The sequence below is a fragment of the Phocoena phocoena genome, chromosome 2 (assembly GCF_963924675.1).
Source record: "Phocoena phocoena chromosome 2, mPhoPho1.1, whole genome shotgun sequence".
Classification (NCBI taxonomy): Eukaryota; Metazoa; Chordata; class Mammalia; order Artiodactyla; family Phocoenidae; genus Phocoena; species Phocoena phocoena.
In genome coordinates this window covers 140,748,664-140,865,769 of record NC_089220.1, presented here as the reverse complement: position 1 = coordinate 140,865,769, position 117,106 = coordinate 140,748,664, and the positions used below count along the sequence as shown (strand labels likewise).

The following is a 117,106-nucleotide window of genomic DNA, read 5'->3' as shown; positions in this document are numbered from 1 at the left end:
TGGGTTAACAGGTAAAACACTTAGAACTGTGCCAAGCACATAGTAAGTGCTCAGTGAAGATCAGCTATTACTATTACCTGCAACAGAAAGTTTAGGAAGAGGGATTTTATGCAGCAGAAATTTCTGTTCCACGTCACCTGAAAGATCACTTCATTTTCTTCTGGCTGGGAGTTTTAAAATATGAAAGAGCTCCCAGATACTGTTCCCTTGGGCACTATTCCAGGTTTCGGATTCTTATCTTCCTCAGCTTTGGGTCAGGGAAGAGACAGGGATGGAAAGGATGAGCTGCATGAGGCCCCTGGACATGCTGGGCTTGACTCTTTTAATTTGAATTAGTGACCAAATTTAAAATTAGGAAGATTTCACATTAAAAAACAAAACAAAACTGCATTTCCAGCCTGTCTTGAAAGATCTGGCTGGGCTGGGACATCATTCCTGCACGGTATCCAACAGATAACTGCTCTTTTAGATGTGCCTTGGGCCTTCTTGGTGCTGTCATCCACCCTCACTTGGCTCCTGGGCTGTAGGTATTTGGATGTGGCACCCCCCTGAGAGGACAAGCAAGATGCACTACCTCTGATGAGTTGTCCTATGCTGTTTGTGGGCCAGGGTGAGACTTGTGGGCGGGCTGCTCCTAGAGAAGGAAGAGCCCCAGGTAGGGCCTGTAGTGGGAGGGTTCCAGGGAAGCTAAACCAGAAGGTGTGGTTTCCTGGGCAGCTGAAATGGGCCATCTTGAGGAGGGAGGGCAAATGGGTAGGGGGGTGCCGGGGCCCCGTCTTGCTCTGCCCCTGCAGCCATCACCTCTCTGCCCATGACCTCAGCAACCCAAGGAAGCTCCTGAATGGGGATATTCTATGGATGGAGATTGGCCAACTCTCATTGTAACACTGGGTCCTTCTGTGGACTTCTACTCCAGTATCTGTTTTTTTTTTTTTTTGCGGTACGCGGGCCTCTCACTGTTGTGGCCTCTCCTGTTGCGGAGCACAGGCTCTGGACGCGCAGGCTTAGTGGCCATGGCTCACGGGCCTAGCCGCTCCGCGGCATGTGGGATCTTCCCGGACCGGGGCACGAACCCGTGTCCCTTGCATCGGCAGGCGGACTCTCAACCACTGTGCCACCAGGGAAGCCCTCCAGCATCTGTTCTTACCCTCACCTTCTCCCATTACTGTAATACTCCTGCAATCGTAGGCTAGACCTTGCCTTCCTCTCCTTCCATTGCCTCTGCACTCCCTCCCCTTAGCCATTAGATCCAGGCCAGCCTCACCAGCCTGCCAGGAAGGCAGCAGACTTGTCCTCTCAACTTCCAGGAAGAACCTTAAGCATAGTAAGTGCTTTATAAAATAGTATTATGATGATGAGGTAACACATGTACAACCCTTGGTAATGCTCAACAAACGCTGATTCCTTTCCTCCCCACCCCAATCCCTTGTTTCCCCCTTTTCTTCTGTCAAATCTCTACTAAGTCTCTAGTAACATCTCAAAATTTTGAGACCTGATATTGCCATTCCCCTGTTTACAATTCTTAATAGTTCCCTGCTATCTGCAAAATAAAGGCCTTTCACAAAGTGGGCCCAAGCTTCCCTCCTGCGGTATCGGCACGCATTATCCTCCATCCTGGGCAGATTGAGCCACACTGTTCAGTCCTTCTCAGTCTTTGCTTGATCTCCCTGCCTGGAACGCCACCTCCGCCTCTGTGCCTGACTGGGGCTTCCAGTCCGCTTCCGCCCCGGCTACCCCAGGACGCCTTTCCTGACAACAGCCCAACCCACGGTGGTCTCTCTCGCCCCGTGACCCCCGCTGTCTCTCGTCCCCTCTCCGAGAAGTTTCCTATTGCAGGCTGGAAAGAGCGTCGGAAGCGGTTTCGTCAGGTAACTGTGGTGCAGAGAGGACCCCTGGTGTCTTTGGAACTTTCCGGAATCCCCGCGCACCCAACTCCCCACCCCAACCCCGTTCCAGCACACGGAACAGCCAATCTAGAGTGAGTGTGCCTGCTGGAGCCTGGGAGTGAAGGCTCGGACATGGGCGCGTAGGGTGGGCTCTTGCCCTGGAGGGGTCCTTGGAATAAAAGGAGCGTGGACGCTGTAAAGACGGCTTTACTGGCAAAGCACATGGCCGCCCCGTCGCAGGGGCTTGTGAATCGCGTCCTATTTCATAAGGGTTAAACTGAGGCCCCAAAGAGGTAAATGACTTGACCAGGGTCACTAGGTGAGTGGCATGCCCCACTTGGGCCCCTGGCCGCGTGTGTGTGTGTGTGTGTGTGTGTGTGTGTGTGTGTGTGTGTGTAAGCCGTGGCCCGCAACGGTTGCAGCCGCCGAGCCCGCCTCCGTTCGGGAGCCTGGCTCCGGGTGGGCGGTGGAGCCCTCCGCCCGGCCTGCTGGAAGGGGCGGGGCCCCGGGCGGGGCCGACACAGGTGCTCCGCATACGGCCGGCGGGGGTGGGGGTGGGAAAGGGGCGGCTCCTCGGGGCTTTATAAGCGGCCCCGGGTGCACGGCTGTGCGCGGCTCGCTGCAAAAATAGTGCCCACGTGTCTGCACGTCCCTCGCCGCGCCGGCCAGACGCCTGCCGGCCGGTCCGTCCGTCCCGCTGGACCACGCCAGCCCCATGGCGTTCCCGCTGGTAAGAGCTGCTCGCCGCCCGCCCGGGCGGGGCTGGGCGGGGCCGCGGCCCGTGCCGCGGCAGCTAACGGTCCGCGCGCAACCTCGGCCGGTCCGCGGTACCCTCCTTTCCCGCCCCCACCCGTGCGCGCAAGTCCCGGGCGGGGCGCGGGTCACGTGCCCGCGAGCGTGGGGCCTCGTGGAGGGGTGTGTGGCGAAGGGGGGGGTAGGGAGCCTCCTCGTGACTCAGGGCCTTTGGGCTTAAAGGCGCCGCGGCCCTCCGGGGGCGGCCGGTGGGGCCTCCGAGCTGCGTTGCAGACGCCCGTTGGCCTCGAGTGTCTGTCCAGACGGGAGCAGACCGGACGGAAGGGCGCCCCCGCGCCCGGAACATTTCCTTCTCCCGCAGCCGTCGCACGTGAGAGTCTAAGCCACAGGCGCTCCTGGGAGCTCACGCGCCTCGCAGCGACCCCCGCGAATCTCGTTCGTACCCAGTGGGCAGCGGGGAAGGGCGGCCGGGGCGGGGCGGGGCTGCTGGCGGCGTAGACCCTTGCGCTGGGCCTCGGGTCAAGGGAGAGCGCCACGACGGCAGTGGGCGCGTCTCCTTTAAGGCGGAGGGATTAGGCCCTCGTGCCGTCCGCGCGCGCTTCTTTGGCCCGTGAGGTCACGTGGCTTCACACGTTCGTTAGGCGCAGGAGCCGGAGTTTTGGGGCGGGGTTGGCTAGGTAGGGTCGGGCGCTGGAGGGTGGCCGGCACGTGCAAAGCGGCTTTGCGCTGGGGAGCCCTGCGGCACAGAGGTAGGTCCTGGGGGCATGGGCGGGGGTCCTGCAGGCCGCGGAGGTGCCCCAGGCATGGAGCTGACCTAAGCCGCGCCAGCTTCGGTTTTCCCCACCCCGAGTTCTCTGACCGCGGAGAAGCGTGCGTGTGGCCTTGGCTTTGTCATTCTCTCAGCCCAAGACCAGACCAGGTTCCCAGACTCGGGTGGGTGTTGGCGCGGGCCCAGCGCTGGTCTCGGGCTTGGCGGAGCAGTGGCTGGGGGCACAGCCTGGTTGCTTCGCTTGGTCAGCACGCAGGTTAGGAAGGCCTGTGCCTGCACTGAGCCCCCGGGTCGGGGAGGGGGGTACTCAGACCAAGAAAAGGTTACTCACCTTTGGTTGCCCCACTTGGCGTCATTCCCCGGTTTTTTCTTCGCGTGAGTGTTGTCTGCAGTCAAGTCGACCCTGACTTTCTTGCGTCATTCCCAGAGGACCCGGGCAGGCCAGGGTCCTTGTAAGTGGCTCAGCGCCGCCCACAGGACTGAGAAAGCCCGAGCGGATACTTGCGCTCTGGAGCACGTCCTCGCGTGCACGGGTTATTTTTTGGTGGCATTTTGCAGAGTGCAAGCGGTCCTGCGCTATGATTGCGCTCGCGAAGCAAGTGGGAAGCACGGAGACTCCACGACAGCGCTCAGAGCCGGGGGTGCCGGCTGTGACCCCCTCCCCCACCCCACCCCGCAAGCCCGGCTCTGCTTAGCGCTGCATTTCGTTGGCAGCTGCCTCCTTTGGTCTCCCTGGCTACCGATCTGCTGCCTTGCTCTCTCGCTGGCACCTGAGTAAACTGCTGGGCGAGGGGCGAGGGGGGTTCGCTGGTATCCACAGGTGTACCGCCTGCCTCTGGTCTACCCCTCAGGTGACGGTGCTGACATGTGCCAGCTGGAAGTGTGTGTCTCCTGAGAATAGTTTGCACCCTTAGGCTCAGGTTCTGTTTGAGCTTAGGGACACAGGCTGGGTTAAAAACAAAAATAAATCGCAACAGGCGGAAGGAAACCTTGGAAGCTTCAGGCTGGTGGTGGTTTTCCTGGTTGGTTGATTGGTTTTTATCGTAGGTAGAAGGGAAGTGGCAGGAAGTTCTGCTTCTGGAGCTCCGTGGAGCTCAGCGCTGTCGGAGCCCTTCAGGAGAGTAGAGTTCAGGGCTGACCGCGGGCCTTGGAGCGTCCTCGTTGAGCTCGCTTTGAGCTGCACTGTATTCCCGGAGCCCGTTGCTGCAGAGTTTGGCTTTTGCCACAGTGATGTAGTTTAAACTTGAGGAGTGGTTTGGCAGTACGTGCTCGGTTTAAAGAACTAGGATTAGGAAGTTGACTACTCTGTAAAGTCAGTCTTTATAGTATAGGAATACTTGCCATCCCGCCTCCGGAGGGTTGTCTTATAAACATCCCGCTGGCCCAGGCTCCCCTGTGGGGAAAGGGATCTGTGCCGGCCTGTACAGCCGGCAGGAGGTTGGAGAGCGAATGCGTGTGTCGAGTGACCATGGAAACATGAGCAGTTTGGATTGAGCCTTAGGCACTTGGTGCAGGAATGTTTCTGTGGTCTTCTCTTTCTTTCCTGCGGTACCAGTACCAGTGTCTGTGAGTCAGTAAGTGGAGGAAGGTGATAAAAGTAGTGCGACTCCATGCTCAACACCCAGCTTGTTAAGAGGTTAATGATAATAGCTGTCTTTGTAAGTTTTTTCAGGGGTGACCAAGCTATTTATTTTGTTTTTAATCCTCAAAATGGGTTACAAACCCAAATCCCTACAGGGGCCTGAGGTAACATAAATGAGTAAATGGAAAGAAAGTAGAGTAGTGCCTACTGAACTACAGAATTTGCTTAAAGGAGAGCCAGTAGCTGGTTCTTGGCCATGCAGAAGTGTGGGCCCAGAGTTCATGGATCTTTGACTTCTTCCCTAGTTAAGCTGCCAATCTCTGTTTTTTACATGTAGCATTTAAAAAATTGAGAACACTGGATGGTTCAAAGTCTCTGAAGATTGGATTCAACCTGAGGGCTAGTTTGGGGTCTTTGTCTTAAAACATCCCGTTTAGATTTCCTCCCTATTTTGCAGATGATGAAACAGGCTTAGAAATCAAGTCAGGAGGCTATCAAGTGATAAAACCAGTGTGTGAACCTAGGTCTTTCTGGTGCCATAGCTGAACCTATGGTATTATGTGTATTCCCGTATGTCAGAGGGATCAAGGGGTTATTGGTGGTGTGCATTGTATAGAAATGCAATGGTCTATGGGCTGGTCACATTCATAGGCAAAGTGAGCCTTAACTGCATTGGAGGGAATCTCTGGTTGCTGTGGAAGTCAGTGTGGGTCTTCTGAGCGTTAGCACAGCAGTGTTGATGTCAGGAGGAATGTGCTGTGTCTATCATTCCATAATGTGTGTCAGAGCAGTTAGCTGATTCTGAGAGAGCCAGAGGTCTGGAGAAGTCAGGCTCCTCCCACTGTGGGGGTGACCCTCCCAAACCTCTACACAAAAGACTGTCCTCTTTCAGGACAGTTAAATTTCAGCAACATTTCCCTTCTGAGACTAGGCATATTTGAAATTATGGTTTTGTAAGACCTGTGAAGGTAGAATGGGGCTTATTAAATCTCACCTTTTTCTCTTAGCTAAAATTTCCATAATTCTGTCTTTTAGATTTCCAGGCAGAATTAATAAGGGTTTTAGCAGTATGTGGTAAAATCTGGGATAAGCTCCCAGGGCATAAAAGAGCCCTGCACCAGGACTCAGGAGCTGGGGTTTCATTCTGGGCAACACTTAGAATCTTAGTGTATAATCCACGCTAGCAGATGTAAAGGGATATGTACCTTTATTTCTGTATCTTATTCCCAAAGGATTTAAAGCATAAGGAAGTGAAGAGCATATTCTGAGATGTTGTCAAAGGAATATTTCAGTGAGAATGCAGACTCACATACACACCAGAAAACTTTTTTTTACCTGTGGTCTGGGAAGTTTTTGGAAAGATGGAAACTTTAAAATGTTACTTGTCTCCAGCTGCTGCTTTAGCTACCTTTACAGGCCAGGGTCTCAGCTGCGAGTTCAGTGTTTGTGAATTTGGTGAAGGGGAATCGTGAGATGACTAAAGTAGCTCTCTGCTCGTACTTTAGTGTTTATATGCTAGGTAATATCTGTGCAAAGTTTTTCATTCATTGTTTTCAGCTAAATGTTCCCTATAATTGTTAGGTGTTTGTTTAAAGGGCAGATTCATTAGTGGGTAGTACTTCTGGCTTGAAGTTTGGGATAGAAATGCATACCAAACCCAGATATTAGTGTTTAGGCTGCTGTCTTCAGTAGCTAGTGGTGGAGGCTGTAAATGAATCATGGGCTCAGATAGCAAATTGTTTTCTCTCATATGGAAGAGCTCTACTAATCCCATCCTGTTCTGCAAGTCTGCTTTTCCTAGGCAGTATCTAAGCAGTACTGACTCTGGGGAGAACTTGCCAGAAAGCCTGGGGGTAGGGGATGAGGGATAGGAAGAGGGTTGGACTTAAGAGGTTGGAGTGGAGGAAGTTACATAAAGAATTTTTGCTTCTCTCTGTTGTTTGAGTTAAAACCAAGATGCATTGCTTGCACCCTTTCAGTATTTGGATACTGCTGACCCCGCCTCCTTTGCCCCACATACTGCAGCTTTGAAAATGCCCTTTTTCTTCCCTGCCATTGTTGGAGCCTGGTTTTAGTTATACCTGTGTATGAGAGCTTGTCATCTTCTGGAAGCACACAGATTCCAGGTGTTGAAAGTTTTTATGTTCAAGATAGGACCCCCCAAAACAAGGCATTTTTCAGTTAGAGTAAACTGGCTGAAAAGATTGAACTAAAAAATACATAATATGTATAATATTTCCTATTTTTCATAGGGAAATTACCTGACTTTGCGTAAGAAGTCAGTATCCAAATTTGAGAGTGTTAAATTTACATTGTAGACAAAATTTTCAGAGTTTTGTTACTGGGATTTAAAAGGACTCCTGTTAGGAACTATTTTGTCTACTTAGTATATAATGTGTTTTTAAGTAACACAGGTGTGGGGGAAATATTCCTGATTAAATAGGGTTGAGCTTTGCTTTCAGCGGTGCAGAAGAACACTTAGGCATGGATAGCTTTTGAATTCTACTTCATTTTTCAATATTCCTGTATGGTTAGAGTACCCTTTTGATTTTTAAGGCATTTTGTGATGACTTTCCTTGAGGTAATTGGAGAATTCCCAGAGGGCAGGTCTAAAGATTGATTTGTGTGCTAAAAATGGGTCACAGTTGCGTGTAGCTGCTGATTCTGGGAGTAACTTGACTATAATAGTGTGACTGGTTTCTTTATTCTTGGCCAGCATAATATGCTGACAAACTACCATCCTGACAGGTTTAGTGCCGTGGCCTGAAGTTTTCTTTGATAAAGGTGTGGGAGTAGCTCTCCTCTTGTTGAAGGAAAGCATTTACCTTGAAGGGCAGGTTGGGTTTCTTTGTGTCTTTTGACAGAACACTTAATCTCTTACTACTTAACACCTGTGCTCTCTGCATTCTGGCTTTGTGCTCCTGGCTTCTGGCTCTGACACCATCTGTCTCCTGAGTCTGCCCTTTCTCCTGAGACTTTTTTAAGCTGTACGTTTGGAATTGTTTTGAAGCTCAGGAGGTGTTGGAGACCTGTCTGCCTCCCAGGTATAACTTGGAGTTGACACCAAGCCTGGATTATAGTGTCTCAGTATGTTCACGGATGATAGCGCGAAAAATGGTTATTTATACAGTGAGAGAATGATAGAGCCAAAACTGGAACCCAGGTCTCTTTATTTCCAGACTAGTGTTGTTTCTGGAATTCACGCACCTTGCTCTTTGTTATATTGATCTCTCATTGTCTTTCATTTTACTTAAAATTTCCACTTGGTTCATAAGACTCTGGTTTCCTAGTTTTTCTTCTTTTCTCTGGTCTTTTCTTGTCCTGGCACTCACAGGCTTCCTCCTCCTCCCCGTGGATGCCGCATTCCTCGTGGCTCATTCTGTTGGCTCATTTTTGTTCTCTTTTACAGAGGGCCTGTGTGTTCCTATAGCACCAGGTCAGGTTTTAGGTTGAGCTCTTTTTGCCCTGATTGTTCTCAAGAACCATAGGTCTGATTAGCTTACTGAATGAATGTGTCTATCTGAGGCATATTAAACCTAGGTCTCAAAACTACCCATTTCTTCCTTTTCCTCATCTTCTGGGGCTAATCTAATTATATCCCTTCCACCCAATTACTAGTCAGTTTTTTTCTGACTAGGGTCTAGTGTCCTCTTGGGGGAAAGAACTGTGTTTGGGTGTTTTTTTGTTTTAATTTTTTTTTTAACCCTGAAGGCCCCAGTACAGATGGATGCTAGGTAAATACGTACTTGTAGCTTTCGTTCGGAAACCTCTCCCCAGTTTCTGTAACGATAAAGCCTTGATGTTATTATCTAACTCTTGTCTCCCTTAACCCCTGTGTATCCTTTTATCCGTTCTCCATTCCCATTGCTACCACTAGTTCACGTCTCCCTTGGATGAATATTTTCAGTCTGCTTTTCCTACCTTCCTCCTTAGTTATTCCTGCCTATTCAACACCTACTGCTTTGTGTGGAGCTGTGTCATAGTAATGTAATGGTCTTATTGTTCCCAGACACATTCCTCAGACCCGTGGTCCTTGGGTCTTTTTTATTTTTGGCTGTGTTGGGTCTTTGTTGCTGCGCACGGGCTTTCTGTAGTTGTGGCAAGTGGGGGCTATTTTTCCTTGTGGTGTGTGGGCTTCTCATTGTGGTGGCTTCTCGTTGCGGAGCACGGGCTCTAGGCTCTAGAGCGCAGACAGTAGTTGTGGCGCACTGGCTTAGTTGCTCCGCGGCATGTGGGATCTTCTCGGATCAGGGCTCGAATCCGAATCCCCTTAACCACGGTGGCACCAGGGAAGCCCTGGTCCTTGGGTCTTAATGGGTGGTTGTATCTCCCAAGCTCTGGATGAGAGGGTATTTTCCTGTATCCTTTCTCATCCCCTACACACCTCTCCACGGAACAAATAGTGAGGTGTTGCTGATTAAATACAGGAATTTTAAAATGAAACTCAAACGTCCTTTGGATTTTTGAACTTGAAGAGGCTGAATTTGTCTCTGCCGGTCAGGAGCTTACGCCAGCTCCACCATCCTGCTGCTTTTCCTGCTCATATTGCCCTGCCTGAGTTTGGGAGGCTCTGTTAATGCTAAAATTTCTGAATGTGTCAGATGGAGCTGAGAACAGTATTTCCCAGCCCTTGGAAGAGGCTCCCCCCACAGCTTCAGAGTTGGCACAGAGCAGTTCCCTGACCTGGTCTCGCCTCTCCTCCTCTCTTGTTTTTCAGGCTGCCTTGATGCAGAAGGAAGAGGAAGGCCAGGCTGGGATTCTGACTTGAGTACTAGTGCCCTGTTAACCTGGTTGACTTGGGGAAAGATTTTCAGTTTTGCTAAGCATGTCTTTTTATTTGTAATGAGACTCAGACAAGCTCATAAATTTTTGTGACGAACAAAGAAACTGGAGGGTCTGGATGGTTGTTTATATAGGCCCTTTTCTTGCCCTCTCCAGTTGGACTTAGCTTCCTTTACCATCCCTCTTTTCCGGTTATTGAAGGATTGTCCTTCTCCCTATTCAAAGAGCAGTTTTGTGTCTTGGTGTCCATCTTCTCTCATACCTTCAGGACCTCTTGGTCAGTTGTCCCTGCCACATCTTTTATCTCTGTCTATAAACATGGTCATCTCTCTCTCATGTTTAGACTTTTCCTAGTACAACAGCCCCTCCAGCAACTAGCCTCACTGGCTTTTCTTAGCTTCCCCATCAAGCTTTTGTACAGAGTAACCTGCCCCCCCAGTCTTCACTGCCTCACCCTTTATTCATCTCTTAAATCCTTGAGATCTCACATCATAGGATCCTGTTCCCTCTCACACATTCTGTTCTGAAACTCTTTTTAGCAAATTCATTTTGCCCTATCAAATCTTACAGACGTATCTTGAGCCTTTCAGGATGTTTGCATTCCTGCTGAGATGTTCTTATAAGATCTTTGAAAAGTGCAAATTTGATCACCTATTCTATGAGGCAGTGGTTCTCAAACATTTTCATCTCAGGATTCCTTTATACTCTTAAAATTTTGAGGACCTCAGGAGCCTTCACGCATGTGAATCATATCTGTCAGTATTTACCCATTAGAAATTTAAACTGAAAATAAATTTATCCATTAGTCATTTAAAAATAACAAATCTATTACATACTAACAATTGTGTTTTCCAAAACAAAAAAAAACTGAGAAAAGTAAGCATTTTTCTATACGTTTGTTAACCTTTTTAGTATCTGATTTAATAGAAGCTGGATTTTGTTGTCTGCCTCTGTAGTCTGTTGCCATACGTTGTTTTGGTAGATGTATATGAGGAAAATTTGGCCTCACATAGATATGTAGTTGGAAGAGGAGAAATATTTTAATAGCCTTTTCAGGTGATTTGGCTTTTCCTCTTTGGCACCAACAAGTGGTAACTTCTTAAAGGTTCCAGTTGTCCTTCAGTATCCACGGGGGATTGGTTCCGGGACCCCCCATGGATACCAAAATCCGGGATGCTCTAGTTCCCTATGTAAAGTCACACAGTATTTGTTTATAACCCACGCAATCCTTCCACATACCTCAGATCATCTCTAGATTACTTATAGTACCTAATACTATGTAAGTAATTGTAAGTACAACGTAAATGCCAGTTAAATAGTTGGCCAGTGCATGGCAAAATCAGCTTTTGCTCTTTGGAAATTTCTGGAATATTTTCCCCTAATAATTTTACCCTGCTGAATCTGCAGATGAGGAACCCAAGGATATAAAGGTCCAACTGTAGTTGCAACATGAAATCTGAAGCCGTATGGATGTACTCTTCATGCTCTGTTATGTTAAAATGCATTGGTCTGTCTGGCACTTTGGATGTCATCTACCCATGTCTGATTTTGTAACATCATGTTTTAATCATTTGACAAATGTTGGTTCACTGAGTTGTGCAGTATTGCAAATACTGGTTAATAGCACCACCAGTCTCATCAGAAAAGTCTTTTAAAGTATTGAGGAAGGTGTCAAGTTCAAGTGGTGGCAAATACAGTTTTTCCAGAATTCTTATTTTTTTCTTCCAAGTTCAAATTTTATCATTAGCAACAGATACTGACAATGATTTATCTTTTGAAGGTACTGGCTTACTTTGTTTTCAAGAGAATGTTTGCCAAATACCCAAAATTGATAACCATAGTATGTCAGTTGTTTCTTCAAGTATTACAAAAATTATTTCATGGGAAAGAAAAGAGGCTAATTCTTCTTGAAACTCAAACACAAATACTTAAAAAAAATTTTTTTTAAAAAATTCTTATTTTTTGGCTGTGTTGGGTCTTTGTTGCTGCGCGTGGGCTTTCTCTAGATGTGGCAAGCCGGGGCTACTCTTCGTCGCGGTGCGTGGGCTTCTCATTGTGGTGGCTTCTTGTTGCGGAGCACGGGCTCTAGGTTCGTGGGCTCTAGAGTGCAGGCTCAGTAGTTGTGGTTCACGGGCTCAGTTACTCCACAGCATGTAGGATCTTCCTGGACCAGGGCTCGACCCTTGTCCCCTGCATTGGCAGGCGGATTCTTAACCACTGCACCACCAGGGAAGTCCCCTGTCTCAGAGAATATTAAAGGCATGTACTCAAGGGTTGAGATTTAATAAAATTTTTACTGTTTACCCAAGGACATGGTAAATCTGGCTTTTTCTGCGAATTCATACCATAAGGAATACAATAACTTTTGCTACAGTTTATTGGCATTGCCTTGATTTCTGCTAAGGTGCCAGATTTACCTACTTCTATTGCTTTTGTATCATCAGTGCAGATGTCAAGACAGTGAAAAAATAAACTATCTTAGAATTATGAAAATAGTTTTGACTTCATGGACCTCTGAAAGGGTGGGTACCCAGACCCTGCTTTGAGAACTACTGCCACAGAATAAGGTCAAGTTCCTTAGTTAGTGTATAAAGTCTCTCATGGTCTGACTTCAGCTTAATGGCCACGTTTGAGCCCTTACTGGTCTATTCCTTGAACTTTTTAAAAATTGGGTAGTAACATACATGCAGTAAAAGGCACTAGTGTTAGTGTATAGCTTGATCAATTTTTACATGTTTATATAGTTTTATGTATTTTTACTTATTTATGTTTATTATTTTTATATATCACAAATCAAGATGCAGAACATTTCCAACACTCTGTAAGGTTCCTTTGTGCCTTTTATCCCTTCCCCTCTCCACACACACACACACAGAGTTAAATACTGTTCTGATTTCTGTTGTCATCAGTTGGCTTTGCGTGTTTTTGAACTTATAAATGAAATCATGTAGCATGTACTCTTGAGTTTGGCCTTTTTTTCCCCCCCACAATTTAGTTTCTGTGAGGTTTCTGTAAGTTGAAGTGTAGTACAGAAGTTTTGTTTTTGCTGTATAGTACTACATTAGGGATGTGAATAATTATCCATCTTACACGTTACAGATGTGAACAATTTAGACATACTTATGCTTATGGGTGTGCAGAAAAGAGTTGACATAGCAGATCTCACTGCTGTCCTTTGGCTGGTGTCTGGGAACTTGGATTTTGAGTTGCCACCATTCCCAGAACTGGTAAGAATGATTTACTCTACATAAACTATATTAGGTATAGTAAATCATTGGCTTTAAGTATAGTAATATGGTTTAGGTATAGTAATATGCCTGTTTGGCAAAACCTTTTAACCTTTTTACCTACCTACTATCCTTTCTAATTTCTATGTATGTTTATTATTAGGCTTATGATATAGCATATAACTTACTTGTTTATGTGCTTGTGTTCCCATTAGACCAATTCCTTGGGAGCTGGGGCTGTCTTATTTATCCTTTCTCCCCAGAATAGCTCCTGGTGTATGGTGAGAATGTAATCAGTAAATATAATTGTAATCTTTGGGTCCCCAAGCACGAGGTCATATTGTTCATAGGTTCCTTGTTTTTTGTTCATGTGGAATTGTCTCTGCTCCAAACTTAAAATCCCAAATCCTGAAGTGACTTTGAGTGGCCAAGAGCTTTGACAGTGAAAAGAGATAGAATTGATGAGTGAATATTGGTTTTGTTCTTGTCTTAATAATTAAGAAAGGAGTCACTACAATTTATGGAGGTTGTGATGGAGGTGGTAAAAATACCTATGAAATGAATATAATATGGGTCTGCTTTTCCTGTGGTATCTGTATTGAGTGCCTGCAAATTTAGCAGATATTATGTTGGGTGCTACTTCGATAAAGGCCTTGAACGATCTTACAGTTTATCAAATGCAGAGCTAACTATGCATACAGCAAACAGTTTGACAGGTAAGTGTGACAAGAGCTACAGTTACAGTGACCATGTGTTTTACGTATTCTTGAGCAGTCTTGGTATTAAATATTCCCTTAATGTTCTCATAAACCTGTCCTGGAAATTGTAGTATTTCCTTTTCCAGACTGAGTTTATAGAGCAAGAAGAATATTGGGCATTAAATGCATTCTGTAGAAACTGAAGAATAACCAGAAAAGTAAAGGGAGAGCCAGGAGAAAGTGGTTCCTGAATTAAATGAGTGGAGAGTAGCCGAGGATCAGATACCCAAAGATGTCAATCAAGTAAGATAGATTTGAAGTATCGGTTGGGTTTGGCAACTCAGGTCATTAATGTAGTTTCTTTTGGGGGGAGAAGGACTTGCTGGCAGGATATTATGGGTTGAGAGGAAGGATGAACAGGAGGTTCAGAAGTAAATATGGCATATTTTCTAAAAGATTGGTGGTAGAGCAAAAGGAAGAAGGCAGTGGCTTGACAGAATGTTTTAAATCAGGGAAGATGTGTTTTTTTTTTAAGATGAGAGAGCCTTGAGCATACTTACTAATGGGAAGGAACCAGTGGAGAAGAGAGAGGGAATTGAGATCATGAATGAAGAGGAGGTGGTATCTTGAGTCTTGTATCTGGTCTCTTTCTGCAGATAAGGACTTGCAGCCTTATCTCCTTTATTCCTGGTGAGCCTCCCTGCCCAGTCTTGTTCCTGCACTCCCTTTCCTTGAATTTACTGTGTTCTGTATCCACTCTGTGCTTGTTCTTTGTCTATTATGTTCTTCTTCAGACTTGCTTATTGAAATTCTGCTTTTTCGTTAATCCCTAGCTTAAAAGTCTGAATTGTTAAACCATCCTAGGTACCTTAAATATACTCATCTCTTCTGTAGTATTTTGTACTTACCTTGATCTCCACTTACCTAGCTGGTTGTCTTTTTTTCTCCCACTTAGCTCGTTCTCCCTAGGGCATGGATTATGTTTTACATATTTCAGTAATCTCAACATCTGACCTAGCAGGTTTTTAGTATTTATGAAATATTAGACTATGTGACACTGTCATTTTGTTGGTAGAAAAGGTAGGATATTGACAACTTCATATGGATCAACCTAATAAATTTTTATTCCTTACATTCTTGCACAGAAGGCTTGAGGTGGAAGTTTAAGAATGGACAAGCAAGGACCAAGGAGAAAGTTAGAGAAGCATTTCTTAACAGCTGTAGAGTCATTGAAATTCAAACAGAAACTGGCTTTGAGTGACCAGGAGACTAAAGCAAACATGGAAACTTGGCTAGATTTACATTTTCCCATAATGTAAGGAAAACATCAGTTCCTTAGGGGAAACTGTAACATTTCCTTACCTTGGTCTGAATGACATTTTTCTGAGTGGGTAGTCATACAAGTGCTGTTCAAAATTGTGGTAAACAGTATCCTCAAAATCCTGAGTGTACATGCTAAAGAGGTTTTATTCAGCTTTATTATTACTTACTAAAAAATTGAGACCAAATTGCCAAAGTACGTCTCAGAACCACTTTTTTTGGGATATCTAAGTATATTACTTTCTTTTGCTGTACAATAGGTAAAAAACCCCAAAATGTTCAAGACCAGTGCTATTAACTAAAAATATCTGATTAATTAGAAAACTTTATTCTCAGAAAAATTTTTAGCATGAACGGTTTTGCAGAGGGAGTCAGGGGATTCCAATCTATGGAACCCCAGGCTTAAAAGTCAATCAGGAGGAGTAGATAAACTGTGTCCCATTCAGACAGTCTTCCATAAATCTTTCAGCTGGCTTTTGAGGAATCAGGTAATAGTCTTGAAGTGGTATGCAGTGTAGATATTTTGTTGTTGATTAAAGGCAAACTTAATGAAAACAAACCCAGAATGTGGTAGAGTTGGCATTCATTTATGACAAATATCCACAAACCAGGATTTTGACCTAAAGGAATGGCCATTTCATCACCATGTTGATCCCGGGTTATACGGTATTTGAAGACAAGGCCAGGGTTTCCAAAATAGGGCAAATCTAGATTTGTTCTGGCATACAAACAGGTATAACATTTTAGGATCTTATTCCTGAACTAGCAAACATAGCTGCATGGTGTGGGTTCAGATTTTAAAGAATTATGAGTGGTAGTTTCAAACCATTAAGGCAAAAAACCCTCTAGTTACGCGCTGTCAGCTTCTCTGTGAACTTGATTAGGATAAGTTGAAAGCATACTTACGAGTAACAGTGATGGAGTTGGGAGACATTTGTCCCTAATAAGTTACTGAGCATATCCAGGCACTTTAATTTCTCATTACCACAAAGTCGGCAAAGTAGATGGGTACTCCATTTTCTACCTAAGGCAACCAAGGCTCAAAGAAGATACTTAAGTGGTACACTTAGTATTTGTACTCCAAAGCATATACACCATCTTTCCATACATATATTTACAGTTTTGTGACCATCACCGTAGTCTAATTTTAGAATATTTTCATAATCTCAAAAAGAAATTTTGTACCTATTAGACACGACCCTCTAACCTGCTCCCCACATCCCCAGTTGAAGGCAGCTAATCAACTTTATTTTTTTTTATAAATTTATTTTATTTTTGGCTGTGTTGGGTCTTTGTCGCTGCGTGCAGGCTTTCTCCAGTTGCGGCGAGTGGGGGCTACTCTTCGTTGCGGTGCACAGGCTTCTCATTGTGGTGGCTTCTCTTGCTGTGGAGCACGGGCTCTAGGTGCACAGGCTTCAGTAGTTGCAGCACGCAGGCTCAGTGGTTGTGGCTTGTGGGCTTTAGAGCGCAGCCTCAGTAGTTGTGGCACACGGGCTTAGTTGCTCCGCAGCACGTGGGATCTTCCTGGGCCAGGACTGGAACCCGTGTCCCCTGCATTGGCAGGCGATTCTTAACCATTGCACCACCAGGGAAGTCCCAACTAATCTACTTTAGATCTGCATATTCTGGATGTTTCATATAATTGGGCTCATATAATCTGTGGTCCTGTGTGACTGGCTTCTTTCACTTAATGTTTTTGAGGTTTACTTGTGTTGTAGTTTGTATCAGTACTTCATTCTTTTTTATTGCCAAATAATCTATTGTGTAGATAAATTCAAGATTTGAACCAGGTGTGTCTGGTTCTTAACGCTCATGTTGCTGCTACCATGCCATTTTACTTCCTATACATGTCCCATTATGTTAGAAGGTTCTTGAGGCAGCATCTTACATTTCAGTGTTTCTCCCTCTTACGGTTCTCTCAGGGTGCCTTGCTCAGAGTGAAGTATTTTAATATATAGGCAAGAAACCCAAGTCCTTGTTAACTTTAACTTGTGGTCTTGGATTAGAAGAAAGGAAGTGTGAAGTCTCTATTAAAAGGGAGAGTAGAGGGCTTCCTTGGTGGCGCAGTGGTTGAGAGTCCGCCTGCCGATGCATGGGACGTGGGTTCGTGCCCCGGTCCGGGAAGATCCCACATGCCGCGGAGTGGCTGGGCCCATGAGCCATGGCCGCTGAGCCTGCGCGTCCGGAGCCTGTGCTCTGCAACGGGAGAGGCCACAACAGTGAGAGGCCCGCGTACCGCAAAAAAAAAAAAAAAAAGAAAAAGGGAGAGTAGAAAATCTAAACATCTTTTTTCTGCGTCTAGGAGGAAGACGCGGGAAGGATAAAAGATTGCTGGGACAATCAGGAAGCACCTGCGCTCTCCACGTGTAGCAATGCCAATATCTTTCGAAGGATAAATGCCATATTGGATAATTCTCTGGATTTCAGTAGAGTCTGCACTACACCTGTAAACCGAGGAATCCATGATCATTTGCCAGGTGACTTAGATTTGAAAACTTGGATGTGCTAGGCATGTGTACACAGCTGTTTCTAGGCAGCTTCCTGGTGACGCCTATGAAGAATGACCTTGAATCTCTGACAACACTTGCCCCTTTTGTAGTTTGCCTTGTGGATTGGGTCCCCTTTGGGGTGAAGACTTCCTTTGATTATAATACAGAAATCTTTTTTATGAATCACAAGAAGATTAGGTGAAAAATGATAGGTCAAAGTGACAGGGCTATTTATATATACAATTACAGTAGAGTCACATATGTTAAGATAGATTTTCTAATAGCTGCATTAGGAAAGTTCAAAAAAGTGTTATACTTGATCTAACCCAGCGTAGTCAAAATACTGTGTCAACATGTAATCAACATAGAAAACTTTTAATGAGATACTCTTTCGTTAGTACTAAGACTTCAAAATCCAGTGTATATTTTACATTTACAGCACAGCTCAATTTGAATTAGCTTCATTTCAAGCGCTCAGTAGCCACATGTGACTAGTGGCTACTGTATGGGATGGTGCAGCTCTTCAGTGTTTTAATTTCTTTCAAAATGAGTGCAAGTCAACAAGCATTTGATTTTTATGATATTTAGTATATTCCACAGAATAGTGGGGGAGAGGGGAGCATCTCTTGAAGATGATTCTTCACAAGGAGGCTTGGGTGTCCTAACAGTGTTTCATTATCTTTTTGTGGGAGTTCCAACATATTATAGGAATGTTGATGGAATATTTTTTGTTTGAATTATTTTAGATGAAAGTGAACGTGTTTTTAATTTTTTAAACGGACCTTGAAAATATTTGGTAAAACACAGATTCTCAGAACAAGGACTGGTAATTCCTGTTTTTTAGTTACAAATTCTTTGATTTATTTTTAACTTGACCTTGGAAATAATTCCCACAAAGATGTAGGAGCATGTGAACATAAAGTAGCTAAATGTTTAAGGGAGAAGTCCATTAGGAAGGAGATGGCCCCATGGAATATTATTTATTAAATTGTGCTAGAAGGGAAATGAGAGAAGAGCATGGGGGCTGGGAAACACCGGTGGGTCTTGTCTCTTCTAACTTCCGAAAGAGTATACATGTAATGTTTTCTGTTATTTGGAGTCAGCTGTGAGCTAACCCTTATTCTTTAGCTTATGCTGAGTTAAAAATTCAGAGAAGCTGCTTGCTATGTATGCATTGTTTTTTCCTTTTCAGAAAGTTGCATGAGTTATATTCCAATAAGAATGACACTCAACAATGACTTAAATTTCACTGGGTTGCTTCAGACATGCTGGAACTTTTATGGTTTATAGCAAAGTATTTTTCAGCTAATGCTAGGTTGTTGACTTGTGTGAGGGGAAGGCTCCTGGTCAGTGAGACAGGAGCTTTGAGGAGTGTATGTTTGCAGTTGGCCAGGGCGCCCAGTGGCCTCGCTGGCAAGATGCCAGGTGCTGGTGAAAGTGTTACCATCCCACTCTGCCCAGGTCACTGACTGGCCAGACTACAAGGTACAGACTTCTTGGCCTCTTCAGGGTCTTCTCAGGGCACGGGTTCAAGAAGAGTACCTTGAAGAAATAGGGAAACCTGGCTTGTAAGGTTGCCCTTGGGCAGTGAGATAAAGTAGATAGTTTTTCCAGCTGTAGGGCAGAATGCTACCTCCCCAAATGCCTCAGAGAGTCCTCCTGGGGGGCTCAATAAGGAAAGCAGTACTGCAGTTTGAAGGCACCTCAAGGGATTGTAGGAGAGGTTCTGGTCAAGGTGTTCTGGGCTGTCCTTTGCACATACCTAGCCCCCACGGTATGGTCAGCTCTCTCCTTGTCCCCACCTGAGATGTTGGTGCAGGGCTGTGGGCTCTTGGTCTTGAGTGGTGAGGCAGGGCTGCCTGGCCTAGAGCAGAGAGCAGCTTTCCCAGGTTTCCCCAGCAGGAAAACCCACCTTGTGGTTAATGAGCAAGTAAACTTGGGCATGTATTTTCCATGAGGAACTTCAACGTGAGTTTGCAGCTTCTGGTCAGAAGTAATCCGATTACCTAAGGAGATAATCAGAATGATAAAAACCTAAGAACAAGGGCTTCCCTGGTGGCGCAGTGGTTGAGAGTCTGCCTGCCGATGCAGGGGACGCGGGTTCGTGCCCCGGTCCGGGAGGATCCCGCATGCCGCGGAGCGGCTGGCCTGTGAGCCATGGCCCCTGAGCCTGCGCGTTCGGAGCCTGTGCTCCGCAACGGGAGCGGCCACAACAGGGAGAGGCCCGCGTACTGCAAAAAAAAAAAAAACAGAAAACAAACCTAAGAACAAGATTGGTTATCACAGTATTATAACTAGGGACAATTTGATGACAACAAAAGCTGAAGTAACCATGCAGTGGAATGCTCTGCAGTTATTGATATTGATGTTTGTAGAAGACTACTTAATGATATAGATAATCACAGTACCTGAAGTGAAAAAGCAAAGTGCAAAACAGTATGGTCTCAGGTATGTATATATGTATAGAAAAAGACTGGAATGACAAGACATAAATGTAGCAGTGAAGGTGTAATGGTTAATTTGTTTTCTGTGTGCTTTCCCCTACTGGTTCTTCTGTGACAAACGTGGGTTTTTTAAAAAAAAATTAATTAATTTATATTTTTTGGCTGCATTGGGTCCTTGTTGCTGCACGTGGACTTTCTCTCTAGTTGTGGCAAGTGGGGGCTACTCTTCATTGTGGTGCGTGGCCTTCTCATTGCGGTGGCTTCTGTTGTTGCGGAGCACAGGTTGTAGGTTCGTGGGCTTCAGTAGTTGTGGCTCATGGGCTTAGTTGCTCCACGGCATGTGGGATCTTCCCGGACCAGGGCTCAAATCCGTGTCCCCTGTATTGTCAGGCAGATTCTTAACCACTGCGCCACCAGGGAAGTCCCCAAACATGTTTTATAATAAAAACAACTTGTTAAAAATGGTGTATCTTGGCACAGTGTTTTCACATTGCTGTTTGAATTTTGCATAGGCGAATTTAATTTTAATTGCACACCTTGTTTCGTATAGGTATACCTAACTTTGCAATAGTTATGTACCATTTATTTTTTTCATTTGAGCAAATGTTTTCATTGTCATTTGCAAGGCTGTGTGTTAGCTGTGACAAAATTTCATTACATATAGTATGCAGTGAGAGTAGTATCAGAACTGCACGCTCAGTTGATAAGGTATTATTGGGAAAGTGCTGTGGCAGAGTCAAAGGAAGGAGAGACTGTACTGGTTAGGGAACTGGGAAACACTTTTGGATGAAGCAGCATTTGAAACGTGCCTTGAAGAAGAGAAAGCCATTTCATTGTAACTGGATGTTGAGTAGATTTTTTTTTTTTTTTACCGTCGCTTCAGAATTAGCATTGGGATCCAAAGCTGAAATTGAAGAGGTGTTGTTAAATGACCTGTGGTACAATGACAGTCCCCAAGAGTTGGAGGCAGGTCCACCTCACTGGCTTCACAGATACGAAGAGGTCACAGAGCTGTCCCTACTACCACAAACATCATCTCAGCCTTTCCCTGGTCTGTGTAAGAAGACTGCTTAGGGAGGGCAGCATTTGAAATGATTCCCTCCCCTCTTAGTGGAGCACAGTGGGGCACAATGCTGCTTCCGCTGTCAAGCCAAGCGAGTTTGGAAGTGTCTTCCAAGAGAAGCATTTGTATAGGTTGAGGGGGCTTCCAAGAAGGAAGGCAAGGTGGAGCCCGTTGTTAGGCAGCAGACTTGCTCTCTGTCCTTAACTGAGTAGAGATGAAAGAGAAATTGAGAGAAGATGTGGGGCAGGGAGGGAGGAGGGTGGAGGGTGGCTGGAGCTGTCTGCTTCCCACCAGTTGACACACAGGGAAGTTGTGACTTTCTGTGGTTCAGGAGAAGTTGCAGAAGGCCTGAGCTTTTGGGCTAGCATCCCACCAAGATGGCCCTTGTTGTTGTGTATGGGGTGGTAGGAGTTGGGATGGGGCTGGAAGGGTAGGCTAGAGCCGGATCCCTTACACAAGCAACTCCTCATGAGAGGGGTGTCTGCTACCTAGAGGGCCCTTTCCCCACTCCCTGGTCCCTTAAACCATAATCTATCAATATTAAACTCTGAGGAAGGAGGGAAATGGGCTGTAAATGGACATGTGATTAAAGCATAAATGAACTGAGTATTTATTTAGTGTCTGTAAAGTGTGAAAATTGGTAAGATGAGATTAAGGGACATCTTAACTACTGGATGGGCTGGAGGCAGTGACTGGAGGAAAAAGTTTCACGTTAACTCCCTGTGAAAAGGGAAAGATTAGTCAAAGTCGTTCACAGTAAGGTGTGGGACTGAAACACTGATTAAGATTTTTTTATTTAAGTGTAATACACATACAGAAAAGTACATATCATAAGTGAAGAGCTCACACCGTCTCCAACTGAACACAAGCATGTAACTGGCACCCAGATCTAGATGAACTGCTGACTTTCAATTTAGGACCAAAGAAGTGTATAATTGTACAGATGTATTGAATTTCTGACTGAGATGGTTTCCTTTTTTATTCTGGAGTATCATCAGTAAATTGTCTGAAAAGCTATTCTGAAATAAATTTTACTGTATTCAGGGACTTCCCTGGTGGCACAGTGGTTGGGAATCTGCTGCCGGTGCGGGGGACTCGGGTTCGAGCCCTGGTCCAGGAGGATCCCACATGCCGCAGCGCGACTGAGCCCGTGTGCCACAACTACTGAGCCTGAGTTCTAGAACCTGCGCACCACAACTACTGGGCCCGTGTGCCACAACTGCTGAAGCCCGCACGCCTGGAGCCTGTGCTCCGCAACGGGAGAGGCCGCCGTGGTGAGGGGCCCGCGTGCCGCAGTGAAGAGTGGCCCCCTCTTGCCGCAAGAAGGGAAAGCCCGTGTGCAGCGACAAAGACCCAATGCAGCCAAAAAACAAATAATAATAATTTTACTATATTCAGCCCCAGCTAACAGGCGACAGTTGAAGCTACTCTTGGGAAGTCTTGTTTCCCACAAAATAAATTTTTTGTAGAACCTTAATATATGGCTTTAGCAGTTAAAAATTTAACTTTTAATCCAAGTATAACATACATACAGAAAAGTATGTATGATACTTTTACTATGATAAATATGCAAATTCAATGAATTTTCACATACCAAACATATCTTGTATATATCCACTCATATAGAGGCAATAGACCAGAAACCCTGCAGTCTCTTAACTAGTGAAGGGTAAACCACCATGCTGACTTCTAGATGCATACATTAGTTCTGCCTGGTTTTGAACTTACATAAATAGAATCATAAATATGTACTCTTCAGCTGTGAAATTCATCCATATCACAGCCAGTAATTGTGGATCATTTGTTCCCATTGCTATACTGTATTCTGTTGTATGAATATTCATCCTGGCTTATTCATTCTACTGTTAATAGACATTTGGGGCCATTATGAATAGTGCTGCTATGAGCATGTCTTTTGGTGAACTTATTTCTTTTGGGTGTACTCTTAGGAGAGTGTTGGCTTATAGGGTATGTGTGATTTCAGCATTAATAGATGCTGCCAGTTTTTCACAGCAAGTGCACCGGTTTACACTTGTGACAATGTCAGATGGTTTGGGTTAGTTCCACATCCTCACTAACAATTGGTATTGGCTTTTTCACTTTGGTCATTTTGGTGAGTATGTAATGGCATCTCTATTGCGGTTTTAATTTTCATTTCCCTGATGACTCATGAAGGTGAACACCTTTTCATATGTCTGTTGACCTTTGGATATCCTCTTTCCTGAAGTGCCTTTTCAGGTCTTACCCTAATATTTCTTTATGTTTACCTGCCTTTTTCCTGTTTACTTGTTGCTCTTTCCTGTTTACTGTTTATATATTCTGCATATGAGTTCTTTGATATATAGAATAAAAATGTTTTCTCCCAACCTGTAGCTTGTCTTTATACTTTTTTTTTTTTTTTTTGTGGTATGCGGGCCTCTCACTGTTGTGGCCTCTCCCGTTGCAGAGCACAGGCTCCGAACGCACAGGCTCAACGGCCATGGCTCACGGGCCCAGCCGCTCCGCGGCATGTGGGATCCTCCCGGACCAGGGCACGAACCCATGTCCCCTGCATCGGCAGGCGGACTCTCAACCACTGTGCCACCAGGGAAGCCCTCTTTATGCTTTTAATTGGTATATTTTGAATAACATGATTTAAGTTTTAATGATGTCCAGTTTATCGACTTTTCAAATATGGTTAATGCTTTGTGTCCTGTTTAAGAAATGTTTCCCTATTCCAAAGTCATGAAGATATTTTGTGTCTCGTTTTAAAAACTTATTGTTTTACCTTTCACTCTTAGATTTCCAACCCATCTGGGATTAATTTTGTACATGGTGGAAGGTCAAGATTCATTTTTTTCTGTATAGATAGCCAGTTGACCCAGTACTATGTTGGAAAAAAAAATCCCTTTTCATTGCACTGCTGTCACCTTTCTCATAAATCAAGTATATATGTTGTATGTTCATATCGGTTTTCTTCCATTGAGCTGTTTATCTGTCCTTGTCTTAGTTACTACAACTTTATAGTAGATTTTGATATTTGGTAGTGAAGTCCTCTGGCTTTGTCCTTCATGATTCTTGGTTCCTCTTGGATTTTTGCATTTCCACATGGTCATAGATTTAGCTTGTCAGTATCACGTTGTTCCACCCCCCCCAACCCCCACTCCCAAACTCTGCTGGAATTTTGATTGAGATTTCATTGAATCTATGAATCAATTTTCTTGTAGAAAATTGGTATGTTGATGACAAATCTTTGAATTCATAAAGCTGGTGTATCCTTTCATTTATCAGGTCTTTAATTTTTCTCAATGTTTTATAGACATCTTGGACATCCTTTTTTAGGTTTATCTCTAGGTCTGGGTAGGTGTGTGTCTAATGCTACTGTAAATGATTTTTGTGTGTGTCGTTTTCTGTTTAGTTGCTGCTGCCTGATGGTCTTTTCTAATGTGGGCTCCAGAGCTGGATATACATACTGTTGAGCTTTGGAAATTTGAGTCCCTCTTACATGCAAATTTAAGTTTATGGTATTCTGTTTTCTAAATGTTCTGTAGTTTCAGTCTGCGAGTGGTTTTATTCACTTTTGTTGATCCATGTGGTTTTTGGAGGATATATGGAGAGATTTGGATTTAGGTAGCTGCCCATTTTCCAATAGGAACCAGGAAATCTGATCGTGCTGATCTTGTTTGAAAAAAATATGCATGTGCGTGTACACACATATCTTGGCAAAATGTACACCAAAATTTTTTATATTAAAATATTAATGATGTACACACCTTTTAGAATGTCTGAAATTAAGAAGACTGACCATGCCAAGAATGACGTGAATGTGGAAGATCTGGAACTTTCATAAACTGCTGGGGGGAATGCAAAATGGTACAACTGTTTGGAAAACAGTTTGGTAGATTCCTAAAAAGTTAAAACACTTACCTACCATATGACCCAGCAGTTCTACTCATAGATTTTTTAAAGAAAATTTTGTTTTAGAATAGTTTTTGATTTATAGAAAAATTACAAAAGTAGTGCAAAGAGTTCTTGTATATATTCCCATCCAGTTTCCCCTGTTGTTAACATCTGACATTAGTATGGTGAATTTCTGTCACATTTGTCACAACTAATGAAACGGTATTGACACTGTAGTGCATATTTAATTTTGATTTTCTTATTTTTTGCCTAATGTCCTTTTTCTGTACCAAGATCCCATATTATATTTAGTCCCATGTCTGTTTAGGCTCTTCTAGACTGTGACAGTTTCTCACTTGCCTTGTTTTTGATGACCTTAACAGTTTTAGGCAATACTAGTCACACTCAACAGAAATGAAAGCATATATCCATAGACAGACTTGTACACAAACGTTCATAACCTTTTTATTTGTGATAGCCAACAAAGTGGACACAACCCCAATGTCCATCAGTTGGGAAATGGATAAACAAATGGTGGCATGTCCATACAAAAGAATATTATTTATCATTGTGTGCCACAGCATAGATGAATCTCAGGATAATTATACTCAGTGAAAGAAGCCTGACAAAAAAAGAGAATATACTTAAAATTCCATTTACATAGAATTCTAGAAAATACAAACTAGTCTGTAGTGACAGAAAGCAGATCCGTAGTTTGCTGGGGAAAGGGGCACAGGGACGGGGAAGGGGAGGGATTACAAAGGGGCATGAGGAAACTTGGGGATGATGGATATATTCATTATCTTGATTGTGGTGGTGGTTCCATGGAAGTAACATACTGAAACATCAAAATTTGCACTTTAAATATGTGCAGTTTATTAAGTCAATTATACCTCAGTAGAGCTGTCAACATTTTTAAAACAGCAGTTATCTCTGAATGGTGGGATTTAAATGTACTTGTTTTGCTTTTGTAAAGAATTTTTTTTACTATTAAATATTTCAAAATAGAGAAACGAGTAGAAAATCAATTATCCCTGTGTATCTACCACCCATCTTTAACAAATGTTAAGATTTTGACATGTTTGAAACTTTTTGAGGCAACATGAAACATCAAATAAAACTTTGCGTTTGTTGTGTTTGTTTCCCCTAGTCTCCTTGAGGCCAGCGCCATCTTTTTAGAAAAATATTTATCTATTTATTTGGCTGAGTTGGGTCTTTAGTTGCAACATGTGGGATCTTTTGTTGCAGTGCAAGGACTCTTTGTTGCGGTGTGCATGCTTCTCTCTAGTTGCGGCATGTAGGCTCCGGAGTGCGTGGGCTCAGTAGTTGCAGCATGCAGGCTCTCTAGTTGGGGCATGCGGGCTCTAGAGTTCACGGGCCTAGTTGCCCCATGGCATGTGGGATCCTGGTTCCCCGAACAGGGATCCAAACCCCCGTCCCCTGCTTTGGAAGACGGGTGCTTAACCACTGGACCACCAGGGAAGTCCCCCTACTCTCTCTTCTAGAGATAACAACTCTCCTAAAGTTGGTGTATTTCCTTTATACTTTCACATATTTGTCCATAAACATTGCTTTGTGTGTTTTAATTTTTTATGTAAATAGAACATACATTCAGGAAAGTACACAAGTAAGTATACAATGGGGTGAATTATCACAAAGAAATACACCCATGTAACCGTAGCTCAAATTAAGAAGCAGAATGTTACCAGCACCTAAGAAGACCCCTTATATACTCTTCCTAAATGTTGTGCTTTAAAGCAGCGGTCCCCAACCTTTTTGGCACCAGGGACCAGTTTTGTGGAAGACAGTTTTTCCTCGGATGGGGTCAGGGGAGGTGGTTCAGGCGGTAATGCGAGGGATGGGGAGCGGCAGCTCGCTCGCCTGCCTGCTGCTCATCTCCTGCTGTGTGGCCCGGTTCCTAACAGGCCGCAGACTGGTACTGGTCTGAGGCCTGGGGGTTGGGGACCCCTGCTTTAAAGGTTTACATAAATAGTATAACATATATTGTCTTTCTGGTATGTGCTACCCATCCCCAGTTTATCATTACATTTACACTGTGTCCATATCGGTATTTAAGTCAAACCAGTGCATTTGACTTGCTGTGTATTAGTATTTTACATAAGTATATACATTATTTACCTGATCCTCTGCTGGTAGATGTTTAGGTCTCTTCCAATTTTCTGCTGTTGTAAACAGTATTTTGGTGAACATCCTTGTTTATATCTCCTTGTGTGCATGTAACAAGAATTTCTTTAGCATATGTGCCTAGATGTGAATTGCAGGGTAATTAGGTATACTATCTTTAAACTTTAAGTTGCTGACTTCTTTTTCAAAGTGAATTTATCAATTTACAATCCAGTCAGGATTTTATGAGAGCTTTTCTCCATATCTTTGCAGACCTTAATTATTGTCACACTTCAGAATTTCAGTCAGTCAGGGTATAAAGCTAACTTAATTTTGTTTTTGTTCATATTATAAAATATTTTCTTCAGTTAAAAGAATACATGTAGCATATATGATCTGCTGTCAACCCAGAAAAGGTCTCTAGAACTGTGTCTCAGGGTTCTTTTCCTTTATACCGTCTGGTGCGTTTCTTGAGATTCTTTTATATATTAGTATATAATTAAAATCACTGAGTTAGGCGAAATCATGGAGGGAATGCTATTCTGGTACATAGAAGAATTGTTAAGCAGAATACTTAATTGAGTATTCTCTACCTAGAAAAAAAATCCTACCCTTTTTCCAGATTGGCTTGGTTATCACCTCTGAAAACTTTTTCACATTCTTCTGCCTAACGTGTTCCGTTGTCTGTTTGATCTTGCTCCATCTAATAGAGCCATTCTTGGTTCTTCCAGGTTGTTTGTTAACCCACTATATGGTGGTATAAATGTAAACACGTATTCTGAAGTGGCGAGGTTAAAGGATAGTTTTGAAAAAGCATATTAAATTTGCCCATTTCATAATAAACCTACACCTACACAAAGTAAAGTGCGGGCTCTGGATGCAGGTTACTTGAGAACAAATGGTGGCTGTGTTACTGATTTGCTCTAACCATAGAGATTAACTTTCTGTAACACAGGCATAGTAATAGTACCCATTTATAGGATTTTTGTGAAGCTTAAGATACGTGTATTGAGTACCTAGAATAATGCCTATAACTGCACTTACTAAAATGGTGGCAGTGATTATGGTGGTGTGTGTATATGAAGAATGCAGTCATGAGAGCATTGCTGGGGTCATGTTTTGTTTTCTTTTTAATTAATTTATTATTTGTTTTTGGTCGCATTGGGTCTTTGTTGCTGTGCGCGGGCTTTCTCTAGTTGCGGCGAGTGGGGGCTACTCTTCGTTGTGGTGCACGGGCTTCTCATTGCGGTGGCTTCTCGTTGTGGAGCATGGGCTCTAGGTGCACGGACTTAAGTAGTTGCGGCACATGGGCTCAGTAGTTGTGGCTCACGGGCTCTAGAGTGCAGGTTCAGTAGTTGTGGTGCACGGGCTTAGTTGCTCCGCAGCATGTGAGATCTTCCTGGACCAGGGCGTGAACCCGTGTCTCCTGCATTGGCAGGCAGGTTCTTAACCACTGTGCCACCAGGGAAGCCCTGGGGTCATGTATTTTTAAAAGTTGAACTACTGGGACTTCCCTGGCGGTCCAGTGGTTAAGACTCTGCGCTTCCACTGCAGGGGGTGTGGGTTCAATCCCTGGTTGGGGAACTAAGATCCCTGCCTGCTGTGTGGTGTGGCCAAAAAAAAAAAAAATTTCAAATAAAGTCTGCTCCCACATTCAGTATTGATAACATCTAAGCATTTTTTCTTTTTTATTGTGGCAAAATAAAATTTACCATCCTCACCATTGTTAACTGTACAGTTCAGTGGTATTAGATACATTCACATAGTTGTGCAAAAGTCACCACCATCCATCTGCCTAACTCTCTTCATCTTGTAAAAAGGAAACTGTATACCTATTAAGCAATAACTCCCCATTCTTCCCTCCCCCCAGTCCTTGGCAACCCCTATTATATTTTCTGTCTTTATGGTTTTGACTACCTCATGTAAGTGGAATCATACAGTGTTTGTTTTTTGTGACTTACTTCACTCAGGATAATGTCCTCAAGGTTTATCCATGTTCTAGCATTTAGCATAATTACTTCCTTTTTCAGGCTGAATAACGTACTCCATTGTACATATGTACCACATTTTGCTTATTCATTCATTTATCGATGGATACTTGGGTTGCTTCCACATTTTATCTATTGTGAACAATGCTGCTGTGAATGAACGTGGATATACAAATATTTTTTTGAGATCCTGCTTCCAACTCTTTTGGGTATATACCAAGAGGTGTTATTGCTGGATCACATGGTAATTCTATTTTTAATTTTTTGAGGAATTGCCATACTGTTTTCCACAGAGGCTATACTGTTTTACATCCCTACCAGTAGTGCACAAGGGTTGCAGTTTCTCCACACCCTCACCAACACTTGTTTGCTTTTTTTTTTAATGTGGCCATCCTAATGGGTGTGAGGTGTTATCTTTTTTTGTTGTTGTTGTTGTTGTTTTTTGTGGTAGGCGGGCCTCTCACTGTTGTGGCCTCTCCCGTTGCGGAGCACAGGCTCTGGATGCGCAGGCTCAGCGGCCGTGGCTCACGGGCCCAGCCGCTCCGCGGCATGTGGGATCCTCCCGGACCGGGGCACGAACCCGTGTCCCCTGCATCGGCAGGTGGACTCTCAACCACTGCGCCACCAGGGAAGCCCAGGTGTTATCTTATAGTATTGATTTTCATTTCTCTAGTGATTACTGATGTTTAGCATCTTTTCATGTGCTTATTGGCCATTTCTGTATCTTCTTTGTAGAAGTGTCCGTTCAAGCATTTTGTCCACTTTTTTTTTTTTTTTTTGCGGTATGCGGGCCTCTCACTGTTGTGGCCTCTCCCATTGCGGAGCACAGGCTCCGGACGCGCAGTCTCAACGGCCGTGGCTCACGGGCCCAGCCGCTCTGCGGCATGTGGGATCTTCCTGGACCGGGGCACGAACCTGTGTCCCCTGCATCGGCAGGCAGACTCTCAGCCACTGCGCCACCAGGGAAGCCCTTTGTCCACTTTTAAATTGGGTGGTTTGGTTTCTTGTTGAGTTTTAGGAGTTCTCTATATATTCTGGATATTAATTCCTTATTAGATGTATGATTTGCAAATATTTTCTTCAGTTCTGTGGGTTGACTTGTTACTCTGTGTCTCTTGATGTACAAAGTTTTTACACTTTCATGAAATCTGATTGTTTTTTCTTTTGTTATTTGTGCCTGTGGAGTCATATTCAAGAAATCATTGCTAAACCCAGTGTCATGAAGGTTTTGTCCTGTGTTTTCCTCCAAGAGTTTTATTGTTTTAGGTTTTATATTTTGGTCGTTGATCCACTTAGAGTAAAATGGTGTTGGGTGAGGGTCTAACTTCATTCTTTTGAGGGTGGATATCCAGTTCTCCAAGCACCATTTGTTGAGAAGACTGTACTTTCCCCCATTGAATAATCTTGGCATTCCTGTTAAAAATCATTTGACCATATATGCAAGGGTTTATTTCCAGGCCTTCTATTCCATTGGTCTATATGTCTGTCTTTATGCTAATACTATACTGTTTTGATTAGTGTAGCTTTGTAGTAAGTTTTAAAACCAGGAAACGTGAGTCCTTGTGTTTTGTTGTTCTTCGTCAAGATTGTTTTGGCTATTCGGGTCACTTGAGATTCCATATGAATTTTAGGATGGATTTTTCTGTTTCTGCAAAAGAATGTTATTGGGGTTTTGATAGGGATTGCACTGAATCTTTAGATCACTTTGGGTAGTATTGACAATTTAACGATATTAAGTCTTCCAGTTCATGAACATGGGATGTGTTTACATTTACTTATGTCATCTTTAATTTCTTACAGCAGTGTTTTGTAGTTTTCATCGTACAAGTCTTTTATCTTCTTGGCTAAGTTAATTCCTAAGTATTTTACTCTTTTTGAAGCTATTATAAATGGAATTGTTTTTGTAATTTCCTTTTCAGATTGTTCGTTATTTGTGTATATAATTGCAACTGGTTTTTGTGTGTTGGCTTCTTATCTGTTGCTTTGCTGAATTCATTTATTAGTTCTAACAGTATTTTTGTGGAGTCTAGGATTTTCTGCATATAAGAGTGTATTCTCCTCAGAGATAATTTTACTTCTTCCTTTACAACTTGGATGCCTTTTATTTATTTTTCTTGCCTAATTAATTGCTCTGGGTGGAACTTCTAGTACTATGTTGAAAGAAATGTGAAAGCAGGCATCTTTGCCTTGTTCCTGATCTTAGAGAAAAAGCTTTCAGTCTTTCACCATTGAATATGATGTTTTCTGTGGGTTTTACATATATGGCATTTATTATGTGGAGGTAATTTCCTTCTATTCCTATTTTGTTGAGTGATCATGAAAAAGTGTTGAATTTTGACAAATGCTTTTCTGCATCAGCTGAGTTGATCATGTGGTTTTTTTCCCTTCATTTTGTTGATGTGGTGTATTACACTGGCTTTTTGTTTTGTCTTTTTTGTGTGTGTTTTTGTATGTTGAACCATCCTTGGCTCTCCAGGAATAAATCCAACTTGGTCATGGTGTATAATTCTTTTAGTGTGCTGTTGAATTCTGTTTGCTAGTATTTTGTTGGGGATTTTTACATCAGTGTTCATAAAGGGTATTGGTCTGTAGTTTTCTAGTAGTGTCTTTTTATGGTATCAGGATTATGCTGGTTTCATAGAATGAATTGGGAAGTGTTCCCTCCTCTTCAGATTTTTGGAAAAGTTTGAGAAGAGTTGGTATTAATTACTGTTTAAATGTTTGGTAGAATTCACCAGTGAAACCATCAGGTCCAGAAGTTTTCTTTGTTGGGAGAGTCTTGATTACTGATTCAATCTCCTTACTAGTAATACGTAGATTCAGGTTGTCTATTTGTTTGTGATTTAGTCTTTGTTATGTTTCTAGGAGTTTGTCCGCTGCATCTAGGTTATCAAATTTTGGGGTATATAGTTGTTCACAGTACTCTTTTAATTCTTTTATTTCTGTGGAATAGGTAGTAACGTCCCCACCTTCATTATTGATTTAGAAATTTGAGTCTTCTCTCCAGGTTGTCTTAGTCCATCTAGATAAAGTTTCGTTTCTGTTGATCTTTTCAAAAAACCAACTTATGATATTATTGACTTTTCTGTGTTGTTGTTCTGTTTTCTATGTTGTTTATTTCTGCTCTAATCTTTATTATTTTCTTCCTTCTCCTAGCTTTGGTTTAGTTCTTTTTTTTAGTTCCTTAAGTTGTAAAGTTAGGTTGTTATTTTGAGTTTTTTCTTGTTTTTAATATGATCTTTTATAGATATAAATTTCCTTCACTTTTGCTGCATCCCTTAAGTTTTTGTATGTTGTGTTTTTGTTCTCATTTGTCTCTAAATGTTTTCTAATTTCCGTTCTCATTTCTTCTTTGATCCATTGGTTGTTTAAAAGTGTTATTCAGTTTCCACAGTTTCGTGAATTTTTCAGTTTACTTACATTATTATTTCTAACTCCATCCTGTTGTTGTCAGAGAAGATACTTTGTATGATACCTTTTAAAATCTATTGAGACTTAATTTGTGGCCTAACATATGGAAAATGTCCCATATGCACTTGGGAATGTGTATTTGTTGTTGGGTAGAATGTTCCATATAGGTTTCTTAGATCTAGTTGGTTTATTTTGTTGCTGAGGTCTTGTATTTGCTTATTAAAATGTCTTCTGTCTGGTTGTTCTATTCATTATTGTGAGTGGGATATTTAAATCTCCAGCTATTAGTGTAGAACCATCTATTTCTCTCTTCAATTCTTAGTTTTTGCTTCATATGTTTTGATGGTCTGTCATTAGGTGCATAAATGTTTATAAGTAGTATATATATAATCTAGCTATATTGAGTCTTTTATTAACATATAATGTCCTTTTTTGTCTGTTTTAACCTTTTTTGACTTGGTCTATTTCATCTGACATTAGTATAGCCACCACTGCTCTCCTTTGGTTACTGTTTGCATGCAATATCTTCTTATGTCCTTTCACTTTCATTCTGTTTGTCTCTTTGGATCTTGAGTCTCTTGTAGACAGGACATATATGGGTCATAAGTTTTTATCCATTCTGCATATCTGTCTTTTGATTGGAGAGTTAAATCCAGTGGTCCCCAACCTTTTTGGCACCAGGGACTGGTTTTGTGGAAGACGAGTTTTCCACGGATGGGGCGGGGATGGTTTCAGGATGATTCAAGTGCATTACATTTATTGTGAACTTTATTTCTATTATTATTACATTGTAACATATAATTAAATAATTGTATGACTCACCATAAAGCAGAATCAGTGGCTGTAAATATAGATGAAGCTTTGCTTGCTTGCCCTCCCCCGCCCCGCTCACCTCCTGCTCTGTGGCCCAGTTCCTAACAGGCCATGGACTGGTACTGGTTTGTAGCCCGGGGGTTGGGGATCCCTGGTTTAATCCATTTACATCATTTAATTGCTGATAAGGAGAAGATTGACATTTGTCATTGTGTTGTTTTTTTCCTATATGCCTTATAGCCTGAATCATGTAGAAAAAGGATACAGCTACAAACCATGTTACAATCAGACTAGTTTTTATAATTGCCCGTGTATTTACCTCTGTTGAGATCTTTTTTCCTCCACGCAGCTTCAGGTTCCTGTCCAGTGTCTTTTCATTTCACCTTTCAAGACTCCCTTGAGTATTTCTTGCAGGACACGTTGGTGGTCCTGAGCTCCCTCAGCTTTTGTTTCTGGAGCTGTCTTGATTTTTCCTTCACTTTTGAAGGACAGTTATGCTGGATACAGGATTCTCAGTTAACAGTTTTTTTCTTTTAGCAGTTTGAATATATCAGCCCTCAGTTTTCTGGCATCAAAACCTTTCGATAAGAAATCTGTTGATAATCTTACTGAGGATCCTTGTAAGTGATGATTTGCTTCTCTCTGCTCCTTTCAAGGTTCTCTTTGTCTCTTAAAAATTTGATTATAATGCGTCTTTTTTTTAGTTTTTGCGAAACGCGGGCCTCTCACTGTCGTGGCCTCTCCCGTTGCGGAGCAGCAGGCTCTGGACGCGCAGGCTCAGTGGCCATGGCTCATGGGCGCAGCTCCGCGGCATGTGGGATCTTCCTGGACCGGGGCACGAACCCATGTCCCCTGCATCGGCAGGCGGACTCTCAACCACCACGCCACCAGGGAAGCCCATATAATGCGTCTTGATGTGAGTCTCTGAGTTCACCTCACTTGGAGTATTTTGACCTTCAGTATTTATATTCATTTAAATCAAATCTCACAAGTTTCCAACCATTATTTCTATAAATATTCTCTCCACTTCCCTCCCCACCACCCCCCTCCTTCTCTTGGGCTTCCCATGATGCATTTGTTAGTCTACTTATGGTGTCCCACAGGTCCCTGAGGTTCTGTTCACATATCTTAAATCTTTTTTTCTTTCTGATCCTCAGCCTTTATAATTTTCATTGTCCCATCTTCAGGATCACTAATTCTTCTGCCTGCTCAAATATTCTTTTGAATCCCTTTAGTGAAATTTTCATTTCAGTTACTGCATTTTTCAGCTTCAGAATTTCTTTTTTTTTTTAGGCTGTCTTTTTTTTTTTTTTTTTTTGGCTGCACTGTGTAGCTTGTGAGATCTTAGTTCCCTGACCAGGGATTGAACCTGGGCCATTGGCAGTGAAAGGGTGGAGTGCTAACCACTGTACTGCCAGGGAATTCCCTAGGTTTTCTATTTCTTTATTGACATTTCCATTGTTCCATTTCACACATTGTCTTCTTGACTTTACATCTTCCTTTAGTTCTTTGAGTATCTTCAAGACCATTGTTTTAAATTCTTTGTCTAGCATATCTGCCATTAGGTCTTTTTCAGGGACAATTTTATTGATTTCTGTTTAACTTTTTTTTTTTTTTTTTTTTGTGGTATGCGGGCCTCTCACTGTTGTGGCCTCTCCCGTTGTGGAGCACAGGCTCCGGAAGCGCAGGCTCAGCGGCCATGGCTCACGGGCTTAGCCGCTCCGCGGCATGTGGGATCTTCCCGGACTGGGGCACAAACCCGTGTCCCCTGCATTGGCAGGTGGACTCTCAACCACTGCGCCACCAGGGAAGCCCTCTGTTTTTCCTTTGAATGGGCCATTCTATCTTATTTCTTTGTATGCCTTGTGATTTTTTCATTGAACACTGGATGTTTAAGTCTAATAATATGGTAGCTCTGGAAAATAATTCTCCTCCTTCCCTGTGGTTTGCTGTTTTTTTGTTAGGGTTTTGCTTTTTTGTATTTGATTATTGTAGGTTGCCTCTGTCGAGGATCAGCCTGAGATATAAACTGAGGTGTCCTCTCAGGTGTTTACTGAGCCCTTCCCTGGGCACGGGCAGTCACATTCTGATTTTCCCCATATATGCAGTTGTTTTAGAATGTCCTAGTCTTTAATATCTGGCTCCCATGAGGAGAAAAAGTGAAAAATAAAGGATGAAAGTGGGAGGAAAAGCCAGGGGAATGGCACCAATCCTTTAAATCTCTGGAAGCCACTTCAACTGGAGGGGGAGGGGCTTGCAAGAATTGGGTTGTGCAAAAACGAGGTGCAAGAATGGCTGCCCACCTCTGTCTGCACCTTTGTGATCAGAAGGAGCAGTCAGTGATCAGAGCACAGGTCCCCAATATTTGGAGGACAAAGTACTTTTGCCCACCCTGACTCTCACAAACTATGTGCAAACTGCTACAGGAACACGTGGAGAGCTGGTGGCTGCAGGTGGGAGATAAATGGCTGTTACTATGCTGAGAGCTGAGCTGAAATTGACCAAAATTAACAGTAATTTACCTCCCCTCTTCCCCTGGAAGTTGCAATCCTTCAACAGACTCCAGAGTTCTGAAATAGTTATATCATACAGATTCTGTTAGTACAATACAGTTGTTGTCTAGCTGGGGAGACAGATTCCTGGTGCTTCCTACTCTTCCATCTTCCCAGAATCTTCCTAACATCTAGGATTTTAGTTGCAGTTTTGATGTGTGTGTGTATATGCATACCTCACATATTTAGACTTTAGAACTTTCACTGGTTTCTTAGATAATCCTTTTTTGTTTGATTCATTTTTAGACTGGTTTGCTTGATTTTTCTAAATCAAGTGTAGCATATTTATCTAGGAAATTGCTGAAATCATTGTACACTAATAAATTATACAGTAAACACCCACATAACTACTGCCTACATTACCAGTACCCCCAAAGTTCCCCATGTTTTCCCTAGTGATAACATCTCCTTTTCTCCAGATATAACCATTATCTTTCTGTGCTTTTCTTGATATATTTCATCGCCACGCATATATCCCTAAGAAGTATTTAAAATTTGAACTTTCTTCCATATTGTATGCTTTTATGGCTGGCTTGTTATGAGACTCATCCATGTTGCATGCAGCTGTAGGTTAACACTGATGGCTGTATACAGTGTCTTGAAATTCCTAACAGTTTATCAGTTTTGATGTTCAACGTTTGGGTTGTTTCTAGTTTGGGGCTGTTAAACAGTGGTGTAGTGAATATTATTGTGCATGAATCCTGGCACACAAGTTCTCTAAGTTTGAGATTCTTCAAAGAGGTTGTACTATTTTACTTTCCCACCAGCAGGGTATGTTAGTGCCAGCTGCTTTATACCACAATCAAGTACTGGAATTATAACTCTTTTTCTGTTCTTGTGGATGGAGTGGTGTAGCGCATTATGGTTTAGATTTGTATCTTGCTAATGTCTACTGAGGTTTTTAGCATTTTCATGTTTTTGTTCGCCATCTCAAATACTGTTCTGCAGTGTGCTTATGCAAGGTCCTTGATGCTGTTTTCAATTGGGTGAATCAGATTTGTAGGCATTATTTATTCTGGAGCAGAGACCTTTGTTGGATATATGCATTGCTAATATTGACCACTTTTGGGGCTTTTCTTTTTTAGTCTTCTGATGTTGTCTTTTGATGAAGATAAATTCTTCATTTTAAGATTGTTCCAATTAATTGATTTTTTTAAACAGAATTTTCATGCCATATTTCAGAAATCTTTGTCTTTTTTGAGAAAATGAGGATATTTCTTGTGTTGTCTTTGTGAAGCTTTCTTGATTTTTTTTTTTTTTGGATAATGTAAATGGAATTATTTAAAAATTTTTATGTCCTAATTGTTTGCTACTACATAGAAAATCTTTTTATATATTGCTTTCAGTGATTTTGCTAAATTTACTTTTAAATACTAAGAGTTTACTTATATAGATTCTTAGGGATTTTCTATATACACAAACATGTTGTCTGCAAATTTTGAATATTTTGTTCTTCTTTTCCAATCCTTCTACTTTTTCCCCCATTACTTATTTCACTGGCTTAGGTTATGCAGTAGAGTGTTGAATAGCAGTGATAATAACAAGCATCTGTGTCTTGTTTCTAGTCTTGGGGAAGGGTTTACAGGAATGGAAGTCTTCAGCATTACCAGTGTTATTAGCTGAAGTTTTTTAGATATTCTTTATTTGATTAAGGAAATTAATTTCTTTTTAGAGTTTGCTGAGAAGGTTTTTTTTTTTTTTTTTTTTTTTGCGGTACGCGGGCCTCTCACTGTTGTGGCCTCTCCCGTCGCGGAGCACAGGCTCCGGACGCGCAGGCTCAGCGGCCATAGTTCATGGGCCCAGCCGATCCGCGGCATGTGGGATCTTCCCGGACCGGGGCACGAACCCGTGTCCCCTGCATCGGCAGGCGGACTCTCAACCACTGTGCCACCAGGGAAGCCCGAGAAGGTTTTTTTTTAAATGATGATTGGGTGTTAAATGATTTCATGCTTTTCTGCATCTGTTCATTTGACTTCTCTCATTTATTCTAAAAAAATGTGGGGATAACATTCAGAAAAGAAGACCAAAGTAAAACCAACTTGGCATTCCTGGAATAAACCCAACTTGGTCATTAAATATTTTATTTAGCGTATTGCTGGAATTGATTTGCAAATGCTGTCTTTAGGATTTTTGTATTGATGCATATAAGAGATTAGCTTGTAATTTTCCTTCCTTAAAATATACTTGGTGTCAAGGTTATACTAGCCTCTTGAAACAAATGGGGAAGTTCCTTTTTTTCCTTTCTTTGGAAGAATTTGTGTAAAATTTACAGTGCTCTTCCTTAAATTTTGGTAGTATTTACTGGGGAAGCAAACTGGGCCTGGAGTATTTTTGTTTTGTGTTTTTGAGGGAATGGTTTAAATTATGGGTTCAATTTTTTTAATAGATATAAAATTATTTATACTCTTTGTTTCTTTTAAGTTTTGGTAAGTTTAGTTTTTCTAGGAATTTATCCATTTCATTTCAGATTTCAGGTTCACTGGCACAAATTTATATATAATTGCCTCTTAACGTTTTAGAGTTACCAATATTTGTTTTTTGCTTTTACTTGTTGAGGCATAATTGACATATACAACGTTAGAGTCAGGTGTATAACATAATATTTGATATTTGTATACATTGTGAAATGATCACCACAGTAAGTCTAATTAACATGTCACCTACATAGTTACAGATTTTTTTTCTTGTGATGACAACTTTTAAGATTTATTTTTTTAGCAACTTTCAAATATGCAGTACAGTATTTTTTTTTTTTTTTTTTTTTTGCAGTACACGGGCCTCTCTCTGTTGTGGCCTCTCCCGTTGCGGAGCACAGGCTCCGGACACGCAGGCCCAGCGGCCATGGCTCACGGGCCCAGCCGCTCTGTGGCACGCGGGATCCTCCCGGACCAGGGCGCGAACCCACGTCCCCTGCATCGGCAGGCGGACTCTCAACCACTGCGCCACCAGGGAAGCCCAGTATATATATATATATTTTTAACATTGAATTTTTAAAAATATTTATTTTATTTATCTTTGGCTGTGTTGGGTCTTTGTTGTTGCACATGGGCTTTCTCCAGTTGTGGAGAGCGGGGGCTACTCTTTGTTGTCATGCGCGGGCTTCTCATTGCGGTGGCCTCTCTTGCTGTGGAGCACCAGCTCCAGGTGCACTTCAGCAATTGCAGCACGTGGGCTCAGTAGTTGTGGCTCACGGGCTCCAGAGCACAGTCTCAGTAGTTGTGGCACACAGGCTTAGTTGCTCCGCACCATGTGGGATCTTCCCGGACCAGGACTCCAACCTGAGTCCCTTGCATTGGCAGGCGGATTCTCAACCACTGTATCACCAGGGAAGCCCGCAGTGCAGTACTATTAACTGTAGTCACCATGCTGTACATTACATCCCTTTGACTTATTTATTTTATAACTGGAAGTTTATACCTTTTGAGTTTCTTCACTCACTCCCCACTTACCCCCACCCCACCTCTGACGACCACCAATCTATCTCTGTATCTGCGAGCTTGGTGGTAACTTTTTTTTGTTTTTTCATTTTTAGATTCCACATGTAAGTGAGATCATATAGTATTTGTCTTTCTTTGACTTATCTCACTTAGCATAATGCCCTCTGTACATGCTGTCACAAATGGCAAGATTCACTTTTCTTTTACAGCTGAATAATATTCCTTGTATACACACACACCCCACATTTTATTTACCCATTCGTCTGTCCGTGAACACACGTAGGTTGTTTACATTTCTTGGCTCTTGTAAATAATGCCGCTGTGAACATGGGGGTGCATATATCTTTTCAAGTTAGTGTTTTCGTTTTCTTCAGATAAATACCCAGAAGTAGAATTGCTGGATCATATGATAATTCTAGATTTAATTTGTTGAGGGACCTCCATACTGTTTCCTATAGTGGCTACACCAATTTAAATTCTCACCAACAGTGCACAAGAGTTCCCTTTTCTCCACGTCCTCACCAACACTCATGTCTTTTTGATAATAACCATTCTAACAAGTGTAAGGTGGTAATCTCATTGTGGTGTTGATTTGCATATCCCTGATGATCAGTGGCATGTAGAGCATCTTTTTGTATACTGCTTGGCCATCTGTATATCTTCTTTGGAAGATGTGTATTCAGATCCTCTGCTTCTTTTTTCATTTAATTATTATTATTATTTTTTTGCTATTGAGTTGTATAAATTTCTATATATTTTGAATATTAACCTCTTATCACATAGGTGACTTGCAGGTATTTTCTTCCATTCAGTAGATTGCTGTTTTTGTTGGTGGTAGAATTACTGACATGCTTGACATTGGTAATTTGTGCTTTTTTTCCTTTGTCAGGTTTATTAATTGTTTTAAAGATGAACTTTTGGCTTTGAATTTCTTACCCCACTCTCATACTTTTATATGGCATTAGTTTTTTTCTTTTTTTCCTATTGCTTTCTTTGGGTTTTATTTACTGTTCTTTTTCTGACCTCCTGAAGTGGAGGTGCTTAGAGTATGACATTTTAGATAAAATTCATGTATAACATGTCCACCATTTTAAAATGCACAATTCAGTGGTTTTAGTGTGCTCACAAAATTCTGAAACCATCACCACTACCTAGTTCCAGAACATTTTCATCACACCAAAAAGAAAACCTCTACCCATTAAACATCACTCCCATCTGCAGTTCCCCCATTGCCTAGCAACCACTAATTTACTTTTGGTCTCTGTGGATTTGCCTACCCTGTATATTTCATGTATGGAATGACGTAATATGTGGTCTTTCAAGTTTGTGGCTTCTTTCACTTAGCATAGTATTTTCAAGATCCATCCATGTTGTACCGTGAATCAGTACATCATTCCTTTTTCTGGCTGAATAATATTCCATTATATGGACATGTTATATTTTCTTTATCCATTAAGATGATGGGTATTTGGGTTGTTTCTACTTTTGACCATTATGAATAACAAACACTGTTAAGAACATTCATATAGGAGTTTTTGTATGGAAATATGTTTTCAGTTTTCTTAGATATATGCCTAGAGTGAGTTTGTGGATCATGTGTAGTATCTCAGTGTTTAACTTTTTGAGAAACTGCCAAACTGTTTTCCAAAGCAGCTGCACCATTTTACATTCCCACCAGCAATGTATGAGGGTTTGAGTTTTTCCATATCCTCATCAGTACTTTTTATTATCTTTTTGATCTTTGTTGTGGTGCTCGGGCTTCTCACTGCAGTGGCTTCTCTTTGTTGCAGAGCATGGGCCCTAGAGCGCGTGGGCTTCAGTAGTTGTGGCTCATGGGCTCTAGAGCGCAGGCTCAGTAGTTATGGCACATGGGCTTAGTTGCTCCAAGGTATGTGGGATCTTCCCGGACCAGGGCTTGAACCCGTGTCACCTGCATTGGCAGGCGAATTCTTAACCACTGTGCCACCAGTGGAGTCCCCCATTGTTTTTTTGATTTCTCTAATGATGTTGAGCTTATTGGCTCTTTTATATTTTCTTTGGACAAATACCTCTTCAAATCTTTAGCTCATTTTATAATGAGGTGTTTTTTTTAACTGTTGAGCTATGAGTTCTTTATACATTCTAGATGTTAGACCCTGATGGGATGTATGATTTGCAAATATTTTCTTCATTCCGTGGGTTGTCTCTTTGCTTTCTTGATAGTGTCCTCCTTTGTAGCACAAAAGTTTTTAATTTTAACGAAGCTTTATTCATCTATTTTTGCCCCGCTTTAGTTGCTAGTATTTTTGGTGTCATATCTGAGACACCATTGCCTGATCCAGTGTTGCAAAGATTTATCCCTTTGTTTTCTTCTAAAAGTTTTCTAGTTATCACGCTTAGTTTTATGATCCATTTTTTGTTAATTTCTGTATATGGTGTAAGGTAGGCGTCCAACTTCATTCTTTTGCATGTAGATACTCAGTTGTCCAAGAACTGTTTGTTGAAAAGAATATTCTTTCCCCATTGAATGATCTTGGCATCCTTGTAGAAAATCAGTCGACCGTAAATACAAGGATTTATTTCTGAACTCGCAGTTCTATCCCATTGATAAAGCCAGTACCACACAGTCTTTATTACTGTAGCTTGGTGGTAAGTTTTGAAATTGGGAAATACGATTCTTCCAACACTGAGATGGTTTTGGGTATTCATGGTTACTTGCATTTCCATATGAATTTTAAGATCAGCTTGTTAATTTCTGTCGAAAAGGCAGTTGCGACTTTGATCTGTAGATCGATTTGGAGACTGTTGCTATTTTAATAGTAAGTCTTTCAACGCATAAACATGAGGTAGCTTTAAGTTTAATTTCTTTCAACAGTGTTTTATAGGTTTCAGTGTGTAAGTCTTGCACTGTGTAAGTCTTTTTATTCTTTTCGATGCTGTCGTAAATGAAATTTTTTTTCTTAATTTAATTTTCAGATTATTCATTGCTAGTGTATAGAAATAGAATTGATTTTTGAATATTGATGTTGTACCCTGCCACTTTGCTGAACTCATTTATTAGCTCTAATTGTTTTTTTTTGTGGATATCTTAGGACCTTCTATATCCAAGATCATGTCTTCTGTGAATAGAGTTTTACTTTTTCCTTGCCAATCTAGATGTCTTTTATTTGTTTTTCCTGCCTAATTGCCTTGACTAGAACCTTCAGTAAAATTTTGAATAAAAATTACAAGAGTAGGCATTCTTGTCTTGTTCCAGTCATAAGGGAAAGCTTTCAGTCTTTGACCATTAAATATAATGTTAGATATGGGGTTTTGGTAGAAGCACTTTATAAGGTTGAGATTGTTCCCTTCTGTCCCTAGTTTATTGAATTCCTTAAATCAGGAAAGAATGTTCTGTTTTGTCAAATATAATACTTTTTATGGGTCGATTGAGATGATTGTGTAATTTTTGTCCTGGTATGGTATATTTTACTGGTTGGTTAACATGTTGAATCAGCCTTGCATTCTTGGGAAAAGTCTCATTTGGTCATGGTGTATAATCCTTTTTATGTGCTACTACATTTGCTTTGTTAGTACTTTGTGAAGGATTTTTGTTTATATTCATAAGGGATATAGGTCTGATTTTTCTGGTGATGTCTTTATCTACTTTTGGTATCAGGATATACTGACCTCATGACTGAGTTGTAAAGTGTTCGCTCTTCCCTTTTTTGGGGGGGAAGATTTTATGAAGAATTGGTGTAATTTCTTTTTAAGCCTTGAAGAATTCACCAGTAAGGCCATTTGGTCCTGGACTTTTCTTTGTGGGAAGTTGTTGTTCAGGCTCTTCGCTTACCATAGGTGTATTCAAATTGCCTGTTTCCTCTTGTGTCAGTTTTGGTAGTTTGTGTCTTTGTAGAAATTTATTTCACATCGGTTTTCTAATTTGACTTACAGTTATACAGTTTTGCAAGAGATAGTAATCTCTTTTAGTTTCTGTAGTCCCTTTTTATTTCTGTAAGGTTGGTAGTAATGTCCCCACTTTCATTTCTGATTTTAGTAATTTGAGTCTTTGATCTTTTTTCATGATCAGTCTAGCTTAAGGTCTGTCAATTTTGCAGATGTTTCAAAGAACTAACTTTTGGTTTTGTTGATTTTTCTCTATATTTTTCTGGTCTTTATTTTATTTCTGCTTTAACCTTTGTTACTTCTTTTCTTCTGCTTGCTTTGTTTTGTTTCGTTGCTGTTTTTCTAGTTCCTTAAGGCATGTTGGGTTATTCAAGATCTTTTTTTAATATAGGCACTTACAACTATAACTTTCCTTGCAAGTACTGCCTTCACTATATGCCATAAATTTTAGTATTTTTTTATTCAATTCACTCATTTTGCTTTTTCCCATGTGATTTCTTTCAGCCACTGATTGTTTAATTTCTGTATATTCATGAATTTTCCATTTTTCCTTCTGTTATAGATTTCTAACTGCATTGTGTTCAGAGAACATTCTTTGTGTGATTTGAGACCTTTCAAATTTGTTGAGACTTGTTTTATGGAATTACATATGATCTGTCTTGGAGAATATTCAGTATCAACTTAAAAATATGTATGCTGCTGTTGTTGGATGGAGTGTTTCATAGGTATCCGTTCTGGTTGGTTTATAGTGTTCAAATCTTGTGTCCTTGGTGATCTTCTGTCTTCTTGTTCTGTTCATTGTTGAAATTGTGGTATTGATGTTTCCAACTATTACTGTTGAAATATCTATCTATCCTATCAATTCTGTCAGTTTTTACTTCATATATTTTGGTGCTTTGTTCTTAGATTCACCTGTGTTTATAATTGTTATATCTTCTTGACGGATTGACCCTTTTATCATTAGAAAAAGTCCTTATTTGTCTTTAATAACAATTTTTGTCTTAAGGTTTATTTTGTCTGATACTAGTATAGCCCCTCCAGTGGTCTTTTGATTACTCTTTGCAGGATATATATATTTCCATCTTTTTACTTTTAACTTATTTGTGTCTTTGAGTCTAAAGTTTGTCTCTTCTGTACAACATATATTTAGATCATGGTTTTCTAAAATCCATTTAAAAAAATCTGACTTATTTATTTATTTTTGGCTGCGTGGGGTCTTCATTGCCGTGCGTGGGCTTTCTCTAGTTGTGGCGAGCAGGGGCTGCTCTTTGTTGCAGTGCGCGGGATTCTCATTGTGGTGGCTTCTTTGGTTGCGGAGCACGGGCTCTAGGCGCGTGGGCTCCAATAGTTGTGGCATGCGGGCTCAGTAGTTGTGACTCGTGGGCTCTAGAACACAGGCTCAGTAGTTGTGGCGCACAGGCTTATCAGTTGCTCTGAGCCATGTGGGATCTTCCCGGACCAGGGATTGAACCCATGTTCCCTGTATCGGCAGGCGGATTCTTAACCACTGCACCACCAGGGAAGTCCCTAAAAATCTGACTTCTTAATTGGACAGTTTAGTCTACCTACATTTAATGTAATTAATGGCAAGGTAGGATATACATCTATCATTTTGCTGTTTGTTTTCCATTTATCATATGTTTTTTCTTTCTCTGTTCCTCATTAACTCTTTTATGTCGATATTTTCTAGTGTACCATTTTAATTTCCTTGTCTTTTCTTTTAGAATATTTTTAGTTATTTTCTTAATGGCTGCCCTGGAGATTACAACTAGCATCTTAATCCATAACAGTCTAGTTCAGATTAATACCAATTTAATTTCAGTAGTACAGTTGACCCTGAATGTGGGTTTGAACTGCATGGAACCACTTATATGCAGATATTTTTCAGTAGTATATACTGCGGTATTACACAGTCTGTGGTTGGTTGAATTCTGTCAGTGTGGAGGAACCATGGATATGGAGGGCCGAGTATAAGTTATATAAGGTTAACCTCCGCATTGTTCAAGGGTCAACTGTATGTAAAAACTTTGCTCCAGTATTGCTACATTCCCTCTCTCTTTTGTGCTGTTAATGTCATATGAATTACATTACGTGCATTGTGTGCCCTTCAACACAGATTTATAATTACTGCTGTATTCATTTATCTTTTAATAAGATAGAAAAATTATGAACAGATACATTTATGCTGTCTTTAATATTTACCTGTGTAGTTGGCTTTTCTGGTGTCTTTGTTACTTTGTGTGGATTAAAGTAACTTTCTAGTTTATCTTTTCATTTTAACCTGAAGGACTACCTTTAGTATTTATGTAGGACAAGTTTGCTAGCAGCAAACTCTCTCAGGTTTTATTTGGGAATATCTTAATTTATTCATTTCCAAAGGAATGTTTTATTGGCCATAGAATTCTGGGTTGAGTTTGTTCTTTCAACACCGTGAATGTGTCATCTTACTGCCTTCTGGCCTCCATGGTTTCTGATGAGAAATCAGTTGTTAATCTTATTGAGGATATATGATGGGTTGCTTTTCTTTTGCACATTTCAAGATTCTCCTTGTCTCTGGCTTTCAGCAGTTTGAGTATGATGTGTCTCATTGTGGCTCTCCTTGAATTTATCCTACTTGAAGTTCATTTAATTTCTTGGATGTATAGATTGATGGTTTTCATCAAATTTGGGATATTTTCTGTCATTTTTTTCTTCACATATTCTTCTTTCCCCTGTTTTCTCTGTCCTCTCCTTTTGGGACTTCTAGATTGTATCCCAGAGGTATCTGAGATTGCTCATTTTTCTTTCTTTCTCTTTCTCAGACTGGATAATCTCAGTGGACTTATCTCCAGGTTCACTGATTCTGTCTTCTGCCTGTTTAAATCCTGAGACCCTGTAGTGAATTTTTCATTTCAGTTACTGTACTTGGCAGTGCCACAATTTCTAACTGGTTCTTTTTTATAATTTCTCTTTCTTCATTGATATTGTTTGGCATGTCTACCACGAAAACCAGAAGGCTACAAATCAGAGTTTACTTGGAGTCTTAGTAATTGCAATTCAGGAGACACAGATTTAGGTAAAACTGAAAGAGTGTTCAGGGAAGAGCAGCAGTCAGGGGATTATAATGGCAAAAGCCACAAGGGCTACAAGATTGTCAGAATAGTCTGGCAAGAGTTATGATTGGGGCTTCCCTGGTGGCGCAGTGGTTGAGAGTCCGCCTGCCGATAAAGGGGACACGGGTTCGTGCCCCGGTCCCGGAAGATCCCACATGCCGTGGAGCGGCTGGGCCCGTGAGCCATGGCCGCTGAGCCTGCGCGTCCAGAGCCTGTGCTCCGCGACGGGAGAGGCCACAACAGTGAGAGGTCCGCGTACCGGAGGGGGAAAAAAAAAGAGTTATGATTGGCTCTGATACAAGAAAGGAGATGTTTGCCCTTAAGGGATAGGCTGTAATGAGTTATTTTAGGGTAAGTGTTCAGTAAGGATCTTGAGTTCTGGGAACACTGAGCAGATGTTCTGGATGCCCGTGTTAAGACAATAAGTGGTCAAAAGGCCAGGTTCCATCCAGGCTGAGGCATGCGTAAGTCACACTTCTCAGTGGCCTCCTGGCTCCATTTTAGAGAGCTCCCTTAGTAATACTGACTCGATTTTGATTTTCCTTTCACAGGTGAGACGTTGTTCCTATGCATCCCTTTAGTCTTTTAGACATTTTTTCCTTTGGCTCCTCAAACGTAGTTAAAATAACTGATTAAAGTCTTGGTCTAGTACTTGAAATGCTTAATCTGAGGTCATTTCTTTTGATTGATTGATTGATTTTTTCCCCCTGTGAATGGGTCATATTTTCTTGGGTTTTTTTTCCTTGCATATTTTGTAAATACTTTGTTGAACAGGGGACACTAAATAGTTTAATATGACAAGTCTGGAAATCAGATTACCCCTTTTCCCCAGAGTTCGTTCTTTCTGTTTGTTGTTGTTTAGTGACTTTTCTCAACTAATTCTGTAAAGTTTTTCTTTTTACTTCTTAAAAAAATTTTTACTTCGGTATAGGTGCTTTAGAGTGTTGTGTTGGTTTCTACTGTACAGCAACGCGAATCAGTTATACATATATCCCCTCTATTTTGGATTTCCTTCCCATTTAAGTCACCACAGAGCATTGAGTAGAGTTCCCTGTGCTATACAGTAGACTCTCATTAGTTGTTTATTTTATAATACTATCAATAGTGTGTCATCTCTCTTTGGTTATCTTAGTGGTCAGCTAACGATTGGACAGAGGTTTCCTTACATGCCTGGAACCAGTAAGTCTTCCGTCCTTTGCCAAGGGGTCCAGCATGCCTTCCATGCTGATCCATACAGCTTATTGAGCAGCCTTCACTTCCCTGCTTGTGCAGAGGCTCATGGTTAATCAGAAGTGAGAACTTGGGGCCTTCCAGTTTCACAGGGATATGTTGAACTTTTTAAAGCCCTCTGTGTGTATCTCATTCCTCAGCTTTTCCTTTTAAGCTTTTTTGGTAGTCTATTGTTTGCCTAAACTGTTACTTACTACCTGAGGCACCAGATGTTTTAATGCTTGCCTTTGATTGTTGAACAGACTTCCCCTAGAGAAAGGCTGTTCATACTGGGTGAGCTCCAAGGCAGGACAAAGACAGCCTAGAAAAATGGAAGCTTCCATGGAACCACTGCAAAAATCAAGTAATGACAGTCTCTGGGGATGGGACTTGACCTCCAATCCTGTTCTGCCCCTTCTGGTGGCTTGCAGGATGCTAATTTTCACTGTGATTGTGGGCTCTTGGTTTTTAAGGTTACTGCAGAGCTAGAGAGGAGATGGGAGTAGTGCAAGTTAAAAGGCCTGAAAGTGTACTGTTTTTACCAGGATTCAGCTACTGAAAGTGTACTGTTTTTACCAGGATTCAGCTACTTTGTGATTTAAATATTCCTGATTACTGCAAGCCTTTGTTTAATTTTCAGAGTTCTGAAAAAGTTCAGTCTGACAGTTTTTGCTGGTGTTCTCACTTCTTTTATGGAGGAGAGAGGTCCTTGCTCTGCCATTCCACTGACATCATCCTGATCATTGATTTGTAATCTTTCGAATACTTGCACCACAGGCTGTACCTTTCCTTCTAAGCATGGATTTAAGTGCATTCTGTGACCTGTGATGTGTTTTTACTTACCATTCAGTTAAAAATATTTTCTTAATTCCATTGGATGTCTTGTTGATCACTGAAGAAGTGTGTGGTTTAACTTCAAAACATTTGGGACTTTTTGTTGTCTTTTTATAAATAGAGTTTTACCTTAATTGTACTATATTCATAGAAAATCTTCCGTGTGGTTTTAGTCTTCAGAATTTGTTGAGACTTCTTTATGCCCTGCTTTGTTAAAGGTTGTATGTACACTTGTGGAGAAAGTGTGTTGACCACATGTTCAATGCAGTGTTGTGTTTGTGTCAGTTAGGTCAGGTTTGTTAATTTTATGTTTGATCTTGCGTATTCTTATTTGTGGTTATCTTATTCTATCAGTTACCAAGAGAAATGTGTTAAAATCACTAGCTTTTATTGTAGTCTTGGCTATCTCTCATTTGAGGTTTGTTGATTATTTTTTCTGTTACAGATTTTTATAGACTGTTGAGTTTTAGAATTATCCCTCTAGTGGATTGGTCCCTTTATACTCATGAAATGCCCTTCTTTATCTCTTATGTTTTTGCCTTAACATTATTTTGTTTGACATTTGTTTAGTTACACCAGCTTTCTTTGGTTAGTTTTGGCATGGCGTATCTTTTCTCATATTTTTCAACCTATCAGTAACCTTCTGTTTTTAAGACACGACTTTGGAAAGCAGCATATAGTTGAAATTTTGATTTTTAACTAATTCTACCAATATGTGTCTTAATTGCAGTTTGTGTTTTCTTTAAAAAAACATGTAGTTGAACTATTAATATACTTATAATATTAAGTATATCACCTTTATTGGGTCTTTGTCCTTCATGTTCTGTGTGGCCTTCTTTTGGATTAATCAAGTGTTCCTTATTCATACTTAGCCTTCCTGTTGTGTGATTTTTTTTTTTTTTTTTACATCTTTATTGGAGTATAATTGCTTTACAATGGTATGTTAGTTTCAGCTTCACAACAAAATGAATCAGTTATACATACACATATGTTCCCATATCTCTTCCCGCTTGCGTCTCCCTCCCTCCCACTCTCCCTATCCCACCCCTCCAGGCGGTCACAAAGCACCGAGCTGATCTCCCTGTGCTATGCGGCTGCTTCCCATTAGCTATCTACCTTACGTTTGGTAGTGTATATATGTCCATGCCTCTCTCTCGCTTTGTCACAGTTTACCCTTCCCCCTCCCCATAGCCTCAAGTCCATTCTCTAGTAAGCCTGTGTCTTTATTCCTGTTTCACCCCTAGGTTTTTCATGACATTTATTTTTTCTTAAATTCCATATATATGTGTTAGCATACGGTATCTGTCTCTCTCTTTCTGACTTACTTCACTCTGTATGACAGACTCTAGGTCTATCCACCTCATTACAAATAGCTCAATTTCGTTTCTTTTTATGGCTGAGTAATATTCCATTGTATATATATGCCACATCTTCTTTATCCATTCATCCGATGATGGACACTTAGGTTGTTTCCGTCTCTGGGCTATTGTAAATACAGCTGCAATGAACATTTTGGTACATGACTCTTTTTGAATTACGGTTTTCTCAGGGTATATGCCCAGTAGTGGGATTGCTGGGTCATATGGTAGTTCTATTTGTAGTTTTTAAAGGAATCTCCATACTGTTCTCCACAGTGGCTGTATCAATTTACATTCCCACCAACAGTGTAAGAGGGTTCCCTTTTCTCCACACCCTCTCCAGCATTTATTATTTCTAGATTTTTTGATGATGGCCATTCTGACTGGTGTGAGATGATATCTCATTGTAGTTTGATTTGCATTTCTCTAATGATTAGTGATGTTGAGCATTCTTTCATGTGTTTGCTGGCAGTCTGTATATCTTCTTTGGAGAAATGTCTATTTAGGTCATCTGCCCATTTTTGGATTGGGTTGTTTGTTTTTTTGTTATTAAGCTGCATGAGCTGCTTATAAATTTTGGAGATTAATCCTTTGTCGGTTGCTTCATTTGCAAATATTTTCTCCCATTCTGAGGGTTGTCTTTTTGTCTTGTTTATGGTTTCCTTTGCTGTGCAAAAGCTTTGAAGTTTCATTAGGTCCCATTTGTTTATTTTTGTTTTTATTTCCATTTCTCTAGGAGGTGGGTCAAAAAGGACCTTGCTGTGATTTATGTCATAGAGTGTCCTGCCTATGTTTTCCTCTAAGAGTTTGATAGTTTCTGGACTTACATTTAGGTCTTTAATCCATTTTGAGCTTATTTTTGTGTGTGGTGTTAGGGGGTGATCTAATCTCATACTTTTACATGTAGCTGTCCAGTTTTCCCAGCACCACTTATTGAAGAGGCTGTCCTTTCTCCACTGTACATTCCTGCCTCCTTTATCAAAGATAAGGTGACCATATGTGCATGGGTTTATCTCTGGGCTTTCTATCCTGTTCCATTGATCTATATTTCTGTTTTTGTGCCAGTACCATACTGTCTTGATTACTGTAGCTTTGTAGTATAGTCTGAAGTCAGGGAGCTGATTCCTCCAGCTCAGTTTTTCGTTCTCAAGATGGCTTTGGCTATTCGGGGTCTTTTGTGTTTCCATACAAATTGTGAAATCTTTTGTTCTAGTTCTGTGAAAAATGCCAGTGGTAGTTTGATAGGGATTGCATTGAATCTGTAGATTGCTTTGGGTAGTAGAGTCATTTTCACAGTGTTGATTCTTTCAATCCAAGAACATGGTATATCTCTCCATCTATTTGTATCATCTTTAATTTCTTTCATCAATGTCTTATAATTTTCTGCGTACAGGTCTTTTGTCTCCTTAGGTAGGTTTATTCCTAGATATTTTATTCTTTCTGTTGCAGTGGTAAATGGGAGTGTTTTCTTGATTTCACTTTCAGATTTTTCATCCTTAGTGTATAGGAATGCCAGAGATTTCTGTGCATTAATTTTGTATCCTGCTACTTTACCAAATTCACTGATAAGCTCTGGTAGTTTTCTGGTAGCATCTTTAGGATTCTCTATGTATAGTATCATGTCATCTGCAAAGAGTGACAGCTTTACTTTTTCTTTTCCAATTTGGATTCCTTTTATTTCCTTTTCTTCTTTGATTGCTGTGGCTAAAACTTCCAAAACTATGTTGAATAAGAGTGGTGAGAGTGGGCAACCTTGTCTTGTTCCTGATCTTAGTGGAAATGCTTTCAGTTTTTCACCATTGAGGACGATGTTGGCTGTGGGTTTGTCATATATGGCCTTGATTACGTTGAGGAAAGTTCCCTCTATGCCTACTTTCTGCAGGGTTTTTATCATAATTGGGTGTTGAATTTTGTCAAAAGCTTTCTCTGCATCTATTGAGATGATCATATGGTTTTTCTCCTTCAGTTTGTTAATATGGTGTATCACATTGATTGATTTGCGTATATTGAAGAATCCTTGCATTCCTGGAATAAACCCCACTTGATCATGGTGTATGATCCGTTTAATGTGCTGTTGGATTCTGTTTACTAGTATTTTGTTGAGGATTTTTGCATCTATGTTCATCAGTGATATTGGCCTGTAGTTTTCTTTCTTTGTGACATCCTTGTCTGGTTTTGGTATCAGGGTGATGGTGGCCTCATAGAATGAGTTGGGGAGTGTTCCTCCCTCTGCTATATTTTGGAAGACTTTGAGAAGGATAGGTGATAGCTCTTCTCTAAATGTTTGATAGAATTTGCCTGTGAAGCCATCTGGTCCTGGGCTTCTGCTTGTTGGAAGATTTTTAATCACAGTTTCAATTTCAGTGCTTGTGATTGGTGTGTTCATATTTTCTATTTCTTCCTGATTCAGTCTTGGCAGGTTGTGCCTTTCTAAGAATTTGTCCATTTCTTCCAGGTTGTCCATTTTATTGGCATAGAGTTGCTTGTAGTAATCTCTCATGATCTTTTGTATTTCTGCAGTGTCAGTTGTTACTTCTCCTTTTTCACTTCTAATTCTGTTGATTTGAGTCTTCTCCCTTTTTTTCTTGATGAGTCTGGCTAATGGTTTGTCAATTTTATTTATCCTTTCAAAGAACCAGGTTTTAGTTTTATTGATCTTTGCTGTCGTTTCCTTCTTTTTCATTTATTTCTGATCTGATTTTTATGATTTCTTTCCTTCTGCTACCTTTGGGGTATTTTTGTTCTTCTTTCTCTAATTGCTTTAGGTGCAAGGTTAGGTTGTTTATTTGAGGTGTTTCCTGTTTCTTAAGGTAGGATTGTATTGCTATAAACTTCCCTCTTAGAACTGCTTTTGCTGCATCCCATAGATTTTGAGTTGTCATGTTTCCATTGTCATTTGTTTCTAGGTATTTTTTGATTTCCTCTTTGATTTCTTCAGTGATCACTTCGTTATTAAGTAGTGTATTGTTTAGCCTCCATGTGTTTGTATTTTTTACAGATCTTTTCCTGTAATTGATATCTAGTCTCATAGCGTTGTGGTTGGAAAAGATACTTGATACAATTTCAATTTTCTTAAATTTACCAAGGCTTGATTTGTGACCCAAGATATGATCTATCCTGGAGAATGTTCCATGAGCACTTGAGAAAAATGTGTATTCTGTTGTTTTTGGATGGAATGTCCTATAAATATCAGTTAAGTCCATCTTGTTTAATGTATCATTTAAAGCTTGTGTTTTCTTATTTATTTTCGTTTTGGATGATCTGTCCATTGGTGAAAGTGGGGTGTTAAAAGTCCCCTACTATGAATGTGTTGCTGTCGATCTCCCCTTTTATGGCTGTTAGTATTTGCCTTATGTATTGAGGTGCTCCTATGTTGGGTGCATAAATATTTACAATTGTTATATCTTCTTCTTGGATCGATCCCTTGATCATTATGTAGTGTCCCTCTTTGTCTCTTCTAATAGTCTTTATTTTAAAGTCCATTTTGTCTGATATGAGAATTGCTACTCCAGCTTTCTTTTGGTTTCCATTTGCATGAAATACCTTTTTCCATCCCCTTACTTTGAGTCTGTATGTGTCTCTAGGTCTGAAGTGGGTCTCTTGTAGACAGCAAATATATGCGTCTTGTTTTTGTATCCATTCAGCCAATCTGTGTCTTTTGGTGGGAGCATTTAGTCCATTTACATTTAAGGTAATTATTGATATGTATGTTTCATTTCCATTTTCTTAATTGTTTTGGGTTCGTTATTGTAGGTCTTTTCCTTTTGTGTTTCTTGCCTAGAGAAGTTCCTTTAGCAGTTGTTGTAGAGCTGGTTTGGTGGTGCTGAACTCTCTCAGCTTTTGCTTGTCTGTAAAGGTTTTAATTTCTCCATCACATCTGAATGAGATCCTTGCTGGGTAGAGTAATCTTGGTTGCAGGTTTGTCTCCTTCATCACTTTCAATATGTCCTGCCACTCCCTTCTGACTTGCAGAGTTTATGCTGAAAGATCAGCTGTTAATAACCTTATGGGGATTCCCTTGTGTGTTATTTGTTGTTTTTCCCTTGCTGCTTTTAATATGCTTTCTTTATATTTAATTTTTGACAGTTTGATTAATATGTGTCTTGGCGTATTTCTCCTTGGATTTATCCTGTATGGGACTCTGTGCTTCCTGGACTTGATTAACTGTTTCCTTTCCCATATTAGGGAAGTTTTCAACTATAATCTCTTCAAATATTTTCTCAGTCCCTTTCTTTTTCTCTTCTTCTTCTGGAACCCCTATAATTCGAATGTTGGTGCGTGTAATGTTGTCCCAGAGGTCTCTGAGACTGTCCTCAGTTCTTTTCATTCTTTTTTCTTTATTCTGCTCTGCATTAGTTATTTCCTCTATTTTATCTTCCAGGTCACTTATCCGTTCTTCTGCCTCAGTTATTCTGCTATTGACCCCATCTAGAGTATTTTTCATTTCATTTATTGTGTTGTTCATCATTGTTTGTTTCATCTTTAGTTCTTCTAGGTCCTTGTTAAATGTTTCTTGCATTTTGTCTATTCTATTTCCAAGATTTTGGATCATCTTTACTATCATTATTCTGAATTCTTTTTCAGGTAGACTGCCTATTTCCTCTTCATTTGTTAGGTCTGGGGTGCGTTTTTATCTTGCTCTTTTAGCTGCTGTGTGTTTTCCTGTCTTCTCATTTTGCTTATCTTACTGTGTTTGGGGTCTCCTTTTTGCAGGCTGAAGGTTCGTAGTTCCTGTTGTTTTTAGTGTCTGTCCCCAGTGGCTAAGGTTGGTTCAGTGGGTTGTGTAGGCTTCCTGGTGGAGGGTACTAGTGCCTGTGTTCTGGTGGATGAGGCTGGATCTTGTCTTTCTGGTGGGCAGGTCCACGTCTGGTGGTGTGTTTTGGGGTATCTGTAGACTTATTATGATTTTGGGCAGCCTCTCTGCTAATGGGTGTGGTTGTGTTCCTGTCTTGCTAGTTGTTTGGCATAGGATGTCCAGCACTGTAGCTTGCTGGTCGTTGAGTGAAGCTGGGTGCTGGCGTTGAGATGGAGATCTCTGGGAGATTTTCGCCGTTTGCTATTATGTGCAGCTGGGAGGCCTCTTGTGGACCAGTGTCCTGAAGTTGGCTCCCCCACCTCAGAGGCACAGCACTAACTCCTGGCTGCAGCAGCAAGAGCCTTTCATCCACACGGCTCCTTAATTTGGGGTGATTCGTTGTCCATTCATGTATTCCACAGATGCAGGGTTCATCAAGTTGATTGTGGAGCTTTAATCCGCTGCTTCTGAGGCTGCTGGGAGAGATTTCCTTTTCTCTTCTTTGTTCTCGCAGCTCCCAGGGGCTCAGCTTTGGATTTGGCCCCGCCTGTGCGTGTAGGTCACCGGAGGGCGTCTGTTCTTTGCTCAGACAGGACGGGGTTAAAGGAGCCGCTGATTCGGAGGCTCTGGCTCACTCAGGCTGTGGGTAGGGAGGGTCACGGAGTGCGGGGCGGGCCTGCGGCGGCAGAGGCCGGCATGACGTTGGACCAGCCTGAGGCGCGCCGTGCGTTCTCCCGGGGAAGTTGTCCCTGGATCCCGGGACCCTGGCAGTGGCGGGCTGCACAAGCTCCCCGGAATGGGGGGTGTGGATAGTGACCTGTGTTCACACACAGGCTTCTTGGTGGTGGCAGCAGCGGCCTTAGCGTTTCACGTCTGTCTCTGCGGTCCGCACTTTTAGCCGCGGCTCGCGCCCGTCTCTGGAGCTCCTTTAAGCAGCGTTCTTTTTTTTTTTTTCTTTTTGCGGTACACGGACCTCTCACTGTTGTGGCCTCTCCCGTTGCAGAGCACAGGCTCCGGACGTGCAGGCTCAGCGGCCATGGCTCACGGGCCCAGCCGCTCCGCAGCATGTGGGATCATCCCGGACCGGGACACGAACTCATGTCCGCTGCATTGGCAGGCGGATTCTCAACCACTGCACCACCAGGGAAACCCCTAAGCAGCGTTCTTAATCCCCTCTCCTCGCGCACCAGGAAATAAAGAGGGAAGAAAAAGTCTCTTGCCTCTTCGGCAGGTCCAGACTTTCCCCCGGACTCCCTCCCGGCTAGCCGTGGCGCACTAACCCCTTCAGGCTGTGTTCACTCCGCCAACCCCAGTCCTCTCCCGGCTTTCCGACTGAAGCTGGAGCCTCAGCTCCCAGCCCCGCCCGCCCCGGCGGGTGAACTGACAAGCCTCTCGGCTGGTGAGTGCCAGTGGGCCCTGATCCTCTGTGCTGGAATCTCTCCGCTTTGCCCTCCGCATCCCTGTTGCTGTGCTCTCCTCCGCCACCCGCAGTCTCCGCCCGCGAAGGGGCTTCCTAGTGTGTGGACACTTTTCCTCCTTCACAGCTCCCTCCCGCTGGTGCAGGACCCGTCCCTATCCTTTTGTCTGTTTATTTTTTTCTTTTGCCCTACCCAGGTACATGGGGGATTTCTTGCCTTTTGGGAGGTCTGAGGTCTTCTGCCAGCATTCAATAGGTGTTCTGTAGGAGTTGTTCCATGTGTAGATGTATTTCTGGTGTATCTGTGGGGAGGAAGGTGATCTCCGCGTCTTACTCTTCCACCATCTTCCCGGAAGTCTCCCACAGGTAGGAGACAGCTAAATATGCAAGTATCTCAATGGCTTCTTAAGTGATGGGGAAGATGTGATGCATGAAGGACACCAACTCAAGTCTGACAGCTTAGTTCTGTCATCTTGGACCAGGCAGTTAACTTCTCTGTGCCTCAGATTTCCTTTCGTGCAGCACCTCCTCGCTGCAGAGGCCCAGTCAGGTGCGAGGGAAAGGCTGTTGCTTTCATGCCGCGCACAGAAGAAGCCTGCGAGGCTGGCGCAGGACGCTCACGCATGACCCCTGTTGTATGATTAAACATTCTTTTACTGTTCTTTCTGTGGGTACCCTAGGGATTACAGCACACATCTTTGACTTATTAGTATCTCACAAATTAGTGCTTTCATCACCTTTGGAAAATGTGAAGACCTTATAGAACTCCAGTTACCCTGTCCCCACAGTTTTTATGTTGTCGTTACTAGGCATTTTAATTGTGTGTATATATATATTTTTTTTTTTTTTTTTTTGCGGTACGCGGGCCTCTCACTGTTGTGGCCTCTCCCGTTGCAGAGCACAGGCTCCGGACGCGCAGGCTCTGCAGCCACGGCTCACGGGCCTAGCTGCTGCGCGGCATGTGGGATCTTCCCGGACCAGGGCATGGACCCGTGTCCCCTGCATCGGCAGGCGGATTCTCAACCACTGCACCACCAGGGAAGCCCTGTATATATATTTTTTAAATCCCAGAAGGGGTTATTTTATATAATCATTATTTACTTAGTCTTGCTCACATATTTCCTATTTTCATTGTTCTTTTTTTCTGAATCTCTGTGCTTTCATGTGGGTTCATTCTCCTTCTGGCTGAGGAACATCTTTAGTGTGAGTGTACTGGTAATGAATTCTTTTTTATTTTCCCTGAAAATGTCTTTATTTCATCTTCCTTTCTTAGGCTATATTTGCTGGTTGTAGAATTCTGGCTTGGCATTTATCATTCAGTCTGTATTTGTTGTTTATCTCCAGGCTTTCAAGGTTTTGTTGACAAATTAATCTTTTTTTTGAAATCTCTTGTCTTTGTCTCTTGTTCTGTTTGTTTTAATTTTCCCTGTGTTTTTTCTGCTATTTCACTCTTAGTCTACATGTGATACCTTTTTTTTTTTTTTTTTTGCTTATGAGTTCTTGATCTTCTTTTATGGATTGGTATCTTCGGTACTCAGTTTACAGCCATTATCTCTTCATATATTTCCTCTGTTTCATTTTGCTGTTTTCTTTTGCTATGACTCTAATTAAACATTTATTCTAGTTTCATTTATTCTACTTTCTCATTCTCTCCTTCTCGCATCCTCTCTTTGGTATTTTCTTGTTTTTGTTGTTTCTCCCCTTCATTTTGAATATTTTGGTGCTATGTTCTAGTTCACTTCGTTTCCCAAACTGTGCCTCATTTGCTGCCAAACTCCACCTTTGAGATTTAAATTTCCAGTATCTTGGCAGAGGTTTTGGGCCTTGATTTCATTCTGGTTCATTTTTACCTTGAGGTATCTTGGGGATCTCAGCTCAATAGATACAGTGTCCTATTAGACTCCCTGCTGGGGCATGCTTTGAATCTTCTCTCCCTTTGCCTCTCCAGGCCTTAGAACCAAAACCCAACTTTGCTGAATGGGCAGATACATTCATAGGATCAGTGATTTTGGTGCTCTGGTAATTTCCTTTCTCTTCTGGATTTTGGCTTTTCTTTTTTCCCCAGAATTAGACTGGTTTTCCACTATCTTCTAAGATGTCTTTTTTATTAATTCAGGATTTTCTATTTATAGGAAGAAGATTAATTTGAATAACCTTGTCATTACTGCAGATGAAACAGGAATGGTTTAAATTTTTTTTAACTCTTAATTGTCCTCTGGTACTAGTACCTATTGTGAACAGTTGCTATAAAGAGAAGTGAGATAGTACATGTAAAGAGCTTAGGAAGTGTCCAGTTGAATGGTAGTTTTGCAGTTTTCTTTCATTTTTCAACATATATTGTCCTCCTGCTTAATATAATTCTGGGAAAACTGCTTTGTCTTTCCACCTTACTATTAAGTTTTCAGGCTCTATCTTTTCTATCAGTCAGACCACATATTGACTTTACTTACATAATCACATTTTAACTTTCAGTGTCTCCAGTGGATCTTCTAGGATCTTTCTGGGAATACAATATTTATTTTAAAGTCTTGTTCTTGGCTTTATTTTCCTTTATTTCGTCAAGTATAGGTTTTATGTTAAGATTGCGGCCCCATTGAATCTGTTGGTTTTCTGAAAATATTTGGTCAGTACCGGTTGTAATTTGTATTTTAAAATGGGTTTTGTGTTTGAGATTGCCTGAAGGCGTGTTTGCATGCACTGTATAAGTTTACTCCAGCCTGCCCTCAGAATGGAAAGAATACTTCATAGGTGATATTGGGTACTTCTGTAAATTGATCTTAGCAGCTATTGATCATTACTACCTAGTTGCATTAATTTATTAGGGGTTGCCAAATAGCAGTTTTCTAATTCTCATGCCTTCATTTATTAGCTGGTATACTTTTATAGAAGTAAACTTACTTTCATCAACTGTTTGGTTAACCTGAAAAATAGGACACTTAGAAAAGGCAGATAAACGCTTGATGATTATTCTCTATTTTCTTTCATAATATTGACCTGATTTTCCAGAGTTCTTCAAAGCTGACCAGTAAATTGTTTTTCAGTATCACTGTGGACTCATGGATTTAGTGTGTTTGATGTGTCTTGATCCATTGCAGTCATCCTTTTTTGCGCAGATTATCTAGTCTTTGAACAGTTGAGCTTCTTCACGTCCAGTAGGATGGCTGTAAGAAAAAAAAAAAAATAACCGTTATTGAAAAACTAGTATTCTCATACATTGCTAATGTGAAATATTATAGCCGCTTTGGAAAACAGTTTGACAGTTACTCCAAAGGTTAAACACAGAGTTACTGTATGACCCAGAAATTTGTTCCTGGGAGTATACTGAAGAGAAATGAAAGCATGTGTCCATGCAAGACTTGTACATGAATGTTTACAATATTTTTCATAGTACCCAAAACATGGAGACAATTCAGATGTCAGTTGATGAGTGGTATAACAAAATGTGGTATATCCATACAGTGGAATAGTTGGCAGTAAAAAGGAATGAAGACCTGATTCATACTAAAGCATGGATGAACCTTAGACAATATGCTAAAGTGAGAAAAGCTAGTTACGAAAGATCACACATTATATCATTCCACCTATATGAGTTGCCCAGAATAGGCAAATACAGAGATTAATGGGTTGCTTAGGGCTGGGAGAGGTAGGAGGGAATTGAAGTGACTGCTGAAAGGGTATGCGTTTCTTTGTGGGGTGATGGAATGTTCTAAATTTAACTGTGATCATTGCACAACTCTGTGGAAATGTTAAAAACCATTGAATTGTATGCTTTTAATGGGTGAATATGTGATCAAGGAGAAAAGATATTTGTACTACATAACAGAGGATTAACTTTCTTAAATTAAGAGTATTCTTATGAATTTAATGAGACTGACAACCCTGTAAAAAGTTAAAACACACACGAAGAGACAGTTCTTTTAGTCAGCGTATAATAAACTGCTCTAGATGCTGTGAATACAGTTGTGAACAGATATGCTCCTATGAAAGAGGTGTGAACTATATGTAACTACAGAAGTATGGTGGGGAATAGGAACAAAGAATATTTCAGGTTACGCTAAGTAATAGGAAAGAAACTAAACAAGGGGACGTGATAAGGAATGACTGGGGTAGGGGATTAGTGGTTACATAAATTATTTCTCCACACATTATTGAGGGAAGGCCTCTGTCTGAGGGAGGTGACATTTAAGCTGAAGACCTGCACGATGAGCCAGCCATGTAGAGAAACTGGTTTAATACCAGGATAAAACTGTTACAAGCAGAGGGAACAGGAAGGCCTTGGAGTGGGCGGATGGGCCTGAATTTGGTATATTTAAGGGGCGGCAAGGCTTTTAAGGGTGTGGGAGGTGATAAAGCAGAGAGAACGGTTAGGAGACTGCTGCAGTAGTCCAGGTGAAAAGTGTGTTTGGCTTGGACTAGTATGGTAATAGTGGAGACAAGGTAAGTGGACAGATTTAGTATGAATTTCAGAAGTAGGTTTAATAAGACTTGCCAATTGTGGGGAGTGAAGGAGAGCAGAATCAAATTTTGTCTGGCAAACTTAAGTGGATCCATTTTCTGAAATGGGAACTATTGGGGGAAACGGGAACAAATAACAAATGAAATAATGCTGAATTTTGTAAAAGTAAGTTAAGGAGATATGGTAGACCCTTGTCATTCAGTCTCAGAATCTTATCACAAATTTAAACAATGGGATTTTATTTTTTACCTGTCAGATTCATAAAAAGTAAAGTTTGGCAAGGGTGTGGAGAAATAGTCCTTAGTAGTTGGGAAAAATTTTAAAATTTATTTATTTTTTGGCTGTGTTGGGTCTTCGTTGCTGCACGCGGGCTTTCTCTAATTGCGGCGAGTGGGGGCTACTCTGTTTTGGTGCGTGGGCTTCTCATTGTGGTGGCTTCTCTTGTTGCGGAACGTGGGCTCTAGGCATGGGTTTCAGTAGTTGTGGTACACAGGCTCAGTAGTTGTGGCGCGTGGGCTTAGTTGCTCTGCGGCATTTGGGATCTTCCAAGGCCAGGGCTCGAACCTGTGTCCCCTGCAGTGGCAGGCAGATTCTTAACCACTGCACCACCAGGGAAGTCCCTGTAGTTGGAAATGTAAACTGGTATGACTCTTAGGGCAGTTTTGGCCAATGTCTTAAACCTATTGGATCATGAGGTATTTGCACTTATCAAGTGTGTTTGCCTGAGAAAGTCAAAAATAAATAGATGTTTATTGCCCTATTTTTATTTATTTATTTAGTTTTTTGAAGAACATGACCAAAGTCATATGATTTATTTGATTTGGAGTGGCAATAACATGATACCAAAATTTGATTTTTCCCAACAAATAGATTTGAGAAATTGGGGTACCATTATTATAAATTCTACTCCCACCTTTGATACATTGAAAATACTCCAGATGATATCTCATTATGCAATTATTTTATGACTTATAATAATTGAATAACTTGCTTCTGTGAGCAAATGGGTTTTACCATACACCTAATCATATTACCAATTTAGTTAATGCAGAAGTCCTGCCCTTAGGGTCTAGTATTTTAAAAGACTGTAAATGGAATTTACAGTGTTTCAGGTAGACCAACATGGAAGTAACAAAAGAAACAATTTCCTATATCATCTTGGGTTATCTGAAGCATGAGATCTTATTACTCCTATAATTATTTTTTGCCCTATTATTTTAGAAGAGGAAGTAACTACTGGGAACAACCTGAATGTTCATCAATAGAGAAATAGTTGAATATATTTATTATGTTCATAAAATGGACTACTTGTCACAAAAGAAGAAAGTTGATTTCTATGTACACATCTGGAAAGATACCCAAAATACATCATTTGAAAAAATTGTGAAATAGTATATTTGACTTTTGGTGTATATTTAAAAATTTTTATTTTTTATACTTCTTTTAGTATTTATTTTCCTTATTCTTTCAGCTGTATTGGGTCTTAGTTGCAGCACGCAGTATCTTCGTTGAGGCGTGTGGGATCTTCCGTTATGACACACAGTCTCTGTGGCGCACAGGCTTTTCTCTAGCTGTGGTGTGCAGGTTTTCTCTCTAGTTGTGGTGCATGGGCTCCAGGGCCTGTGGGCTCTGTAGTTGTGGCACATGGGCTCCAGAGGGTATTGGCTCTGTAGTTTGTGACATGTGGGCTCTCTCGTTGAGGCACGTGAGCTCAGTAGTTGTGGCACTTGGGCTTAGTTGCCCCATGGCCTGTGGGATCTCAGTTTCCCGACCAGGAATCAAACCTGCGTCTCCTGCATTGGAAGGCAGGTTCTTTACCACTGGACCACCAGGGAAGTCCTGGGGTTTTTTTTTTGTTTGTTTTTTTGTTTTTTTTAAAGAAACTGTGCATTTACATGTTTGTGTGCATGAAAGAATCTTCAAAAGGCACCTTGGGGCTGGGGAATTTGAGGAAGGAGATGATTCTCACTTAAGAAAGGAAAATACGAAGTTGTGCATGCTATTATCAGTAACTTTTAATGTGGCAGTGAACTTCCCTGTAAGTCTTTGTATCTCATTCTCTTAATAGAATCGTAGAAGTACTAGACTACTAACATTTGTTCTGGATATAAACATAAAGAGACGAAGAGCATCCCAAAAGTTTTACCAAATTCTTTTTTTTAAAGAAGACGGTTTGTTTTTATTTAAATGTTCTGTGTGTGGTTTTTGTTTTTTTGTTTTTACCATATTGTGAGTTCCTTTGTCAGAGAGCCATACCCAGATTTTAAATTCTTAAAACCACTTTCTGAATTCTTTTTTGTAATTTATATTTGCTATAGACAATAGCAAATAGACTATTTGCTATTTACATTTGCTATAGACAATTTGGAAAATTCAAGTACAGATATATCCTACTACCTATAGTCTACTTCAGTTGTTTAGATGCTGTTAGAGTGTCTTTCTACATATTTCTGGATATTTTCATGCAGTTGATATTTTCTTTCCCCAACACTTGAGCATTCTTCTTTATCATGTACTGAGATGAATTTTAATGTATAAGTTCCTACTCCATTATGAGAGAAATAGTTTTTCACCATTAATAGCTTTGTGACAGATATCTTTGTAGGTAGATATTTCTCTGCATTTATGAGTATTTAATTAGAGATTTTTAGCAGTAAAGTTACTAGGTTGAACAGTTAATATTTTTAACGTTTTTGATGATTTATGGAAATGCTCTCTTTTTATGATCCCTCTAGCAGGTTAGAATGCTTATCTCACCATATATGCAGAGAAGGAAATTATCAAAATGACTGAGCACCGTTGAATATTATACCTTTAATTTTCCTAGTTTGGTAACCAGAATTCTTATTTTAATTTCCATTTCTTTTTTTTTTTTTTTTTTTTGTGCGGTACGTGGGCTTCTCACCGTTGTGGCCTCTCCCGTTGCGGAGCACAGGCTTCGGAGGCGCAGGCTCAGCGGCCATGGCTCACGGGCCCAGCCGCTCCGCGACATGTGGGATCTTCCCAGACCGGGGCACGAACCCGTGTCCCCTGCATCAGCAGGCGGACTCTCAACCACTGCGCCACCAGGGAAGCCCATCCATTTCTTATAAAGTGGAATAAAATGTTTTTAGAAAAACACTACAAGTCCTGTATCTTTTTCCTTGTTGAATTTCCTGCTGACATTTTTTTTTTTTTTTTAATGGCCGTGCCATGTAGCTTGCAGGGATTCAGGGATCGAACCTGCGCCCCTTGCAGGGGATGCAGGGAGTCTTAAGCACTGCACTGCCAGGGAAGCCCCCAGACCTTTTTTTTTTTTCTGTTGGGGTGGAAACTCCACAGGCAATCTGAAAAATCAGACTACCTTAAAGACAGTTGTGATTCCTTCCTTTGTAGTGAAGTTAAAAGAAGATATGTAGCTTTTTAATTCATTGTTATATAATTTCTAATGAATAAAATCCCAGGGGGAAATGCTTTAAAATGGGTTTAGACTGGCAAATATTCCTTACAGGCAGCTTTAACTCTGAAATGTTAATGATGGCTAGGAATAGTAATCATCTTAAATTCACACCTGTGTAGTTCTATATCTCTGTGTACAAAGGTGTGTGTACAGGGGAGAATCCAAATTTAGAATAGCTGTGAAACCAGTTTGAGCATATGTCCTTAGATTCTTTCCCCATAAACACAAAAGTACAAACTAACTTATAAGTGGTACTATTTATTCTTATGTGGATCAGTTTGGTTATTACTAGCAATCTGGCTATCCTAGACAAAATGTAACTTAATTAACTTTTTGTTCTGACCAAAACCCAGAGAGGGAGAGGTCAAATTTATTTAATGTGCCCGTTTTTTTTTTTAAGGGAGGTAATATTTTTTTAAATTAATTAATTTTGGGCTGTGTTGGGTCTTCGTTTCTGTGCGAGGGCTTTCTCTAGTTGCGGCGAGCGGGGGGCCACTCTTCATCGCGGTGCGCGGGCCTCTCGCTGTCGCGGCCTCTCCCGTTGCGGAGCACAGGCTCCAGACGCGCAGGCTCAGTAGCTGTGGCGCACGGGCTTAGTGGCTCCGCGGCATGTGGGATCTTCCCAGACCAGGGCTCGAACCCGTGTCCCCTGCATTGGCGGGCGGACTCTCAACCACTGGGCCACCAGGGAATCCCAAAGGGAGGTAATATTTAAAACCAGAGACCTCTACAGACAGTGCCATAGTTTTAAAGTGCTTTAAGTCTTACCAAGTACTTAGAAAAATGTAGTCATAATATTTTTAGAATCTTCTTCTTCTTCTTTTTTTTTTTTAATCCTTACAGAGCACAATAATACCAGCTTGCTAATGTAGAGGAAAGGCCACTGGATAAGAACTCATCCTCAAAGAAAAGAGGGCAGAGGAAATGAAATTGATAGCTACTGGCTGTTTTTTTTCTTCTGTTTGGAAAAAAATGCTTCAACTGTCTAATAATCAGATGTTGTAAATTAGATTAACAAGATATTTGAAAAGCATACTTAAGGAAATCTTAACCAACATTCCCCCATTAGGCCAGGAACCCCCTTGATACTTTAATATCATCATCTCTCTTTCCTTCCTAGCTCTTCACTCACATTATAGTTTATCACTTGTATGATTATTTAGATTGTCTTCGCCACTAGATTGTCAGTCCATACAGGCAAAAGCTGTAGCTGGTTTTCCTTACTTATCATATTCCTGTTGCCTAGCTAGTGCCTGACACATGAGACTCTCATTTAATAGGTAAGTATTTTTTTTAGCCTATTATTTTGGCAGAGCTTAAACGTTGGATATTATCAGTGTTGATAAAGGTGTTCACAAATGCATAGAAAATGGTATGAGAGGAATATATATTAAACTGTTAATTCAGAGGAGACTATAAGATTGAGGATGGAGGAGTGCTGCAAGCATGTGAAAATGATCTTTTCCTTTTTACTCTGTGTGTTGTCTTGATTTTTATCTTTTTTCTTTTTTAACACATAAAGTGTACGTCTACACTGAGTGCTAGCTGTGTCATCTTGCTCACATTGCTTTACTTCTTTTGAGCCTTGGTATCAATACTTGTAAAATGGACGTAGTGCCTTCTCCATATGGTATTTTAAAATTTTAATAGTATATTTTATTATGTTCATCAATTTTTTATTATTATTTTTTTAGATTTCACATAAAGGTGATATCACGGTATTTATCTTTCTCTGTCGGACTTACTTCACTTGACACAATACCCTCCACGTCCATCCATGTTGTTGCAAGTGGCAAAATTTCATTCTTTTTTATGGCTGAGGAGTATTCCGTTGTTTCTATCTACCCATCTTCTTTATCCATTCATCTGCTGATGGACACTTAGGTTGCTAATAAAAAAGAAACAGGCTCACAGATACAGAGAACAAACTAGTGGTTACCAGCGCAGGGGGTGGGGGAGGGAAGGGACAAGGTAGGGGTAGGGAATTAAGAGGTACAAACTATTATGTATAAAATAATCTACAAGGATGTACAACATGGAATATAGCCATATTTTATAATAACTATAAATGGAATATAACGTTTAAAAATTGTAAATTACTGTTTGTATACCTATAACTTACATAATATTGTACATCAACTGTACTTCAATTGAAGAATATATTTTCTATTTAATATAAAATATTTTAAAATGTGATTTATATAAAAAATTATTGAGGTATTTTATGATTTGATTTTTTATACTAAGTCTTCAAAATGCAGAAATTAGAAAATTTTGAGATTATAATTGGTGTACAATATTGTATTAGTTTTAGGTGTACAACATAGTGATTGTATACATGTTTATTGTGAAATGATATACAGCTTATTTTCCTGATATGCGTTATATTTTATACTCACAGCTCATCTTGATTTGAACTATAAATTTTCATCTGAAGTAGTTGATATGTATTTAGGTGTCATAATGTTGAAAATGTAGATTCACGTATTCAGGTTGTTCTGAACCATACTTAAAAGTTTTCCAGTAACAGACTAGAATTACCAGATTTTTAATTTAAATTTCAATCAGTTAAAATTTAAAATTCATTTCCCACTTGTAACAGCTACTTTTTAAGTGCTCAGTGGCTTCCTGTTGCTAGTGGGTTCCGAATTGGACATGACAATTCCAGAGGAATATGCATTAGATTGACAGGACAGTGAGTGGTGTCCTTTTGTTCTCACTAGGGCTCTTCAATACAGGTTTGCTCTTGTCCTTGGCTCTCTAAGAGAAATTCCCAGCTACCATATTTACTGTAGGGATGACTTCCATTGCGCCAGTGTCCCGACAGACGTTGATCAGGAAGCAGAACCACAATGAGTGTTGTGGACTAAGGGATTTATTATAGGACTTAACTCATTACACAGTTGAGGGAGGAGTGGGGTTTGGAAGATCAGGGAAGCTGCACTAACCAGCCTTCCTGAAGCCCTGGCATAGGTGGACAGTTGGGGCCCACAGGGCACTCCAGAAAGCCAGGCCCATCTAGCTGCTAGAGTCAGGCCTGAAGGGTTGCTGGTGGAGAGTCTGTAGAAGGCTGTTGCCGCTGCACCTGGTGGTGGGCCTGGGCTTGCTTTTGTCTTCAGGGCCTGTTGTAGGGTGGAGGAATTGGATGTGGAGTGGAGGAGAACAAGGAGAGCTGGAAACTGCCAGCGTCTCAGTGTCTGTTCCTCACTGTGTCAGCGCTGCCGACCTGATGTTCTTTTACTTTCTCAGCCAATTCCAGGCACAGTCACCTGTGGAGAGCGGGACAGAACAATACTTGGACTTGAGGAGTACAAGTGTGAAAGAGCTGCAGTGGAAAGTGGAGGGGTGTGTGTGTGTGTGTGTGTGCAACCTTAAGACTCCAATCCGTGAAAATAAATAAACCTTGTGCGATTGTTCTAGAGCCTTTCCACAGACTCTCCTCTTTTTCTCACTTTTTGAAGTAGGGAATGTGATGTTTAATTTCCCGATATCCTTGGTCTGCATAGTACCATCCCCATCTGTTGCAATGTCGGGGCTTTGCCACTAAAAGCCTAAGGCTTGATTATGTCTTGATCACAAGTAAGATTACTCCCACTTTAGTGTGTGCATTCTAGTTTCTGAATGTAGATGTTTTACATCTTTTTGACTGAAAAAGAAATGAGTACAATTAATGGGGGAAGAGGGAAACGTCAAGGATTAAGGCTTCTGGAATCAATCCAAGAGAGGGTGTTTCTGCTGTGAGTTGAGGGGCTTAGACTAAGTAGAGTCCAAAGTCTCTTCTATTTTTAATATTCTGTGGTTTATTTTACTTTAATTGAATTTTAATCCTAATTTTATATTGTCATTGAACTCCTAATGTCCAATTTAAAATCTCTCTACGTGAACTTTTCTTTGTAGAAATTTTTAATTTTTCAAATTTATTTAGGGGATGTTAAGTCTGAGTTACCCTTCTTAATAACATGTATTTTTTTCTTATTATCATAATATGTTCATTGTAAAAATTTTGAAGAAAACAGATACGTTAGAAGGGAAAAAATCATAGGTAATCCCACTACCCAGGTACAACTACTGTTAACATTTTAGTGTATCTCTCCAGTATTTTTCTTATATTTACTAAAGAGAAAGCTTTCTGAACACACTATGTAGTAATTTGCCTCTTTCTCTTCTTTTATCTTTTTGTGTCACTAACTTCCCATGTCTTTTTCAACGTTACATAGCATTTTACTTTGTAAGATTGACGCATTATGGGATTTTTAACCTGAGTCTGTGGATAGAATTCAGGGAGTTGAGTATCTTGGGCAGGGAAAAACTTAGATATTTATTTTCACCAGTGTTTAACTGAAATGTAGCATTTCCTTCTAAATGTGGACAAAAAGTCAAAATAACATTAGCAGGACCTAATTCTTTGGCAATAAGAATAATCATCAGTAGGATGATTAGACATTTTTGTCTGATTGCTTTATCGTCATTGCACATATCTTGAGGTGTTTACATTCATCACTACAAAATTATGATCACTATTTTACATATTTAACATTATTTTTAGAAGGTATCCATTCATAGGCTTTAGCACATTGCCAAATGGTTCATGGAACGAAAAGTTAAGAATTTCAAACTGTTGGAGGTAGTTTGCTTAAATAGGTGTCTATTTTAAACACTAGTAGAAGTACCTGAAGTTAAACTTTTGCTTATATCTGTGATTATTTGGACATAGGATAAATCTCTAAAAGCAAAAATTTTTTCATCAGATAAGTACTTTTAAAGCATTTAGTTAGATTAGCTTCCAGAAATGTTGCATTAGTTTACTCTCTTACTATACTATCTGAAAGCACCCAGTTCTTTCTAAATCATTAGCTTTTATATTCTCTAGATCTGTTATGATTGGCACTGTAATGGGTCTTCAGTTTGGTGTAATGTTCAAGGAACTTCTGCAGATCCCAAAATTTGAACCAGTATAGCATCAGGCATAGTAACATTTTGTTGTGTTTAGATTATGCTAGTTTTATTTACAACTTGGGGACATCCACCACCTGGACAGCATGTTGTATTCCAGGACTCTGTACCACAGAGTCTTCAAAACATTCTGCTTCAGGAACTCCCACACCAGAGCCATAGATGAGGTGGAGCTAGACTTAAATCTGCAGTTTTCGTTTTTGTTCTCCATGAGGAAGAAATTGTCACCTTCAAAAACTATGTATGTACATGGCAGTGGAATCTTGGAAACACCAGAATGTGAAATTGACATTTTACTGAATAAGTGGGTGCTTAGGGGAAAGGATGATAAGAAGGGGGAGGAGCTAGTATTGAGAGTTGAACTCCTGGTAGGATGGGATAGGTTTAGAACAGAGCTCCATAGGGACCTAGCTGGAGAAAACGGAATCCATTAATAATTTACTGATAAAGCAAGTCTGATTTGGGGTAGTATGAGTGTAGACCTGGACCTGAGAAAGTGCCCTGGAGCAGGGGAGAGGCAGGAAAGCAGGTTGGTCCCTGGATTTGGATCCCACTTCTACCACTTAGTAGCTTTCTTGCTTTGGCCCTATCTGATCCTTGTTTGCTCACTAGTTTTTAAAAAAAAAAAAAAAAAAAGACGAAGAAGAAGATTTAACCAGGTGGTCTTTTTAGCTCCTTTCTTGCTGACTCTCTCATCTGGTGCTGGCATCAGGGGCTTTTGCCCAGAGATGCTCATCCTGCCTGTAGTAATTACTTGTTTGGTCAGTCCTTGCTGAAGGGCTTGAATTATACAGAACACTCTTATTTGCAAATGATCAAACACCTAATTAGAATTAACTTTAGCAAACCGTGGGAAGTGTTGGAAGGCTGTTGGTATATAGCTCACAGAACAGGAAGAAATTTTGTTGAGGTTGTATCTCTTTGCTGCCTCTCTTCCAGTGTGAGTTTCATTTTCTCCTTTTGCATAATTTTCTGTTATCTAAGGAAGGGGCTGTGTTCACATCCTCTGGCATCATGAAGTCAGGAAATGATTCTTTCTTTCCAATACCCAGTTAGAAAAATCTTAGGGAAGAAGTCTCAATTAGCTTGGCTTGAGTTATGCCCATACCAGGACTGGTCTCTGTAGTCATAGGGATGAGTTATTATGACCCAGGTTGGGTCAGATGCGCATCTATGGACCATCACTGTAATCAGTGATGCAGAATCCAGCAAGAAGATGGCATTTGCCATTAGGACCACTTGGATGATATAGAAGGAAAAACAGTTCAACAAAAACCTGAGGTGTTGGAAATTTTTAAAAACATGATCTTGGGGTTTCGTGGACTAAGCAGCAGCAGTCTTCAAACATTTGTATCTATCCAATTTTTAAAAAACAATGTACCCCACAGTGAGATCCAGTTCACACGCATTAGGATGGTCATTGTCCCCCTGCCCCCCCCCCGCAAAAAAAAAGCCCAAACAAACCAGAAAATAACAAGTGTTGGCAAGGATATAGAGAAATTGAAACGCTTACGCTTTGCAGAATGCAAAATGGTATATAGATGCTGTGGTAAATAATACAGTGGTTCCTAAAAAAATATTAAACATAGAATTACTGTATGGTCCAGCAGTTCCACTTCTAAGTATATGTATGTAAAAGAAGTGAACTCAGGGCGGGAACACATATTTGTACACTGATATTCACAGCAGTACTATTCATTCACAGTAGCCAAAAGGTGGAAAGAAATGGCCCAAATGTCCATGGACAGATAAATGGATAAACAAAATGTGGTACATACATCCAGTGGAATATTATTCATCCTTAAAAAGGAAGGAAAATTTGATACATGCTATAGTATGGATAAACCTTGAAGATATTCTGCTAAGCGAAATACGCCAGACGCAATAGACAAATATTGCATGACTTCACTTCTTGGAGGTACCTGAAATAATGGAATTCAGAGGCAGAAAATGGCTACCAGAGACTGGGGAGTTAGTGAGGAGTTAGTATTTAATGGGTACAGAGTTTTAATTTGAGATGAAAAAGTTGTGGCAATGGTTAGTGGTAATAGGTGCACAAAAATGTGAATGTACTTAATGCCTCTAAATGGAACACTTTAAAATGGTTATAATGGTAAAATTTTATGTTAGATATATTTTACCACAATAAAAAACATTTTAAAAAACACAGTGTACTCCTTGCACATTTAACTTGGTATCTAAAATTTCATCGAAAAATGTGTCCAGTGGAATCAAAATTTGTAGAGATTTTTATCCATATTATCTGTTTAAAAAACTGTAAATTAGCTCTTTAATTAAAGTTAAAGCTCTTTAACTAATTAAAGTGGGAAATTTCTTATTATTCCTTTTCTCCTTTACTTGTATTTCTAGTCTACTTCTCCCACAGAACATTATACTAATGAAATGTTTTACAGTTTAGTCTTCTGTTGATCACGTGTTATACTTCTCTGCAACAAAAACTACATAAATTGAAAATTTAAATTATTTCCTGTGACTAAAAGGCTATAAGTGTTTTGGATTGCTGTGGCCATTGATTGCTAGGACAATTGATTAAGACTTTGTTTATTGGAAATGCTTTTTAATGAGAGAAATGGGGCATTTTTATAACTCATGTAATTTTGGATGACTCACTTATTGCCAGAATGACTCAGCATTTTCAACACCAAATACACTCCTCTTTTCTGTTTTTATAGATCTGTGCCCTACTGAGTATACTTGTTCACATAAATAAGTAGATGGGAAATGAAGGTATTGTTATAGAGCAGTGTCATTCAGTTGTTTGAACTCCTTGACTTGTATGCAAAAAATCAGTCATCTATCATTATTTTTAGTCATTTACTTGCCAGCAGTTCCATTCACTCCTTCATATTTGTTGAAAAGAAGGAACTGGAAACCATCTAAGTTGTGAAAAGATTTGTTACCTGAGGCATCAGTCATTGAATTTCTCAGTTTTTTGGCAGTATACCAAGAATGCTTATGGAGATTTCAGATGACTATGTTTTTCTTTCACTTAGAGACCTGTTTAACTCATTACCTGAAGGATTGAGAAAATTAAAATGCTCTTAAGTTAAAAAATATGCCCTTACGAATACAGTGGTTTTAAATGCTTTTTTTTTTTTTGGCTGTGCCGTGTGGCTTGCGGGATCTTAGTTCCCCGACCAGGGATTGAACCCAGGCCCTCGGCAGTGAAAGTGTGGAGTCCTGACCACTGGACCGCCAGGGAATTCCCTTAAAATACTTTTTATCTTATCGCTTGCTTTATGTTTTGTCAAAAACCTTGGGTCTGTAGATCTTAACTCGTTCTGTTTATGGAAAATGTCAACCATAAAATCTAATTTAATGAAGTTGGTAGTTGGTTTTTATCATCAAACCAATTACTGCTTTTAGTCAGAAAAAGTCTAACTTCATTTTCCCCCAACATTTTACTTTGAACATTTTCAAGCATACAGAAAACATGAATGAATTATAAAGTGAACACCCATAATACCCATCACCTAGACGCTGCAGTCAACATTTTGTCATATTTATTTCGCTCAGTGTAATTGAGATTCATCCATGTTGGTGTATGTATCAATAGTCTATTCTTTTTTATTGCTGAGTGATTTCTAGTATATGTATGTATACACCACATTTTATTCTTCTGTTAATGGTCACTTGGATTCATTCCAGGTTTGGGTGATTATGCATAAAGTTGCTGTCACCATTCACGTACAGGTCTTTTTGTAGACATACACTTGCATTCCTCTTAGTTCAATACCTAGGAGTAGAATTTCTGGGTCATAGGATAGTATATGTGTAATTGTATAAGAAATTGGCAGAGCTTTTTCAAAAGTGATTGTACCATCATAAAATAATATATGGAAGTTCTGATCGGCAACACCAAATGTTGGCAAATTGTGGAGCAGTCTTTTTAATTTTAGCCATCTGGTGGGTATGTAGTAGTTTCTCATTGTGGTTTAATTTGCATTTCTTTGATGACTAATGATATTGAGCATTTTTTCTAGTGCTTATTGTCCAGTTCTGTATTTTTGTGTGAAATGCCTTTTGAAGATTTGTCTGCCCTTTAAAAAATTTTTTTTTTCTTTTACTTTTGAATTGTTAATATTTCTTATACACTCCACATACTAGCCATTTGTCAGGTATGGTTGCAGATACTTTCTACCATTTTGTAGGTTACTTAATTATTTTCTTAATGGTGTCTTGATGAGCAGACATTTTTAATTTTGCTAAGTCCAGCATATCAAAACTTTCTGTAATGATCATTGCTCTCTGTGTCCTCCGTAAGAAACATTGCTATGCATCCCCCTGGCCCCCCCACCCCAGGTCAGAAAGATAGTCTGTATTTTCTTACAGAAGCTTTAAAAAGTTAAAACTTTTACTTTTAGGTCTCTCTGATTAATATTAAATTAATGTTTGTAAATGGTGTGAGGTAGGGGTCAAGGTTCATTCCCCCCCCCCCCCCCCGCATATGGGTATTTGGCTGTTCCAGCACCATTTGTTAGAAATGTCCTCACTGGATTGCTTGAAGGCGTGTATATTACTGGGGTTGCATTGAGTATGTGGATCAATTTGGTGGGAAATGACTTTTTTAATAACATTGAGGGCTTCCCTGGTGGCGCAGTGGTTGAGAGTCTGCCTGCCGATGCAGGGGACACAGGTTCGTGCCCCGGTCCGGGAAGATCCCACGTGCCATGCAGTGGCTGGGCCCGTGAGCCATGGCCGCTGAGCCTGCGCGTCCGGAGCCTGTGCTCCGCAACGGGAGAGGCCACAACAGTGAGAGGCCCACGTACCGCAAAAAAAAAAAAAAAAAAAAAAAAAAAATTGAATTTTCCAGTATGTAAACATGGTATATGCCATTTTAAAATCTAAACATTGTTAATATTTATTTTCAGAAACATTATAGAAATTGCTTTGAAATAAATTACAGAATTCATTTGAAGATCATTAATGTGGTTGAGACTAAAATGAGCCAATGATCATATTTTTATGGTGGGAAGTACAAAGTAAACCTAATATTCTCTCATACCTTAATCTGTAATGTGGTTAAAGTATAGCTGAAATTATAAGGAAGCTTTCTTTGAACATCCTAGGCATCATGCATTCCCTCTCTTCTGAACTACTGTTATTAACACACAGGTTAACAGTACATGGTTCTCTTAAGAGTGTGAACTTCCAGGGAGTTGTGATTGACTCAAGTTCAGCCTTTAAAGTTTGATGAATAGTGTGAGAGAAAGTTAGTAAGCCTGGAGATTGGCTTTGATCTGAGAGGCTACAGGGAGCCGTTGAAGGCACTTGTTTAGGAGAATGAACACCATGAAGAGGGGGTGTTGTGTAAGAATGGGATGAATTACCTGGAAGAGAGAGTCTGGGGTAGGAAGACCATTTTAAACTCTTAATGCTCAAAGTGTGCTCAGCAAACCAGTAGTGTAAGATATCACTTTGGGAGTAGGTTAAGAATGCAGATTCTGGGACCTGACCCACACCCACTGAGTTAGAGTCAGTGTTGTAAAGATTCCCAAGTCATTCCTATGCCCATGAAAGTCTGAGAAGTAACTGCTTTAGGGAAACGTTCAGTCCCCCTGGTGTGAGTGGTTAAGGGCCCCAGTGCACACAACAGTTGACATGATCGTGGCAGATGTCTGACTTCTTGCATGTTGGCTCTTTCTCTTTAGATTGTCAAAATGGATTTTTAGAATCATTTCTGTTTTCTTGAGTTGGTGGTGTGGGGGCAGGGGAATAGTCTTTCAAACAGTCTTTTTAGAAATACATTCTTAGAAATGCTACTTTATGGGCTTTTTAAAACTTCAGGAACCGTATATCGTTGATTTAAGTAGCCTCAACAGACCGTAAGGTCAGTTATTTAAAAGAAATTTAATGGGGACAAGTGATTCAGTGTCCTTTGCTATTCCCAGGGACTGGAATTTGGGGATGAAGTTGAGATTTTGTAAAAGATTTCAAGTGTGGTTGCTGTACAAATTGTAATAGTGCGCTTGTTGAACGTCTAAAGAGAAAGAAAGAAGACAGCTTTCGTTGTACAGTTTGTGCAATAACTAAAGGACAATAAATCCACTAGCAGCCTGCTACCCTCACACATAAACTGTTTGTATTTTTATGTATTCCTTTACCAGCATCATCTGTCAACATACAAAATTTTCACACAGTTATGTAATCATGATATAGATGCAACTTTGTAGTCTGCTTTATGTCATTTAACATATTACCCTGCTCCCCAGCTCCTCCTCTTCCCTCCTTATCCAGCTGTTCTGCCGTCTTCTTCCTTCTCTTTCCTCTCATCCCTTACCTCCCTGGCTGGCCTCCCTAGCTTGGATCTCTGGTTCATCTTGGGCCCTCTACCACATTATTTCTTGTTTAAGAGTGTACAGAGATTTTTCACTGCATGCCTGAGCATCAGTTTGATATTCCAGCCTCAGTTCTTCCTGGCTTGGCTAGCCCAAACACACGTTGCTTATTACCATCTCCCCTATTACCTCCTCCGAACCAGGTCCCTTTCTGCCGAGGATCAGCTCTTGATGCATCTGCTGTGTGAAGCCATCTCTGGTTTCCCAGGGGCCTCAACAGACTTCTTGCAGTCACCATCTACCTTTATACAATGGAACCTGACTTAATGGTTTCATAAATGGGGGCTCACTGCCCTTTTCTTGTTTCACTTCCCTACTTGGCAGATGCTCAAGAATGATAGCTGCAGAGAACCCTGAGCAGCTTCGTGCTAAGTTTTGTTGGCAGAGGAGTCATCAGAGGACAGACATGTTCTTATTGCTGAGGATGGAAATGATTAGAGTTGAGGCTATACTACTCTGAGCCCTAGAGCCAGAGCCCCTGGGTCACCTCTGCATTTTGAGTCTGCCAGGGGTTACTGTATTTTAGACTGTGGCAAACTTTGGACTTTGGGTCAGTTTACTTGTTTCCATGAGTTGTCCAGTTGCTAAGAAGTTTGAGAGATTAACTATAAAGAAGATAACTGATATTTTCAAAGGGAGATGCTTTTAAATTTTTGAATCAAATTAAGAAACTTAAATCGGAAATGTTGTGTAGGTATTGATAGAGAAACTTGTAGGGTTAGGGTTAGGGTTGATGTAGAAAGCATTTAAGCTGAGACATTATTCAAATAGGTAGCCTTAGAAGGAGAAGTCTCACTTCATCATGTGCTCGTTCCCAGTTTTTGGTATCTTCGGAGTGTCTAGTTTGTGCTTGGCTAAAGGTTATAAAGAATATCCTCCAATAAAAAGGGTCAAGTTCCTGTCCAGCATCAGGTATGAGTTTGAGAAGCAAAGATGGGCTTTACTTAGTAAAATCAGGCTTTGTGTTTCAGACCTTTCAACTTAACTGAATGTTATCCTGTGTTGACAGTTAACTTCTTAGACTTTCTGTCAATGTAGATTGAAGAGGTAGAACAGAACGGGCATGTTTGGAGAGCTGGGATCAGGAAGCCATTAGAAAAGAGGCTTTTGGGGGTAAAATGTTTTTGAAGACAAATGGCCGCAGATAAGAGTGATCATGCCTACCCGTTCACCTAGGACTGTCTCTGTTCAAGCTTGCTGTCCTGGTATGATGATTAATATTTGCCCCCTTTCTCTCTCAAAAGTGCCTTCGTTTGGATGATAACTTATATGGTCACCTACTAAAAGCAACATACTGATAAAATACTTTGTGCCAGACACTGTACCAAATGCTTTATGTAATCCTTGCAAAACACCTGAAAGGTAGCTGCTGTGGCCACTTTACAGATGAAAAGATGCTCAGAAAGGTTTAGTAACTTGACCGAGATCACACGGTGGCAGACCTGGTGAGTAAAGCAAGCTCTATCAGACTTTTAAAGCGACTTAATTTTTCCCAGCCTGCCACACCAAGGGGTTAACAGGGTCTTCTATTAATTTGAGGAACTAGTGAAAGAATCCTACAGTGGTAGTGCAAGCCTTTACCTAAAAGAAACAGTGGAATGGAGAATGTCTGGATAAAGATAAAAAGGTGATGTCTTAGTGGGAATGCTGGGATTAAAGGGAGAGAGTTACACTGTATTTAGATGTCCAGGCTCCTAGATGCTTATAGCCATTTGTTTCTAAATGGACTTAAACTGATGTGCTGCTCAGGCCCGGGGTCTTTCTGCTTGGGTTTGGAAGTTCGTGGTAGTTGTATAGATCAGTGCTACTCAAACTTTTATGTGCATTAATATCAACTGGGAGTCTTGTTAAAATGTAGATCAATTCCATAGGTCTCAAGTGGAGTCTGAGATTCTGTGTTTATAACAAGCACCTGGTGATGCTGATATTGCTGGTCTGCCACACTGTAGTTTGGGTAGCAAGAGTACAGTTGATTAGATTCCCTCTGCCTGGGGCATGAGGGTGCCCATATCCACAAATGCCCTGGTTTTAGATGGGGAAGGGAGGGCCGATTGCTTCTAGTTGTAGGTGTGCTCACATTGTGATGGAAGGGACTACGTGGATAGCTGGTGTAGGTGGGGAATAGGTACTTAAATATGGATTTTCCAAAGGAAGCATTGTGTTTTTATAATTAATACATATGGATTATTTTTAAAGTATATCCTTAGCTTAGGGGAAGGGTGGACAGAGAAGCAGGAGGGAGTGGTCTGGGGTGGGGGCAACACCAGCGTGGGTGAGTTCTTGCTCAGCCTGTGCAGTGGTGAAGAAGGCTTTGATAGACACAGACAGGGAGCAAGCAGAGTATCTACAGCCAGACAGGAATAATGTGGATGGATGACACAGCAGCAAAGCTCTTAAAAAAAAAAAAAAAACCAAGGGGAGGAGTCCCTCCCACAGACTGGCCATTTTCCCCCTCTAGGCTATGCCTGAGTGCCTGTGGACAGAAGGGTATACTCAGGAGGCTCTGGCCAGCTGTTCCTGTGGATAACAGCATTATCCTCCACTCTGCCCACTTCGTAACCCTGTCCTGGGCGGTCCCAGGTGGGCATGCTTCCCGTATCTGGTTACTTCTTCTTGTAACATGGGCAAACAAGCAGGGTGGAGTGCTGCCTACCTGGTCTAGGTGCGAGCAGCCTGCTTGCTGAAGCTGGGACCTTCACTTTACCCTCCTTTCTGAGGAAGAAGCCTTGTGACTGGAGGGCATGTTGGAAAAGGACTGATGCAGGAGAGTATGTTGGCAGACAGGAAATGGCAGTTTCCAGAAGCTCTGGGCAGAGCTGGACTTGGTGCTGGAGCTGTGAGTGGTCACCGAAATCGGGCTTTGGTCCTGGGCAGCACCCCTGAGAGGGGGCCTGGGCAACCAGAGGCATCAGTGATCCTTACAGCTGGGCAGTGTATCCTGAGTGCTTCTGGAAAAGCAAGAGAAACAGTACTGACAGAGCCAGGTGATGTGAACTCCTGCACATGGGGTTTCTGATAAGGCATAGTCCTGCTTCTGAGACGGTTTCTCTTATTTTGGTCTGTCAGACACTGTTTTGGGAGTGTTTCCTCAGTCTGTACCTACACTTGCAGGAGGGAGGAGCTGGTCCTGCTGTATCTGCTCGTGATTGATGCCCATCCTTTTTGGGGTGAGGGAACTTGGGAACAGGGAGTATCCTAGTCAGGACAGATCTTACTCTAGCATGTGGGTTGCCCAGTGACTCCCCCTCCCCCTGCCGAAGCTGACCCCCTTTCTCTGATCAGCTGCTCCTGACAAGCCTGGAGCACCAAGTGTTGTTCCCCAGGGTCCGAGCGCACAGTGTTTTTCTGAAGGTTGTCCCATCCTCAGTGGTAAACACTGCTGTGTCAGGGTACTGCTCAGGGGCCACTTGGAGCACACAGATTTTTGCTAGCAGAATTGTGAAGCTTTGCATCGGGCTGCAAAACCAGGGCTTGAGCAAGCAGCTGGAGAGAGTCCAGGACTAGAGTGTTTTTGGGTTTGGGGGGTGGAGAGCAGAGGGAGGGAAAGGGAGGGGCAGGAGGGCAGAGCTACACAAGCAGGCAGTCTGCTGCTTTGGCTTTGCTGTCGGCAGAGAGGACTTCAGTCGTGCCTGAGGGCCGCTTGGCCACTATTGCTGTAGACCGGAGGGCGCTGCCTCGCAACCCTGACTTAGCGGCACTGCACCCGGACTGTTCCAAGTAGCTGTTGTGCTGTCTTTTCCCTGGGAGGCAAGTCTCCTCCCTGTCGTCCCCTCCTGCTCCTCCCCCGTTCTGTGAGGGATGATGCCGCTCTCTTGCACGGCTCAGCCGGCTGATGTCACTGGCAGCGGGAAGCATCAGCAGCCTGATCACATGCCGGCCCAGTCTGTAATGCAGACGGGATAGGGGTGTGTATGTGGGGAGGGGGGCTGTATGGCAACTGCTCTTGCTCTAATACCCCCAAAAGTGCAGAGGCAGCGGCTGCAGCATCCAGCCAGCTTGGATGTCTGGTCCTTGAGCCTAAGGAAACTATTATTAATATTATTTATTGTTGATAATACTGGGGAAAACAGCCCTTAACTCTGGGGTTCTGCTGTCCTCCTGTCCAAAGCAGACTTCCAGGACTCTGAAGAAACAGTTACAAGCAGGATGCTTTTCCCCACCTCTGCGCAAGATTCTTCCCGTGGCCTCCCAGATGCAAATGACTTGTGCCTTGGCCTGCAGTCCCTCAGTCTCACAGGCTGGGACCGACCCTGGAGCACCCAGGACTCAGATTCTTCAGCCCAGAGCAGCACACACTCAGGTGAGTGCCAGAAAATGAGTTGGCTTGGGGGGTGGTGGTGGTGGTGGTGTATGTGGGGTAGTGAGTGAAGATATCCACAGCAACAGTTGTTCTGTTCACCTTTACATCACCCCCCCCCCCCATACAACATGGAGCTGTTTTGCAAAAGATGGAAATGCTGGCTGTGAGTGTGGCAGGACAGATGGTTGCTTGTAAAAGCAGGCATGGCTTTTCCACTTACCCTGATAAATTCCCTGGAGTTGTTAGTCTGTACCTGAGGTGGCCCCGAGAAGGGTCCACAAGGTGACAGTCTTAGGCAGAAAAGATCCAGCTAACCCCCTAGTGCCCAGGCCTGTCTTGGAGATGATGAAGCAAAACACTTTTAGGTGGGGGAGGGGACTTAAGGGGCTGATTACTGGATGTCCAGATTCTATTTCTCAGTGGCTTTTAAAACTAGGGAGCTATGTGTGAAGGATGGGTGGTCCCTGAATCATGGCAAGGGAAGAATTTTAACCGTAAGTGAGGCTGGGTAATACTGGGATATTGGAATTGGCTTAACATAAGGTTTAGAGCATTGATCCTGGAAAGGGGTAAGCAGGGTAAGTGGGGTGGAGTAACTCTCAGCTGCGGAGGCTTTTTTTTTTTTTCTTTCTTTGTGTTAAGGGTGACCAAGTAGATGAAGGAAGAACCACTCCTCTTTAGGATCCCTTGACATCTTGGAAGGATTCGATGGGGACAAGTTGAAGGGGCTTCTTGGCAACCCCTTGAGCTGATTCTGCTCAGACCTTCCCATTGCCCGTTTATTTCCCTCCCGTGGTTCAAGGGGGAGGGTTGGCCAGATGCAAGGCTTGGAGTGTTCAGGAAGAAATGTGAACTTAAGAAATACTGTAACTATACATAAAAATGTATGTATTGCGCCTTATGTAAATTATACCTTAATAAAAAGAATATTGGCAGCAGGTACTTTAAAAAGATGGAAAGGGGGGGTGGGGGCGGCCATTTGCTGTTGGTGCTGACAGTGGGGTTCACAGAGCCTGCCATCCTTCCTTGCCTCCCATCTCCAGAAGCTGGCAGTCATGGCAGCAAGGTGCTGTCTTGTTGATATCTCTGGCCTCCACCCTGTTTGGCGCAGGTCTTTTTTTAGAATGCTTTGCAGAGCCTGGGACTGTTGTGTCTGTTGGCATTTTAATGCCCGGTTTTTTGGTAAATCCCATCTGATTGGGGGGTAGAGGGTGGATTTTTTTTATTTGGCTGCAGGTGGGGAAGAGCTTCACCTTAAGTAACTACCTCTGAGTTGAGGTAGAATTTCTTGAAGTACCAGCCTTTAGCTGACTCAGGTTTTTCCCTGGGCTGGGAAGTGTGGTGTCACTGTTTGGTATCCTGTGCCTTGGAGATCTTGGCTTGGAGATAGTGGTAGTTTCTTTTATGTGGTATTCCGAAGCCAGCCGGCGGGGTGGGGGGGGGGGTGGGTCAGCTGTGAAGCTGACCTTGTCCCCACCCTCACTGCTGTATCTGAGCAAAAGACAGGGGAGCCCACCCAGGAGGCAGGCACGTGTCTGTGGTGATCAGTGTTTGACCAAGACAGTGTCTCTCACTGGTATCACATTGGGTGTGGCCCTTCTTTGGCTCTGGTTTCTCTTAGCTGCAGGGGTCCTTCTGAAATGTATTATAACAAATAGAAATGCAGGAGGGGCCAGCTTGGGGCTTGGAGAGGGCCTTGAAAGTCATTCTGAAATTAGGCTGTTAAAAAAAAAAAAAAATAGCTTGGGCCCAGCCATAATTTCCTCAGTTTCCCCACCACCTGAAAGGCCTGTTTGTAGTTATTTGTCTCTGAAGTGGGGATGGATTTACTTCTCCATGTTCTGTCTCAAGCACTTAGGTAATAAATACTACATGATTTTTTGGATCAGGGCGGGCCTGTAATCTGTGGCCCTGGCATTCATGGGAACCCAGAGAGTTGCCCCAGAGGTGTGACTTAGCCAAGGGCAGGGTTAGTGTGTGTATGTCTTCCTTTCCGAGGGTTGAGGGCCCAGCCATCCCTGATGCCCACGTTATCCTTGGGAGCTGTGGTGATGGCCATCTCTCTCCTTTCTCTGAGCTCTGGGCCTTCTTGGAAAGCCCACATGAGGGTGCCGCCTCCTGGAGTAGGACGCAGCCCTCCCACCAGCCAGCTGCACCCTTGCCAGCAATGCAGGAACATGCAGCCCACATTCCAGTGCCTACACTGCCTCCCCATCTGAAGACCAACTAGCTCAGTTTCTTCAGGGAGGGAGGAGGTATTTCAACAGCTCTGGACGGTCTGGGAGTCATCATTGCAGACAGCCTGGTAGCTTGCTGTCTCTGCATGGAGCACCTGGTGCAAGCTTCTTCCTTGGCCCTCCTGGGGGATATATTGCCCCATGTGGCTATGCATTTACATCTGACCATTTTCCACAACTCTTTAAGTTTTCAGCAATGTGTAGGGGGCAAGGTTGGAGATAGCAGGGCTCTTGCCTGAAAAATCTTGGCTAAATTCATTGAACAAATACTTGAGCACTGGCTGTGTGCCAGGCCCTGAAGAGACATCAACGAATAAAATTATTGCCTTTAAAAATCCCCTTAACTATCGAGGGGAAATAGATGAGAACGAATACCAAATGCAGCATGATAGTTGCTGTGCTTGGGGGCTTTCATTTTCTCCCTTAAGGATTTTTTTGGCATTGGGGCAACATTTCATTGGATTCTCAGCATGAGACTGGTACATGGAGACCTGTCTCCAGGGGCTAAGGTCCTTCTGCCACATGGATTTCATTGGCCTGGGAGGCCTGCAGGAAGACCCTGGGGTGTAATCTGTTTTCGAGAGTTGTGCCTGTAAGGCCAGCATTGGTTTGGGTGTGGTACTCTGTGAGGTCCCTCCCTTCTAGACTCTGCCTACCCCTAAGGCCTCATCTCACGCTGGGAAAGGAGGCCTTCCTTCCCATCAGGGCAAGATGAATGTTAGAGGCGACCCCAGTGACATGTGTCTGGGGCTACCTTTGTCTTGCTTGCAGTGTCCTAAGTCTTGTAATGGAACAGGAGGGCTATGAAAGCTATATCCTCAATGTCCTGGGATGGGGGAGAGAGTGACTAATCACCATTTATCGACTACTTCCTATGTGAAGTATATCACATGATTTAATGCTTTCACAGTCCTGTGAAATGGGTACTATTATTGTTCCTATCTGAAAGATGAGGAAATAATGCTCACAGAGCTCGTGAAGTGCCAAAAGTGAAACAACGACCAGAATTCGAGCCTGGGTTTCTTTGATTCCAAGCCTCTTAGGCTTCCTATCCCACCTGTGTTCCTGTGGGCAGAACCCTAACATGCTGAGCAAGAACACTTCCGGGAAGGTATCTCTGTATATACAACTCCAGGGGTGTTCAGCCGTGATGTTTTCCTTTGCCGAGGGTCCCTCAAGGCTAGGGCACGAGACAGTTCTGACTCCCTCCTCACCCTGAGTCTCAGCTCATCAGCTGTGCCCCCCGATGCATTTGTGTTCCTGCCTTCCCCCGGTGACTCTTTTGCATGCAGCATTACTCAGCAGGAAGTGGGGTAGACTGAGAGCCTACTTTAGGGGACCTGGAAACAAGGACTCCTAATGAAGGCCTTGTGCAGAAGCCCAGTGGGCAGACCAGACGCTCAGTCTAAGGATGCCAGAGGACATGTCCTGTTTCCTCCCACTCTCCTTAGAAGTCCCTTGGAGATTAACCTGTTCACCCTCTTTGATTTCTGCCCTAACCAGTGAAGAGTATGTCCCCTGTGCTTTGTCACTTAACAGGCTCCCCATTGGTCTGCAGGCTGAATCAGCCTGGGATGAGAGGGGAGTCTTCAGCATTTTGCTTCTGCTGCTGCTCTACTTCCAAATAACCTTTCTGAGGCAACGTTCAAAGTAGGGTTGGGTTCCTTCTCTGTGGAACATGGACTTCTGGGCCCAAACAAGTTCTCCTGCAAATCTACCTCAGCTGTCCAAGTCTTCACTGCTTATATTCCCAGTATGTAGCACAGAGCCTGGCTCCTGTCTTTTTAGTAAGTAGTTACTGAGTGAATGATGAGTGCTGAGTTAATTCCGGGTAAGTTTGAACTACAGAGTTCAGACAAAGTCTCTTTCTCTTCGGCTTCCTACTTGTGTTGATCATCTGGACGGACAGATGGTTCAGTGATCAGTATCTCTGAGCCCTCATAGCTTTTAGGGCATGATGATGCATTTACAGAAAGTTTTTTTCATACACCGGAGCATGAATTCTGTCACGGAGTCAGGTAGTCTACTGAGGAGAATAGCTTTTAGTGCAGAGAGGAGGGAGGGCCTGAGGAGCAGTGTGACAACGTGGTACCTCCTAGGTGAGAAAGAAGTTGAGGTGGTTGGGTCCAGGGACCGAGTATTGCTGACCTTACATGGGACTTGAGCATGTCATTTCTTCAGGTTAATGAAACTTGTCCAGTGATCAAGATCGGGGAGAAAGGCTATGTCGGGTACCACCTTGGACCTGTGGGATCCAGAGTTGGTGGAGGGAGTTCAGACTCGCAGGATCACCGCCTGAGTTGGGGTGTGTTGTAGAGTTGCAGGGTTGGGGTCATAGGCAAAGAGCATCGTTATACCTGCAATGAGTGCTCCTCTTATGCCTTTAGGTAGATTTTGAGCAGGCAGCCCAGGACCAAGGGTTGGGATAGGGAAGAAGGGTTCCAGGTGCAGCCTTGTGTCTCGGGCTGGAAATAATGGCTCCTGGTCTGGGTTTTTCCCGTGATTACTCCTGTTAGACAGACTATGATGTCTCAGGCCTGGGCTCTCCCTGAGCTGAGCTCAAGCTCAGTGTCTTGCAGTGCAGGCATCCGGTGCCTGACTCCTGCTGCCATTGCTGCTGCCGCCATCACTCTTGGGTGCCTTTGTACTCGTGGGGAAGGCTTCAGAAAATTCCAGCAGTGACTCAGCTGTAAAACCCACAGGAGCTGGCACAGAAGGGTGAAAGTGGAGAAAGTTAACAATCAGTCTAAAAATATTACTGCTGATTTGGTCTCTTGTACCCTCTGAGGTAGCATTAATGAGCTGGAACCCTCTGCCAGGTCCTCTTCTCCCCGTGACTTCCGTTAGAACTGTCTGTAGCTGATGCGGATTCCTGCCGGCATGTGAGTGGGGATGGGTGCCTGTGCTCCAGGGAGAGCATACTGTTTTTCTTAGTCACTTTTGGAAGATAAGGATTTGCCGTACACTTGGCCACCAGGGCTGGAGGCACCTGGTAAACCTCAGACTTCCTTTGATCCCTGAGTTGTAGAGGTCAAGATAGGAGCAGAGCAAAGAGGTCAGGGCCTTGGCCACCATTGAAAGGGACTATGGGACTTCTCTGTCTGCTTAGCGGACTTCTCTGTCCGCTTAGTCTGTCTAGGTTAATACTCGACATCTGACTTTGATGAAGTTCTGTGCCGCATGACGGGGAGTGTAGTTTGAGATCGGTCACTGGCCTACAGCATAAGGAACCTGTCACTTCCACTGGATTTTGGGTTATATGGCTTGAAGAGTGTGTCTTCCCAGGAGGTATACTTTATACTTCAAGTTAGGAAGAAGTGATTGCTCCTTCCCTCCTGATTCCCAGCTGGTGAGAATCAGTGCTCCTTACTCAGCAGCCTTATATAGGGGAATATAGTCTCATGGGCTGAGCTGGGAGCAAGACAGGCTCTGTCTCTTGAAACGAGGTCCCACCTTCCCAAGAAGCCCACTGTCTCTGCTGCTTTCCTCCCTTTGATCTGTAGATACTCAAAGAACGACATAGCCAGGTCCTTTGTGAGGTTGGGCTATATAGAGGGACAGTCAGGTCACTGTAGGGCATCTGACCATGAGTGACAGTTTCCAGAACTTGGCTCCTTCTGTGGGTTGAAGAAACTATCAAACCACCTAGAAAATCCTTGGCCTCTTGATACAGGTTTTCTTGTCTTCCCTGTATCTTCTAGTCAAACTCCTGTATTCTTGGCCTCTTCCAATTTAATATTTGCAGGAAACTGATGTGGAGGTGCTGATGTGACCCAGGTGTGTTAATTCTGGTACACTCTGATGTTTCATGTTTTGTCTGACAGCACTGCCCCTTTCCCGTTTTCCTGTGTGGTTGGAATTAGTGTTCAGTGGATACTCTTTCCTGCTCCTTGTATTTGAATGTAGAAGTATATTTCAGTGGTTGTGAGGATCCCAGGGAGAGTGACTCTCTTCAGCCTGTATCTATATATGTTTAGTTCTCTTTGAAGAAAGTATTTGAAACTAGTGGAAGGAATATTGTCACAAATTTGGTATGGGAAGTAACAGTGCTTTCCTTTCAACCTTTGTTTTGGTGATGGGCTGGGCTGGGATGAACTAAGGTTTTTCCCCTCTAATTCTGAATTGCATCTCAGTCAGCACTGTGTCCTTAAATTGAATAACCTTGATAGAAGGGGAGTAGCCTCAGTGAGCATACTGGCTCCTAGGGATCTGATACTCCCTTTCTTTCAGTACTATTCATATTCAGCAAGCGTTGATCACCTGCTTTCTGCCAGGTGTTGAGCTAATTACTGCTGGAGTCGGGTGGTAAGGATGGCCCTTGGTGTGCTTGGTTGAGAAGGCAGAACTTTGTACCTCTGTGTGTCTGCAAATATCTATGCAAGTGTTTCTGATGCTTTAAAAAGCTTGTTTAAAAGAAGATGATTTCTCTTACAGGTAGAGACTCCAAAGGTACTCAGTTACCATTTTTTCCCCTGGGATTCTAGTCCCTATTGGTTGTGCTTGATTTCTGTTTTCTGGTCGGATCAGTCGTCTTGAAAAAGGTGAAGAAAGTCAAATGGGCATTGACTGGTTTTCCTTCGGTCATAAAAAAGTTTTTTTGTTTGGAAATTTCAAACTTACAGAAGTCACAAATACAAAATAAAAATTATACAAAGGTTACTTGTATTTCATTTATCCAGATTCTCCTGTTGTTGACATTTACCTCATTTGGTTTATCATTTGCAGTTCTCTCTCTATATGTATATCTCTCTATATAATTTCTTTCTGTACCATAAAGAATAATGTTCTGACGTACATTCATGTACAGCAAAAGCTATGAACTTCAGTCAACTTAAAATTGATATAATACTCTCATTAAACTGTTGTTCATATTCCAGTTTTCTCTGGTGACCCAATAGTGTCCTTAATAGCACTTTTCTCTCCTTTGTCTCTTAGCAGTTGTCTGCCTCAGGCAGTAGGCCCACGCTCTCTTTGTATTTGCTTGATATAAGCTTACAGAGTTCTTGTCTTGAATGTTTTTCACAATGTTCAGCTTCTTTCTGGCTGTCACTTTTCCTGAAATTATTATCACAGTCCATGCCAATTTTTTTTAATATTAATTATTTGTTCCTGGTTAGGTCTCTTTCCCTCTCTCCTCTCCTCCAGCACCCCCTCCCCACGCCGGTGGGGTCGGGGGGGTTGGGGGGCATGTTTCAGAGATCAGACTCTTTGGGAAATGTCCTACATAGCCACCTTGTGTTCTTTTTTCCTCCTGTGTATTAGTTGCCATCGTGCTGTAAGAGCTGTATTTGAATAACCTACAGTTTCTTAAGTCAAGGAAATAATTACATACGAAAGGTTCTGGGGTGTGGTAAGGGGACTGATTAGAAGCTTGAAGTAGCAAGCCTCAGATTTTTCTAGATTAGTGCCTCTCAGACTTTAATGTGCATACAAATCTCCTGGGGATCTTGTTAAAATGCAGGTTCTGATTCAGTAGGTCTGGAGTGGGGCCCAAGATACATTTTTAATGAGTTCCTGGAGCAGCAAGGTCCTAGAGAAGTTTTAAGACCTGGATGATTTAGATCCCAAGGTATTGACCTCTGGAACCCGAGATGGCTTGTCTGTAGTTGATGGTCTTACAGGAATTTGAACACAAGAGAGGTGTCAAGAACATGAAGACAAGAAGATGTAAAGTCCTGAGTATTTAAAAGAAAAAAAAGTAGGGAATGGTGTGTTACCAAGGATAAAGCAAGGAATCAGAAAGAATTGGGTCCCACTCTGTCATTAATTAGCTGACAAACTCACTACAAACACTTGCCCTTTAAGCCTTGGTTTCCTTTTGTTAAGATGGGGTAATAATACCCACTTCTTAGGAGGCAGGGAAGATTATTTACCTAAAGTGCTTCTGACACGGTATCTGGCATATACTAGATGTGTAGCATGTGGAAGCTGCTATTAGTGAATGGTCGGAGCTTGACTGCACCTGTCCAGACTGGAGAACAGATGATTGACCATGAACTCTGGGCACTTAAGGAAGTGGAGTTCATTAGTGGCCATTGTGGGTTGTCATGCCGTTTTCTTTTTAGACAGGCTTATTATCAGATTAGAGGAGTGTTACAGACATAATCGCTAGCTTTGACACAGGAATTTGACAAAGCCTCAGGATACCTTTGTGGGCATGTCAAAAAAAAAATTGTAGGTTAGTTGAGGTAGATGGATTTGTGGGTGTTAGAACAGATGTATCAACACAGTCATGAATACAGGTTGTTGTAAATGAGAAAGGTGGTCTACACTGGCACCCATACTGCTTTTTGACTCTTTCAGATACACTTTTAAAATCTTGGGTAAAGATGTAGTTACTGTGGCCCATATTTATCCTCCTTGATGCCCCCTGACACAAGTCATTTGGGCCAGCCATCTCCTTGAGTGTTTTTCTGCATCCTGCTTAATGCTGTGTTTCCCTGACAACTCTTGGAGCTCTGCTGTGCCACCCTTCCTAGGATTAACAAACTGCCCTTTATCTTGTTTGTCTCTGGCGAACGCTCCTGCCAACTTCTGCCTCTGCTGAAGGTTTTTTCCTTCAGGATGTCACTTTCTCAAGTGGAGGCTGCATGTTCTCCTAGCCTTATCTACCTCAGGGTCATTCTTTTTGTTCTTCTTACCAATTCCCCAGTCCTTTCCCTTTTCTGAAGATCTCAATATGTGTTTTTTGTTTGTTTTAACCCCAGGCCCACTTGTCACTGTGGGTCCCTTTAACGTCCACGTGAATGACCTATCCAGTATTTTAGCCTCCACGCAGTCCACCTCAACCACCTGTGGTCGCACACCCTGGACCGCACCGTCCTCAGGACTTCGGACTTCACTGTTCCCCTCTTCCTGTTTCTCCTGTCTGCCCCTCCCCTCCTCTGGTAGCTGTCAGCACATGGCCATTGCTGCTTCTCCATTTGCTTCCAGCATCTTGACTCTCTCCTGTCTTTCACCTGTAATGCATGACCCCTTCTTCATCTCTGTTGCTGGTACCATCAACCCTGTTGTCTCATTTCCTCCTTCACACCCTCTTTGGGAAAAACCCTCAGCCCTGTGTGGGTGCAGTATCCACCCAGGTTCCCGACGTTGCTGGAGAGAGTCACCCAAGTCTGATTTAATACTCAGTCCCAGCCGGGCACTGGGTACCGGCACTGTCCTCCCCAGTGTCCCTGCTCAGCCTCCTTGGCTGTCCCCATGACAGCTCCCCAGTATCTCCCACTTACCTTCAGGATAAAATCTAAACACCCTAATTTGGTTTTCGAAGCTCTCTATGATGTGATTGTTACCTCATCATTCACCGCCCTAACCTTGTTTCTGTAAAATGTGAAGAAAGATGAGGCCCTCTTAGGGCAGTGGTACCACTTTGAAGACCAATACATGTGATATGTTAGTTTTCACAGTGCTTTTTTTTTTTTTTTTTTGACACGTCTTGCAGCACCAAGTTGGAGCCTGGAATAAATCTTCACATCTTCTACCCTCTCAGGGCATGAATTCCAGGGGCTTGGGCTCGGTGTTTCATTGATGTAGGGGTTTGTCAGGAGTATTTGAGAAATTTGACAAAAGTATTTCTGATGGGTGTCAGAATCTAAGCGTTAAGGGACACTTAGTTTCAACACACCTGTGCATATTCAGTGCCTGTGCTTGGGAAACTGCTTTGAAAGTCCTAGTTTTAAAAGAATGTTTCCTTAAGAAAGGAAGTCATAAACTAAGTAATAAACTCCTTGCTGAAGATGGTAAAGCTCCCCCCTCCCCAGCACACATACATGTTAGACTGGCTAGATTTAAAAAACCAACCCTACCGAGTGTTGGCCAGCGTGTGGAGGGACTGAAATTCATCAATGCTGGTGGGAGGGTAAAATGGTACATCTACTTTGGAGAACAGTAGGACAGTTTCTTTAAAAATCAAGGCTAGGGCTTCCCTGGTGGCGCAGTGGTTGGGAGTCTGCCTGCCGATGCAGGGGACATGGGTTCGTGCCCCGGTCCGGGAAGATCCCACATCCCGCGGAGCGGCTGGGCCCGTGAGCCATGGCCGCTGAGCCTGCGTGTCCGGAGCCTGTGCTCCACAACGGGAGAGGCCACGGCAGTGAGAGGCCCGCGTATAACAACAACAACAAAAAAAAATCAAGGCTAAGTAAACACAATAAAATAAACACATCCACACTATTCCCTGCATTAAAAAAAAAGTTGATACCCCTACCTTATTTTGAGCTGAGAGGGAAGTGGTTGGCCAACGGAGAGCAGGTTGGTCTGATCTTGCACATACCCTCTGTCATGAATACCCTGAAAGAATGCTTTCACTTTGATTCCATGCTTAGAGAGGTTTATTCCTGCCTCAGGAGGCTCACCACAGCCCCAGCCAGACATTCAGGCTGACTTTCAGGCTGACTTGGACCCTGAAAGAAAACCAGCTTTGGTGACCTGTGTCTCACTCAGGTACTGGTGAGTAATTGTGAGGTAGAGCCAGTCACAGCCACCGTTTATTGAGCACTTTCATATGTAAACGCATTATTTTGGTTTCACCTCACAGCCTTTTTGAGGGGGATGTTTTCCCCTTTCTCCAGATGAAAAAACAAAATCAGATTAATATGGCTTCTTTCTTACCTAGCTTTGGTGCCACCGTAGCTCCATGGCCAAAACCCTCTTCCACCCCCTCCTCATGGATAAAAGGGTGTTTTGCTTTGCTTTGGATTCCTTATTTCCCCGAGGCCAAGTGCGGGAAAATGCTGCTCTCCCTTGCTGTCCACTTTACCTCTCTTATCTTTCCTGGCCTCTGCTTCACTCTTTTTTGATGTTTAATATTTAAATATTGTGCACTGGGTACTGCTGTGCCGAGCACTTTCCATCTGCTGTCTTAATTATTGAACCCTCCTGACAATGTTATGAAATAGTTGGTATTCCACCCAAGATGCCATGAGAAAATGGAGACTCAAGAGAGCTTCCCAGAGCATGCAGCCGTGTAAAGGTGCGTCAGACCCAGGGTTTCACCCCAAGATTGTCGTAAGCCAGAGCCGGCTTAACCACAACATCACTCTGCTTCCATCCTAAATGTGTGAAGTCCAAGGGTGCATAGAAGAGAATCTGCATATGCTAGAATTTTGCATAAAGGAATCTCTTAGATGAGATGGTATGCTTATGCTCTACCAGACTTCTGGGGTGTGCCATGAAGTTCTGTATTTTAGCTATGTAGTGTTAGAAAGGTGGGAGTTCCTCTAATAAACACAGGAAGGAAGGAGTATGGTTTGGGCCTCCTAATTGTGCTGAAGGCATCTCCTATGGCGACACGGGCATGTGTGTCCAGACATTAATAGCAGTTGTAACCAGGGTCCCCAGTGGTACAGGTTCCCAGATGCTGGCCCTGACCCGCAAGCCTGGGTGGCAGAGAGCAGGAGTTTTGCTGCTTCTGTTGCAGCAGGAACTTGGGTCTTCAGAATGCCATCCTGTCCCTTCCGTTCATGGACCCTGGGTGTCTGTCTGCTCTTTACACTCTTAACTGCGGCTCTGTCATGCTTTCGGTGGTCGTGGCTTGGTCCATCTTGCTGGGTGGCTGTGGGAGGGAAAGGCAAGGGCTCTTGGCCGGAAAGCAAACTAAGAGGTCATGAGACTTCCTTTTTATTTCCTCCCTTTTTTTTCTCCCTAGTATTGAGCATGCTCCACAATCCATTGGGCAGTGTCCTGGGGAAACCCCCCTTGAGCTTCCTGCCTCTGGACCCCCTTGGATCTGACTTGGTGGACAAGTTTCCAGCACCCTCCGTTAGAGGATCCCGCCTGGACACCCGGCCCATCCTGGACTCTCGTTCTAGCAGCCCCTCTGACTCAGACACCAGTGGCTTCAGCTCTGGATCAGATCATCTCTCAGATTTGATTGTATGTAACTTGCTGCAGAGTGGCTCGGGGAGAGCACGTGAGCTGGAGGTGGGATGCATGTCCACTAGAATGCAGGCTGCGAGGTGGCATGATGGGAGGTGTGGAGACATGTATAGAACTTTCCATCCTCGACAGAATAGAGGGTGCCTCGTATACCCATTATACGCATTGAGCAGTACATTTCAGGACCTGACCTGAGGACTCTACGGGTTACTCCAAGAGCCGTTGGGAAAGTTAGTTTCAAAAATAAATATGGGAGTCCTGGCAGTGTTCTGTTTCTTGACCTCCATTGGTGTTTTCTTAGCCTTTAAACAATATCATTTATGTACCTTTATGTATGATACCTCAAATATTTTAACTGATGATTTTAAGAATCACAAGTTAGTAATCAGTGGGGCTAGGGTTTTAATCCAGATCTGACTCCAGCTCTTTTTCAGAGGCCATGACGAATCCATGAAATAATGTCTCAGAGTTAATCTTTGCATCTCCTGCTCTGCATATACAGCCACGTGTGACATGTGTGGCACTCGTGCTAAAGGGAGTTGGAAAGTGGATTACGATAGATGAGGAATAGGGGATATTAGAAGTAAATATATAGGAATGGCAGGGAGAAATCATCCTAAAGTAAAATTCAGCTTAAGGTGCCTTCTGAGCCTGCTTCTCTACTACCAAAGCCACTGAGCTGACTGTTCAGTGAATATAATGGCTATTTTCCTTCCCCCTTCTCTTCCGTATCCAAGACTGGCAACGCTGGTTGTTGCCACGTCCCATTCATAGCATGACCTCTTAGGGCCCACCTTGCCTCCCGCCAGTCTGTCCTAGGATATGAAAGCTGGCATTGGTGTCCCCACTACTCCCTGGTTTTATCTGTTCAGGATGTGTTTCCAGAAAGATAACTACAAGCAGGGCTCCTTTGATTCTCTGGGCTGCAGTTTTTACTCCCCTATAAAATGGGATTCGATGGGATGCTTATATATATATATATATATATATATATATATATATATATATATATTTTTTTTTTTTTTTTTTTTTATAATTCTTTTCATTACTTCATATGGGCCTCAGTCTTGGAAATTTGCCTCATAACCAGCTTTAATATTTTGGGATTTTGTTTAAAGGACTTTTCTCTGATTCCCACCCCAAAGGTTAATTGATGAAGGGGTATGAACAGACAAGTCACAGAAGAGGAAATAGAGGCAGTATTTGAACTTACAGGAAATATTCTATTGAGTGATTATTTTAGTTTATTTTTTGATAATGTGGTATCATTTCTACCCACTTAAATTAGTAGAATATAGAGCCTTGACACAAGCTTGTTGTTTTTAGAAACCTGTGTTCTCATACATTTCTAATAGAACACAGAACCTTCATAGAAAGCATTTTGGCATTCTACGTCTAGGAATCTGACCAGAGAACACACAAAATATGAAGAAGCTACATTTTATTTAAATGTTTTTAAAATAAAGTTTAAAGCTTTTATTTATAATCCTGAAAACTTGCAAAGTATCTAAATGCTTAACAGTAGGGGGAATAGGTCAGTGAAGTGTAGCTTGTTCCCTAAATAGAATATCATAAATTAATTAAAAATGGTTATGAAGACTGGCAATGTGGAGAAAAAGACTGAACTGGGGAGAAAAGAATTTGTTTAAATTATGGTATAAGGACAGCTAATCTTAAGAACGCATAGGAAGAAAGTCTAAACGAAAATATATCAAATATTGGTATTTTTCATAATTTCTATAGTGTGATTATTACTTTTGTAACAACTGTCCTTTAAAAACCTGTATCTTCCTTTTTTCTTCCCTAGTCAAGCCTCCGAATTTCTCCTCCCCTGCCCTTCCTGTCTCTGACGGGGGGTGGTCCCAGAGACCCTTTAAAGATGGGGGTTGGGTCCCGGCTGGACCAAGAGCAAGCTGCTCTGGCTGCAGTCACGCCCTCCCCAACCAGCGCATCAAAGAGATGGCCAGGAGCTTCTGTGTGGCCGTCCTGGGACCTCCTTGAAGCCCCCAAAGACCCCTTCAGCATAGAGAGAGAGGCCAGGCTACACAGGCAAGCTGCAGGTGAGTGTGGCTGTGGGCCTGCTGGGGGGGCCTGGGGCCTCGTTCTCGGGCAGTGAGTAAAAGTGACTGGGGAACTGTCCACAAGAGGACTTGACTGCATGGTGAAGTCGGCTTCTGCACACAGTGGTCTCTTCTGAGGAGTGAGTGCTAATGCGGACACACTCGGTAACTTTTTTGAGGCTGAGCAGAGAGGAACAATAGATAATCTGGCACACTGGGTTGTGCCTATTAGGCGTTGGATGCATCTCTGACTTTTGCTCTTCTGTGGAGATTGTGCACTGCTCTCGCGTTTGATTCTTTTCACAGGTGCATATGTTCAAGAGAAACCCTGGAAATGGTGCCTAGAATTTTGTCTCCCTCCCCCTTTCTAATTCAAAGACATGTCACGCACAACCCACGCTGGAGCTTTCTTCCCCAGGGCTTTCTGATTGGTATACACAGGGATGCACTGCGGGGGGAGAGGGGGTGGTCCATTTGTCAACCTCCAAGGTAAGGGATGTCCCCAGGTGTACTGGTCTCTCAGGAACCCTTAGATTCTGTTGTTTAAGTTACCTTAAATCCATTATTAAATCTGTTCATCTTATACCAGTACTTGGAAGCAAATGAGCTGTATATGTCATTGTTTACTAGTGCTTCAGGGAGATGCTCACTGACCACTGTTGTAAGGTTCTGGAATTGATTAAATGAATGTTCAGTTTCTCCATTCCCTTTGTTTCCATAGGTTTCAATATGTCTGTCTTTCTACTCACAGAGCTAGACCTGATCTCATTCTCCCTAGCAGTGCTCCTGCCCTATTTTAATGGTTTCGGCAATCTGTGTTTGTACTTTCTCTGTTGCCATTGTTTTCCTGTGAAATGACTTTACTGTGCTTTTGGATGAGGCCATTATATCGACTTCTGTTTTTGTTTGCAAAATATTGCCGATGGTGCCTAATTTCTTGCTGTAGCAAGACATTGGGCCTGTGCCTTTTAGAGAATGACCTTCCATGTTATTGTCCTGAATGAAAATGGTGGTTCATTTCATTAGCTGTCTGCTCCAGTGCTGGAGGAGGAGAGTAAAATAGGCGAGGACTAGCCAGTTCCCACTAAGGTCAGTCTCTGATCTGGAAGGGCACGGACTGAGTGGGGACAGGATTAAAGACTGATACGATAGAAGGCCCGGTGGTGTCTCTTTAGGTACCATAACGATAGCTTTGGAAATGATGGGGAATTATTCTGACATGGAACAGTTGTGACATTCTTATCTTGGGTTGCTGGTGCTGGTTTTTATTGGCAGTGTCCTAACTTCTGTGAGTGATGAGTTCAGGGAAACAGTATAACGTTCCTTATTTGAACATTTGGGGAGAAGGTCCATTTGGACCAGTAGGCATTTAGGATGTTGTATGAAAAATTGTCCTGTTTCCTTTCAAGTACAGGCGTACCTTGTTTTATTGAGCTTCACTTTATTGCACTTCACAAATACTGCATTTTAAAAAAAATTTCTATTTTATTTTGGAGTGTAGTTGATTTACAATGTTGTGTTAGTTTCAGGTGTACAGCAAAGTGATTCCATTATACATGCACATGTATCTATTCTTTTTCAAATTCTTTTCCCATTTAGGTTATTACAGAATACTGAGCAGAGTCCCCTGTGCTATACAGTAGGTCCTTGTTGGTTATCTATTTTAAATATAGCAATGTGTACATGTCAATCCCAAACTCCCAATCTATCGATACTGCATTTTGGTTTTTTTATATACAAATTGGAGGTTTGTAGCAACCCTGTGTTGTCAGATGATGGTTAGCGTTTTTTAGCCATAAAGTATTTTTACATTAAGGTAGGTACGTTGTTTTTTTAGACATAATGCTATTGCACACTTAATAGACTACAGTATAGTGTAAATGTAAGTTTTATATGCACTGGGAAACCAGAAGATTTGTGTGACTAGCTTTATTGCAATATTCATTTTATTGTGGTGATTTGGAGCAAAACCCTGCAGTATCTCTGAGGTGTGCCTATAATCACAAATTTAAATTAATTAGTATTATAAGCAATGGCTAGATAAAACTGCTTTCTGGTTATATGTTATATGTATGAAAATAGCTTGAGTTGTGATCATTTTTACCCCACACATCTGGTTTGCTATTCCTCTCAGTTTTAGTGGAGGCAGAACTAGTAAATTAGGGTTATCATACTGGGCTGACTGGTTTGGTGAGGTGTAAGTTTTCTTGCTTTTCAGAGTAGTCATGGATGTTCTCCCAGGCAGCCAGACTAGGACTGTGGCCTCTCTCCTTCTTCCTGGATAAAAGTTCACCACAGAGAAGGGCAGTGACTTTGTTAATTCTTTGACTCCTGTTTCTCTTTGTCTTCTGCCAAAGCTGTGAATGAAGCCACCTGTACCTGGAGTGGCCAGCTTCCTCCCCGGAACTACAAGAACCCCATCTACTCTTGCAAGGTGTTCCTAGGAGGTGTCCCTTGGGATATTACGGAAGGTGAGCTCTGAGACCTTCTGCTTCAAGTGTTGAAGGTGGGGCATGTCTTTCAGGAGCAAGAAACTTGGACTTGAGGCCAAGAACTGAACCTCTGCCTGGGCACAGGGTATCACAGGAGCAACTGTGAATGGGAAAGGTGCACTTCATAGACTCCTACAGTGCTTCTGTGTCTGTTGCGTACAGTTGTCACCTGAGACCCAAGGTCAATTCTCAGTTGTCTGTCAAGGAGGATGAGCCCAAGAGAATACCAATGGCCCTGTGCCTTCCTCGGGAGGATGGTGTCTCCGTTTCTGTCATTCTTTTCATCTCTTTGCAGCTGGATTGGTTAACACCTTCCGTGTTTTTGGCTCTTTGAGTGTGGAGTGGCCTGGTAAGGATGGCAAGCACCCCCGGTGTCCTCCCAAAGGTAATATGCCTAAAGGTAATAAAGACATGGTAGGAGCTTTTTTTCCCTCCCTAGTATGTAATTGCACCTGAGGGACGCTGGGGTGTCACAGCTGCATGATGATAACGAGGTTTGGGCACTCCACAGCACAGAACTTTCAGCTCTCGGCACTCCTTCTCAACCTCACACATCCTTCTGTTTCTTCTGAGCCAATGTTGCATCTGTCCAAACTCACACTGCAGTTGGAGCTCCCTGTGAAACGGCCTTGTGCACTTCCCTCCACACCTGAACCCCAGCCGTTCCTGACCTCTCAAAATGAGGCGTTTGAAAAGCTTTCCTTTACTTGCCTTTCCTTCCCAGTTACGTTGTTGCCTGACCTAATTCTGAGCTCCCTTTGGAGTTAGCAGGAATGAGGACCAAGCATCTGATTTCTCACTGGTCTGAAATGAGATCCCTTCCCTGTAGAAAGGAGCAAGTGCTATTTTCACTCTGCCCCATCTTCACTGAAAGTGTTCCGATGAACTGAACCAGTGGTCTAACTAGGCTTTTAAAGGAATATCTCCATCCCCTGGCCCCAGACCTGTCATGGCTCCTGCCCCCAGGAAAGCCAGGCTTGCTGACCTGAACATGCTTTGTGTTGTGGGATAAAGATCTATGTGGTAATGATGGGATCCTCTGTCCTACTTTGCCAATCCCTTCCCTTACTAGGGTGGGAGATGGTGTGCATCTCCCTCCGTTGGCCTGGTTGTCCAGCATAGCAAATGCTTCCATTCAACAAGACTTTCAGGAGTAGGACAAAAACGTGTCTCACCCATAAGGCATCTTTCTCGGAAGAAACTCCCTGCCGCAAAACCAAGGCTGAGGAGTAGCCACCTGAGGGATGTTAATGCAGTTTCTCCTTCCATTGGATATAGGGTATGTATATCTGGTCTTCGAACTAGAGAAGTCTGTCCGGGCCTTGCTTCAGGCTTGCTCTCATGACCCGCTGAGCCCAGATGGCCTGAGTGAATATTACTTCAAGATGTCCAGCCGGAGGATGCGCTGCAAGGAGGTGAGTTGGCACAGCGTCCTTTCTGGATCGGGTGATTGGCATATGAGGCAGTGGATTTCATGGGGTGGGTGGATACACAGGCTGCAGACAAGTATCCCTACTGAGGCAAGAGGGCTGCTCTTCTTGCCCCACGTTGAATACAACAGAACACTCTCAGCTGCATTAACCCCCCACCCCGCACCTTTGGGCCATAATGGTACGTATGTGCTTCTGCCCATGGAAATCAAACTGTCTCCCAGATCTCCTTCTATTCTAGCCAGTGCTTCTGTACCAAACCTCTTGTCTTAGAAATGAAATTGAAATTAGCAGCTTTCTCTGCTTGGACTTAACTGAAAATCTACAGTTGTTTCTCCCTAGTCCTGCTCTCAGGATGTGCCTTCTCACCTCCTAATCTGTGGTGGGTAGACCCCTCTTTAGCCCACATCTATCCATGGATGACTTCTTCACTGCCATTCAGGGCTTTATTACTATCTAGTTTCCTCCATCTGGTTCTCTCTCCTTAGGCCGTCTCTGGTATCAACCTCAGCGTCGTGAGTCTCTAGCATAGAGCCATCCTGCCTGGGAGCCTCATTGCATATTCTTGGACCCTATCTCAGGCTTACTAAGTCAGTTTGGGTGGAGTTTAAGAATCTCCACTTTAGGACTTCCCTGGTGGCGCAGTGGTTGAGAATCCGCCTGCCGATGGAGGGGACGCATTGGGGTTCGTGCCCCGGTCCGGGAAGATCCCACATGCCGCGGAGTGGCTGGGCCCGTGAGCCACGGCTGCTGAGCCTGTGCGTCTGGAGCCTGTGCTCCGCAACAAGAGAGGCCACAACAGTGAGAGGCCCGCATACCGCAAAAAAAAAAAAAAAAAAAAAAAGAATCTCCACTTTCACCAAGTTCCCCAGTGGTGCTAGTGGGTGGTGTTTGAGAACCACTTGTCAAAGGAACTTTTGAACTCGGGAATCAGTGTTATTTTTTAAAATTTGGTTCCAGAGTACATTACTTTTGTGATATTGGATGAGATATTTCATATCATGAAACTTCATTTCCTCATCTATAAAATGGAAAATTGAAATGCCTCTTTTAGTAAAAAGATTAGCAGTTGCCAGGGGTTATGAGGGTAGAGGGGATGAATAGGCGAAGCACAGAGGATTTTGAGGATGGTGAAGATACTCTCTGTGATACTGTAATGGTAGATACATGCCATTATACATTTGCCCAAAACCCATAGAGCTACAGTGGTAAAACAGACCCCAAGTGTGAACCCTAATGTAAACCGTGGATTTTGGACAATACTGATGTGTCAGGGTAGGTTTCCTGATTGCAGCAGGTGTGCCGGTCCTGTGAGGGGTGTTGAGAGTGGGGGAGGCTGTTCGTGTATGGATGCGGGGGGGCGGTTTTATAGGAACCCCACATTTTCAGCTCAGTTTTGCTGTGAACTGGAAGCTGCTCTAGAAAGTAAAGTCTACTAAAATCTGTAGGGTAATGGAGAAAATGCCTGTTTTATTGAGATAGTCACATTGGATTTAAAATAAATAATGCATGTCACAAAGCTGGCTCTTTGTTTTACGATGTTTCCTGGTGTTAGTTCACATTTTGTCCTCTGGCTGCGCACGGTGCCCACAGTTTCCCTGCCTTCTTTCTTGCTGTGTGGAGCTCATGTAGTTATCACAACTTATGATGCTCTGGGACTTAACAACATGCTCCTTCTTCCCTATCCCCTGCTTTCACAGTGAGAGGCTGCCATTGCAGCACCACAGGCCCTCACCCTCCTCAGTGCCCTGCAGACACCTTCCTGCTCCTAGTCCCTTGTCACTGCATCGCACAGTGTTTGAATAGCTTCCTTTGATGCATGGGCTGTAGGCAGCTCTGGTTCTCATATCTCTCTGACCCTCTATTTCCTTTGTGTTTCCCCCTCCACACCAGAGTAGTAGGTACTTGATTCCCCCCTCTCTTCTTCCCCATAGTCAGACAGGTTACTCACTTGTGTGGCTCTGCTCTTACCTTTAGACCAGACTCACCTCTCTAGTCTCATGTCCTACTTGAGCCCCACCTTCCTGTGGGGCCTTTCTTTGGCATGGCCTATAATTATAAACTCTTACTTTTAAGAAAGCTTGGAAAGCGTGGTGGCTGTTGGGATGTGAACCAAGATTGTGATACTTTCTCATGGTAATGGAAAAAGCAAGATGGGCTTTTACATCTTCCAATGAAATTGGCTCCCCCTGGTAACTTCTCCCAGGCACTCTCATCTCAAGCTTATCTAGGTCTAGAACCCATCAGACCTGATTCTTGTTTTCCCACCATGCCCAGGCAGTCTGAATTCTGCAGATTCTCCTGTTGAAGAATCTTCTTGATCTTGGCCTGTTTTTTGCCCAGTACCACCAGCCTTCTCCAGGTCTTCATCAGCTGTCCTGTGAACTACTGTTCTGCCTCCTTGCTGGTTTATGCCTCAGATCTCTTCCTGCTTTGAGACCTTTTTTTTTTTTTTAAAAAAAAAAAAAAAATCTTCACAGATTAATCTTCCAAAAACACTTACTGATCATCTGTCAACTCACTTCATTCTGGAGCCTTCTGTCTGCTATGCCAGATTTTGTTCTAGGCTCAGGATTTGGAAGCAGAGGACATGGTCAATTCCTGCCCTAGTGTCACTCTGCTCTGCAGAACCTCAGTGTTCTCCTGTGTGTGACTTCTCATACTACCTCTCTCCAGTTACTCCCGCTGCTCCTGTCACAAGCCCTCTAGTGAGTACATGGGGCCAGTAACCATCTCATACAGATACCTTCAGCATCCCCACCCTCTGTCCTTCAAGCTCCTATCCTGTCATTCTCTGTGAATCCTTCCTGTCCCAAGGACCCTAGACCATGCTGTCTGTTCATCAGTGTCCATGGTCCTTTGTTGGAACCACATGGTTGAAGGTTGTAACAGTGCTAGGTTCCTGGGTATGACAGTTTGGGACTATTTTGCTTACTCTTCAGAATGGGTAGACTACTACTCATCCATTTTTTAAAAAAACCATTTTGGACTCATGGACTCAGTAAAATTCAAGTCTAGTTGTGTTGGGGTGAGGGTGGCTTGCTGAGTACCTGTGTGCCTGGGACTGTATGGGGCTCAGCTTAGCATCTCCAGAGCGTGTGCCTCTCCATACGAGAGCCTTTTTCTGGCTCCCTACCAGGACTGATATACCTTTGGGTGGTTTTTAGGTACAAGTGATCCCCTGGGTCTTGGCCGACAGCAACTTTGTTCAGAGCCCATCTCAGAGACTTGACCCCAGCAGGACGGTATTTGTTGGTGCTCTGCACGGGATGCTCAATGCCGAGGCCCTGGCAGCCATTCTGAACGACCTATTTGGTGGTGTGGTGTATGCTGGGATTGACACAGATAAGCACAAGTATCCCATTGGTAAGTGTCCCACTTCTGTGTGGGAAAGCTGGGTGGCCCCTGGGATGTAGACCAAGATTGTGATACTTCCCTATGGGAGTGGAGGGGGAGACCTGACTCAGACCTGCAGATCAGCATATACCAGCAGTATAGCATCTTTTTCTAGATAAGCCACCAGTACTGACCCCTCTGTACCCATCCTTCTCCCACCACTTCCCTTGAAGGGGAGAAAAATTGATAGGAGGTGAAAATGAAACAGGAACTTTGGTTGGAAGCTCAGAGTTCACAGCCAAACCAGTCTGAGACAGACAACAGGTAATATTTCATTAAAAGGCCAGGACTTCCCTGAACTTGCTTGGTTTCCTTTGTTAAGAGGCCTTGAAAAGCGGCCTTGTCTAGGGTCAGAGACCACGTGAGGCTGAAGGAAGACTCTGGGTGACTCAGCCAACAGAGTATGGTCGTGGCCTATGCTGTCCTAGTGTAGGGGAGTCGGGGGGCCTAACCACTGGGTTTTGGTCAGCCCCACTGGGAAAGGAGGGCAGTTTCCCAGTCGTGGTAGAATAATCTTAGTGGTGGGGTTTGGAGGTGGAGCAGAGCCTCAGCTTCCTGATCAACACATGGCTAATCCACCTTCCCACATGCTTCGTCTGCCCACCCACACAGAATCTGGTCAGGAAGGAGCATCTTGTGCCTTTCAGTGCTGCACCGCAGATTGAGAACAGGGACTTCAGAGGCTGCAGGGGCAGAGGCGGCACTTGGCAGGATGAGGCTGCTTCCGGCTCCCCTGCTAGGCTCTGGAGTACCTCCAGGCCAGGAGGGCCTTGACTGCTGGGCGTGCCTTCAGAGAGGTGTACTATCTGCATCTTGCTTTCCACTCTGAACCCTTGTAACCGTGCCTGTGCATCTGCTTACCCGGAGGAGTCTCTTCCCTCCCCCTTGTGGTCAGCAAGTCCTCCCCCCATTCCTGAGGGGGTTGTGCCATCATGGTCTACAGCCACACCGTCTGATACAGTGCCACCAGCTAAATGTGACTCTTGAGTGCTTGAAGTGTGCCTAATGCCACATGTTGAAATGATAATATTTTGGATATATTGGGGTAAAGAAAATAAATTAAAATTAATTCCACTACATTTTTCTTCTTCATTCCACTACATTCATTAAATGCGGCTACTAGAAAACTTAAAATTACATAAGTAGCCCACATTATATTTCTATTGGACAGCACAGCACTGATCTAGGAACAGGGTTTCCTGAGTGTTGACAAGTGGCGTTTGGGAGAATTTGGCTGGAAGGTAAGTTTTCCTGTTTTTCCTAGGGTCTGGTCGCGTGACTTTCAATAACCAACGTAGTTACCTGAAAGCAGTCAGTGCTGCTTTTGTGGAGATCAAAACCACCAAGTTCACCAAGAAGGTGAGTGGGCTGGTCTGTACCCTCACTCTGGGCCATCCAAGAGGGGTTTGGGCCAGCCACTACCCAGGGCAGGCCTGAGACGGAAGCTGTCCCTGTGCTGGATATGCTTTGGGGAATGAGCCAAGCTTCTGAGGACACACTTGAGGTGAGGTTTGGGTTTGGGAGGGGCTTGGTCTTGGTCGACTCGGGGGGATGGGAGCTTGGGACTGTTGAGCCTCCTCAACATGTGGGGTGCCTTCTTGTGCTGTGTTATTTGGCCAGCTTTGCAAGGCAGCCTGACTTCTGTTCTCCAGCCTGACCTGCATTTTCGGATTGCTTACTTGTTGCTGGATGATAGAGTGCCATGGTCCGGTTTGCCGAGAAGACTGGGCAGTAGTGTGTGTGGTTGTGCACACTTTGTAGAGCCAGCCCGGCAGCTTCTGCAGTTTGGGCACCTGCCATCAAGGATCTCTGTGCTCTCTGCCTATAGTTCTCTCTGGGCCCCCATTAAAACAGGAAACCCCCTGTATTCATGTGGATGGCCCGTGACATGCCCTTCTCTTCTGGCCCATTTGGCCTCCTGGTGAGAAGCAGCCACTTCATTATCCTGTTTCGCTTTGTGCAGGTTCAGATTGACCCCTACTTAGAAGATTCTCTGTGTCATATCTGCAGTTCTCAGCCTGGTCCTTTTTTCTGTCGCGATCAGGTGAGTCCCCTGGGCACTTGAGATGTTTATAAAATCCCTGCCTTCAGTTAAAGATTGTCATGTCTCATTTGTCACGTGGAATGTTGGAGTCCTCAGGTGCCTCGCGGTTGTCTTAAGAGCATAGAAGAGGCAGCAGTAATGTTTGCTGATGATCAGACCAGAGACACACTTGACCCAAAACTGCTGGGAAAGCTCGTTGAGTCTTGATACTTTGGCCTTCTCCTTGCCTGGGATGTTGGTTTTCAGTGTGGCACTATTGGTAATGGTGATTTTTGAGGATGATAGGAACCTGCTGGGCGTGGTCAGCAGTACTATGAGCCAGGCACTGTTGTTCTAAGTCTAAGGCCTTCTAGATTGATTTTCCCCTATGCATGGAAGCTTGCTTTTTTTACTTCTGAACCTCTGGACTGTTTTGATATTTGTACCTGGTTTGTACCCAGTTGTCAGAAGCAGGCAGAAAGCAGCATGGCAGTTTTTGTTGAGTGTTTCTGGGTGGTGGAGCACAGATCTGGATGTATTTGGGCAGTGCTTCTCATAGTCTAACGTATATACGCATCACCTAAGGATCTTGTGTAAATGCAGATTCTGATTTAGTAGGTTTGGAGTGTGGCCTGAGATGCCTTGGTTCTGACAAGTTTCCAAGTAGTGCCAGTGTTGCTGGCAACAAGACAAGTTTGGGACGTGTTCGAATACCAGCAGTGCATCCATACTTAGTTATTTTTGCAGCGGTGCTGTCAGTCAGGTTTGGAGTCTCTGGGTAGACAGTAGTTAAACTGAGGCTGCAAAATGAGGATATGAAGTAAGTTTGGGTTGCTGGGTAAAGCCGGAGAATAAGTGTATCTCTGAATAGCCTCTTCTAGCAGGCTTTTGTGTGTGTGTATCTTCCACAGATGATCCCCATTTTTAGATAATGGCTCAGAAGTTTAGTGGCTTGCCGGGGCTTACACAGCCAGCGGGAGTGTGGGCCTGGGACTGAGATAGTGCCCAGTGACCTCTCCTCACTTAGTGTGACGAGGGAGCCGTGCTGCCCGGCATTAGGATCTGGAGTCACTGTCTTTAAATGTTCTCCCATGTTAGCAGGCGTGTGCTACAGCTGCTCCATAGGAGGTGGGAAGGGCAGGGGACTGGAAGAGCAGCTGTGGTGCTAAGAGGAGATGAGGGAAGCTGGCACAGTCTCTACACAGTAGGAGCCCAGCATCCTGGATTAAGTCTGGGCACCCATAGAAATAGGCAGTGGATTTGCCATGGTTTGGTCAGGCCTCTGTTGGGGATGAGAGGGATCCCCAGGACCATCTCTTCTAACCCCACAGAGGCCATCAGGAATCCCCCACTTGCTCTTGGGCAGAGCAGGCAGCTCATGCAGCTGCCCCCCTGGCTGGTGCTGACACAGGCCTGGCTTCTCTCTGTTTTTCTCCGCTCCACCCAGGTGTGCTTCAAGTACTTCTGCCGGAGCTGCTGGCACTGGCGGCACAGCATGGAGGGCCTGCGCCATCACAGCCCCCTGATGCGGAACCAGAAGAACCGAGATTCCAGCTAGAGGAGCTGGCCTTGCCCAGTGGCCTGTGGCGCCTGAGGCTGGCAGGTCAGGCAGTAGCCTGCACTACCCTGCTGCCACTGGCCACCGGGGAGCTGGCTTCCCGAGGACAAGGGAAAATCGTAGTCACCTTTGCACTTGCTGAATCTGTCTTTGTTTCTGCACTAATTAATGCACAATGAGTTTTGTCGGATTTTGTTTTCAGGGGGTGTACCAGGGCAAGGACCCTTAGGCTCACCCTCCAAGCGACTCTGTAGTTTTCCCAGATTTTAGTTACTCATTTTGCCGATGAAAAAGCAAAAAAGAACTACGTGTCCGGAAGGTATTGACACGATGCCTACATCTAGGTTTATTTATTAAAAGCGCTTTTTTACATTCCTTGCAATACTGATGGTGATGATGTGCAGGTCTCATTGGTTTCATTCTTGCAGTTGCCATACAGTGCCTTTCCATTTATTTAACCCCCACCTGAACGGCATAAACTGAGTGTTCAGCTGGTGTTTTTTACTGTAAACAACAAGGAGACTTTGCTCTTCATTTAAACCAAAATCATATTTCATATTTTACGCTCGAGGGTTTTTACCGGTTCCTTTTTACACTCCTTAAAACAGTTTTTAAGTCGTTTGGAACAAGAGATTTTTTTTTTCTTTCCTGGCAGCTTTTAACATTATAGCAAATTTGTGTCTGGGGACTGCTGGTCACTGTTTCTCACAGTTGCAAATCAAGGCATTTGCAACCAAGAAAAAAAAATTTTTTTGGATTTGAAACTGGACCGGATAAACGGTGTTTGAGTGGCTGCTGTATATAGTTTTAAATGGTTTATTGCACCTTCTTAAGTTGCACTTACTTGGGGGGGGAGGGTTGATAGAAGTTTTTAATCACAAAGTCACAGGACTTTTTTCTTTTGTAACTGAGCTAAAAAGGGCTGCTTTTTGGTGGGGGCAGATGAAGGCTCACAGGAGCCCTTTCTCTCAGAGGGGACAAGTACCCTTCCCTTATTTCTTTCATTTGAGAAATGTATGAAGCAACAGTTGCAGTTGACTGAAATGCTACTGGAATTTGAAAACTTGACTTTTTCTTTTCTTCCTTTTTTTTTTTTTTTTAAAAAAAACGACTTGCCCCTCTTTGGGAAGCTGTGTGCCAAAGAACCAGTGTCATAACCCCCCCTCCTCCCTCCTGCTGAGCTGACGTTGCATTGTTGCATATCCCAGCTACTCTGTGGGTTTTGTGAAGCTGTGTGTGAAGTCTCTACCTCATTGTAGTATATGCAGGCAAGACTGCACTCTCCTACAGATGTGTGGAGTAAGCTGTGGTGTAGTTTTTTTGGCACATAATAAACACGTTGCAGCAGAGTTCTGGTTTTGTCTCTGTGTCTGAGCTGTGGGAAAAAGGGGGCAGTGGGACACCAAGATTCCAGAGTAAAAACCCACATTTCCTTGGATCTTCTCTGATGAGATTCCAGCCCAGGTTGATAGTGGGGCCATGTGGGGACTTGCCCCGTAAGTCCTTCTTGGTCACTTCCGTGGTCAAATGCACCTCGGAGGTGCCTCTCTAGTAAGTGGGTACCTCTAGTCTAGGTATGTAAAAAGCCCTCACAAGTAAACTTCTTGGGGTTCCTCTTTTCAAAATCCTAGACTCAGCTTGGAGGAACTGGAGGCATAGCTCCCCAGAGGTCGGCACGAGCCACTTCTTCTCAGCTTCTCCTGTAAGCCTCAGAGCTGATTCTTCTTCTTGGGAGGCTTCCTATCTCTTGGAGTCAGCTGTGCTGACCCAGTTCTTTACTGAGTGGGAGTAAATTTTTGCTGTTCTTCAGACTATCATCTGGACTCTTTCTCACAGGCGGGATGCCAGGATTTTTGAAAGGGTCTGCTGATGATTGTTTCAGGTAGGTTGTTCCTGGGCCCAGCTGCTGGAGTGATCTTTGGAAGATTCCATTTTAGTCTGCGGTGGAGGGAGCCCTGCACACTGAAGCATCCGTTCCGTGAGAGGTGCAAGAAGTCACTATCTTAGGGGGTGGGGAGTCCCTTCAGCCAAGAATGAGAGGCCTCATCTTTCCCTTGAGGCCTGACTGGCAGCAGCATAGTTTGAAGTGTGCAGGTAAAGTAAACTGCATCTCTCTTGAAGGAGAGTCTGACTCTTCCTTTTGGTGTCCTGGTCTGTCCTGTCCTATCCTATTCAGAGAGTCATCTCTTCTCCCCTTTGGTCCCTCTTTTGTCCAGGTGCTCCTTTCAGGGCAAGGGCTTCCTGTCCTTCAGCCTTCCATTCTCAGTCAGTTCAGAGACTGACTGGACTGTCCAAGGTGACCAGGAGTTGAGTTGGGGGATGAAGCACAGCCTGGTGCCCCTTAACTCATCCAAACTGGGCAGCCCAGTCTTTCTTTAAGTCAGGCGGGGACTTGGAACCCACTTAAGCGAAGTTGGAGATAAGGAGCAGGGCACCCCCGAGGCTAATGAGGCCACCAGGGGTAGCCTGTGCTGGTGGCCTCAGAAGGACCTGGTTTGCGGATGGGTGCAGCAGGAACAGCCTTATGACGGTGGTGGTTGGAGAGAGTGCCTCAGCTGGGAGCGCTACAGGTGAACTGGGCCCTTCACTTAAACATTTGAGAACTTGCTTTGTGCTGGGCACTGTTCAAGGCAAATACTGCCATGGAACTCATCCCTAGCTGAGAAAATTGAGACAAGTCACTGTGACGTGCTAAGAAATACTAGAGCAACTTTAAAAGGATAGCAATGCTAAAAAAAAAAAAGGATAATAGCAGTGTTACTTTGTATAAATTGGAGGGAAAGTTCCTCTGATAAGGTGACGTTTGAGCAAAGACTCGGAAGAAGTGAGATAATTCTTTCCCAGTTGTACCTGTGTCTCCACCAGGCTAGACACAAGTCTGTGACCCATGGATTGGGTGGGGATCCTGTGCACGGCGCCATCCCCTACTTCCTCACTTCTCCGCGCTCCCGCCTTCCTGATGGCTCTTAAGCCTTCATCCCTCTCCGCATCATGTGTGGGAGAGATGCGCCGTCGCTCTTAGTCTAGGGCACTTAATGGGCGACCTAACCACTGAAGAAGGGTGTAGAGAAACCTGCGTAAGACCACCCTAGTTGGGGCGGGGCGGGGCGGGGCGGGTCAGCCACTCGCTACGCCCACTGGATGGCGATTGGCCATACTTCCGTTCCATTCCGCCCCGCCCCTCTAGGGGTCGCTGTGCTGCGCTTACAGTCGGCTCAGCGCATTTCAGACTAGGCGGAAGCGGCTTTCTGGCCTGCGCTTTATAGGCCTCTCGTGCTTCCTGTTTCCTCTTTTACCAAGGACCCGCCGACATGGTAGGTGTTTTTGTTTCCAAGCTGGTACCCCCCGCAATCGTCCTCCATCCGCCGCTTTGCGCGGCCCCCAGCCCACGAGGAGGGGCGCAGTACCCTGTGAGGCCGAAGCCTCCGTGGGCCGCTGGCTTCCGCGTTGACCCCGCGCTCCAGCACTGCCCGGCCGGCCTTCTCCCCCTCCTGGGCTCAGACCCAACCCACGAACCCCGCTCCGGTCAGGGCGTGACGCCGTGCTGTTCCCCGGAGGGGGTTCCTGAGTCGCGAGTGACCCTGTGTTCTCCACTTGCAGGGCCGCGTTCGCACCAAAACCGTGAAGAAGGCGGCCCGGGTCATCATTGAGAAGTATTACACGCGCCTGGGCAACGACTTTCACACCAACAAGCGCGTGTGCGAGGAGATCGCCATCATTCCCAGCAAGAAGCTCCGCAACAAGATCGCAGGGTGAGTTCAGCCGGCGCTCGGCCTCCAGGGCCTGCTGGGAGTCGGAGAGTCGTGGCCCCGCGGGTGGGTCGTGGGAGCTGGGTTAGCACTAGTCTCCCGCTGCTCCGAGAAGAGCGCTGGAGGTGTGCCTTTGCCGGGTTTCTTGGTGGGGTTGTCTTATGTTCGCGTTGTATTTGGCGGTTTGACTGGCGGTGGCGCTTGGACGAGGTTTAGCCACAGTCGACCTCTGGAAGACTAACGTTAAGTAAGGGCATACGTGATTTAATGCTAACTTATGTAAATTGGAATTCGAAGTAAAGGAAATGAAGGTTGGGAGGAGGGGTCGTGAAGGTTTGTTGGGAGTACTTGATAGCTTTGAAAGCGAATTTGAATAGAGAGGATGTGCGACACCAAAGGGACAGGCATGCCTAGGTAAGTGGAGCTGCGTGTGGAGGTTTTGTGTATGTAGGAGGTTCAGAGTCAGGGCCCCCAAGGTGAATCCTCTCCCTTCTCACTGCGGGAAGAGAACTAAAATACACATCCAGACGTTCTGGGTACCAGTGGGAGCCAATGTGTGTTCTTGGGCATCTGTTCTTTGTAGCTATGTCACACATCTGATGAAGCGGATTCAGAGAGGCCCAGTGAGAGGTATCTCCATCAAGCTGCAGGAGGAGGAGAGAGAGAGGAGAGATAATTACGTGCCTGAGGTAAACTTTCTGGGTCTTATTCTGGACCTCTTGTTCATCCTGAAAGATAAAGCAGGTTCCTGAGAACCGTTTCAGGTACCTGGTTTTCAAAGCGACCGTGGCTGAGTCTTCACATACCCTTTGACCAGCTGTAGGTGCCTGTAATTTACTTGCCTGTATGTTAGGTTCTGTTCTGCCCTGTTGGGATCATGTAAGTCCATTCTGTTTTATACATGAGAGCCTTTTAATGATGTTTGTTTGGTGACTTAATGTCTTCTGGTTTGATTATTTGCCCTGGCATAGTATTTCTGCAGTATAAACCCAGTCTTGAGGTTTTCTAAATACTGGATTCGTGGGATCCTACTGTATCCTCTCTATGCCACCCATCCCCGTCCCCCACCCCCTTTTTTTGTTCCTCATTTAAGAATCTTAGAGAAAAGGCAGGGAAGGTGAGAGAGAACTCATTGCTATTTGGGGCCTGCCTTGTTCCTTATAGGTCTCAGCCCTGGATCAGGAAATCATTGAAGTAGATCCTGACACTAAGGAAATGCTGAAGCTCTTGGTAAGTGTTTGCTGATTTCCTAAAGTAGGGCTTCCCTGGTCACCATCCATCAGTAGCTTTCTACTATGGGTAATACTTCTAGGTAACACTTACTGAGTCTTTAAAATATATCAAGTAATCTCAGTGTTTCTTTCTGTATGGCGTTTCCCTTTTCCTCAGTATGTCCCATGAGGCACATCCTGTTATTTACATTTTATAGATGATGAAATGGTAACTTCAAGGTTAGTAGGTGGCAGGGATGGGAAGCCATCCACCCTTCTAACCACTAACCTAGACTGCTTCCAAAGTGGGTTTAGCTAGTTATTGAAGGTTCAGTTTGCTCTCCACACGAGGATAACTCCCAAATCCAGTGGCTGTTCTTCCAGGACTTCCAGAACACCCCTTCTCTCAGTTCCTTCTGTTCTCGTCTCGATTTTGTGGCTGGCTTCTCACATTTACCCCCTTGGTTCCATCCTTAGTTCTCTTTTCAGTCTGCCTCCTTACTTCTGTATCTGTATGCTAATCACTCAATGAGCTGTGGTCTCATTTCCAGTTGCTAACTGGGCACTACTTGGGTAGTTCAGCTATCTTCAGTACAATCTGATAAGTGTCTCTTCTGTGACATATCTTAGTACTTTAGTAGTTTGGTGAAAGCATGAGCTTCAAAGTCCAGGAGGCAGTTGGTGATTTAGAGCAACTTTATTTTTCCTTTTTATGATCATGAAACGTCTAAGATGTTCAGAAAGATAATGAATAGAGTGAACACCCATATACTACCACCTGGTCTCAGAAAAACATAACCAGTACAGCTAACGCCTGCTACAGATCATTTTGTCCTGAAATACTACTCTGGAATGCATCTTTTTAATTTCAACTGTAAAATTGGTTTTTGAGGATAAAATGAGGAATTAAATTCTGGTTATATGGTGGGCCCTTGGGTTCTTTTTTTTTTTTAAACATCTTTATTGGAGTACAATTGCTTTATAGTAGTGTGTTAGTTTCTATTTATAACAAAGTGAATCAGCTATACACATGCTCTTGGGTTCTTTGCACTTAGATTGAGCCACCTTAAAGGCAGGCCCTGACCTTGTCCTACCACTATTCTACCCAGGCCCTTCACAAATGTTGATTGCATAAGTGATGCCTCCTACCTGAGGGCTGGTCTTGGAAATGAAGTGGCACTGTATATGCCTTAGAGTAGTGATTCTCAAAGGGACAGATTTTGCACCCCACAGGGAACATTTGGTAATATCTGGAGACATTTTTGGTTGTCACAGTTGGGGGATACTAGCAGACATTAGTGGATAGAGTCCAGGAATGCTGTCAAACGTCTTAAAGTGCACAGGACAGCTCCTTCATGGCTGACTGTGGAGGATCCTTCAGATTGCAGGTAGACTCCCTACAGAGTTTATTGCTCTGGGGTGGGGAGGAGAAGGCTCTCTTGGTTTTCTGCAGGGTCCCACCAATCTGACCCCAAGGTTGTGGAGGCTGACAGAAGCATAGCCTAATGGTGGTGCCGGGGCTCTGGACACAGATCTCACCAGTACAGCCACACTAAGCCCCTTTTTATTGTTCCAGGACTTTGGCAGTCTGTCCAACCTGCAGGTCACTCAGCCTACAGTTGGGATGAATTTCAAAACACCACGTGGAGCCGTTTGAATCTTTCTGCTGTGCTGTAATATTTTCAATAAACCTCGGACAACAACCGTGCCTGTGTCATCTGTGGGGTTGGGTGCCAGTGGAGCTAAGGGCAGGAATTCTTTCTCAAGGGAGAAGTATCCTGAAGAAGAGCAGTCTGCAGTGTGACGCATCTGTAAGTGGCCTGTGGGCAGCGCCCATACAGATTACGGATGTATTCGGAGGCCTGAGCTTGGACACCTGCATCACTTCTTTGGTTGCCAGCTCTACCCTTCTTGGTCCTCCCAGGCCCTGAGCACGCACTCTGGCTTCAGACAAAAGTCAGGAGATGCCTTTCCCTCCTCACCCTGTAGGCCCTGCTTCAGCCTCCTCTGAGTACATGCAGTTTGGGTTAATGAACCTGCCGGGTCTTGAAAGGGTAACGCTCCTCATGTGTGTGAGGGTTGGGCTTTCTGTGGGTGGGAGATAGGATGGGTGTGGAGGCCAGTACCTGGAGCATAGGAGATTGAATGAGTGTGAATGGATGTGTGGGGGAGGATCAGTGAAACACAAGGGGATGTGTCAGTTCAAGGGAGGCTGAGCTCACTGGGTGGATCCCGGGTGGGTGGATCTGAGCTTGGGGAGCTGCTGAGGCTGTGGGTTCAACTCTATGTTGTGGAGAGTGCTGGGTTGGGCTGGTCCCTGCTGAGCAGTGGGAGGACAGCTTGCAGCACAGGCTCCTCTGCTTGACTGTCCTGGGCTGAGCTGGGCCTGTTTATGTACATGAGCATGTCAAGAGCTCTGCAAGGTAGTGGCAGGACCTAGGTCAGTCTGGCTCTCCATTGATCCTTGCACATCTGGTTCTGTGAGGCAGATACGTGCAGCAAACATCCTAAAAATGTGTATTGTAGCAGTACAAAAATTGTAACAATTTTGATACAATTTCAAACTTGAAAAGTTGCAAGAATATATAGCACAAAGAACTTTAAAATACTCTTACCCGACCTCACCTCACATTTTGCCCCAATTGCTTTAATTCTGTCTCTATACACACTTTTTTTTTCTGATTCATTAGGATCAAGTTAGAGATGGGCCCTTTTGTTCCAAATATTTTATTGTCAGTTTGCTAAGAACAAGCATAACAGCCGATCAATGATCATAATCGGGAAGTCTAACATTGATATCATACTGTTACCTAATCCATAGTCCATTGTAAAATCTTGCCAATTTTCCCAATAATATCTTCCATAGTTTTCTTCCCTGGTTCAGAATCCAACCCAGAATTACTACATCTAGTTCTCATGTCCTTCAGCCTTCTTTCCATGTCTGTCTTTGAAAAGTATTGGCTGATTTTGTAGAATGTCCTTCAGTTTGGGTTTGATGTCGGCTCACAATTAGATTTAATTGAGCTTTTTTCTGTAGGGATACAGATGGTCCGTGACTTAAAATGGTTCGATTTAAGATTTTTTGATTTTAGGATGGTGTGAAAGTGATATTATTCAGTAGAAAGTACTTCAAATACAGAATTTTGATCTTTTCCCAGGCTAGTGATGTGTGGTCGGGCTCGTGATTCTGGGCGGTGGCAGTGAGCCACAGACCCTAGTCAGCTATGTGATCTCAAAGGTAAACCCAACAATACACAGCTCTTTTTTTGTACCCATACAAACATTGTTTCACTTTCAGTACAGCATTCAATACGTGAGATACCCAATACTTTTATTATAAAATGGGCTTTGTGTTAGATGATTTTGCCTAATTGTAGGCTAATGTGTTAGAACATTAAAAGTAGCCTCAGCTAAGCTATGATGTTCAGTAGGTTGTGTATTAAATGTATTTGTGACTTAGGGTATTTTCAATCTACGATGGGTTTATTGCAACATAACCCCATCATAAGTCAAGGAAGATGTGTACCACAGAAGAGATGCTGTGTACTTGATGCATCATATTGGGAGGCACAGAATACTTGGTGAGTTTTAGTGATGTTTACTTTGAGCACTTGGATTAAGGGGCATCTGTCAAGTTTCTCCACTGTAAGTTATAAGGAGGTATTTCGAGGCTAAATATCCTGTTCTTCAACTTTTCACTCACTAGTTAATAGCATCTATTAATATTTTAACTCCATTATTACCTTTATATTTATTAGTATTGTACAGTAAGGAAGAGCTTTCTCTTAAAACTTTTTCTTTCCATTTTTTGATGTGGAGTCGGGCATTCTCAGCAAATACTCTTGCCTTCTAAATACAGCTCCATATAAAGAAGCCTTTCCTCTTGGTTTTTGGTGTCGATGAGGAAAGGGGTGGGCTTTCTGTATGGGGGGAGAAATTAGAGCTGGGTTAAAATTACCAATGGGTGAGAAAATTAACAAAATGCCAAACCAGCAACAAGGCCGTTTGCTGTGATGTTTTCCACACTCGCCTACTAGGAGGCAGTGTCATTGCTATTCCACATCTGCCTGGCTCCTCTACCTCTAGGCCCTGTGCTCTAGATAACTTAAGATGAGGGATGGGAAGGGTCAGGGGAGGAGGAGGGAGCCGACTTGGGCTGCACGAAGAAGCTGTTTATCCTCCTTCAGTGTCGAGGAGCTTCTCTAGGCCTTAGTTCTTTTCATCTGTAAAATAAGACCTGTGCTCATTAGAACTTCCTGTGGAGCTTGTTAAAAGCAGGTGGCCAGGCCCTGCCCCTGATTTGGGCTGTGATTTGTGTGTTCAGGAGGTGGGTGGGGCCTGCGTGGGTGTTTTCACAGGTACTTGCTGGCAGTTTGGAAACTGCCAGCCTAGCAACTAGCACTGGCTGGCCCACGGTTCAGTCTCCCATGTTTGGGGTCAGATAATGCTCTTCGCATAAAATAGACGAGAGAGTCTTCTGCCTTCTGTGTCACAGACTCTGCTTCTTCAAGATTTGAAAGGCCCCAGGAAAGTTTTGGAGGTAATTATCTTCTTTTTTTTCTATGTTGCCCTTAGTTGTGTTAAAGTATAACTTTCAACAAAGTGAAATGGCTCTCATACAGATGGATATAAAATGAACACATGTTAAGTAAGCATTTTTAAAAACTCAGAGAACTAAGATGTTACAGTCAGTTCAAAGGAGAAGTCAAGGACAAATTTGGAGTAAAAGAACGTTGAAATGAATTTATAAATGGACACGAGACTGACTTCTTCCACAGGAGGGAAGTCAGCTGAACCTCTACCCAACAGAATTTATTTATTTGCATTTGTCTATAGATAAGAATTATTTGTATTATCAGGTATCTACAACTTACAGAGTTGTAAAATAGCTCCAAGGCAGTGAAAGGTGCAGAGCCTCTCTATAGAATCCAAATCAAAACCCAGGTTGTTGCTCTTAACAGTTGAAGCACAAATTTTCCCCTCTATCTGTAAATTCATATTCTCTGTATTGCTTATGTTGTTAGTATTTTTAATTTTATTAGTATATAATTAATTATAGTTTTCTCATAATTAGGAAAACTCCGTTATGTGTCACTTTAAATGTTATGTTTGTTTTGTTTTCTAAATTAAACTTGTCAGATGTTTATTTTATCCATAGTTTCAAAGAACTAGCACTTGGAGGTGTAACTTGCTTTTTACTTTACTTTTACTTTCCTCATTAGATACTGGAAAAAAACACGGATTCAATTGTGAGGAATGTGAGTAAAGCTCATTTTCTCTTTTTCAGCTGCAGGGGTCAGCAAACTATGCGCAGCTGCCTGTTTATGGGTAAGCCATGAACTAAGAATGGTTTTTCACATTTCTAAATGCTTTAAAACAATAGCAACAACAAGAGGAGAATACTGTGGCCTGTGGAAGCTATACGAAATTCAAATCAGTGTCTACATACAGAGTTTCATTGGGGTGCAGCCACATTCATTTGTTTACAAATTGTAGATGGCTGTTTTCCTGAGGCACTGGCTGAATTAAGTAGTTGCCACAGAGACAGTACGAAGCAGTGTTATCACTTTGCAGGACGGATTGCAGTTATACATTTATAACTCAATAGTGTTATGAGGGCCATACCTATCACCATATCGTGACATTTAATTTTTTAAAAATTATTAGTGCATACTTAACGTTAAAGAAAAAAGAGACACCCCGCCCCGTCTCGGAACGCGCAGGGCGACGGCGGCCGGGGTGGGGGTGCGCGTGTGCCCTGGGCCCGGGCTCCCCAGGAGCCATAATCCTGGAGGGACCCGCTCCCAGGAGTCATGTCCCTGCACCCCGGCCCCCGGGAGACATAATCCCTGCGCCCCGGCCGGGCCCCTAGGAACCGTGTCTACAAGTCCCGGGGGCCGGTGTGGCAGGGGCCGGCGTGGCAGCTGCTGGGCTCGCTCCGGGAGGCGGCAGGCGCCGCGAGCCCCTTCCCGCAGGGGCGCCTGTGCCGCGGACCGGCGGCCGGGGATCGCGGGGATCGCGGGGGACAGGAGCGCAGCGGACAGAGAGGCCTGGGCGCCGCCGGTTCATGTTGCTGTTTACGCTGCGGGCGCGCAGTGCCCCCTGCCTGCCCGCCAGCCCGCTGCTCCCCCATGCCCTCAGTGCGCCTGCCGCTGCGCCTCCGAGCGCTAGACCGCGCGGCCGCCATGGGGAATGGGATGAGCAAGATCCTGTCTGGCCTGTATATCGGCAACTTCAAAGATGCCAGAGAAGAACAAGGTGACACACATTCTGTCTCTGCACGACAGCGCCAGGCCAACATTGGAGGGGGTTAAATACCTGTGCATACCAGCAGCGGATTCACCATCTCAAAACCTGACAAGACATTTCAAAGAAAGTATTAAATTCATCCACGAGTGCCACCTGCGAGGTGAGGGCTGCCTTGTTCACTGCCTGCCGGGCGTCTCCAGGAGCGTGACTCTGGTGGTTGCATACATCATGACGGTCAACCGACTTCGGCTGGGAAGATGCCCTGTGCACTGTGCGTGCAGGGAGGTCCTGTGCAAACCCCAACCTGGGCTTCCAGAGGCAGCTCCAGGAGTTTGAGGAGCACCGGGTCCATCACTTCCGCCAATGGCTGAAGGAGGAGTACATAGAGAGCCCTTTGCGGGATGCAGAAGAAGCCAGAGGCATTCTGGCCACCCCAGGGGTTCTGAAGTACTGGGCCACTCTCAGAAGACTGTAATGTACCTGAAATGTTGCAAAGCCAGAGTTTAGGTGCTGCCCAGAAGAAAAGCAACCAGAGTTCATTTTTCAGTGTCCAGAAGTAATTTGTGAACTCGCCTGTTTTCATTTTAAACAATATATATTCAATTGTGTCATCAAAAAAAAGAAAAAGAGAAAACTGGGCTTTAAACGTTATGTTTTTAAGGTTTGAGTAACCCATTCATTCGGTAGGCAAGGGAAGCTGTTTACCAATGGTGAGTTAATTTCTCTGGAAGAAACGTGTGCAGAGTAAGTAAACTTACTTAAAACTATTAGCCTTTGGGTGAGAATGGTTGCTTAAAGGGGTGAGATGCGTTGCTTAAAGGGTTGAGAACATTGGGAGCAATATCAGTAGTCAATTCAAAACAAGGCAAATGATTTTGAATGGTTTTCCTTGGTTCTTGATGAGTCAAAGTGTTAACCAATACTGCTCAGCTGTTATGCAAGGGTCAATGCCAACCTTGAAGAGTCTAAAGAATTAGCCTCTAGAATAATCTGCATAGAACAGCTACAGGTGAGAATAATTTTAAAGATGAGCAATCACTGATTCAGTATAACCTGAAGTGGGAATTGGCTGAGCTAATGTTACAGCTGATTTTGGTAGAAATACATGCAGAGCAGAAAGGGCTTATTTGGACAGACTCAAAACTTGCAGAGATGTAAAGTGTTTAAAACCTGTGTTATTCATTATGTTACTCATTAATACGTATTCTGTAGAAAATATCTAAATTTCAATTATTGAACCAGTACTGTTAGCAGTGAATTTTACTCACTCTCATAGAGTTAACCATCATCAGTTCCATGAATTTTGGTAGTTGTATTTAACTGCGGTAAAGTTTTTTTTAACATATAATATTTGTTATTTTAACCAGTCATAATTGTATAATAAGAGACAATAAATATGTTTACAGTGTTATGGTAACCAACAAAAACCGTGTACTCGGTAAACAATAACTCCCTATTCCCCATATCACATTTTGTTTATCCATTCATATTTTGGTGGACATTTTGGTTGCTTCTGCTTTTTGGTTGTTGTGCAG

The 117,106-nt window shown here is 42.9% G+C and overlaps 3 protein-coding genes across 7 annotated transcripts; all 3 read left to right on the top strand.

The window, feature by feature from the left end:
* Window positions 1–2,601: 2,601 nt before the first annotated feature.
* CPEB1 (cytoplasmic polyadenylation element binding protein 1) lies at window positions 2,602–104,362 on the top strand. 5 transcript variants are annotated; one of them, XM_065871154.1, is made up of 12 exons: window positions 2,602–2,616; window positions 17,320–17,494; window positions 79,105–79,293; window positions 91,174–91,400; window positions 93,211–93,463; window positions 95,821–95,934; window positions 96,251–96,355; window positions 97,234–97,370; window positions 100,553–100,751; window positions 102,046–102,140; window positions 102,745–102,825; window positions 104,252–104,362. In XM_065871154.1, exons 1-12 carry the CDS (start codon window positions 2,602–2,604, stop codon window positions 104,360–104,362), a joined length of 1,701 nt encoding a protein of 566 aa, XP_065727226.1. The 5 variants fall into 5 exon arrangements, with proteins under 5 accessions (XP_065727226.1, XP_065727228.1, XP_065727230.1 ...); XM_065871156.1 differs by lacking the exon at window positions 2,602–2,616 and adding an exon at window positions 13,053–13,061; XM_065871158.1 differs by lacking the exon at window positions 2,602–2,616 and having other exon boundaries at window positions 17,326–17,494; window positions 96,251–96,340.
* Window positions 104,363–107,641: 3,279 nt separating this feature from the next.
* Window positions 107,642–111,025, top strand: RPS17 (ribosomal protein S17). Its single transcript, XM_065871800.1, has 5 exons — window positions 107,642–107,676; window positions 107,963–108,114; window positions 108,695–108,800; window positions 109,276–109,341; window positions 110,899–111,025. The coding sequence occupies exons 1-5, from the start codon at window positions 107,674–107,676 to the stop codon at window positions 110,977–110,979; spliced, it is 408 nt and encodes a 135-aa protein (XP_065727872.1). The 5' UTR covers window positions 107,642–107,673; the 3' UTR covers window positions 110,980–111,025.
* A 4,482-nt stretch (window positions 111,026–115,507) lies between these two features.
* Window positions 115,508–116,046, top strand: LOC136119087 (dual specificity protein phosphatase 22-like). The gene is given in 3 exon segments (XM_065872504.1): window positions 115,508–115,569; window positions 115,571–115,808; window positions 115,810–116,046. Coding segments are annotated over 3 exon segments (537 nt in total).
* Window positions 116,047–117,106: the final 1,060 nt, after the last annotated feature.

Coding starts and splice junctions, on each gene's coding strand:
- CPEB1 (XM_065871154.1), top strand. Junction 17,495..79,104: donor AATCCATGATCATTTGCCAG/GTGACTTAGATT, acceptor TGTCCAAAGCAG/ACTTCCAGGACTCTGAAGAA. Junction 97,371..100,552: donor GGAGGATGCGCTGCAAGGAG/GTGAGTTGGCAC, acceptor GGTGGTTTTTAG/GTACAAGTGATCCCCTGGGT.
- RPS17 (XM_065871800.1), top strand. Junction 108,801..109,275: donor GAGATAATTACGTGCCTGAG/GTAAACTTTCTG, acceptor TGTTCCTTATAG/GTCTCAGCCCTGGATCAGGA. Junction 109,342..110,898: donor AGGAAATGCTGAAGCTCTTG/GTAAGTGTTTGC, acceptor TTATTGTTCCAG/GACTTTGGCAGTCTGTCCAA.